Source organism: Chiloscyllium plagiosum, unplaced genomic scaffold (genome assembly GCF_037043375.1).
Source record: "Chiloscyllium plagiosum isolate Xiang-an unplaced genomic scaffold, Cpla_swu_hap1 HiC_scaffold_46, whole genome shotgun sequence".
Taxonomy (NCBI): domain Eukaryota; kingdom Metazoa; phylum Chordata; class Chondrichthyes; order Orectolobiformes; family Hemiscylliidae; genus Chiloscyllium; species Chiloscyllium plagiosum.
In genome coordinates, this window is record NW_028270184.1 from 4,994,260 (window position 1) to 5,138,438 (window position 144,179).

The following is a 144,179-nucleotide window of genomic DNA, read 5'->3' on the forward strand; positions in this document are numbered from 1 at the left end:
ACAGACCTGTCCCTACCAGTGTTACACAGTGACAGACCTGTCCCCACCAGTGTTACACAGAAACAGACCTGTCCCCACCAGTGTTACACAAAGACAGACCTGTCCCCACCAGTGTTACACAGAGACAGACCTGTCCCCACCAGTGTTACACAGGGACAGACCTGTCCACACCAGTGTTACACAGGGACAGACCTGTCCCCACCAGTGTTACACAGGGACAGACCTGTCCCCACCAGTGTTACACAGAGACAGACCTGTCCCCACCAGTGTTACAAGGGACAGACCTGTCTCCACCAGTGTTACACAGGGACAGACCTGTCCCTATCAGTGTTACACAGTGACAGATCTGTCCCCACCAGTGTTACACAAAGACAGACCTGTCCCCACCAGTGTTACACAGAACAGACCTGTCCCCACCAGTGTTACACAAAGACAGACCTGTCCCCACCAGTGTTACACAGGGACAGACCTGTCCCCACCAGTGTTACACAGAGACAGACCTGTCCCCACCAGTGTTACAAGGGACAGACCTGTCCCTACCAGTGTTACACAGTGACAGACCTGTCCCCACCAGTGTTACACAAAGACAGACCTGTCCCCACCAGTGTTACACAGGGACAGACCTGTCCCCACCAGTGTTACACAGAGACAGACCTGTCCCCACCAGTGTTACAAGGGACAGACCTGTCTCCACCAGTGTTACACAAAGACAGACCTGTCCCCACCAGTGTTACACAGGGACAGACCTGTCCCTACCAGTGTTACACAGTGACAGACCTGTCCCCACCAGTGTTACACAAAGACAGACCTGTCCCCACCAGTGTTACACAGAAACAGACCTGTCCCCACCAGTGTTACACCAAGACAGACATGTCCCCACCAGTGTTACACAGAACAGACCTGTCCCCACCAGTGTTACACAAAGACAGACCTGTCCCCACCAGTGTTACACAGAAACAGACCTGTCCCCACCAGTGTTACACAAAGACAGACCTGTCACCACCAGTGTTACACAGTGACAGACCTGTCCCCACCAGTGTTACACAGTGACAGACCTGTCCCCACCAGTGTTACTCAGGGACAGACCTGTCCCCACCAGTGTTACACAGAAACAGACCTGTCCCCACCAGTGTTACACAGGGACAGACCTGTCCCCACCAGTGTTACACAGAGACAGACCTGTCCCCACCAGTGTTACACAGAAACAGACCTGTCCCCACCAGTGTAACACAAAGACAGACCTGTCCCCACCAGTGTTACACAGGGACAGACCTGTCCCTACCAGTGTTACACAGTGACAGACCTGTCCCCACCAGTGTTACACAGAAACAGACCTGTCCCCTCAGTGTTACACAAAGACAGACCTGTCCCCACCAGTGTTACACAGAGACAGACCTGTCCCCACCAGTGTTACACAGGGACAGACCTGTCCCCACCAGTGTTACACAAAGACAGACCTGTCCCCACCAGTGTTACACAGGGACAGACCTGTCCCCACCAGTGTTACACAGAGACAGACCTGTCCCCACCAGTGTTACAAGGGACAGACCTGTCTCCACCAGTGTTACACAGGGACAGACCTGTCCCCACCAGTGTTACACAAAGACAGACCTGTCCCCACCAGTGTTACACAGGGACAGACCTGTCCCTACCAGTGTTACACAGTGACAGACCTGTCCCCACCAGTGTTACACAAAGACAGACCTGTCCCCACCAGTGTTACACAGAAACAGACCTGTCCCCACCAGTGTTACACAGGGACAGACCTGTCCCTACCAGTGTTACACAGTGACAGACCTGTCCCCACCAGTGTTACACAAAGACAGACCTGTCCCCACCAGTGTTACACAGAAACAGACCTGTCCCCACCAGTGTTACACCAAGACAGACATGTCCCCACCAGTGTTACACAGAACAGACCTGTCCCCACCAGTGTTACACAAAGACAGACCTGTCCCCACCAGTGTTACACAGAACAGACCTGTCCCCACCAGTGTTACACAAAGACAGACCTGTCCCCACCAGTGTTACACAGAAGCAGACCTGTTCCCACCAGTGTTACACAAAGACAGACCTGTCACCACCAGTGTTACACAGAAACAGACCTGTCCCCACCAGTGTTACACAAAGACAGACCTGTCCCCACCAGTGTTACACAGAGACAAAACTGTCCCCATCAGGGTTACACAGAGACAGATCTGTCCCCCCCGAGTCCTATCCACCAGGATTACACAGAGACAGATCTGTCCCCCCCGAGTCCTATCCACCAGGGTTACACAGGGACAGACCTCTCCCCACAGTATTGTACAGGGACAGACCTGTCCCCACAACTATTGTACCCCAGTGTTGTACAGTGACAGTGACAGATCTGACCCCACCGGTACAGTCCCTGTGTTCTACAGTGACGAATCTGACCCCTGCAATACTATATCTCTTACACAATCACTGACCTGTTCATGCCAGGACTGAACCCCAATGGTATACAGTGACAGATCTGTTTGCACCAGTACAATTCCAGTGACAGACCTGTCCCCACTAGGACTTAAGCTCAGTGATATATAGTGACAGACCATCCTCACTAGTAATGTACCCAGGGGCGGCATGGTGGTTCAGTGGTTAGCACTGCTGCCTCACAGCACCAGGGACCTGCGTTCCATTCCAGCCTTGGGCGACTGTCTGTGTGGAGTTTGCACATTCCTACCCTCACTACCCGTGTCTGCAAGGGCTTCCTCCGGGTGCTCCAGTTTCCTCCCACAGTCCAAAGATGTGCAGGTTAGGGTGAATTGGCCATTCTAAATTGTCCATAGTGTTCAGGGATGTGTAGGTTGGATGTATTAGTCAGGGGTAAATATAGGATAGTAGGGAAATGGGTCTGGGTGGGATACTCTTCGGAGAGTCGGTGTGGACTTGCTGAGCCCAAAGGCCCGTTTCTACATTGTAGGGTTTCTATATATTATAAAATGACAGACTTACCCTCCCGAGTACTGTATCCCAGTGTCATAGTGATGGATCTGGCCCCACCATGGTTGACCATGCTCTGTTCCATGCAGGTGCTTGCAGCTGAATATGTAAAGATACTATTAAGTCCGATATTGACCCGGTACGTCCTTGGAAGCCCCTTAGTGAGTCCAGTCTTGGATCTGCAACTAGCCCTCTGCCTCAACATCAGTGTCAGCTCCCTTCGGAACAACTTGTTTTTCAATATTGTATGAACTGCTGTCAACAGAGACAGAATACTTTTACTGTACCCACTTGAAATATAAACACAGAACAGTACAGGCCCTTCGACCTTCGATGTTGCTAATTTTGACGGTATTAGGCAAGAACTTTCAAAAGCTGATTGGAGGTAGATGTTTGCTGGCCCTTTATCCTATTCTAAGATCAGACTAATCTACATACCCTTCATTTTACTATCATCCACGTGCCTATCCAAGAGTTGCTTAAATGACCCTAGTGTATCTGGTGCTGTGAGCTAGTGAGGGTAGGAATAGGAGTAAAGAGCAGATGAATGCATGGCTGAGGAGCTGGTGTCTGGGAGAAGGATTCACATTTTTGGATCATTGGAATCTCTTCTGGGGTAGAAGTGACCTGTACAAGAAGAACGGATTGCACGAGAATTGGAAGGGGACTAATATACTGGCAGGGAGATTTGCTAGAGCTGCTCGGGAGGATTTAAACTAGTAAGGTGGGGGTGTGAGACCCAGGAAGACTGTGAGGAAACAGATCAATCTGAGACTGGTACAGTTGAGAACAAAGGTGAGTCAAACAGTCAGGGCAGGCTGGGACAAAGCAGAGATCAAGGTAGGACTGATAAATTAAACTGCATTTATTTCAATAGAAGAGGCCTAATAGGGAAGGCAGATGAACTCGGGATAGTTAGGAACATGGGATTGGCATATCATAGCAATTAAAGAAACGTGGCTCAGGGATGGACAGGACTGGCAGCTTAATGTTCCAGGATACAAATGCTACAGGAAGGACAGAAAGGGAGGCAAGAGAGGAGGAGGAGTGGCATTTTTGATAAGGGATAGTATTACAGCTGTGCTGAGGGAGGATATTCCCAGAAATACATCCAGGTAAATTATTTGGGTTGAACTGAGAAATAAGAAAGGGATGATCACCTTATTGGGATTGTATTATAGACCCCTCAATAGTCAGAGGGAAATTGATAAACAATTTGTAAGGAGATCTCAGTTATCTGTAAGAATAATAGGGTGGTTATGGTAGGGGATTTTAACTTTCCAAACATAGACTGGGTCTGCCATAGTGTTAAAGGTTTAGATGGAGAGGAATTTGTTAAGTGAGTACAAGAAAAGTTTCTGATTCAATATGTGGATGTATCTATAAGGTGCAAAACATGACCTACTCTTGGGAAATAAGGCAGGGCAGGTGACTGAGGTGTCAGTGGGGGAGCACTTTGGGGCCAGCGACCATATTCTATTAGTTTTAAAATAATGATGGAAAAGGATAGACCAGATCTAAATGTTGAAGTTCTAAATTGGAGGAAGGCTAATTTTGACGGTATTAGGCAAGAACTTTCGAAAGCTGATTCGAGGCAGATGTTTGCAGGTAAAGGGATGGCTGGAAAATGGGAAGCCTTCAGAAATGAGATAACGAGAATCCAGAGAAAGTATATTCCTGTCAGGGTGAAAGGAAAGGATGGTAGGTACAGGGAATGCTGGATGACTAGAGAAATTGAGGTTTTGGCGAAGAAAAAGAAGGATGCATATGTTAGGTGTAGACAAGATAGATCAAATGAATCCTTAGAAGAGTATAAAGGCAGTAGGAGTGTACTTAAGAGGGAAATCAGGAGAGCAAAAAGGGGATATGAGATAGCTTTGGCAAATAGAGTTAAGGAGAATCCAAAGGGCTTTTACAAATACATTAAGGACAAAAGGGTAACTAGGGAGAGAATAGGGCCCCTCAAAGATCAGCAAGGTGGCCTTTGTGTGGAGCTGCACGAGATGGGTATGATATTAATCAAGCATTTTGCATCAGTGTTTACTGTGGGAAAGGATATGGAAGATATAGAATGTACAGAAATAGATGGTGACATTTTGAAAAATGTCCATATTACAGAGGAGGAGGTGCTGGGTGTCTTGAAACACAGAAAAGTGGATAAATCCCCAGGACCTGATCAGGTGTAACCTAGAACTCTGTGGGAAGCTAGGGAAGTGATTGCTGGGCCCGTTGCTGAGATATTTGTATCAGCGATAGTCACAGGTGAGGAGCCGAAAGACTGGAGGTTGGCTAATGTGGTGCCACTGTTTAAAAAGGGTCGTAAAGACAAGCCAGGGAACTATAGACCAATGAGCCTGACCTCGGTGGTGGGCAAGTTGTTGGAGGGAATCCTGAGGGACAGGATGTACATGTATTTGGAAAGGCAAGGACTGATTCGGGATAGTCAACATGGTTTTGTGCATGGGAAATCATGTCTCACAAACTTGATTGAGCTTTTTGAAGAAGTAACAAAGAGGATTGATGAGGGCAGAGCAGTAGATGTGATCTATATGGACTTCAGTAGGGCATTCGACAAGGTCCTCACGGGAGACTGATTAGCAAGGTTAGATTTCATGGAACACAGGGAGAACTAGCCATTTGGATACAGAACTGGCTCAAAGGTTGAAGACAGAGGGTGGTGGTGGAGGGTTGCTTTTCAGACTGGAGGCCTGTGACCAGTGGAGTGCCACAAGGATCAGTGCTAGGTCCACTATTTTTCATCATTTATATAAATGATTTGGATATGAGCATAAGAGGTACAGTTAGTAAGTTTGCAGATGACACCAAAATTGGAGGTGTAGTGGACAGTGAAGAAGGTTACCTCAGATTAAAGTGGGATCTTGATCTGATGGACCAATGGGCTGAGAAATGGCAGATGGAGTTTAATTTAGATAAATGTGAGGTGCTGCATTTTGGGAAAGCAAATTTTAGCAGGACTGGGGAGTGTTGCTGAACAAAAAGACCTTGGAGTGCAGGTTCATAGCTCCTTGAAAGTGGAGTCGCAGGTAGATAGGATAGTGAAGAAGGCGTTTGGTATGCTTTCCTTTATTGGTCAGAATATTGAGTACAGGAGTTAGGAAGTCATGTTGCGACTGTACAGGACATTGGTTAGGCCACTGTTGGAGTATTGTGTGCAATTCTTGTCTCCTTCCTATCGGAAGGATGTTGTGAAACTTGAAAGGGTTCAGAGCTATAGGGAAACCTTGATTAGGCTGGGGCTGTTTTCCCTGGAGCATTGGAGGCTGTGGGGTGACCTTATAGAGATTTATAAAATCATGAGAGGTGTGATTAAATAGGCAAAGTCTTTTCCGTGTGGTGGGGGAGTCCAGAACGAGAGGGCACAGGTTTAGGGTGAGAGGGGAAAGATATAAAAGAGACCTAAGGGACAACATTTTCTTGCAGAGGGTGGTATATGTATGGAATGAGCTGCCAGAGGAAGTGGTGGAGGCTGGTACAATTGCAACATTTAAAAGGCAACTGGATGGGTATATGTATAGGAAGGGTTTGGAGGGATATGGGCCAGGTGCTGGCAGGTGGGATTTGATTGGGTTGGGATATCTGGCTGGCATGGACAAGTTGGACAGAAGGGTCTGTTTCCGTGCTGTACATCTCTATGACTCTATGACCACTGCTGTCAGTGCATTCCACACACCCACCACTTCTCTATGTAAAGAACCTCCCTCTGACATCTCCCCTTACCCTTCCTCCAATTACCTTAAAAATATGCCCCCTTGTGATACATATTTCCACCATGGGAAAAATGTCTCTGCCTATCCACTCTATCTATGCCTCTCTTCATCTTGTATACCTCTATCAAGTCACCCCTCATCCTTCTTCGCTCCAATGAGAAAAGCCCTAGCTCCCTCAACCTTTCTTTAGAAGTCAGGCCCTCCAGTCCAGGCAGCATCCTGGTAAATCTCCTCTGCACCCTCTCTAAAGCTTCCACATTTTCCTATAATTAGGAACCTGACGAAGGGTTTATGTCCGAAACATCAATTCTCCTGCTCCTCGGATGTTGCCTGACACGCTGTGTTTTTTCCAGCACCACACTTGACTCTGACAGGCTTACATGGCTAGTTTCCATTATAAAGGAGCCTGACTACTTGAAACAAAATGAAATACAGTTTAACAGGAAGCATATGCCAGTGATATGACTGTCAAATCGACACCTTTTGTTCCCATTGCAAATTTCCTGCGGATGGATAATATTTTGCTTTTGACAAGCATTTCTGGCGGAAAAGCCTTGTGCCCTCGTCACAATCAGCTCGTCGAGGAAACTGGACACAAACTTGCAGATCCCTGCTGTAGTCCCTGTCCAAACAGCGTCCACACATCAGCAGAAATCTGTAATTATTTAGTCAGTGGGCAAAACAGGCCACTAAGGAGGTTCAGAAGTCTAATCCTGTGTGATACAGGTGTGCATTACTGGCAGGTAAAGGTCGGTCACTGTATGATACTGGGTTACAGTATTGTACCCTGGTGTTATATAGTGTAGACCTAACCTCACCAGTTCAGTGCCACAGTGACAGACCTTCCCCCCCAGTATTGTACTCCAGTGTAATACAGCAAGTCCTGTCCTCACCAGTGCTGTACCCCAGAGTAATAGAGGGAGGGCTATCCTCACCAGTATTGTACCCATGTTATACAGTGACAGACCGATCCCCACCAGTTCAGTGCCACAGCATGAGACAGTGACAGACTTTCCTCACAATACTGTACCCTGGTGTTATAAATGAGATTTGGTCCCACCAGTACTGTACCCTAGTGTTATAGTGACAAACCTTCCCCCACCAGTACTGTATTCAGTGTTATACAGTTACAGACTCATCCCCACCAATACTGTAGCCCAGTGTTATACAGAGACAGACCTGTCCCCACCAGTACTGTACCCCAGTGTTATACAGGGACAGACCTGTCCCCACCAGTACTGTACCCCAGTGTAATTCAGTGATAGACCTGTCCCCACCAGTACTGTACCCTAGTGTTATACAGCGACAGACCTGACCCCACCAGTACTGTACCCCAGTGTTACACAGTGACAGACCTGTCCCCACCAGTACTGTACCCCAGTGTTATACAGAGACAGACCCGTCCCCACCATTAGTGTACCCCAGTGTTATACAGTGACAGACCTGTCCCCACCAGTACTGTACGCCAGTGTTATACAGCGACAGACCCGTCCCCACCAGTACTGTACCCCAGTGTTATATAGTGACAGACCTGTCCCCACCAATACTGTACCCCAGTGTTAATACACTGACAGACCCATCTCGACCAGTACTGTACCCAGTGTTATACAGTGACAGACCTGAACCCACCAGTACTGTACCCCAGTGTTATACAGAGACAGACCCGTCCCCACCAGTACTGTACCCCAGTGTTATATAGTGACAGACCTATCCCCACCAGTACTGTACCCCAGAGTGATACAGCGACAGACCTGTCCCCACTAGTACTGTACTCCAGTGTTATACAGCGACAGACCTGTTCCCCCCAGTACTGTACCCTAGTGTTATACAGCGACAGACCTGTCCCCACCAGTACTGTACCCCAGTGTTATACAGCGACAGACCTGTCCCCATCAGTACTGTACCCCAGAGTGATACAGCGACAGATCTGTCCCCACCAGTACTGTACCCCAGTGTTATACACTGACAGACCCGTCCCCACCAGTACTGTACCCCAATGTTATACAGCGACAGATCTGTCCCCACCAGTACTGTACCCCAGTGTTATACAGTGACAGACCTGTCCCCACCAGTACTGTACCCCAGTGTTATACAGTGACAGACCTGTCCCCACTAGTACTGTACCCCAGCATTACACAGTGACAGACCTGTCCCCACCAGTACTATACCCCAGTGTTATACAGTGACAGACCTGAACCCACCAGTACTGTACCCCAGCATTACACAGTGACAGACCTGTCCCCACCAGTACTATATCCCAGTGTTATACATGACAGACCTGTCCCCACCAGTACTATACCCCAGTGTTATACAGCGACAGACCTGTCCCCACCAGTACTGTACCCCATCATTACACAGTGTCAGACCTGTCCCCACCAGTACTGTCTGGATCAGTGGTGCTGGAAGAGCACAGCAATTCAGGCAGCATCCGACGAGCAGCAAAATCGACGTTTTGGGCAAAAGCCCTTCATCAGGAAGGGCTCTTTTACCTATTTTTTACCCACCAGTACTGTACCCGGTGTTATACAGTGACAGACCTGTCCCCACCAGTACTGTCCCCCAATGTTATACACTGACAGACCCGTCCCCACCAGTACTGTACCCAGTGTTATACAGTGACAGACCTGAACCCACCAGTACTGTACCCCAGTGTTATACAGCGACAGACCTGTCCCCACCAGTACTGTACCCCAGTGTTATACAGGGACAGACCTGTCCCCACCAGTACTGTACCCCAGTGTTATACAGTGACAGACCTGTCCCCACCAGTACTGTACCCCAGTGTTATACACTGACAGACCCGTCCCCACCAGTACTGTACCCCAATGTTATACAGCGACAGATCTGTCCCCACTAGTACTGTACCCCAGTGTTATACAGGGACAGACCTGTCCCCACCAGTACTGTACCCCAGTGTTATACACTGACAGACCCGTCCGCACCAGTACTGTACCCCAATGTTATACAGCGACAGATCTGTCCCCACCAGTACTGTACCCCAGTGTTATACAGTGACAGACCTGTCCCCACTAGTACTATACCCCAGCATTACACAGTGACAGACCTGTCCCCACCAGTACTATACCCCAGTGTTATACAGTGACAGACCTGAACCCACCAGTACTGTACCCCAGCATTACACAGTGACAGACCTGTCCCCACCAGTACTATATCCCAGTGTTATACATGACAGACCTGTCCCCACCAGTACTATACCCCAGTGTTATACAGCGACAGACCTGTCCCCACCAGTACTGTACCCCATCATTACACAGTGTCAGACCTGTCCCCACCAGTACTGTCTGGATCAGTGGTGCTGGAAGAGCACAGCAATTCAGGCAGCATCCGACGAGCAGCAAAATCGACGTTTTGGGCAAAAGCCCTTCATCAGGAAGGGCTCTTTTACCTATTTTTTACCCACCAGTACTGTACCCGGTGTTATACAGTGACAGACCGGTCCCCACCAGTACTGTACCCCAGCGTTACACAGTGACAGACCAGTCCCCACCAGTACTATACCCCAGCGTTACACAGTGACAGACCTGTCCCCACCAGTACTATACCCCAGCGTTACACAGTGATAGACCTGTCCCCACCAGTACTGTACCCCAGTGTTACACAGTGACAGACCTGTCCCCTCCAGTGCTGTATCCTGCTATATTGAACAGTGACAGACCTTTCCCTGCCTCTCCACATGTGTAAAAATCCTGTCTTTCAGATCACTTCCAACAACCTACCCACCACCAATGTCATGTAGACTACAGTTCCCAGGCTGCTCCTTACAGCCTTTCTTGAAGAATGGTAAAACATTAGCAATATTCCAATCCTCTGGCACCTCACCTGTTTATTGATAATACAAATCTCTTTGCTTGGGACTCCGCAATTGCTTCCCTAATTTCCCACAATGTCCTGGGATACACTTGATTAGGTCTGAGAGTTTTAATAGAACATAGGACATAGAACAGTACAGCACAGAACAGGCCCTTCAGCCCACGATGTTGTGCCGACCATTGATCCTCATGTATGCACCCTCAAAATTTCTGTGACCATATGCATGTCCAGCAGTCTGTTAAATGTCCCCAATGACCTTGCTTCCACAACTGCTGCTGGCAACGCATTCCATGCTCTCACAACTCTCTGTGTAAAGAACCCGCCTCTGACATCCCCTCTATACTTTCCTCCAACCAGCTTAAAACTATGACCCCTTGTGTTAGCCATTTCTGTCCTGGGAAATAGTCTCTGGCTATCGACTCTATCTATGCCTCTCATTGTCTTGTATACTCAATTAGGTCCCCTCTCGTCCTCCTTTTCTCCAATGAAAAAAGTCCGAGCTCAGTCAACCTCTCTTCATAAGATAAGCCCTTCAGTCTAGGCAGCATCCTGGTAAACCTCCTCTGAACCCTCTCCAAAGCACCCACATCTTTCCTATAATAGGGCGACCAGAACTGGATGCAGTATTCCAAATGCGGTCTAACCAAAGTTTTATAGAGCTGCAACAAGATCTCATGACTCTTAAACTCAATCTGCCTGTTAATGAAAGCCAAAAGCACCATATGCTTTCTTAACAACCCTGTCCACTTGGGTGGCCATTTTAAGGGATCTATGTACCTGCACCCCAAGATCCCTCTGTTCCTCCACACTGCCAAGAATCCTATCCTTAATCCTGTACTCAGCTTTCAAATTGGACTTCCAAAATGCATCACCTCGCATTTATCCAGGTTGAACTCCATCTGCCACCTCTCAGCCCATCTCTGCATCCTGTCAATATCCCGCTGCAGCCTACAACAGCCCTCTATACCGTCAACGACACCTCCAACCTTTGTGTCATCTGCAAACTTGCTGACCCATCCTTCAATCCCCTCATCCAAGTCATTAATAAAAATTACAAACAGTAGAGGCCCAAGGACAGAGCCCTGTGGAACACCACTCACCACTGACTTCCAGGCAGAATATTTTCCTTCTACTACCACTCGCTGTCTTCTGTTGGCCAGCCAATTCTGTATCCAGACAGCTAAGTTCCCCTGTATCCCACTCCTCCTGACCTTCTGAATGAGCCTACCATGGGGAACCTTATCAAATGCCTTGCTGAAGTCCATATACACCACATCCACAGCTCGACACTCATAAACCTTTCTAGTCACATCCTCAAAGAACTCGATAAGGTTTGTGAGGCATGACCTGCCCCTGGCAACTTGTCAATCTTAATGTTTGACAAAATCTTCAGCACATCAGCTTCCTCCATCTCTATCCATTCCAGCATGCACACCTGCTCTTCAAAGGTTTCATTCACTACAAAGTTTATTTCTTTCGTAAAGACAGAAGCAAAAAACTCATTTAGGGCTTCCCCTACCTCCTCAGACTCCACACACAAGTTCCCTATGCTATCCCTGATCGGCCCTACTCTTTCTTTGACCATTCTCTTATTCCTCACATATGTGTAAAATGCCTTTGTGTTCTCCCTAATCCGTTCTGCCAAGCCTTTCTCGTGCCCCCTCCATTTTTGAGCTCCTTCCTCGCCTGCCTGTAATCCTCTAGAGCTGAGCTTGACCCGAGCTTCCTCCACCTTATGTAAGCTACCTTCATCCTTTTGACGAGAAGCTCCACCGCTCTCGTCATCCAAGGTTCCTTTATCTTACCCCTTCTTGCCTGTCTCAGAGGGACATATTTATTCATCACTCGCAACAATTCCACCGTTATCCAGCACTCCCTCTTCTGTAATGTGAACTATTTTCAATACACCAGTATTTATTTCCCCATGTTCTCTGGGCTCCATGTCTTTCTCCGCTGTAAAACTTGACTCCAAATATCCATTTAATATCTCTCCCATCTCCTGAGGTTCAACACGTACTTGACCTTGTTGACCTTTGAGGGGCCCCGTTCTCTCCCTAGTTGCTCTCTTGCTCTTCATGTACTTGTTAAATCTCTTTAGATTATCCTTAACCTTATCTGCCAAGGCAATCTAATATCTCATTTTTGCCCTCCTGATATCCCTCTTAGGCATGCCCCGACACTCTTTATCCCCTTCAACAGATTATTTTGACACCAGTTGTCTATATCTAATAAATAACTCTTGTCCCACCAGTACTGTCCACCAGTGATATACAGGGACAGACCTGTCCTCACAAGTACTGCCCATCAGTGATACACATGGACACATCTGTCCCACCAGTACTGTTCCCCAGTGTTACACATAGGCAGATCTATCTAACCAGTACTGTTCCCCAGCTTTACACAGGGGACAGACCTGTCCCCACCAGTACAGTCCCTGTGTTCTACAATGACAAATCTGTCCCCAGCAACACTATACCTCTGTGAGACAATGACTGACCTGTTCCCACCAGGACTGAACTCCAGTGGTATATAGTGACAGATCTGTTTGCATTAGTACTGTAGCCAGTGCAATATTGTGTTATATCTGTCCCTGCCGGTACTGTACCCCAATGTCTTACAGTAACAGACCTGTCCACACCAATACTGTCATCCAATACGGTTACAGTGACAAGATCTGTCCCCACTAGGTCTTAAGCTCAGTGATATATGGTGACAGACCATCCTTACCAGTAATGTACCCAGGGACAGCATGTTGGCTCAGTGGTTAGCACTGCTGCCTCACAGTGCCAGGGATCAACGTTCGATTCCAGCCTTGGGCGACTGCCTGCGTTGGTTGCCTCCCACAATCCAAAGATGTGCAGGTTAGGCGGATTGGCTATGCTAAATTACCCATAGTGTCCAGGGATGTGTAGGTTAGGTGCATTAGTTAGGGGTAAATGTAGGGAAATGGGTCTGGGTGGGATACTCTCTGGAGAATCGGTGTGGACTTGCTGGGCTGAAGGGTCTGTTTCCACACCGTAAGGATTCTACATATTATAAAGTGACATATCTGGCCCCACCATAGTTGACCTTGCTCTGTTCCACGCAGGTATTTGTAGCCGAATATGTAAAGATACTATTAAGTTTGATATTGACACAGTAGGTCCTTGGAAGCCCCTCAGTGCAACTAGCCCTCTGCCTCAACGTCAGTGTCAGCTCCCTTTGGAACAACTTGTTTTTCAATATTATATGAACTGCTGTCAACAGAGACAGAATATTCTTACTGTACCCACTTGAAACGTAAGCAGAGAACAGTGCATGTCCTTCAGCACTCGTTGTTGTTCTGGCCCTTTATCGCACGGTGGCTCAGTGGTTAGCACTGCTACCTCACAGCACCAGGGTCCCAGGTTCGATTCCAGCCTCGGATGATTGTCTGCGTGGAGTTTGCACATTCTCCTCCTGTCAGTGTGGGTTGCCTCTGGGTGCTCCGGTTTCCTCCCACAGTCGCAAAGATGTGCCGGTTAGGTAAATTGGCCATAGTGTCAGGTGCATTAATCAGAGGGAAGTGCGTCTGGGTGGATTACTCTTCAGAGGGTCGGTGTGGACATGTTGGGCTGAAGGGTCTGTTTCCCCACTGAAGGGAATCTAATCTAATAATCACATTAACCTACACACCCTTCATTGTACTAACTTCCAGGTGCCTATCCAAGAGTCGCTTAAATGCCCCTGTCTCTGACTCTATTACCACCGCAGGCAGTGCATTCCATGCATTCACCACTCTCTGTGCAAAGAACCTACCTCTTGACATCTCCCCTAACCCTTCGTCCAATTACCTTAAAATTTTGTCCCCTTGTGATAGACATTTCCACCGTGGGAAAAATGCTCTGTCTATGCCTTTGAACACCTTGTACACCCCTATCAAGTCACAACTCATTCTTCTTTGTTCCAATGAGAAAAGCCCTCACACCCTCAACCTTTCTTCAGAAGTCATGTCCTCCAATCCAGGCAACATCCTGGCAAGTGTCTTCTGCTCCCTCTCCAAAGCTTCTACTGAGGCGACCAGAACTGAATACAATATTTCCAAGTGTGGCCTAACCAGGGCTCTATAGAGCTGCAGCATAGCTTTGTGGTTCTGAAACTCAATACCCCTGCTAATGAAAGTCAATACACCATACGTCTTCTTAACAACCCTATCAACCTGGGTGGCAAGTTTGAGGGATCTATTGATATGGACCCCAAGATCCCTCTGTTCCTCTACACTGCCAAGAATCCTGCCTTTAACTCCGTATTCTGCATTCAAATTCAACTTTCCAAAGTGAATGACTTTGCACTTTTCTGAGTTGAACTCCATCTGCTATTACTTAGCCAGCTGTGCATCCTGCCAATGTCCCGTTGAACCTACAACAGTCCTCCACACTTTCCACAACTCCACCAACCTTCGTGACATCAGCAAACTTACTAACCCACCATCACCTCTTCCACTTCCTCATCCAAAGTCTTTTATAAAAATCACAAAAAGCAGTGATTATTGCTTAATTTCCGATGCGTATTTTTAAAAATGTACTGATTTTACAGCTTGTTTCATTCCTGGGTGCATTTAAGTCAGTTTATACTAATTGACAAGCTTAAATTTAATCAATTTAAAGAGAATATATTTTAAAAACTGAAATATTAACAAAGCAGTTAAAATTAAGAGTAGAAGAGCAAGCTAGCTAGAAACAATAATAGTTTCTATATGTTAAAATACCGCATTCAGTTCTGGTCTCCTTAATATAGGAAAGCTACTCAGGATGTAAATTACACAGAAGTTGAAGAATCTGCAAACTTTAGTATGCAAATTTTGTGCAAAAAAAACAAAAACACTAATTTTCCAGTGCAATAAAAAATTTTCTTTATTAGAATAACCTACCACAAATATATACAAAAGAATGAGGAATGCTTTTAAAAAGACATATGAATCTCAAATCTCCATTTGCATTCAAAAGCACAATGCCAGACATCAAAAGATCTTAGACAACATCTTAAATCCCTGACAAACCAATTAACCGATCGAGATGAAGAAACGGGACAGCTCAGTGGAAGAGGGTCAGGTTTGAACGTGCTTGCAGCCTGCTGGTGGGGTCCAAAACGTAAGGTAGACTCAGCACTCGCAATTTGTGTTCCAGAATGAGGCACCATAATGGATATCAATCATGTCAGTCTAGGGGCCTTTTCTTCAGTTTTACCGAGTCACCGTTGAAAGGCAGCAAGGAGAAGCTTATTTTTTGGGGGGAGGACAACAGAGAGACGTGCCCAATGTCAGAAGAGGAGAGTAGGAACGCCACGTCAAATTCAAATTAGGGCAGGTTTTGCAAGGTGTAATCCTGGGTTGTCAAATGAGGCTGCTGTTTCTCAGATTCTGCTTGAACCAGGGGCTTCGGTGTAATAACTAATGCAATCACAGGCAGGGGTCCCCAGTGAGCAAATGCTCAAACAGGGACAGCGCTTTGGGGAAGAAACTAGATTGTCTCTGGGTGCTGCCCGCTTCATTGTTGGAGGCCAGGTGACAACTTTAGCTCACCAACCCTGGTGCAGGAAGAAAGAACAATGTTTAATCAAAAGGGCCACGATGCACAACATACACAAAACAATTTTTAAAAAACCAGACCCAGCCCTTCCTTCCCTGCGAGAGAATGTTGCAGGCTCCAGTAAGGCACTTCCTGTTGCTGTCAGTCAGGTAAAGAGGATTTCTCCCACAGCAAACACCCCAGTCACTAAAATTTCAATGCGAGCTAACATAACGCTGCGAGATCGAGACAGCTTTCCTCAACTCATTTCCATTTTGAAACACGAAGGGTATTAGCCTCAAAGCACTGCTCGGAAGATTGTGGACGGCTGTTCCCTAAAACCGCCCCCCCCCCCTGCCGTTTGCCCAGCCTCCTTTCTGATCTGTCCCTCCCTCCCAGGCAATAAGACAGGGAACCTTCCTTCTCACTTGGTGAAACTAATTCACATCTGCCCAGTGTGTGTGTTTGTGTGTGTGTTGGGGGGTGGGGGTTGTGGCCTCAGCTGTTACTCCCCGCAACTCAATCTCACACGGCCACCCTTCAAACCACCCAACTGTACACTTAGCAACAGAAACCAAGACTTACCCAAGTAATCATCCATCAGAGAGCCAATAGCGAACTGGAAGGGAAACGAAGAGCACGGGTTATCGGAGCAACAAATAACCCTCAACGGAAAGACCAAATACCAGCAGCTGGTTCTGGTGACATTCTTCAAAGCATTGTAGAACCTTCAGCCATGTGTGAAAGAGGTACAGCTGGAGCCGGCACCTGTGTGTGGGTTAGTCCCTCAGGGCGAGGACTAACGCTCCCTCACTAACGTCCCTCCCAAATTGCAGGGAAGCTCCTCACATACAGATCAATGTGCTGATGAATGGCTCTCTCTTCAGAAGTTGCTGTTGCACGCAGACCTTGGTTGTTGGGGGGTGGGGGTGCTGGAGGGAGAACCTCACTCATCACAGAAATAAACTGTGCATGGAGTCTTTAAGTGCAGGTGAGGCTGTTGCGCTGTGACTACCCAAGCAAAGCATCGTGTAAACAGCTCTAACAAGAAGTAATAGACGTTCGAGTTGAAGATGATTGTGAGCGTACTGATGCTGCTCTTGTTGGCAACAACTTGATTGGTCACGGACTAGTGGCCAACAGCAGAGACCTTTTGCCTGCCAACATCTGAGAGATTGGTTCTCAGGTAACTGAATAGCTTGGAGCTGGAAACAAGTTATTGACAGACAGAGAGGCAGGGTATGTTCAGTTCTTCCCCAGCTCAGGAATTGTCTCTCTCTATTCTGTGCAGTCAAAATTAGTTAGTACTGTATTGTAAACTATGGCTGTTAATTTCTAAGTCAGAGACCTCTCCCAAGTGAACCAGCCAGTAAAAGCATCAGGGGAAAGACGACTGAAGCAATGTGGTGGCCAGCAGAAGAATCATTAGGGTAATCTCAACAGAACCTGGGAACAAAAACTGCTGAACTGTTTCTTCAACTGTTTTCCTGTATCTAATAACCAATTTTCAGTCCGTTTGCATCGGTCTGCTTGTGAAAGAGGGGGTGGGATTTATAAGTCTAGAGTTTTAATTATATTATTACGTAACAACTATTTGTAACTGTTTACCTGAAGGTAAGAGTTTAAGTACTTATTAAGAATTTACATAAATGATTTGGATGCGAGCAGAAGAGGTACAGTTAGTAAGTTTGCAGCTGACACCAAAATTGGAGGTGTAGTGGACAGCGAAGACGGTTGCCTCAGATTACAACAGGATCTGGACCAGATGGGCCAATGGGCTGAGAAGTGGCAGATGGAGTTTAATGCAGATAAATGTGAGGTGCTGCATTTTAGGAAAGCAAATCTTAGCAGGACTTATCCACTTAATGGTAAGGTCCTGGGGAGTGTTGCTGAATAAAGAGACCTTGGAGTGCAGGTTCATAGCTCCTTGAAAGTGGAGTCGCAGGTAGATAGGATACTGAAGGTGGCGTTTGATATGCTTTCTTTTATTGGTCAGAGTATTGAGTACAGGAGTTGGGAGATCATGTTGCGGCTGTTCAAAACATTGGTTAGGCCACTGCTGGAATATTGTGTGCAATTCTGGTCTCCTTCCTATCGGAAGGATGTTGTGAAAGGGTTCAGAAAAGATTTACAAGGATGTTGCCTGGATTGGAGGATCTGAGCTATAGGGAGAGGCTGAACAGGCTGGGGCTTTTTTCCCCTGGAGCATCAGAGGCTGAGGGGTGACCTTATAGAGGTTTACAAAATTATGAAGGGCATGGATAGGATAGATAGACAAAGTCTTTTCCCTGGGGTTGGGGAGTCCAGAACTAGGGGGCATAGGTTTAGGGAGAGAGGGGAAAGATATAAAAGAGACCTATGGGGCAACCTTTTCACACAGAGGGTGGTACGTGTATGGAATGAGCTGCCAGAGGAAGTGGTGGAGGCTGGTACAATTGCAACATTTACAAGGCATCTGGATGGGTATATGAATAGGAAGGGTTTGGAGGGATATGGGCCAGGTGCTGGCAGGTGGGACTAGATTGGGTTGGGATATCTGTCAGCATGGACAGATTGGACCGAAGAGTCTGTTTCCATGCTATGACTATCTCTAATTAGTAATTCTTGCTGAGTACAGAAAGAATTTGTGCTTTCCATCAGCCTGGTCTGAAAAATGGGAAACTTTGTGCACTTTACAAAAATCTTTAACTTCTGTGATAACACCAGGAATAGCGAGAATTGATTTCTAACACCCTATCTCAGTAAGTTCCAACAGTCTCAGTACACTTACTGACAGAGGCACAAATAGAGCAAAATATTTTTTTTTAAAAAATCACTTAAATCATCCAATACACAGACAGCCATTATAAACCAGTCAGTGGAGGACTGGACCTTGTACTTACTATGTCATTCTTATCAACTCTAGTTCCTACTACCTTCAATCGAATTTCATCATCTTGTTGGATAACGATGTCCTGAAAGTGAAGCCACACAGTGAGGAGATCTGCACTTTTTACTAATGTTATATTCATATGGCAACTTCAAAAATCAAAGTGATCCAAGACATCTGACAAAAACATTATAATCAAACCATGACACCAAGCCACGATATTAGATGAGATTACCACGAATTTGGACAGACTCTGTTCCTTTTTAAGAGCTCCTCAAAACTAAGTAGAGAAGTGAAGAGGTTTAAGGAGGGAGAGACTGGGGGCCCTCAATCCTTTTGGGAAGTGGGAAGAGTTGCTTTCTAAATCTGAGCTGGCCACAGTGCTCTGTGTGGGCAATGAGAATTGGGATTGCACTAGCGGCCAAAATTATGAGGGCAGATATCTTGGAAAATGGAGCGGGTTATGGAGATGCTGACAGCTGTACAGCGGCTTTTTGAGGGGCTATTACTTGTCAGTTTGATTAACAGTTCTTTTATTGGATGATTAAAAAGGGTAGAGGGAGATTTATCATTACAGCATGCTCATTTTTATTACAGTACCACTTAAAAGTACTGCGTCCATTCTCCTGTTCCTTGGATGCTGCCTGACCTGCTGCGCTTTTCCAGCAACACATTTTTCAGCACTTAAAAGTACTGTTCACTTTTAATTTGGGTCTCAAGATCCCGATAGAAACATTACATCAAAGACGTGTTTCCAACACTGATCGCGTGTTTTGCTTACAGTGATTAAACAGGCACCGTCTCCAAATGACTGACCTTCCACTCTCTCTCCCTCCCCCCCACCCACCACACTTTTCCTGGAGTTCTACAGAGGGGTGTACCTGAAACCCCCCCCCCATTCCCCAGATAATCTCTCCAACATTGTCTTGTATGGGGAAAAGGTGGAACCTGTCAAAAGGTTGCAGCAAAAAGATGTGTGCGCACGCGCAACATGGAGAGACTTACCCCACAAAGGCAGCAGCAGCAGTCTTGTTATTGGTGTCCAGTCCAGCTGCCGGGGTGGGGGTGGGCGGGTTGTGTATGTGTGTGTGTGTGTGTGGTGGTGCTGGTGCTGTAGTACGGGATTGGTGGAGCGGTGGGGGCATTGTTGGACGGTGGGGTGGGGGTGGTTCGCATGCGGTGTGCTCCTTCCTAGTCTCCTGAATGGGAAGCAGACTTAAAAACTCCTAGCCTCAGAGGAAAGGCATTTAAATCTATTAACCGAATAATTAATTATCCGAACGAAATACCGCCCTTCCATCTTGTTCAGATAATTGAGGTTCCTCTGTAAATTGGTCTAATATCAATTATTTCAAAAGCACAGAAAAAGGTACAAGAGCATGTGGTGTTGTTGTCATGTTGCTATCTGAGCCCAAACATTCTGAAGTTCAGGTCCAACCTTGCCCCAAGGGTGTGCATCACAGCATATCCACATAAGTGGATTAAAATTAACAAAAAAAAAGATTGGGTGTCCTTGGAAAGGGGACATATAGTGCCCACTGGCACACTACAGGCCTTTCACAGGAGCTGGACTGTACTGTTGCCACCTTAAGCACTTTTTCAACTCATTTTGAACATTTGATTTATGTCACACAGTTTCCCTTTGTTATTTTTATTTAAAATTGAATTTTAGTTTTGACAAAAAACACAGCATCAAGGCTGACTGGTGGATGCCAGAGGCTGCAGTGTATCACATTCCTCCAAAATGGCATTTCAACAAATTTGTTAAGTTTCATTTTGATTTTGTTACTCTGCTCCTGATCATTTAACATTTTTATGTTGCTGGTTGTTGCACATTCCTAATCGCCCTCGGTCTGAGTGGCACACTCAGCCATTCCAGAGGGCAGTTAGAGTCAACCACATTGCTGTTGGTCTGCAGTCACAAGTAGCCAGACTGGATAAGGACAGAAAATCTCCTTCCCTAATAGGACATTAAAAAAATCCACTGGTTCACTAATGATAACTGACAATAGCTTAACGGTCGCCATTTTTGACCCTACCTTTCAAATTAATAATTTTAATCTAAAATTTCAACATTACCATGGTAAGGCTTGAACTAGTGTCACCAACATATTAGCCCATGTCTCTGGATTACCAGTGACATTAGCACCTGGCACTCTCTAACACATTCACATGCTTCATAAGATGTGGTGCCCAGAACTGTACACAATACTCCAGCTGAGGTCTAACAAATGTCTTATACATACCTCATCACTGGTCTTGTAACAGGGAGGGTTGGAATTGGGATCAAACTCCATTTCCGATGGAATTGACTGGGAGACAAGAAGACAAGGTGAAAGATTAATGACAGGCTCAACAGTCACTGTTACACGAACTGAGTTCAAATTCTCAAAACGCTCAAGAAATCTGAATCCATCTTCTCTGGATTACTGTAGCAAACTATAGCACATTCACCAGCTAAATGGAGGTGTTGTTTTGAATGTGGCTACTCACATGTCTTGAGATGAAGCAGGACATGGGCCCAATTTCTGTGAAAAGTCCAACCTGCGTCACAAAAGAAACCCACGATCAATCAATCAATCAGGAGCACAGTGAAAGAATCATACCTTGCTGAATAAATACTGTACAGTTACACGGTAGTCAGACATGCTGGTACGACAAGATTCACAACTGAAATCCATGAAAGGTTTTGCCACCACTGACCAAGTGATTACAGTGAAGAATTATTACTGCATTTATTAGTTCATGGAATATATATACTGCTGACTGGATCAGCATTTATGGCCCAGCCCATACTGTCCAGACAGCGATTAAGAGTCAACATATTGCATGTTGGCCAAACCAAGATAGCAGACTTTCCTTGGTTGTTATGTCAATCACAGCAGTTATACAGTCATATTTCACCAACCTTTATTCCAGTTTCCTTTTCAAAACGGAATTCAGGTTTTACGTGTCCTAGGACGGGATCAAAGCCATGTTCCCAGAATATTTGCCTGAGATTATTAGTCCTGTGTCATTACTACAGTATCACTGCCTTCCCTTAATGATGCATGAAAGGAGTGAAGCCATCTTTGTAACACATCTGATTACATCCTTAGTACCAAGAACCGGAGATGGCTCGTTTCAAAGGGAAGGACATCGTCAGTGCAGTGGTTTCTCAGGATTACATTAGACTGTCAGGTGATGCCTATGTTGAGCCCTCTCCAGAATGTGGGGTTTGTCTTTGAACAGACCAATAACCTTGTGTTGAATTAGGCAGCAAAAGATTTTCAGAGACTTACAAGGGTTTCATTGTAAATCTTCAGTTTAGAATAAGCACCAGTTGCCACCTTTCCCTGGTGGACCCTTTCTCTGTCCAGGAGCCAACTTCTCATTGGAGAAGACCCAGCTTTAAAACAATACATATTTTAAGAAACCACCAAACTAACCAAGACTTTTATTGAATTCAAATTTCACCCTCTGATAATGGTGGGATTTGAAACCCTGTGCCTGAAGCAATAGACTGAGCATGTAGATTACCAGTCTAGTAACATTAATACTATGCCAGCACACCCTTCTCTCCTCCCCTCCAAAATTAACCAATAATAGGAAGTCCCCGAGTACCATCTGCTCTCAACCAACTCTAGAGCTGCTTTACCTTTGGGGCTCTGTGGTACAGTGGTAGTATCCCTACCTCAGAGCCAAGAGCCTAGATTCAAGGCCCACCTACTCCAGAGCTGTGTAATAACATCTCTGATCACATTAAAATAGAAAATATTCTTCTGTTTTACTCTTAAAGTGACATGCATTGCTGTCATGGACTGTCTGATCCCAGGGCTGAAAGTTGATCTCGGCTGAAATACCACCTCTACCATTTGGGTGAAACAAAGAAGGACAGTGTGTGAAGGTGTGGACACGGGCTCTTCAAGCCTTTCTCGCGAGAGTCAGACTGAGAAGGCCAAAGGCTTCTCCCCTCTTAGTCTTCCACCCCACTCAATTTGAGAGGAAGATAATCTCAGAGCAAATAAAGATAACAAAAGTACTTCACTATATAGCCAGAGATTATACCTTGTTGACTTGAGTGACCACAGCATCAACCACCTCTCCTTTAAATGGCCGAAAGACTATGGCCTTGTACTTGACAGGATAGAGCACAAATCCACGGCCTGGCTGAATTACCCCAGCCCCAATGTTATCTATGGTGGTGACAGCAATGACAAATCCATACCTGCAAAAAAAAAAGTAAATAAGCAATAGAGCAGACAAAAGCAGGTTACAATCTCACTGAAGCACAGTGTCATCACAAAATCACACTGAGATCTAAAGTTGGTCTTGATGATTCGAATCCACTGGATCACACAGCACAAGGATACGGCTAGTTGGACCTTTGTGCTGGGAGCTTGCCACTTCCTTGTCCTCTCCCCGAAATATGGGGAAAATTGTCACAAATAAACATTTGAATCAGTGGATGAAGTGCCCAGCACATTGACAGAAAGTGACCAGCTCATCATCTGCCTTTGAGGGGGAGAGCAAGAGAGAAAGCGAGAAATTGGTGCTGCTGTTGCTTTGGGAATATTTGGAAGAATAAACATTTATCCTTCCAAATCTTATCTTTGCCTATTGTCACAATAAGTCAATAACTTTGTGATTTATTCAAAAGGAATCTGACTGCTGCTTTACATATTGTAAACCAATCAGAAACAAAAATATAATTGATAACATAGTTAACAGAGAAAATTATTTTATGTTGTGACCAGGGGAGCAATATGACCAGAGAGTGATAGCACACTCCATTATCACTAGGTCACCATCAGCCCCCAGCGTTTCAGGTAACACCAATTTATACAGCATGAGAAGAGGATGCTGACTTGAATTCTCTTTCTAAATTTGTTTTCTCGTGCCCCAGTCCTGATGAGTGCAAGATGAGAAGAGTCGGCCCTGTGTCCCATTTCAGCGATGATTAGGTTGCACATCAATACAGAATCTTCTGGCCATATGGAGACAGGAGTTGACGCATCCCAGGACAGGTAGCTGAGGGAGGATGCAATCCTGACAGCACATAGTGAGCATCAGAGGGGCCGCATCCTTCACCACCTGAGGTGCAAAGTCGCTTACAACCAGTACTTTTGAAGGGAAAGGCACTGGTGTAGTGTAGGAAATGTGGCAGCCCATACATGCATGACAACCCCACAAATGGTAATGGGATGACCCAGCTCATCTATTTTTGTGACACGGATTGAAGGGCAAGCGTTAGGCCACAGGACACCGGAAGAGTTGAAAGATCCAACCCACCCTCCCCTTGGCCCAACACCTCTTTGAGGAACAGTATACCTGGGTTCCTTTATCTTTCAATTCGTTCATGGGATGACAGCGTTGCTGGCCAAGCCCAGCATTTATTGCCCAACCCTAATTACCAAGAGAGCAGTGAAGAGTCAACCACGTTGCTATGGGTCTGGAGACACACAAGTAGGCCAGAGCAGGTAAGGACTGCAGTTCCTTTCCCCAAAGGATATCAGTGAGTCGGATGGGTTTTTCCAACAATCAGTAATGGATTCATGGCTGTCATTAGACTCTTAGTTTCAGATATTTATTGAATACAAATTCCACCAACTGCCGTGACAGGATTTGAATCTGGGTCCCCAGAAAGTTACTTGGATTAACAGTCCAGCGATAACACGACCAGGCCATTGCCTCCCCTTACTATGGGGGTAAGGTTTCCATAGGAAATAGGGAAACTATGCAGGGAATGGTTGCTATAGGGGAATAAGGTAATTATGGGGATGTGGCAGCTATAGGAGATAGAATTAATGTGGAGGGATGGTTCCTACAGGAAATTTCATATCTGCCGAAGTGGGTGCGAGAATCGCAAGTTTAGCACCCCTTTCCAATGGGGCAACGCTCTATCAGTGCTGCAATGTAGAGCAAGTCAGCCTGGCATGTTTGTCCTTGCTACCCTGGAGTGGAACATGAGAACCATGCATTTGGAGAGTCAGAGCTGAGAGCACTACTCTCATAGCCAGAGGAGACTTGGGGAAAATGGCCAATAAGTATTATTCTTGTCCGCTATGACATCACCATAAGAATGAATGAAAGATAAAAGGAATAACTGTCAAGCGGTTTTCATTATCACTGTATCTATCATAACTCAGATTGGAGAAAACACCCCTCCCCGCTGTATTCTATCTCAGGATGTGTGCAACACTGGCAAGGCCAGCAATTTATTACCCTTTGGATTGAGTGGCTCAATTATAGAATCATGGAATCCCACCAGTGTGAAAACAGGCCATTCAGCCTATTAGGTCCACACCGACCCCCACATGCTATCCCTGTACCCTGCATTAACCATGGCTAACCCACCTAACTGGCACATCTTTGGACTGTGGGAGGAAACCGAAGCACTCTGAAGGAAGCCACGCAGACACGGGGAGAACGTGCAAACTCCACGTAGACAGTTCACCCAAGGGTGGAATCGAACCCGGGTTCCTGGCTCTGTGAGGCAGCTGTGCTAATCACTCTAATTCATTGCAGAGGGACAGTTAAAAGGGCACCTCATTGAGGTGGATAAGATCTCCTTCCCTAAGGGATATTAGTGAACCAGATGGGTTTTTACAACAATTGACAAAGGTTTCACAGCCACCAGGAAGGAGATCAATTGCAGAGTTATTAATTGAATGCATCAGCTGTGGATGGTGGAATTCCAAACCTGGTCCCCAGGGCATTAGCGGAGTCTCTGGGTCACTAATCCAGAGACATGACCATGACGCCACTAGGTCTTCACAATATTCAGACTCAAGGTTTTTCTATTGTAAAATGGTGTTACTCACTTTCCAGTGCAAGTTCCCTCGACCTCAGTGAACAACTTCTGTTTGACAGTGTTGAGGAGGTTAGGACCAAAATATCGAGGATGCAGCAGAATTTCATGTTCCAAAGAAATCTAAACATATGAAAGGAAAGCACAAATTTAAAAATGCTGCTTTTTTGTCCTTAATGACTAGAATTTCAGATGGTCAAATTATTTCCCAGTTCCTCAAAAGTCCAATCAACTTTGGTCTTGAATTAATTAGAGATAGGGAAGGAGAAGGTCTGTGATGGGGTATCAAGTAGGCAAGATTATATCATAAGGGAGTAATCTGCGTCAAATATTCTCAGACTTCAAAAGATTGAGACAGATCACATTGAGACAGATAAGACTTTGAAGGGGATTGGACAGGGCACATGCTACTGCCTGGTCACTGTGTGGAGGAGCCAATTACTTAGGACTGAGGAGGAGGAGAAGACATTTCTACACTCAGAGGGTGGTGAATCTTGATCGGATTGAATGGCAGAGCAGGTTTGATGAACCAAACGACCTACCTTCATGTCGTTTTTGTGGTATCAGACAACTTGGTGTAGAGTACGCCTTCCACCACATTAAGCCTGCTAAGATCATAGCTGATTTGATTGCAATCTTGAATCCATAGTCCTGTCTCCCTCCATAAGCTTTCACCTCCTTGCTCATCAAGAATCTATCTACCCTTGAAATATTCAAAGACTGCCTCACAACCTTGTGAGAAAGAAAGAGTGCGTTCTAAGACTAGTAACCACCTGAGCTGGAAATGTGTTGCTGGAAAAGCGCAGCAGGTCAGGCAGCATCCAGGGAACAGGAGAATCGACGTTTCGGGCATAAGCCCTTCTTCATTCCTGAAGAAGGGCTTATGCCCGAAACGTCGATTCTCCTGTTCCCTGGATGCTGCCTGACCTGCTGCGCTTTTCCAGCAACACATTTCCAGCTCTGATCTCCAGCATCTGCAGACCTCACTTTCTCCCCTAGTAACCACCTGAGCAAAACAAAAACTTCACTGCCTGTCTTAAATGAGCAATCCCTTGTATTTAAACAGCAATGGCAAGTCCTAGAGGAGATGAGACTAGGCCAAGTGGAGAAATAGAAGATGGGTCTAGAAGAGGTGGAAATGGGAATATGGTTACAAAATTATCACCAAGGCCTCTGAAGTATCTTCCCTTTCTGTCAACCTCCACTATACCTGGCATTACTCTGAACTGTGTCCTTCACATCCCAACACATCACTTGGGGGGGGGGGGGGGGGCAGACAGTTTTTGTAAATAGGGAAGAGTGGGCTCACTTTGTCTGTTCAGTGACAGAGACAACGTTGTCAGCCTCGATTCAGTGTCAAGGTTCACTAGCAAGCCTGGGGGTGCTGCACTGTTGGAACAGTCTGATATCAGAAACCCTCTTATGATGGAAAAAAAAGAAAATGTAGGAAATAACCAGAATGTCCAACAGCAACCGTGGAGAGAAAACTCGGTTAACGTTTCAGATTTATCACCTTGACTAAGAATTATTTAATCTCTTGGGTGAATGCAAAAGGTCACATTTAAAAGGAGTGGCATGATCTCCTGGTGAGATGCTCAATATTTATCCTGTAAACAATATGACTACAGCAGTTGTCTTATTTTTCAGTAACAATAGCACAACAGTTATCATTGGTCAAACAATCCAGACCTTGGACAATTAATTCAGATTCAAGGTCAAACCACACCTTGGCAGAGGTCAGATCTTAATTTAGTTATTCAATAAATGTGGAATAAAATTATAAACAGGGTTCAGGAACAGACCAACTCAGAAGTAGAAGACAGAACAGTACAGTTCAGGAACAGGCCCTTTGGCCCACCATGTCTGTGGCGACCATGATGCCATTTTAAACTATTTTAATCCCATCTGCCTGCTCATGGTCTGCATTCCTCACTTCCCTGCCTATTCATGTATCTAGGCTGAAAATGTGTTGCTGGAAAAGCGCAGCAGGTCAGGCAGCATCCAGGGAACAGGAGAATCGACGTTTCGGGCATAAGCCCTTTTCCAGCAACACATTTTCAGCTCTGATCTCCAGCATCTGCAGACCTCACTTTCTATTCATGTATCTAACTGACTCTTAAACATTGCTATCATATCTGCTTCGACCATCTCTCCAGGTAATGCATTTTAGGCTCCCACCATCTGTGTAAAAAAAAAACACTTGCTCTCACATCACCTTTAAACCTTGCCCCTTAACTTAAATTATGCCCCTGACACTTTACATTTCTACTCTTGGAGGGGGAAAAAAAAAAGAGACTGACTATCTACACCTCTCAGTCTTATCTCTTTCAGACTCCCAACACTCTAGCAAAAACAATCCAAGTTTGTCCAACCACTCCTAACAAATACATTCCATCCTGTTAAACCACTTATGCATCCTCTCTAAATCGCCACTTTCTTCCTTTGGTGTGGTAACCGTAACTGCACGAGATGCTCCAAATGTGGTCTAACTTTAAGTTTTATACTGCTGCAAAGTGACTTGCTAACCTTTATATTCAATGCCCCACTAAGGAAGGCAAGCATGCCATACACCATTTTCTAACCACCTTATCCACTTGTGTTGCCACTTTCAGGAGTTATGAACTAGCAGCCAAGATCCTCAGTATATCAATGCTCCCAAAGGTGATGTCATTTACACAGGAACCTTGATTATCAAATGAGATGGGCGGGCACTACTTCATTCAGATAATTGTTTATTCAGTTAATTGATTTCCTCTGAGTCTTCTGTGATGTCTGCTCATTTCAGGAGACTAGGCAGCGGCACACCCCATGTGTGCACCTGCCCCCAAACCCATCCACCCCCCAACCCCTGCCCACCCCCATAAGGCTGCTCTCTCATTAGGGAGAGAGGATTAGGTGGCAAGTTTAACGTGTAGACCACCAAGAGGTTGAGAAGGAAGATTCGTGAGGTTGCACAGTGGCTCAGTGGTTAGCACTCCTGCCGCACAGCACCAAGGACCCAGGTTTGATACCAGCAGGGGTAGCACGGTGGCAAGCAATGGCTGCCTCACAGCACCAGGGACCCAGGTTCAATTCCAGCCTCGGGGGACTGTCTGTGTGGTGTTTGCACATTCTCCCCCTGTGTCTACCTGGGTTTCCTCCCGGTGCTCCGGTTTCCTCGCACAGTCCAAAGATGTGCAGGCTAGGTGAATTGGTCATGCTAAATTGCCCGTAGAGTTAGGTGCATTAGTTAGGGGGGGAATGGGTCTAGGTGGGTTACTCTTTGGAGGGTCGGTGTGGATTAGTTGGGCCAAAAAGGACTGTTTCCACACTGTAGGGAATCTAATCTCAGGCAACAGTCTGCATGGAGTTTGCGCAATCTCCTTGTGTCAGTGCGGGTTTTCCTCCGGTTGCCCTGACATCCAAAGATGTGCGGGTTAGGGCGGAGTGGCCATGCAAAGTTACCCCACAGGTGTGCAGGGTTGGTGGGTCATCCATGGAAAACGTGGGGCTGCAGGAAACGGGAGTGCGAGTGTGATGCTTTTTTTGGGAGGGTACAGGACAGACCCCCAGTGGTCGAATGGCCTGCTTCCACACTGTAGGGATTCTATGATCCTCCACAGTAACCTCAGCCAGTGCGGGGCGTCATGGTGCACGGCGAAACCAGTCATCCAGCCAACTGAACTAACCGGCGCTGCTTTTCTGACAGATTTTCAGCTGCCTTTTTTTGGGGGGGGGAGAAGACGAGGACACCTTCCGCCCACGCCCCCCGTTTCCCATTTGCCGAAACGGCGATCAATCATTCACGCACGTCACCTGCATAGGTCAGAGTGGGTGTCAATCAATGACCTCATCACGCTACGTGGACACGCCCATCCAACGTCGTCACCACGCCGCGGCGTTACGCAGCCGCACCTCCCCCCCCCCTCCTCCTCCTCCTACACCCGTTACCGCTCGGTTTTTAACCACTCTGCCCTCCCGAGACGGGCCAAAACGAACCACTCACATGATAAAACATCGTCGGGACAACTGAAGAGCACTTTAAAAATCTGGAGGGGAGAGAATTTATCTCTGTCAGAAAAGAATCGAGCCGCCGGCCGCCGGTCCACGCCACTGAGCGGCGATTTGAAAAAAAAATGGAGCGGGTGAAGGTTGAAGAATATGGCTGCGATCACGTGCTCGACCGACGCTGGGACGTCACGCGCGCAATTACGTCACGTTCCCGCCCGCGCTCCAAGCCACGTGACCCTCTTCCAGCACATTCCGGGCGTCGCCCGCCGCCGGCTTGGCGCCGCCATCTTTCTACCTCATTGAGCGGCGGAGCGCTGAGACCTTTACCCTTTCCGAACACGTACATCGCCAGACCATGGCGTCAGGATAACTACTCCTCGCCCCTCTTCACCTCCACCGTCCACGGTGCAGACGGAACGTAAGAACTATTCAGTGCTACAGCAGATTCCCTACGGTGTGGAAACAGGCCCTTCAGCCCAACGAGTCCACGCCGACCCTCTGAAGAGTAACCCAGCCAGACCCGTTTCCCTCTTGACCCGGACGGACCAACCAACCCAACCACCCCGTGGCCCAACACTTCAACTCCCCCTCCCGCCCCACCAAGGACATGCAGGTCCTTGGACTCCTCCATCGCCAGACCATGGCAACACGACGGCTGGAGGAAGAGCGCCTCATCTACTGCCTGGGAACCCTCCAACCACAAGGGATGAACTCAGATTTCTCCAGTTTCCTCATTTCCCCTCCACACCCCCCCCCGCCTTGTCTCAGTCAAATCCTTCGAGCTCAGCACCACCTTCCTAACCTGCAATCTTCTTCCTGACCTCTCCACCCCCACTCCGGCCTATCACCCTCACCTTGACCTCCCTCCACCTATCGTATTTCCAACACCCCTCCCCCAAGTCCCTCCTCCCTACCTTTTATCTTAGCCTGCTGGACACACTTTCCTCATTCCTGAAGAAGGGCTCATGCCCCGAAACGTCGATTCTCCTGCTGCGCTTTTCCAGCAACACATTTTCAGCTCAGATCTCCAGCATCTGCAGTCCTCACTTTTTCCCTCTGACTGGTGCACCTAACACTGTGGGCAATTTAGCATGGCCAATATCTTGCATCTATATTTACTGTGGAAAAGGATATGAAAGATATAGACTGTAGTGAAATAGATGATGACATCTTGCAAAATGTCCAGATTACAGAGGAGGAGGTGCTGGGTGTCTTGAAACGGTTAAAGGTGGATAAATCCCCAGGACCTGATCAGGTGTACCCGAGAACTCTGTGGGAAGCTAGAGAAATGATTGCTGGGCCTCTTGCTGAGATATTTGTATCATCGATAGTCACAGGTGAGGTGCCGGAAGACTGGAGGTTGGCAAACGTGGTGCCACTGTTTAAGAAGGGTGGTAAAGACAAGCCATGGAACTATAGGCCAGTAAGCCTGACCTCAGTGGTGGGCAAGTTGTTGGAGGGAATCCTGAGGGACATGATGTACATGTATTTGGAAAGGCAAGGACTGATTAGGGATAGCTGAAAATGTGTTGCTGGAAAAGCGCAGAGTCAACATGGCTTTGTGCGTGGGAAATCATGTCTCACAAACTTGATTGAGTTTTTTGAAGAAGTAACAAAGAGGATTGATGAGGGCAGAGCAGTAGATGTGATCTATATGGACTTCAGTAGAGCATTCGACAAGGCCCCCACGGGAGACTGATTAGCAAGGTTAGATCTCATGGAATACAGGGAGAACTAGCAATTTGGATACAGAACTGGCTCAAAGGTTGAAGACCGAGGGGTGTGGTGGAGGGTAGGTTTTCAGACTGGAGACCTGTGACCAGTGGAGTGTCACAAATATCAGTGCTGGGCCCTCTACTTTTTGTCATTTACATAAATTATTTGGATGCGAGCATAAGAGGTACAGTTAGTAAGTTTGCAGATGACACCAAAATTGGAGGTGTAGTGGACATTGAAGAGGGTTACCTCAGATTACAACAGGATCTGGACCAGATGGGCCAATGGGCTGAGAAGTGGCAGATGGAGTTTAATTCAGATAAATGTGAGGTGCTCCATTTTGGGAAAGCAAATCTTAGCAGGATTTATACACTTAATGGGAAGGTCCTAGGGAGTGTAGCTGAACAAAGAAACCTTGGAGTGTAGGTTCATAGCTCCTTGAAAGTGGAGTCGCAGGTAGATAGGATAGTGAAGAAGGCGTTTGGAATGCTTTCCTTTATTGGTCAGAGTATTGAGTACTGGAGTTGGGAGGTCATGTTGCAGCTGTTCAGGACATTGGTTCGGCCACTGTTGGAATATTGCGTGCAGTTCTGGTCTCCTTCCTATTGGAAGGATGTTGTGAAACTTGAAAGGGTTCAGAAAAGATTTACAAGGATGTAGCCAGGGTTGGAGGATCTGAGCTACAGGGAGAGGCTGAACAGATGGGTCTGTTTTCCCTGGAGCATCGGAGGCTGAGGGGTGACCTTATAGAGGTTTACAAAATTATGAGGGGCATGGATAGGATAAATTGACAAAGTCTTTTCCCTGGGGTCGGGCAGTCCAGAACTAAAGGGCATGGGTTTAGGGTGAGAGGGGAAAGATATAAAAGAGACCTAAGGGGCAACCTTTTCATGCAGAGGGGAGTACGTGTATGGAATGAGCTGCCAGAGGATGTGGTGGAGGCTGGTACAATTGCAACATTTAAGAGATACTTGGATGGGTATATGAATAGGAAGGGTTTGGAGGGATATGGGCCAGGTGCTGGCAGGTGGGACTAGATTGGGTTGGGATATCTGGTTGGCATGGACGGGTTGGACCAAAGGGCTGTTTCCATGCTGTACATCTCTATGACTCTAATTCACCTGACCTGCACATCTTTGGACTGTGGGAGGAAACCCACGCCGATCACTGGGAGAATGTGCAAACTCCACACAGACAGTTGCCCGAGACTGGAATCGAACCAGGGTCCCTGGTTCTTTGAGGCAGCATTGCTAACCACTGAGCCACCGTGTCGCCATTCTCAACTCTGTTCGTTGCCCTGCTCCCCCACAACCCTTCAAAATTTTAAATGATTATTCGTTAACGGGATGAGGAAGGCGCTGACCAGGCTAACATTTATTGCCCAGACGGTAGTTCCGAGTCGACCACATTTGCTGTTGATTTGGAGTCACATGTAGACCAGACCAGGTGAGGTTGATAGTCTCCTTCTGTAAAGGGCAATCAAGAATGGATTCTCACAATCAAGAATGGATTCGTGGTCATCACTAGACTCTTAATTCCAGATTTAAAAAAAAAATTAATTCAAATTATATCATCAGCCATGGTGGGATTTGCACCTAGAATATTAACTGGGTTAACAGTCTAGTGATAATACCATTAGGTCTTGCCTACCCCTGTTAAAATGATTAAAAATCTGCCCGTGTCCACCTTAAATATACTCAGTGTCCCAATTTCCAAGCCACTCTGGAGTAGTCATAAGAGATGTACTGCACGGAAACAGACCTTTCGGTCGAACTTGTCCATGCTGACCAGATATCCTAACCCAATCTCGTCCCACTTGCCAGCACCTGGCCCATATCCCCTCCAAATCCTTTCTATTCATATACCCATCCAAATGCCTTTTAAATGTTGTAATGATACAGCCTCCACCATTTCCTCTGGCAGCTCATTCCATACACATACCAACACTAAGCAGAGGATGTGGTGGAGGCTGGCACAATTGCAACATTTAAGAGATATTTGGATGGGTATATGAGTAGGAAGGGTTTGGAGGGATATGGGCCGGGTGCTGGCAGGTGGGACTAGATTGGGTTGGGATATCTGGTCGGCATGGATGGGTTGGACCGAAGGGTCTGTTTCCATGCTGTACATCTCTAAAGTGTCATTTTTCTATAATGCAGGGTTGCACATGTATGCAAGCATCGCATTATAGAAGAATTGACTGTACTAAGAGGGAGGTAATACTAGATTTCTTGAAAAACAGAAATAGATAAATCCCCTGGCCTAGTGGATCTATTGCCCCTTCCCCCACCCCCACCAATTACCATCTGCTTTCAACTCTTCATATTTCCAGCAAGTGGATGGAGTGAAGTGGCCAAATTATTCTTTTTGAAAGGGCCCAAATTGACTGAACAGGCCATGATAAATGAATCCAAAAACCAAAAATATCCTTTATCAGAAAAACTGTTGGTACTGAGGTTTTCAGATAAAGTAATCCCAAACTGTAATGAAATTGTTCATGAATTCTCCTGGAAGTTGAACTATCCTGTTAAATTTTGCCTCTTCAGGAGTTTTATTTGTTCTTCAGTTAAAGTACAGTAAGCTTTTATATAACATGTTAAAAAATGTCTATCTTCTTATGATTTATAATGTCAACCAAATGATCTATTTATAAAAGAGTATTATTCTGCTTCTATTTTAGTTTGAGAATTCTTCATGGAACTCTTTCTAAATGCCTGTCCCAGAACAGTTAGAGCACGGATTAAAAAAAGGCATCAAGCATCTATCTCCTCAAAATCCATTTATTGAGCACATGGCCTATACTCAATGGCATGTAGAGATTTACTGAACTTTTGATCCAGTACAGAAGTGGGCCCTTCAGCCCATTATATACAATACTTACAGTGTGGATGTGGAGGTGCCAGTGTTGTATTCGGGTGGATACAGTTAAAAATCACAGCACCAGATTACAGTCCAACAGGTTTATTTAGCAGTATGCACTTATGGAGCGCTGCTCCTTTGTCAGGTAGCTAGTGGGACAAGGATCATAAAGTCATAGAGATGTACAGCATGGAACAGACCCTTCGGTCCAACCCGTTCACGCCGACCAGATATCCCAACCCAATCTAGTCCCACCTGCCAGCACCCGGCCCATATCCCTCCAAACCCTTCCTATTCATTTACCCATCCAAATGCCTCTTAAATGTTGCAATTGTACCAGCCTCCACCACATCCTCTGGCAGCTCATTCCATACACTGTGTGAAAAAGTTGCCCCTTAGGTCTCTTTTATCTTTCCCCTCTCACCCTAAACCTATTCCCTCTAGTTCTGGACTGCCCGACCCCAGGGAAAAGACTTTGTCTATTTATCCAATCCATGCCCCTCATAATTTTGTAAACCTCTATAAGGTCACCCCTCAGCCTCCGACGCTATGATCATAGGACATAGATTTATAGTAGAAGATCAAAGGGTCATACAACTGATGTGATGTATTGAACAAACCTAGATTGCTGTTAAGTCTTTAATCACATAGAATGGGGTTGCAGATTTTGATTCATTAATATGTAAATCTCAGAACTTCTTTCAAGTCACATTCCTGAGATAACTTAGTATTTTATAAAAATAAGGTGACATCTCAGCTCAGACTATACATTAAAAGATGTGAAGTTAGCGTCAGTCTGTATCCTAACCTTGAGTCAGACTGGTTCTATTTCCAAAGTAGGAATCGGTAAAATGCGACATAGACTGACTGCCTACAGATTGTGTGCTTTTTGAATAAAATAGAATATCTGCAAATGCAAATTCACTCCATAAACTTTTATGCGCGTGTGAGAATGTGTGTGCGCACATGGGTGACAGAGTATATGTCTGTGCAAGAATGTGTGTCTGTCCGAGAGAGAACGTGTGTATGAGTGTGGGTCTGTGTCAATGTGATAATGTGTGTGTGTATGTGTGCTTGTGTGTGAGTGAAGTATAAAGTGTAGTGGGATCACCTGTATTGTGACACCAACCCAAGATCGATTGAGGCCGTCCTCATTGGTACCGAAAGTAGCTATCAGCCTCTGCTCGGCGACTCTGCCTTGTTGTGTATTCCAAAGTCCAGCTTAGAGGACGGTCACCTGAAGATCTGAAGCCGAATGACCTTGAATCGCTGAAGTGTTCCCCGACGAGGAGGGAACATCCCTGTCTGGCAATAGTTGCATGGTGTTCATTCATCTGTTATCGTAATGCCTGCCTGGTCTCACCAAAAAACCATGCCTCTGGGCATCCTTGACTGTAGTGAATGAGATAGACAATGTTGGCTGAGTCACATGAGTACATGTTGCACATGTGGTGTGTGGTGTCCCCACGTGTAATGGTAGTATCCATTTCGATACTCTGACGCCTCTTGCAGTTGTTGCCACAACAGGATTGTATGGTCTTGTGGTTATGTTATTCTGAAGGCTAGGCAGTTTACTGCAAGCAATGGTCTGTTTAAGGTTTGATGTTGTGGTGAGAAATGGAGGTGCTCATCCTCACTGATAACGTGTTGCAGGCTGCAAAGAACATAACGTAGTTTCTCTGCTCCCGGGATGTAATGGACAAAGAAGGGAACACTATTGGTCGTTTCTTGTGTCTGTCTCCTGAGAATGTCATTACAGTTTCTTGCTGTGGCACTTCAGAACTGGCGATCGATGAGTTGAGCATCGTATCCTGTTTTTATGAGGGCGTCCTTCAGCACTTTCATTGTCCGTCGTGTTCTCCTGAATAAATCCTGCGTATGCGCAGGGCTTATCCATAGCTGTTTCATTATGTTTAGGGTGGAAGGTAGAGACGTGTAGCATTATGAGGTTATCCATGGGCTTGTGGTAGAGTGAGGTACTGAGGTGTCCATCCTTGATGGAGATGTATGTATCGAAGAATGAGATTGATTTTAAAGAGTAGTCCATGCTAAGGGATCATGGAATAAAACTTATTGATATCATTATGTAGTTGTTTCAGTGACTCCTCACCATGGGTCCAGAGGAAGAAAATGTCAGTGTATCTGGTGTATTGTGTTGGTTGCAGATCCTGTGCAGCAAAGAAGTCTTGTTTGAACTTTCGCATGAGAATGTTGGTATGTTGGGATGCAAGGTTAGTCCCCATGGCTGTTCCGTGTGTCTGGATGAAGAACTGGTTGTCAAAGGTGAAGACGTGGTCGAAGATGAAGCGGATGAGTTATAGAATGGTGCCTGGAGATGGACAGTTATTGATATTGAATGTTAAGGCTGTTGCAGTGATGCTGTCATCGAGGGGATGCTTGTGTAGAGTGATGAAACGTCCATTGTGACAAGGAATGTTCCTGGTTTGACTGGTCCATGGGTGCTGAGTTTCTGTGAGAAATCTGTAGTGTTGTGACAGAAGCTGGAGGGTCTCCTGTACACTGGGTTTCAGGATTCCGTTGGCATAGCCAGAGAGGTTCTCACACAGGACCCCATTGCCAGATACATTGGGATGTTCAGGTGTGTTGGCTTTGTGTATCTTTGAAAGGCAGTAGAAGTCTCTTATGCGAGAATTACATGGGATGAGAGTGCTTAGGGTAGTCTGAAGGACTGAATCAAAAGTCTTGATCAATCGATTTAGTTCACGGATGTATTCTTTGGTCAGATAGGCCGGTTGTTGGCTGTAGTGTTCCTGGTTGTTGGCTGTAGTGTTCCTGGTTGTTCAGTTGTCGGTACACTTTCTTACAGTAGTCTGTTCTATTCTGAATGTTGATGGCTCCTCCTTTGCTGGTTTGATGACAATGTTGCAATTAGTCTTGAGAGCATGGATGGTGTTGGTTTGTGATTGGGTGACATTTTGCTCTACTTTAGGAGTGTAGCAGATGAAACTGGCACTTACACATTTATTGACACTTTGAGCATACATGTCAAGCCCAGGGCAGCGATCCTCCAGAGGGGTCCAAATCGACTCCTCCTTTGGTTGATTCACTATGGATCTCTCTGACAACTGTTCTGGTTCGTTGGTTGTCTCATTGCATTAGCTGCTGACATCTTGGATTCCTGGAGTCTTGTTCATCTGATGAATTTCTCCATGTCTGCTGCAGGACCAATGGGGTCCATTTTGGTGGTGGGGCAGAAATTGAGCCCTTGGCTGAGAACTTCAGTCTCTTCCAGTTGAAGGGTGTGGTCTGCTAAGTTGACTATTGATTTCCCTGTGGTGGTACCTTTTTCAGCTGTGGTGACAGGAGGCTTGGCTACTGCTGTTGGGTGATGCCAGGTTCCTACAGTTTCTTATTCTTGGCATGCATATAGGTGAACATGCCCCAGTTGGGGAATGCTTCAATGGTTGAGGACATTCGGCCTTGGATCTTGAGGTGACCGTCCTCCAAAGCGGATTTCGGGATATACAACAGTGCAAAGTCACCGAGCAGAGGCTGATAGCCAAGTTTGGTACCCATGAGGACGGCCTCAAACCAGGATCTTGGGTTTGTATCACACCACAGGGGACCCCACTACACTATACACCTCTCTCTCTCACACACACACACAAAAAACAGCTACACATGATCACACAGATGACCCTCTCTCATACACATGCTCTCTCTCTCAGACACACCCTCTCACGCACACCTTCTTACAGGTATATACTCCTTTACACTTGCGCACACTATCAAGCATGCACACATACACACTCTCTCCCACATACACACTCTTACTCTGTCTCTCTCACACACATGCACACATACATACAAATCTGTGGGGTGAATTTGCATTTGCAGATTTGTATATGCAGATATATTCTATTTTGTTCAAAAAGCACACAATCTGTAGGCAGTCAGTCCAATTGACACTTTATCAGTTCCTACTTTGGAAATAGAACCAGTCTGACTCAAGGTTGGGATACACACACAAACTCTAACCTCACACCTTTAATGCATTGTCTCAGTTAAGATGTCACTTTGTTTTTATAAAACCCTAAATTATCTCGGGAATGTGACTTGAATGAAGTTCTATATTTACATATTAGTGAATTGGAATCTGTAACCCCATTCATTCTAAGTGATTAAAGACTTAACAGCAATCTAGGTTTGTTCAATACATTGCATCAGTTGTATGACACTTTGATCTTCTACTATAAATTCTGTGTCCTATGATCCTGTCCCACTAGCTACCTGACAAAGGAGCAGCTTGGTAAATGCATACTTCCAAATAAACCTGTTGGATTATAATCTGGTGCTGTGATTTTTAACTACAGTGTGGAAACATGTCATTCAACTCATTGAGTTCACATCAACCCTCCAAAGAACATCCCATCCAGACTCCACCCCTACCCCCATAACCCCACATTTCCCATAGCTAACTCACTTTGCACATCTCTGGACACTGGGCAATTTAGCACAGCGAATCCACTTAGCCTGCACATCTTTGCACCATGGGAAGAAACTGGAGCACCCAGAGGAAACCCATGCAGATACAAGGGGATTGTGTAAACTTCACACAGACAGTCACCAGAGGGTGGAATCGAACCCTGTCCCTGGCTCTGTGAGGCAACAGTGCTAACCACTGAGCCACCATGCCGTCCTAAACCAGTATGATGTCTATACCAGTAATTGAACATCTAGCTAATACTCAAATTCCATTTCCCGGCATTTGGCCCGCAGCCTTAGACCCTAAGACCCAGAGCAGTAGTAGGCTCTTCACCCCATTGATTCAGAGAGATCATTGCTGATCTGATAATCCTCAATTCCACTTTCCTGCTTTTTCCCCATTTCTCTTGATTCCCTTAACTGATTAAAAATGCTTTTATCTCAGCCCTTATCCAACATCCACAGCCCTCTAAAGGATTCCACAAATTCATTATCCTCTGAGATGAAATTCCTCCTCATTGCTGTCTTCACTGGATGACTCTCTATTGTGAGATTATGCCCAGTAGTCCTAGACTCTCCCACAAGGGGAAAACAGCCTCTCTGCATCCTACCTGAGAAGTCATCTAAGAATCTTTTGTATTTCAATAAGGTCGTTTGTCATTCTATTAAACTCTGAATATGAGCCCAATGTGCTCAACATTTCGTAGGATAATCCCTCTACTCAGGGTCAGACCCTAACTTTGCATGTTGTTTTAAGCAGTTGTAATGTGGGTATTCCAGGAGTGATGCACCTGGTCAAAGCACTTAGTTTTAAACAAAACAATTTATTTACAAGATTACGAAATGGAACACAATCAAAAGAGAACAGAATACAGAATAACTTAACCTGTACGAAAACCCAACAGATCATCCCAACTTAATGATGCTGTTCCAAATACTTGCTACAATCTCCATAAACACCCCTTGGCACAAAAGGTAAAATCAAACAGGGTCTAACAGGAGAGAAGTCAGAGAGGGTTAGCATTGATCTGCTTCCATGGGTTCAGCAGCTTTTACAACTGCCTGACAGCTTTCAGTGAATAGCGAGACTGCCAAAAACAAAATCAAACCAGAGAAAAGTTGAGTTGGCAGAACTGGCCACTCCCCTTCCATTGAAAGCCTTCTGCCTGATGCAGTATCTTAGCGATAATCAAACTGGCCCTAAACCTTTTCAAACTTAGACTTTTTGGAGTCTGTGTCTTTTATGACCTTTCTGGAAAAAAAAGCCAAGGACAACATAACCTTGTTAAAAAGGAGCATCATCATCATCATATCTAGTTTCTCCTCATACGCTGAATCTCACCAGACTTGGCAAAACCGTGGTGAATCACCTGACGAAATTAAGAAAACCAGTCTTTCCAAGTCAGCAGTGTGATAGAAAATCCTCCACTTACTTGGATTGAGGTGGTGTCAACAACACTGAAGTGGCTGGACAACCTCCAGGACATAGCAGCCCAGCTTTATCAATATAATAAATGCAAACTACTGTGACTGCTGGAGACCTGAAATGAAAACAGAAAGTGCTGGAGAAATGCAGCAGGTGTAGCAGTCTGTGTAAAGAGAGAAACAGAGTTAACATTTCAAATCCGATGTGACTTTTTTTTGAAATGCTTTCTCAGCACTGCATCCCACAACCTTCAACATCCCATCACCAACTTCTTGAGTACAATCCAAACTTGCGACTTTCACCACTTAGAAGACCAAAAACAGCAGGTGCATGAGAAACCACCTCCTGCAAGTTACTAGCCAATCCAAACCACCATCCTTAATTGGAACTAAATTGCTATTCCTTCATTGTGGATGGATAAAAGTCTGGAACTCCCTTTCAACTGCCACTGTTGGTGCACCTGGTGCATGTCCTAGAGATGTTCCCTGAAACACTACACGGGTTGGCGTCCTGTCTCCTGATGTAGAGGAGACCATATTGAAAAAAATAGATGGAGTAGATGAGGTGGGTGGATGTACAGGAAAATGTCTGCCGGATGTGAGGGAGAAGTTTTATACCTCCTGTGGCAGCAAGGGAAGGTTTGATGGGGGACATGGACCTAATGATGGAGTCGCGGAGGGAATGGTCTCTGCAAGCACAGATAGAGATGGGGAGGGAAATATATCGTTGGTGGTGAGGTCTGACTGTAGGTGGCAGAAATGGCAGAGGATAATGCGCTGTATCTGGATATTAGTTGGGTAGAAGGTGAGGACCAGGGGGCTTCTATCTTATTGCAGATGGAGGGGTGAGGTTCGAGGGCAGAGGTGTGGAAGTGGAGGAGATGCGCTGGAGAGCAATGTTGATCATGTGGGAGGGGAAATTGCAGTCCCTAAAAAGGAGGACATATGGGATGTCCTGGAGTTGAATTGCTCCTCCTGGGAGCAAATATGGAGGAGGCAGAGAAATTTGGAGTAAGAGATCGCGTTTTTACAGGAGGAGGTGGGAGTCAGTGGGTTTGAAAAGATGTCCATGTTGAGGCGGTCGCCAGGGATGTAGACAGAGAGATCTAGGAAGGGGAGCTGTTGGAAATGGTCCATTAGAACTTGAGATCAGGGTGGAAGGTCTTAGTGAAGTTGATGAACCATTTAACCTCCTCATGGAAGCATGAGGTGGCACCGATACAGTCATCGATGTAGTGCAGGAAAAGGTGGGGGATGGTGTTGGTGTCACTACAAAAAATGGACTGTTCCACATACCTTACGAAAAGGCAGGCATAGCTGGGGCAGATGTAAGTCCCTGGCTATCCCTCTGGTCTGATGTGAGTGGGAGGAGTCAAAGGAGAAGTTGTTCAGGGTGAGGACTAGCTCTGCCAATTGAGTGAGTGTGTCAATGGAGGGGAACTGGTTAGGTTGACAGGAGAGGAAAACTTGGAGGGCTCGTAGGCTGGACGTAGGGGATGGATGTGGACGTCAATTCATATGAGCCACAAGTGAAAATTCAGTCCTTTCTGTCCAACCTGCCATTCTTAGGTTTGTAAGCGAATAGTAAATTCGCTTACTGAATTGGTTGCTCTGCAAGACCATAAGCAGCGCAATAGGAGTGAGAACTAGCTTGATGGCTCTTTAACCCTTTATCTTTAGGAAATTTGGACAGGTTATTTCTTTCATCGACTTCATATAATGAAGATGACATTCGTTGCTTAACGTCCAACCAGTACCATTGTTGGACTTGTGACCAACAGGAAGTACACTTTTTGTCCAGAACAGACAATAGTCTACAAATCCAAGTTTTGAAATTCAATGAGCTCAGTGGGTCTCAGGATTTGGGATATGATTAACACAATGGCATATATTCTGGCACAAGTTTAGCCATGCCCCAGTTTTGAGTGCAAGGGCAGTGGTTCCAGGAATCTCAGGCGTCTGTATGCTGTAAGTCTGCTTGACCATGAAGGAATCATAACCAAATCCAGTGCTCTACTCGTCTCTCGCTGAGTAGCACTTAGCAACAACAGCACTGCTTAAATTATTTTTCTCTCATCTCAGCCTTCAGTTCTGTTGTAACTTTCCTATCATTCAAATCAAAGATTCAGTCTTTTGTTTCTTAATTTGCATAAAAACCAAGAGACAGAGACAAGACCAGTTTCCAATTCAGGGTAATGAACAATTTATTTGATTTTTACAAGGTACACACTTGTCTTACATTCCCATCGTCTACCATAAACTTTGCCATAAAAGTGTAGACAGAATTATGAAGAAGAAGTTCTATTAACAACACTGTAGAATGGAACAAAGAAATGGTAAGAAAATCTAGAAAAGTCACAATTTTCCTGTAATTTGTAACAAAAGGAAAGGGTTTGTTATGTTACAGGGAGTTTGGTGCAATCTGTGGATTCAGACAAAGCAGTATTTTAGTGCAGTGCTGTCATATTCTGCTTTATAATGCTATTAAATCAGACCGTGCAGGCTCCTTCACAGGCCTGCCGATACATACATGCTGTTAGCAAGCCTATCTCAGACCACCCTTTCCATTCTGAAATTTACACCTGACAGCAGTGCAGTTAGCAACCAAGTTGTATTGCCGGGACGTAAAGGGAATTGGGAGGAGGAGAGGGTGGGAAGGGAATGGGATATTTGAAGTGCAAATAAGTTGTGTTATTTAATTTAGTTTTCATAGTATTTAATACTTATGACTCAAACTGATCCAAACTGCATAGTTGAACGTTGAATAATTTCTCTAGGCCTTTTTATCTGTCGCTTTGGGAGATAGGACTTGGAATAAAAGATTACAGCAGCAGGAGCAGAAGATAAAGAGGCAGGATGGCATTAACACTCAGGTTCACAGTGGAAACATGCCTTAACTAGATCCACAGACCAACAGTTAGCACATTTTACAAAGAGAAAATTTTAAGCTGTCCTGAATACATTTTTCTGCAGCCCTGTAAGTCTACAAGGAAATAAAATTGGCCAAACATTATTGTGGTTGGACTCTGGCAATACAATACCAATCACTGGACGAATTGAGTCTGTTTTGGCTCATGCCAAAATACTTTTTTCATATAGATAGGATAGCTTCTATTGGTCTAAAGACAACTTAAACTCTTCCTCTCCAACTGTCTCCGCTCAAATCGTTAATCAATAAAACCTCTCACAGATTAGCTGCATTCCATTGAATAAAGTAAGCTAGAGAGAGCACCAGTGATTACATGTTTTAACACCTCAATTTTACCAGTATATGAAAATAACAAACCACTACATAGAAAATGTATCAAAATAGTTTATTTTTCTGCTAGTAGGCTATTGCTTTCAGCTTGTAGTAATAGAACTTCAGTTTGTTGTGTTAGCTGGTACAGAAGTGTTTGAAATATCTGCAGGTCAGATCGGGCTATGATTCAATTCTCGCATTGTAAAAACAAAAACAATGACTCAACACTTTTAAATAATCCATTTGACTTTTGACCTGCCAATGAGATAGGGATGAAGTCCAGTGGACCTCTGTGCCTTGGCTTATCAGTTAAAAGTAATGCAGTTAATTTCTATTTACAAGGACTCAGGCTCTATTTACAAAATTATTCTTTGTTTTTGTTGATATTTAGTTCTACCTTAGGAAGACGGAATCCTGCTTTGGATCCACTTTCATTACTGGATGAGGAGGACAGGCGGGTCTTCTTAGAAACTAGAGAGATACCGCTGCCCTCTGCTGCTGCCTCACCTTCACCAAGGGTGACCTCATAGGAGCCCTTTGACTTTGCCCCAAAGCCTCCAAACGTCCCAAATTTCAGCTTTGATTTCTTTCCTTTTGCACCTGCAGTCCCTTCTCCAAAATCTAATCTGCCCTTGGGGGATGATGGTGAAAGGTCATGCTCATCACTCAGAGATGACGACCTATGACGTTCTGATTTTTTGCCTTTAAATAATGAGAAATCTAGTGTGCCAGACTTGCTCTTTGGGGAAGTGCTTATGTCCAAACTAGAAGCTTTACCAGATCCAGCAATTTCTGCTCCTTCCATCTCAACTTCACTGAATCCCAGGCTACCCTTTGAACCCTTAATATCAATCTTTGGCCCCGATACACTAAATTCACCCTCAGCTCCTTCAATACTACCTTTCCCTTTAGACTTAGAAAAATTAAATTTGGGCATTTTAATTTTCCCCTTTTTTACCTTAACCCCTGAACCATCCACATCATCTTCTCGCATGCTAATATTTGCCTGTGGTCCTTTAATTTCGACACTTGGACCTTGTACACCTGAAGAACTGACACCTGTTGCCATTTGATGTGATTCTACATTTGGCCCTTTTATTTGAAATTGAGAACGTTTGAATTTAGGTATTGTCATTTTATCCAATGGAACATCAAGATCAGCTATTGCTGCTTTAATATCTGCACTTATGTCCGTAGCTTTGACATCAAGCTCTGGACTTTTCAGGTCAATTTTGGAACTGGAAGCATTAACATCACCTTTGATTGTCGGGCCTTTTGCATCAAATTTCACATCGGCTGATGGCAGTTTTACTTCAGGGCTCTTTAATTTAGCACTTAAGTTCACATCTGGTACAGCAACATTTATATCTCCCTTCATATCTTGCTCAAACTTTGGTCCAGAAAATTCTACGTTAGCTTTTGGCACATTAATATCAACACTGGAACCTTTTCCTTTTAAACTAGCAATGTTAATATTTGATGTATCCATTTTCACATTTGGCCCCTTAATGTCCAATTCAGGGCATTTTACGTCAGTGTCCAAACTTCCTTCTAATTTAGGGCCCTTCACATTAACACCAAAATCAGAGGCAGAGATCCCTTTTACCTTCTGCTCTGCAAGGTTTATATCAGCTTTTGGAAGATTGATCTGAGGCATCTTTAGCTTTCCTTCTCCCCCTTTAATGTCAATATCAGCACCACAAACATCGATATTAGGACCTTTTACATCCACACCTGGTCCTCTAAAGTTTCCTTTGATATTTGGGCTGGAAATATTGACATCTCCTTTTATCTGTGGATGCTTTGAATCTAAGTCCATTTTAGGTGCTGAGATATCAACTGATGGTATTGCAATTTTGGGCCCTTTGAATTTACCATCAGCATTTATGTTCACATCAGATGTTTCAAGATTGACATCTACACCTGGTGTCTTAAGATCACCTCCTATCTTCAGTGCATTTGTGTCAAGATTCACATCAGGACCTTGCAATTTAGTACCAGAAATGTTAATTGCAGGCATGCTCAGCTTTCCTTCTGTACTCTCAAAATGACCATCTGGTGACTTAAGACTTGATCCTTTCAAGTGTAGATCTGGATCAGAGATGTTGGGTTGAAGCTCAACACTGGGTGCATCAATGTTAACCTCAGGTCCTTTAATTCCAGTGTCTAATTTTGGTATACTAACATTCATGTCCACACCTGAACCTTTGAATTTGGGGCCTGAAATATTAAGCTTTGGTTTCTTAATTTTCATTTTTAATTTACTTTCTGGTTTTTCAATATCAACATTTGGAGCTTCAACATCAAAATCTATTTCGGGTCTCTTTATGTCAATCTTTGGTCCTTTTACATCTCCTGATACTTCACCTTTCAGATTTGCGTCCTTTAAATTAATATCCAAATTTGGCTCAGACATTTTGGGTGATTTGATGTTTAGTGAAGGCAATTTTAATTTTGTGCCCTTAGCTTTGAAACCATGTCCTTCCAAGGCAACATCAGTATTGACATCAACTCCCGGTGCTCTGATGTCAACATGTGGACCTTTAATGTCCAAAGATGAAACATCAATACTAGGTGCTTGTAAGTCTCCTTCAATCTTTGAACTAGGTAGTTCACCTTTAGCTTTTGATGATGCCAGATCAAATTCAACATCTGGAAATGTCAATTTGCCCATTTTTCCAAATCGTTGTTTCTTTACTTTTGGATGCTTGATGTTCAGTTGTCCATCGGATGATCCAAGTGTTACACTTAGATTTGGCGACTTAATACCTGCTTCTGGCTTGGATAAATCAAGTTCACTCGTTGGAGTGGTTACCTTTACATCTCCTGCAGGTTTCTTTGATTTGATATTGAATTTGGGCATCTTAAACTTGCCTTTTTTCCCTTTGGTACTTATGTTCAGGTCTGGCGAATCAACATTCAAATCTATGTCAGAACCAGAAATGTCCAGAGATGGAGCATTTATGTCACCTTGTGGTCCTTTAATTCCAAATCCAAACTTTGGCTTCTTCATTTTTGGCAGTTTCAGATGTGCACCTTGACCATCTGTATCCATCTCAGGTGCACTAACATCAACACCTAAACTTGGAGACTTAATATCAGCTGTACCTTCCAGTTTGGGGCCTTTCAAGTCAAAATGCATGTCTGGGGAGGTTATATTGGGAGCTGAAATACCCATGGAGGGCAGTGAAACCTTGCCCTCATTTCCTTTCACATCAGGACCCTCAATTTTCATCTCAGGTGCCTTAATATTTACTTTGGGACCTTGGATATCAAAACCTGAACCTTTAATGTCACCCTCCATGTTAATGTCAGCAGCAGCACCATGACCACCTGACAGTTCAGGACCCTTAAACCCAAAATCAAAATTAGGAGCTTTAATTTTGGGTAAAGAGATGTTAATGCCTGGCATTTGAAATCCAGGACCTTTAATTTTACCATCAACATCCATATCTACGTCAGGAACTTCAACCCCACCTTTTATCTTTGGTCCTGATATAGTAACATCTGTCTCAGGAACATTGGCTTTAATGTCCACTTCAGGTCCTTTCAGTTTGGGTCCACCCATCTTAAATGTGGGCATATTAATTTTTGGCATTTGGAACTGTCCGTGTGCACCGTCCAAGTCAATGTCTGGAGTCTCTACATCAATCTTTGGACCTTTAATTTCTCCCTCTATACTGGGTGAAGAGATGTCACTTGTCTGATCACCCCTTAATTTTGGGCCTTTGAAACTCAAATCAATGTTGGGAGCTGTTATATGCGGCAAATGTATTGAAGGCATTGAAAATTTTGCCCCAGTTTCTTTAACATTCGGCCCGTCGATATCTAATTTGGTGCCTTTGATGTCACCCTCCATATTAATAGCAGGGACATCCAAATCCCCGGAGACTTTTGGGCCTTTAAGTTCCAAGTCTAAATGAGGCTTTGGGACCTTTGGAGCAGAGATGCTGATTCCAGGTTTTTTAATCTTCGGGCCTTTGATGTCACCAGCCAAATTAACATCAGGGACATCCACATCGCCTGACAGTTTTGGACCTTTCAATTCCAGGTCAAAATCTGGCTTTGGGACCTTCGGACCAGAAATTTTGAAACCTGGTAATTTGAATTTAGGGCCTTTGGTTTGACCAGAACCACCGTCAACGCCCAGATCTACATCTGGCATTTTTAAATCACCTTCCATTGTTGGTCCTGTGAGATCCACATCTGCCTCAGGAAGATGAGCATCAATATTCATATCAGGCCCTTCTCCTTTCCCTCCACTAAACCCGAATTTTGGCATTCTGATTTTGGGCATGTGGAATTTCGCACTTGGACCTTTAATATTAGCCTCAGGAACATCTATATCCACCCTGGGACCTTTGATATCACCCTTTATATTGGAAGAGGGGAGGTCAATGTCGTGTTCACCTTTCACGTCTGGGCCTTTGAGACTCAAATCAAAGTCAGGAACCTTGATCTTGGGCAATGACATGGAAGGCATTGAAATATTGAAACCACTTCCTTTGGCCTCGGGTCCCTCAATATCAACTTTAGGACCTTTAATATTGACATCTGGGCCTTTGAGATCACCCTCGAGATTAACATCTGGGACATCGACATCTGCTCCGGCCTTTGGGCCCCTGAATTTCAAATTCCAATCTGGCTTTGCAAACTTGGGTCCTGATATATTGAAATCTGGCATTTTAAGTTTTGGGCCTTTGATTTTACCAGAGCCTCCACCAACATCTAGATCTACGTCAGGCACATCAATATCACCTTCTATCTTTGGACCAGTTAGACTGACATCTGCAGCTGGAAGATTTGCATCAATATTGACATCGGGGCCCTCTACTTTACCACTACCGAATCCAAACTTGGGCATTTTGAATTTGGGCATGTGGAATGATCCACTGGGACCCTTAATATCAGCCTCAGGAACATCTATGTCCACCTTGGGTCCTTTGATGTCACCCTTTATATCAGCAGAGGGGAGGTCAATATCGTATTCACCTTTCACCTCTGGGCCTTTGAGACTCAAATCAAAGTCAGGAACCTTGACCTTGGGCAATGACATAGAAGGCATTGAAATATTGAAACCACTTCCCTTGGCATCAGGTCCCTCAATATCAACTTTAGGCCCTTTAATGTTGACATCTGGGCCTTTGAGATCACCCTCTAGATTAACATCTGGGACATCGACATCTGCTGTGGCCTTTGGGCCCTTGAATTTCAAATTCCAATCTGGCTTTTCAAACTTGGGTCCTGATATATTGAAATCTGGCATTTTAAGTTTTGGGCCTTTGATTTTACCAGAGCCTCCACCAACATCTAGATCTACGTCAGGTACATCAATATCACCTTCTATCTTTGGACCAGTTAGACTGACATCTGCAGCTGGAAGATTTGCATCAATATTGACATCGGGGCCCTCTACTTTACCACCACCGAATCCAAACTTGGGCATTTTGAATTTGGGCATGTGGAATGATCCACTGGGACCCTTGATATCAGCCTCAGGAACATCTATGTCCACCTTGGGCCCTTTGATGTCACCCTTTATATCAGCAGAGGGGAGGTTAATATCATGTTCACCTTTCACCTCTGGGCCTTTGACACTCAAATCAAAGTCAGGAACCTTGATCTTGGGCAATGACATGGAAGGCATTGAAATATTGAAACCACTTCCTTTGGCCTCGGGTCCTTCAATATCAACTTTAGGACCTTTAATGTTGACATCTGGGCCTTTGGGATCACCCTCTAGATTAACATCTGGGACATCGACATCTGCTGTGGCCTTTGGGCCCTTGAATTTCAAATTCCAATCTGGCTTTTCAAATTTGGGTCCTGATATATTGAAATCTGGCATTTTAAGTTTTGGGCCTTTGATTTTACCAGAGCCTCCACCAACATCTAGATCTACGTCAGGTACATCAATATCACCTTCTATCTTTGGACCACTTAGACTGACATCTCCAGCTGGAAGATTTGCATCAATATTGACATCGGGGCCTTCTACTTTACCACTACCGAATCCAAACTTGGGCATTTTGAATTTGGGCATGTGGAATGATCCACTGGGTCCCTTAATATCAGCCTCAGGAACATCTATATCCACCTTGGGTCCTTTGATGTCACCCTTTATATCGGTAGAGGGGAGGTCAATATTGTGTTCACCTTTCACCTCTGGGCCTTTGAGACTCAAATCAAAGTCAGGAACCTTGATCTTGGGCAATGACATGGAAGGCATTGAAATATTGAAACCACTTCCTTTGGCATCAGGTCCCTCAATATCAACTTTAGGACCTTTAATGTTGACATCTGGGCCTTTGAGATCACCCTCTAGATTAACATCTGGGACATCGACATCTGCTGTGGCCTTTGGGCCCTTGAATTTCAAATTCCAATCTGGCTTTTCAAACTTGGGTCCTGATATATTGAAATCTGGCATTTTAAGTTTTGGGCCTTTGATTTTACCAGAGCCTCCACCAACATCTAGATCTACATCAGGTAGATCAATATCACCTTCTATCTTTGGACCAGTTAGACTGACATCTGCAGCTGGAAGATTTGCATCAATATTGACATCGGGGCCCTCTACTTTACCACCACCGAATCCAAACTTGGGCATTTTGAATTTGGGCATGTGGAATGATCCACTGGGACCCTTAATATCAGCCTCAGGAAGATCTAAGTCCACCTTGGGACCTTTGATGTCACCCTTTATATCAGCAGACGGGAGGTCAATATCGTGTTCACCTTTCACCTCTGGGCCTTTGAGACTCAAATCAAAGTCAGGAACCTTGATCTTGGGCAATGACATGGAAGGCATTGAAATATTGAAACCACTTCCTTTGGCATCAGGTCCCTCAATATCAACTTTAGGACCTTTCATGTTGACATCTGGGCCTTTGAGATCACCCTCTAGATTAACATCTGGAACATCGACATCTGCTGTGGCCTTTGGGCCCTTGAATTTCAAATTCCAATCTGGCTTTTCAAACTTGGGTCCTGATATATTGAAATCTGGCATTTTAAGTTTTGGGCCTTTGATTTTACCAGAGCCTCCACCAACATCTAGATCTACATCAGGTACATCAATATCACCTTCTATCTTTGGACCAGTTAGACTGACATCTGCAGCTGGAAGATTTGCATCAATATTGACATCGGGGCCCTCTACTTTACCACCACCGAATCCAAACTTGGGCATTTTGAATTTGGGCATGTGGAATGATCCGCTGGGACCCTTAATGTCAGCCTCAGGAAGATCTATGTCCACCTTGGGACCTTTGATGTCACCCTTTCTATCAGCAGACGGGAGGTCAATATCGTGTTCACCTTTCACCTCTGGGCCTTTGAGACTCAAATCAAAGTCAGGAACCTTGACCTTGGGCAATGACATGGAAGGCATTGAAATATTGAAACCTCTTCCTTTGGCCTCGGGTCCCTCAATATCAACTTTAGGACCTTTAATGTTGACATCTGGGCCTTTGAGATCACCCTCAAGATTAACATCTGGGACATCGACATCTGCTGTGGCCTTTGGGCCCTTGAATTTCAAATTCCAATCTGGCTTTTCAAACTTGGGTCCTGATATATTGAAATCTGGCATTTTAAGTTTTGGGCCTTTGATTTTACCAGAGCCTCCACCAACATCTAGATCTACATCAGGTACATCAATATCACCTTCTATCTTTGGACCACTTAGACTGACATCTCCAGCTGGAAGATTTGCATCAATATTGACATCGGGGCCCTCTACTTTACCACCACCGAATCCAAACTTGGGCATTTTGAATTTGGGCATGTGGAATGATCCGCTGGGACCCTTAATGTCAGCCTCAGGAAGATCTATGTCCACCTTGGGACCTTTGATGTCACCCTTTATATCAGCAGACGGGAGGTCAATATCGTGTTCACCTTTCACCTCTGGGCCTTTGAGACTCAAATCAAAGTCAGGAACCTTGACCTTGGGCAATGACATGGAAGGCATTGAAATATTGAAACCTCTTCCTTTGGCCTCGGGTCCCTCAATATCAACTTTAGGACCTTTAATGTTGACATCTGGGCCTTTGAGATCACCCTCAAGATTAACATCTGGGACATCGACATCTGCTCTGGCCTTTGGGCCCTTGAATTTCAAATTCCAATCTGGCTTTTCAAACTTGGGTCCTGATATATTGAAATCTGGCATTTTAAGTTTTGGGCCTTTGATTTTACCAGAGCCTCCACCAACATCTAGATCTACGTCAGGTACATCAATATCACCTTCTATCTTTGGACCACTTAGACTGACATCTGCACCTGGAAGATTTGCATCAATATTGACATCAGGGCCTTCTACTTTACCACTACCGAATCCAAACTTGGGCATTTTGAATTTGGGCATGTGGAATGATCCACTGGGACCCTTAATGTCAGTCTCAGGAACATCTATGTCCACCTTGGGTCCTTTGATGTCACCCCTGAAATCAGCAGAGGGCAGGTCAATATCGTGTTCACCTTTCATCTCTGGGCCTTTGAATCTCAAATCAAAGTCAGGAACCTTGATCTTGGGCAATGACATGGAAGGCATTGAAATATTGAAACCACTTCCCTTGGCATCAGGTCCCTCAATATCAACTTTAGGACCTTTAATGTTGACATCTGGGCCTTTGAGATCACCCTCTAGATTAACATCTGGGACATCGACATCTGCTGTGGCCTTTGGGCCCTTGAATTTCAAATTCCAATCTGGCTTTTCAAACTTGGGTCCTGATATATTGAAATCTGGCATTTTAAGTTTTGGGCCTTTGATTTTACCAGAGCCTCCACCAACATCTAGATCTACATCAGGTACATCAATATCACCTTCTATCTTTGGACCTGTTAGACTGACATCTCCAGCTGCAATATTTGCATCAATATTGACATCGGGGCCCTCTACTTTACCACCACCGAATCCAAACTTGGGCATTTTGAATTTGGGCATGTGGAATGATCCACTGGGACCCTTAATATCAGCCTCAGGAACATCTATGTCCACCTTTGGACCTTTGATGTCACCCTTTATATCGGCGGAGGGGAGGTCAATATCGTATTCACCTTTCACCTCTGGGCCTTTGAGACTCAAATCAATGTCAGGAACCTTGATCTTGGGCAAAGACATGGAAGGCATTGAAATATTGAAACCACTTCCCTTGGCATCAGGTCCCATAATATCAACTTTAGGACCTTTCATGTTGACATCTGGGCCTTTCAGATCACCCTTGAGATTAACATCTGGGACATCGACATCTGCTGTGGCCTTTGGGCCCTTGAATTTCAAATTCCAATCTGGCTTTTCAAACTTGGGTCCTGATATATTGAAATCTGGCATTTTAAGTTTTGGGCCTTTGATTTTACCAGAGCCTCCACCAACATCTAGATCTACATCAGGTACATCAATATCACCTTCTATCTTTGGACCACTTAGACTGACATCTGCACCTGGAAGATTTGCATCAATATTGACATCAGGGCCTTCTACTTTACCACTACCGAATCCAAACTTGGGCATTTTGAATTTGGGCATGTGGAATGATCCGCTGGGATCCTTAATGTCAGCCTCAGGAACATCTAAGTCCACCTTGGGACCTTTGATGTCACCCTTTATATCGGCGGAGGGGAGGTCAATATCGTATTCACCTTTCACCTCTGGGCCTTTGAGACTCAAATCAAAGTCAGGAACCTTGATCTTGGGCAATGACATGGAAGGCATTGAAATATTGAAACCACTTCCCTTGGCGTCAGGTCCCTCAATATCAACTTTAGGACCTTTAATGTTGACATCTGGGCCTTTGAGATCACCCTCTAGATTAACATCTGGGACATCGACATCTGCTGCGGCCTTTGGGCCCTTGAATTTCAAATTCCAATCTGGCTTTTCAAACTTGGGTCCTGATATATTGAAATCTGGCATTTTAAGTTTTGGGCCTTTGATTTTACCAGAGCCTCCACCAACATCTAGATCTACATCAGGTACATCAATATCACCTTCTATCTTTGGACCACTTAGACTGACATCTGCAGCTGGAAGATTTGCATCAATATTGACATCGGGGCCCTCTACTTTACCACCACCGAATCCAAACTTGGGCATTTTGAATTTGGGCATGTGGAATGATCCACTGGGACCCTTAATATCAGCCTCAGGAACATCTATATCCACCTTGGGCCCTTTGATGTCACCCTTTATATCGGTAGAGGGGAGGTCAATATCATGTTCACCTTTCACCTCTGGGCCTTTGAGACTCAAATCAAAGTCAGGAACCTTGATCTTGGGCAATGACATGGAAGGCATTGAAATATTGAAACCACTTCCTTTGGCCTCGGGTCCCTCAATATCAACTTTAGGACCTTTAATGTTGACATCTGGGCCTTTGAGATCACCCTCTAGATTAACATCTGGGACATCGACATCTGCTGTGGCTTTTGGGCCCTTGAATTTCAAATTCCAATCTGGCTTTTCAAACTTGGGTCCTGATATATTGAAATCTGGCATTTTAAGTTTTGGGCCTTTGATTTTACCAGAGCCTCCACCAACATCTAGATCTACGTCAGGTACATCAATATCACCTTCTATCTTTGGACCAGTTAGACTGACATCTGCAGCTGGAAGATTTGCATCAATATTGACATCGGGGCCCTCTACTTTACCACCACCGAATCCAAACTTGGGCATTTTGAATTTGGGCATGTGGAATGATCCACTGGGACCCTTAATATCAGCCTCAGGAACATCTATATCCACCTTGGGACCTTTGATGTCACCCTTTATATCGGTAGAGGGGAGGTCTATATCGTGTTCACCTTTCACCTCTGGACCTTTGAGACTCAAATCAAAGTCAGGAACCTTGATCTTGGGCAAAGACATGGAAGGCATTGAAATATTGAAACCACTGCCTTTGGCCTCGGGTCCCTCAATATCAACTTTAGGACCTTTAATGTTGACATCTGGGCCTTTGAGATCACCCTCTAGATTAACATCTGGGACATCGACATCTGCTGTGGCCTTTGGGCCCTTGAATTTCAAATTCCAATCTGGCTTTTGAAACTTGGGTCCTGATAAATTGAAATCTGGCATTTTAAGTTTTGGGCCTTTGATTTTACCAGAGCCTCCACCAATATCTAGATCTACATCAGGTACATCAATATCACCTTCTATCTTTGGACCAGTTAGACTGACATCTGCAGCTGGAAGATTTGCATCAATATTGACATCGGGGCCCTCTACTTTACCACCACCGAATCCAAACTTGGGCATTTTGAATTTGGGCATGTGGAATGATCCACTGGGACCCTTAATATCAGCCTCAGGAACATCTATATCCACCTTGGGACCTTTGATGTCACCTTTTATATCTGCAGAGGGGAGGTCAATATCATGTTTAGCTTTTACCTCTGGGCCTTTTAGACTCAAATCAAAATCAGGAGCTTTGATCTTGGGCAACCCTATGGAAGGCATTGAAATATTGAAACCACTTCCTTTTGCATCAGGTCCCTCCATTTTGGGACCTTTAATTTTCACATTTGGTCCTTTGAGATCACCCTCGAGATTAACATCATGGACATCCACATCTCCAGTGATCTTTGGACCTTGCAGCTTGACATCAAAGTCAGGTGATTTGACTTTAGGTCCTGAAAGACTAACGTCTGGCATTTTAAACTTATGTCCTTTGATTTTACTTCCACCGCCAATGTCTACATCTACTTTGGGTACATCAACATCACCTTCTATCTTTGGACCACTTAGGCTGACATCTGCAGCAGGAACGCTGGTCTCAATATTCATACTGGGACCTTCTACTTTCCCTCCACCTATTCCGAACTTAGACATTTTAAACCGTGGCATCCGGAACTTTCCAGTGTGACCTTTGACATCAGCTTCAGGAACATCTATATTCACCTTGGCTCCTTTGATGTCACCCTTTATATCAGCAGAGGGGAGGTCAGCTTTCACATCTGGGCCTTTGAGACTCAAATCAAAATCAGGACCCTTGATTTTAGGCAATCCTATGGAAGGTATTGACATCTTGAAACCATTTCCTTTGGCCTCGGGTCCCTCAATATCAACTTTAGGACCTTTAATGTTGACATCTGGGCCTTTGAGATCACCCTCGAGATTAACATCTGGGACATCGACATCTGCTCCGGCTTTTGGGCCCCTGAATTTCAAATTCCAATCTGGCTTTTCAAACTTGGGTCCTGATATATTGAAATCTGGCATTTTAAGTCTTGGGCCTTTGATTTTACCAGAGCCTCCACCAACATCTAGATCTACGTCAGGTACATCAACATCACCTTCTATCTTTGGACCACTTAGACTGACATCTCCAGCTGGAAGATTTGCATCAATATTGACATCGGGGCCCTCTACTTTACCACCACCGAATCCAAACTTGGGCATTTTGAATTTGGGCATGTGGAATGATCCACTGGGACCCTTAATATCAGCCTCAGGAAGATCTAAGTCCACCTTGGGACCTTTGATGTCACCCTTTATATCAGCAGAGGGGAGGTCAATATCGTGTTCACCTTTCACCTCTGGACCTTTGAGACTCAAATCAAAGTCAGGAACCTTGATCTTGGGCAATGACATGGAAGGCATTGAAATATTGAAACCACTTCCCTTGGCATCAGGTCCCTCAATATCAACTTTAGGACCTTTAATGTTGACATCTGGGCCTTTGAGATCACCCTCTAGATTAACATCTGGGACATCGACATCTGCTGTGGCCTTTGGGCCCTTGAATTTCAAATTCCAATCTGGCTTTTCAAACTTGGGTCCTGATATATTGAAATCTGGCATTTTAAGTTTTGGGCCTTTGATTTTACCAGAGCCTCCACCAACATCTAGATCTACGTCAGGTACATCAATATCACCTTCTATCTTTGGACCAGTTAGACTGACATCTGCAGCTGGAAGATTTGCATCAATATTGACATCGGGGCCCTCTACTTTACCACCACCGAATCCAAACTTGGGCATTTTGAATTTGGGCATGTGGAATGATCCACTGGGACCCTTAATATCAGCCTCAGGAACATCTATGTCCACCTTGGGACCTTTGATGTCACCCTTTATATCAGCAGAGGGGAGGTCAATATCGTGTTCACCTTTCATCTCTGGGCCTTTGAGACTCAAATCAAAGTCAGGAACCTTGATCTTGGGCAATGACATGGAAGGCATTGAAATATTGAAACCACTTCCCTTGGCATCAGGTCCCTCAATATCAACTTTAGGACCTTTAATGTTGACATCTGGGCCTTTGAGATCACCCTCTAGATTAACATCTGGGACATCGACATCTGCTGTGGCCTTTGGGCCCTTGAATTTCAAATTCCAATCTGGCTTTTCAAACTTGGGTCCTGATATATTGAAATCTGGCATTTTAAGTTTTGGGCCTTTGATTTTACCAGAGCCTCCACCAACATCTAGATCTACGTCAGGTACATCAATATCACCTTCTATCTTTGGACCACTTAGACTGACATCTGCAGCTGGAAGATTTGCATCAATATTGACATCGGGGCCCTCTACTTTACCACCACCGAATCCAAACTTGGGCATTTTGAATTTGGGCATGTGGAATGATCCGCTGGGACCCTTAATATCAGCCTCAGGAACATCTATGTCCACCTTGGGACCTTTGATGTCACCCTTTATATCGGTAGAGGGGAGGTCAATATCGTGTTCACCTTTCATCTCTGGGCCTTTGAGACTCAAATCAAAGTCAGGAACCTTGATCTTCGGCAATGACATGGAAGGCATTGAAATATTGAAACCACTTCCCTTGGCATCCGATCCCTCAATATCAACTTTAGGACCTTTAATGTTGACATCTGGGCCTTTGAGATCACCCTCTAGATTAACATCTGGGACATCGACATCTGCTGTGGCCTTTGGGCCCTTGAATTTCAAATTCCAATCTGGCTTTTCAAACTTGGGTCCTGATATATTGAAATCTGGCATTTTAAGTTTTGGGCCTTTGATTTTACCAGAGCCTCCACCAACATCTAGATCTACGTCAGGTACATCAATATCACCTTCTATCTTTGGACCTGTTAGACTGACATCTCCAGCTGCAATATTTGCATCAATATCGACATCGGGGCCCTCTACTTTACCACCACCGAATCCAAACTTGGGCATTTTGAATTTGGGCATTTGGAATGATCCACTGGGACCCTTAATGTCAGCCTCAGGAACATTTATGTCCACCTTGGGACCTTTGATGTCACCCTTTATATCAGCAGAGGGGAGGTCAATATCGTGCTCACCTTTCACCTCTGGGCCTTTGAGACTCAAATCAAAGTCAGGAACCTTGACCTTGGGCAATGACATGGAAGGCATTGAAATATTGAAACCACTTCCTTTGGCCTCGGGTCCCTCAATATCAACTTTAGGACCTTTCATGTTGACATCTGGGCCTTTGAGATCACCCTCTAGATTAACATCTGGGACATCGACATCTGCTGTGGCCTTTGGGCCCTTGAATTTCAAATTCCAATCTGGCTTTTCAAACTTGGGTCCTGATATATTGAAATCTGGCATTTTAAGTTTTGGGCCTTTGATTTTACCAGAGCCTCCACCAACATCTAGATCTACGTCAGGTACATTAATATCACCTTCTATCTTTGGACCAGTTAGATTGACATCTCCAGCTGGAAGATTTGCATCAATATTGACATCGGGGCCCTCTACTTTACCACCACCGAATCCAAACTTGGGCATTTTGAATTTGGGCATGTGGAATGATCCGCTGGGACCCTTAATGTCAGCCTCAGGAACATCTATGTCCACCTTGGGTCCTTTGATGTCACCCTTTATATCAGCAGAGGGGAGGTCAATATCGTGCTCACCTTTCACCTCTGGGCCTTTGAGACTCAAATCAAAGTCAGGAACCTTGACCTTGGGCAATGACATGGAAGGCATTGAAATATTGAAACCACTTCCTTTGGCCTCGGGTCCCTCAATATCAACTTTAGGACCTTTAATGTTGACATCTGGGCCTTTGAGATCACCCTCGAGATTAACATCTGGGACATCGACATCTGCTGTGGCCTTTGGGCCCTTGAATTTCAAATTCCAATCTGGCTTTTCAAACTTGGGTCCTGATATATTGAAATCTGGCATTTTAAGTTTTGGGCCTTTGATTTTACCAGAGCCTCCACCAACATCTAGATCTACGTCAGGTACATTAATATCACCTTCTATCTTTGGACCAGTTAGATTGACATCTGCAGCTGGAAGATTTGCATCAATATTGACATCGGGGCCCTCTACTTTACCACCACCGAATCCAAACTTGGGCATTTTGAATTTGGGCATGTGGAATGATCCACTGGGACCCTTAATGTCAGCCTCAGGAACATCTATATCCACCTTGTGTCCTTTGATGTCACCCTTTATATCAGCAGAGGGGAGGTCAATATCATGTTCACCTTTCACCTCTGGGCCTTTGAGATCCAAATCCAAATCAGGAACCTTGACCTTGGGCAATGATATGGAAGGCATTGACACTTTGAAACCACTTCCTTTGGCATCAGGTCCCTGAATATCAACTTTAGGACCTTTGAGGTCACCCTCGAGATTAACATCTGGGACATCGACATCTGCTGTGGCCTTTGGGCCCTTGAATTTCAAATTCCAATCTGGCTTTTCAAACTTGGGTCCTGATATATTGAAATCTGGCATTTTAAGTCTTGGGCCTTTGATTTTACCAGAGCCTCCACCAACATCTAGATCTACGTCAGGTACATCAATATCACCTTCTATCTTTGGACCAGTTAGACTGACATCTGCAGCTGGAAGATTTGCATCAATATTGACATCGGGGCCTTCTACTTTACCACTACCGAATCCAAACTTGGGCATTCTGAATTTGGGCATGTGGAATGATCCACTGGGACCCTTAATATCAGCCTCAGGATCATCTATGTCCACCTTGGGTCCTTTGATGTCACCCTTTATATCAGCAGAGGGGAGGTCAATATCCTGTTCACCTTTCACCTCTGGGCCTTTAAGACTCAAATCAAAGTCAGGAACCTTGACCTTGGGCAATGACATGATAGGCATTGAAATATTGAAACCACTTCCTTTGGCATCAGGTCCCTCAATATCAACTTTAGGACCTTTAATGCTGACATCTGGGCCTTTGAGATCACCCTCTAGATTAACATCTGGGACATCGACATCTGCTGCGGCCTTTGGGCCCTTGAATTTCAAATTCCAATCTGGCTTTTCAAACTTGGGTCCTGATATATTGAAATCTGGCATTTTAAGTTTTGGGCCTTTGATTTTACCAGAGCCTCCACCAACATCTAGATCTACGTCAGGTACATTAATATCACCTTCTATCTTTGGACCAGTTAGACTGACATCTGCAGCTGGAAGATTTGTATCAATATTGACATTGGGGCCCTCTAGTTTCCCTCCACTCATTCCAAAAGTGGGCTTTTTAAATTTAGGGATGTGAAACGATTCACTGGAACCCTTAATATCAACCCTAGGAACAACTATATCTGCCTTGGGTCCTTTGATGTCACCCTTAACAGTTGCAGAGGGAAGGTCAATATCATGGTCAGCTTTCACCTCTGGACCTTTTAGACCAAACTTGCGTCCTGATATATTGAAATCTGGCATTGTAATTTTTGGGCTTTTGATTTTACCAGAGCCTCCACCAACCTCAAGATCCACGTCAGGTGTATCAATCTTACCTTCTATGTTTGGTCCAGTTAGACTGAAATTTGCAGCTGGAAGATTTGCATCAATATTCACATCGGGGCCCTCTACTTTACCGCCATCGCGTTCAAACCTGGGCATTTTGAATTTGGGCATATGGAGCGATCCACTGGGACCCTTAATGTCAGCCTCAGGAACATCTATATCCACCTTGGGTCCTTTAATGTGACCCTGAACATTTGCAGAGGGAAGGTCAATATCATGGTCAGCTTTCACCCCTGGTCCTTTAAGACTCAAGTCAATGCCCCGACTGCTTACTTTGTGTAAACCTACAGCAGGTATCGAAAATGTAAGGTCACTACTTTTGGTATGAGGTCCCTCAATATCAACTTTAGGCCCTTCAATATTCACATCTGGGCCTTTTAGATCACCCTCCAGCTTAACAGAAGTGGCATCAACATCTGCTGTGCTTTTTGGGCCTATGAATTTCAGATTGATATCAGGCTTTTCGATCTTTGGTCCTGAGATGCTTAAATCTGGCATCTTTAAATCGGGACCTTTGATTTTAGCTGACCCTCCTCTGACATTTAAATCCACATCAGGTACACAAATGTCATCTTCTATCTTTGGTCCCTTTGAATTAGCATTTGTACTGTGCCATCTAATGTCAGTGTCTGGTATATCTGGTTTTATATCTAGTTTGAGTTCTTTGATCTCTCCCTTTATATTTGCTGAGGGGAGATCAGTACCATGGTCACCCTTTCCTATTGAGCCTTTAAGATTTAAGTCAATGTCTGCAGGTTTTACAGTGGGCAGATTCATAGAAGGCACTGAAAACTTAAGCCCCCTTTCCTTGATGTCAGGTTGCTTAATACCAACTTTTGAATCACTCGTATTCAGATCTAGACCCTTGACGTCACCCTGTAGTTTGATGTCAGGTAATTCAACATTTGGACTTTTTTGCTCCAAGTAAATATCTGGCTTTGGTACCTTTGGCCCATAGATAGTGAATCCCGTCTTGTTAAGTGTAGGGCTTTTGATGCCACTCTCCAGTTTAATGTCAGGCACATCAACATTCACTGTTGCTTTTGCACATTTGCCTTCCAGGTTAAAATCAGGCTCACAAATTTTGTGTCTGATTCCTGGCAAGTTAAAATTCGAACTTTTGATTTCACTATCACCCCCTCCAACATTCATATCCACTGCGGGTATTTCAACATCGCTTTCTATCCTTGGTCCAGATATTTTAATGTCTGCCTCTGGAACGTTCATACTGATATTCAGATCCGGTGCTTTTGTTTTTGTCTGCGTATTTGTATTTATATCTGACCCTGAAACACTGAAGTTTGGTGTCTTCGTTTTGATATTTAGTTTCCCGTCTTGTGTGTTCAAACTTGAACCATCAAGCTGCATCCTTAACTTTTGACCATCAGTTCTTGGACCTTTTAAATTGTCACAGCTTCCAGATACATTAAGATCAGCATCAGTCTTTGGAGAAGCAATTACTGTTTTTGCTCCAATTGTATTAATATCAATAACTGGATCTTTCACATTTGTCATTCCAGCTTTGCAGTCAAGATCAGATATTTGCACTGTTCTTCCATATCGTCCTGCTATGTTGGCTTGTGGCATATGGAAAGTAGCTTGGCCGTATTCCATATCTGGTCCAGTTACCTCTACAACTTTTGTTTTCACAATGTGCATTGTATGAGTGGTCCGTTGACAGTCTCCCGTTTGAAATTTCAGAACTTCAGTGTCTGGGAGATTAACATCTACGTCCATCTCTGATGTTTCCAGTTTTGGTCCTGATCTCTCAGTGGTGACTTGCTCATATCTTGGAACTTTTATTTTAAATTCTGGATTCTGGATGTCTGTGTCTGTCATGACTGTAGGACCAGAAGTATGAATAGTACGTGTAATAACCTTTCTGGTGATATGTACATTGGAAGTTCGGTCGGCTTGATCTGGTGCCTCTGAGCCATCTTCTGACTTCAGGCGAGGCTTGATTTTTGTTCTGAAAATCCTCTGATAGTCTTCATCATCTCCACTCTAGAGGGAATATAAAATCTTGTGTCATATCGAACTTCATTTTTTTTATTAAAGTGGATTTGTCAGATTTCTATCCAGGACAGTTTCGTCCTAGTTTCAGGCTTGTGCAGACCTTGTCAGTCTCAGCTAGTGTGGCAGCATGAGACCTGGGGAGGAAATAAAATATCAACTAGAAAACCCACTCTTAATACCAGTGGCTCTGTTGGAAAGAGGTTGTGTGTGGACATTCAGTGAGGATAGGATCAAGCTTAGCTGTAATATATTCCTCTGTCCACAACTGAAATATTTTTGATTATACATGATGCACCTCTTCCAGTCAGTCCCTTCCCACCAGTAATAACTGCAGATGCAATGTGAACCTTTTGGGGCTATCAGGAAATACGTTAGTTACTGTGCTTATTTGGGTGCTACTATGTTTTTTTTTAACTGGCAAAACTTCAAAAATTGTGCATGTGCAGAACTTTCCATAAGCGCAATGTGAACCTTTTGGGTGTCAGGACACACAGCCCATGATAAATGAGTGATGTTTGGACAACCACAAGCTGCGGGTAGAGTTAGCTCCTTCAGAAGTGATGGAGAAGATTTAGAGAAATATGTGGTCAAGGATTAAAAGAAAAATATATTAAAGAGCTTATTAGTTGCCTCTGATACTGAAGTGACTTCACAATTGGGAGGGTCTAATTACAATGCAAAACATTTATATTAGCAGTTTCTATTAAAGTGAATATTGGAACTTATAATAAATGAATTTGATGAGTTATGCATGGATTTTAGTGTGCTACGTGAAAGATGCAAGTAGTCCGTAATTTTGTTTCAACAAAGAGAGTTGAGTATTATTTTGTTATTTATAAACATAAATTTCTGCCACCTCAGGTGACGTAAATGTAGACGTGCATCTGACATATTCAACATTGAAACCTGACTGAAGAGTGCTTTTCATCAGTGCCTCAAGAGGGCAGCGTATGAGGCTGCAAAAACATGACCTCCTTTCATTTCCAATTATTGGAGAAAACAAATTTTAGAAATGTTCAGGGTTTTGATACCATGAACAGCATCCTCTGTTTCTTTTGGTTTCTCTACAATGTTGTCCTCTCCAGTTGTATTCTTGTCTGAGTGACCATCAGCTACCTTAATTAAGTAACCAGTTACTAAACAGACATTTACATGAATAAGGTACAAATTAGGAGCTGGCATGGTACGGTGGGTCAGTAGTTAGCACTTCTGCCTCACAGGGCCAGACAGGTTCGATTCTACCCTTGAGTGACTGTCTGTGTGGAGTTTGTACATTCTCCTATGTTTGCCTGGGTTTCCTTCAGGTGCTCTGATTTCCTCCCACAATTCAAAAATGTGCAGGTTAATTGCTGATGGTGTCCAGGGATGTGCAGGCTGGGAGAATTAGCCATGGGAAATGCAGGGTTGCAAGGATATGGTAGTAGTGTGGGTCTGCTTTTGGGACAGTTAGTGTGGACTTGAAGGACCAAATGGCCTGTTTCCACACTGCAGGGACTCTATGAGTATGCTATTTGGCACCTCAGTTCTGCTTCATCATTCATTATGATCATGGCTCATCCAACCATGGCCCAACTTTACGTTCCTGCCTCCCTCAAAATGGATCCTCCACTCCACTCGCAATTATATTTAGCTGACTATGTGTGAACAGATTATTCAACTGTGGGAACCAACACGGAAAGCCCCCATCCTGTCCATATGCATTCATCACTCATTTCAATCAGGAGCAGGAACCCTGAATAGTGTTCCTTTCATTACTCAGACACTGAGGCCAACTATAGTGTCCCCTACCTTCAGAATAACCTGCTCAGCACAGTTCAGGATGGAATCTTCACCTTCCTGGTCTGCATTATTCATGAGTAATTGGGAAGTCTGGTCATTACTTATTTCATATTTCAATCCCACATTTCCACCACTTACACCCAAAAATAAAGCTAAAAAAATGCTACTTTGAAACTGTTGGCATATTTGGAGGTACAGTTGTGCAACAGAATGTGCCATGCAGTGTGTCCCACAGAACTAAGGACTTTCAAATATTCTAGACTCACTCTTTCTTGAAACTTGTATGCAGCATAAAAATAGCATCATTCTCTATCTCCAAGTTGTAAATGAAAGCATTAATTAACTATAATGTGACTTTATTCTATAATGCATTGTACATACCAGTATAGCATCTGGACTTGTAGCTTCAGGTCGATCTGGACTCCATGAATAACTTCCCCCAGGAGAAAGCTTTTCTCCTTTTCGATGCAGCTTCAACCCCACAGTGTGTCGGTCCACAGTTTGTAATATTTTCTGTGCTTCTTCGTATCCCATGTCATCAAAGTAGATAGTTGCACTCACAATTTGGTCACCTAAGAAAAAAGGTCATGTTTATACATTTATCCATTGCCTTTCAAATCTCTGAACATTTGAAAGCATTAAGAGACTCCAAGATAAAAGCCAAGCTCAGCCCTGACTCAGAATAGTCAGGAGTAATATGGCTGATTGGGACTAAAACTGCAAAACTGAGTACTGTCTAGTGTGAATCTATGATATACAGAAACAGTTCCTAGTCTGTGCAGCATTAATAATCTCAGTTGAGCTGGCAGAACTAGCTATCATTATTATCACTGCCCCAACCTATACCTTTTTATTATTTGTTCATGGGATGTGGGCATTGCTGACTCAGCTAGCATTTGGTGCCCACCCCTTACTGCCCCTGAGAAAAGCGGTGCATGTGGTCTTCTTGAAGCACTGCAGTCTCTGAGTTGTCAGGGCATCCACAGTGATGTTAGGAAAGGAGTTCTAGAATTTGACTTTGTGACTGTAAAGGAATTGCAATATAGTCCCAAGTCAGCATGATGTATGGCTTGAAGGGGAACTTGCAGCTGGCAGTATTCCCATGTATCTGTTGCCCTTTCTACGTAGTAGAATTCATGGGACTGCAAGGTGGTGTTTGGTACTGTTGGTGAGTTGCAGTATTTGAAACACACTCGTGCCACTGTGAACTCTATTAAATGATTCCAGCTGAAATATGGAGGTATTTCTGGACATTAGTTGAGGATAGAATTGTGGCTTGGTTGTGATGCTGAACAACTTGCCAACACTCATGGACTTAAGTCTTGTTCAACTAGATGAAGTATTACAGACAGCCATTGAAATCTGCACCTAATCAGGAGTCAGAGTGTGCAGAAAACCCAAAGAACTGCAGATGCTGAAAAGCAGAAGCGCAAATAAATTGTGGAAAGTAGAATTAGCAGGTCTCGCTGCATCTGTAGCGAGAAAGCAGAATTAACATTTCAGGTCCAGCGACCCTAAAGAAACCAAGTATTCGTTATCTCATAATGTTGTAGCTTTTGTCAAGAGCAGAGGAAAATTGATACATAATATCAATTATGGCCCAAAACTGACTAATAGGTTCCAAAGTTCCCTAATTGAGTGACCTCAACTGGCTTTTAATTCACAACAATTAAACTTTGCAGTTTTGAATGGACCCAGCTATTGTAGTAAAATAACATATTTCATAATACATAGTTCAACTGTTTTCTCTGTTGGGGTTGGGAAGGACAGGATGCTTTTGAAAATATTACATGGCATTGTAACCTCTCCTTCCCAACCACCCAGTCCAGTTGTACACACCAGGTGGTAAAGACAGTACCAGCATTAATTTAGTGTACATAAATTGGTAATCCTGTGACAGGTACCATACTCTTACATGATTAAAATGACACCTAGAATGTGCCATTACCACATCAAAATGTTCCCCCTTGACCCTCACCCACCCACCCACCCCCACCCAATGTGAGAACTCTCTGCACGTACAACTTACTGTACAGCTTTATAATTAATACAAGGTTTCTCTCGATTATCTTACTTACCTGTGCAAAGGGGTAATTGAAAGGCAGGAGATGCTGTACATTAAAGTTTTGTTTAATTTTTGATCACGGTGGCTCAATGGTTATCACTGCTGCCTCACTGCAACTGGGTTCAATTTCAGTCTCAGGAGACTGTCAGTGTGGAGTTTGCATGTTCTCTTTTTGTCTGCGTGGGTTTCCTCCGGGTGCTCTGGTTTCCTCCCACAATCCAAAGGTGTGCAGATTAGGTGAATTGGCCATGCTAAATTGCCCATAATGTTCAGGGATGTGCATTAGTTAGGGGTAAATGTAGAGTAATAGGGTAGGGAAAATGGGTCTGGGTAGGTTACTCTTTGAAGGGTTTGTGTGGACTTGTTGGGCCAAATAGCCTGTTTCCACACCGTAGGGATTTTATAGACTAATAGTTCTATCCTTACAAAATAGTGCACCGTATAATTTATGGCAAACTTGGTCAAGGGAGATTCCATCAATTCACTTTAAAGTCTGTAGGACTGTACTAAACCCAGAATATTTCCGATAGGTTTCTGATCATGTAGACAATTTTAAAAAGGTGTTTAAACAATCACAGCAAAATCTCCAAGAATGAAGTTAATTAGGTTTGGTTTGGGAAAAAAGTGGGGTTAAGAGGGTCTCTATGTTTAGGAATCAAACCATTTGTTTGAGTGTTCAACTGAAGATCTGCGTCCCCTCAAGAGGGGCCTCTTGGTTTGAGTTCGGTCAAAGGAATCGACAAATGCAGTCTATTCAAAAAGCAAGGTTCATTAGTTTATTAAATTAAGGTAGCTTGACGCAATTCTATCCAGCAACACAGAGATTGAAGCTTCTGTGTTCTGGGGTGAAGTTGCGCAATTACATTTGAAAATTACACATGATTTATGTGTTTTTTAAGAAATAGTTTAGCCTTAATTACAAGAAAGACCAATCACATATAATAAGGTGACATGATTTACAGAAGTTAATCCAATGATATTTCCTGGGAAAGGGTTCTTAATTACAAAAAAAGCCCAATCAACTGTAATATGGTGATATGATTGAAGACAGGCTAATCCAATGGTATTTTCTTTAAGAAGGATATCTAATTTACGTAAATTGTCATGCCATGTATTAGTTCAAGGTTAGTTCAAATGGTCAATTAATGTGTCAGGATTCATCTTATGAAAACGCTATTGTCCTCTTATCTTTGAACTGCAAGTTAATTCTGCAAATCAGCAGTATGTTCAGCAGTATGGTTCACAGGCTATTTTATTCTTTTAAATCGAGAAACCATTTTCTTGTAATAAAAATTGACATATTTTGTTGCCTAAATTCAAATTTTAGATCCTCACAACAACCAGGGTATAGTATGAGCAAGGAACACGAGCAATGCAGAGCCGAACCATACCTTCCTTCATCACTCCGCTCTTTCCTGCTGGAGAATTCTGCACCACGTCCTTGATGAAGATCCCTTCATCACCACCACTTATACTGAACCCATGCGCAGCTGCTCCTGACCAACTTGGGAGCAGCACATCTAAATCATCTTCCTTTTTTGCCATCTGCCAAAATCAGAAACAGTAAAGTATTAGCTGATCCCTCCTCCCTGAGGGAAAGCTAGAAGGTGAGATGTCAGGCTGTCTGAACTGGGCATTACCACTGCTATGTTGATTATGAAAAACAAAGTTCAATGCATTGAAGTGTGGGAAGATTGGATAGAGATAATGCCAATAAATGGTACAAACTTAAAGCAGATGCAAGAGACAAATCTGGTACAGTCTTTTTTTACTTTTGGAGATGGAAAGACACGTTAACAAAATATAAAGCATTGGGCATTCTGAATCAAATTAAGTAAGTAATTGTTAAAATTTATAAAATACCACTTGACCTCAATAGGGTCTTGATTTCTATTCTGGGAACCGCATTTTAGGAAGGATGTGAAGGCTTTGACGAAGGTACAGAAAGTACTTACTGGACCTATTACATTCAGGGCATGGGGTAGTGGGATACATCAGGGCCCAATAATTGGGGACCCACAGGTCTGGAAGGAATGTGCTCAGATCAGGTGTGGGGCCAGGATTTCTGTCCCTGCCCCGATTACTGTTGCCTGGAGAGATTGGTATTAGATAATGTTACATAAATGGTTTCTAATCAAACTTGTAAAAGATATTGAGATATACGTAGGTGGGACTTGAACCCAGGCCTCCTGGCTCAGAAGTAGGGACACTACCATTGTACCACAAGAACCTACTTTGATTATTTTATTGTTGTATTAGCTATGACCTTCAAGTGCCTTGGAACACCAGAGTTCAGTTTTAAAGAATACACTTCTTCCTTATTTTGTATAATTTTACATTCTTGTAGTAAATTTACAAAGCTTACAGTAATGTTTAAGTATGGGGCTAGTTGAAGCACTGGTGTTTCTTTCTAGGTGATGCAGGAGATGTAAAATTTGACCCACTGTCCACAGGGTGCAATTACGGTGTAACAAGTTGAAACAGTTTCAGTTATCGATGTACATATAGGAACGTCAAATAGGAAGACTGGCAATAGGACAAGGCTTTGTAATGAGAAAATACATGCAGGCATTGGAATTTTAAAATATGATAATAGTATCTCAATCTAGTTTTCAGATGGGCTTACTCCACCTTCTGATCTTATGCGTTGTATCAAACTTTTTTTTAAATTGCCCAGCAACAAAAAATACTACCTAACTGGCTTTAAATATTTCTTACCTCTAATCACCCTGGAGGTAAGGAATTCACAGCAATTAGATTTAAGTTTTGAAAAGGGTAGGTTGTTAAAAGCCAAATAAACACCATGTACTTCACATGGAATAATATCCTTAATAAGCTGTGGATCATCGGGGATCTGCTGGTATTTTCTGAACTAAGCAACTACAGAGGAACCTGGATTGTCTGAACGACACGGGCGGGGAGTATTTTGTTCAGATAATTGAAATTTGGAATAATTGAATGCCTAATATCACAGTTTAGCCAAGCATTGGGACCTTGCGATCTTGCCGGATAGTCTGAAATACGGATAATCGAATGCCAGATAATCGAGGTTCCTCTGTACTTGGAATGGGGTGTGTTCACAAACGCATTTGTGTGCCACTGTGTCAATGGGGTTTGAGGGGTAGACAAATGGAAAGAACATACCTTTGTGCAGTTTCTCTGTCTCTGAAAGTATGAAACAAAATCGCTGCCGGTTCTTTGGTTGGTGCAAGGTATATTACTTCACTTTTGTGCTTGCTTCAGGCTCACAGCACTGGAAAAAGAGGAGCAGTCGTCACGATTCAGCAAGTTTCAGGAGATTTATTCCAAGTCCCATGTACCATCTATAAGTCGGATCATTTGTTTTACATTTATATAGGGAAATACCTTTCCACCCAGAAAATGGCAGATGCCTGGAATTCACTGCCCCGTTTGGTGGTTGAGGTGAAAACGTTCAACTCATTGAAACTCAACCTGGGTCTGTAGCTGAAGCACTGTCATGTTCCGGGAAAGTGGAACCAGAACTAAATTAATTAATAGTTGATTAGAATGGGCAGTCAGTTTATTGTTAGTGTTTATTCAGCTGGTCCAGACACGATGGGCTGAATGGTCTCTCTCTGTGCCCTCACATTTCATAGTTGCATGACTCCAGAAAAAATAATTAAGAAAGCTGATGGATTGTCACAACAGTATACCTAATGCAATGAAATGAAAACCACTACCCTTACCAATGACTTGTGACTCTATTCCAGTGCTCCCCAATAGCCTGAGCAGGACATCTGAGAAGATCAATCAATACTTTCCCTGGGGAAAGCTCCTGCATTCAAAGGGTTTCCTAACACTTTAAAAACCTCCCGATCTATCATAAATGATACAGAATTTTCTTAACTGCAAGAAAAAGCTCTGCCTCTTTCAGCAGAATAGATGAGCAAGCATAAATTATGTTACACAAGCTATCAGTTCTGTACCCTGCTGTTTGTCAGATCAATGATGATGCCTGAAATCTTGCTTCTCCCCTGACGTCTTTGTGATTAATTGAGTCAAACAGACCCATTCAATAGATATATCAACAAAGTGTCAATTTTGGCAAGTTTCCTGGAGGGTTTCTCTCCATGAGCCCTTGCAGATTTTCTCATGCTATCTTCCCAAACTCACTTATCACTTCCTACAGGCACCCCGCTGGTTAAATTCCCCAACTCACTATGGGCAGATGTACTGGCCACTGCTAGGACCTCCCAGGATTTCTGGCATTGCCACCATCTTTAAAGACCAGACTTGTACCTGGTCATATGCTGGAGTCCACAGCTGACCTGCACAGTTCCTGTCAACTATGCCAGAATCTGCACTCCTCACTTTTGCCTAACTATCCCAGACGTGTCAGACAAAGGGAAATTGACATCCACTTTGCTGACTTGGGGGTCCTGGTGGAGAGGGGTGCATGGAATCATTGTCCTTGGAATATTCACTGAGATGCTGATGCCCGGTGTCAAGACGGAGGGCTAGAAGAGTAAGCATTGAGCTGGATTTATCAGCTTATCCCTGATTTTCATGTTGAGAATTCTCGCTGTCTAGTTAAATCCAGTGGGTGGGAGGGTGGGAGACTACATATTGATAAGGCAATATTGCATAAAAGTAATGATGTTAGCGTATGCTAATGTATGCAAATAGAACTCTTGTCACTCACTAGCGAGAGCCTCATCTTGCCATTCAACACTTGGAATTGATCGATTATATGAAGTAGGCTTTAGTAGTAGATCTCAAACAAGGCATGACAAAGTCAACTAAGGCTAATTTCTTTACTTGTCATTTTGTTGAATGTGAACATCAAGCAAGGATAGGATAAGACTAGCCTGTAATGGGCACCATGGGGTTTACTGGCCATGCAGAACCAATTTAAACTGTTGGAAAAAGAACCAAAGATGTCATGAGAAAAAGTGCTTCTCTGCAGAATGGTTAGAATATGGATTGCTTTTCTTGGGAGGCATATTGAAAAAGCGGGGAAAAAAAAATTGAAAACAACTAAGGAAATGGTAGGATAGTGGAACTTGGAGGTTACTCTTACAGAGTGCCAACATAGACACTTAGAACAAAATGGCTTTATTCCATGCTGTAACCATTCCTGTGATTCTATTATGATCACTTGTTTGTTCTTCTTCATAAGGAAATGCCATCCATGCAAGGCATGGTAATAGAACAGCAGCCAAGGAAAAGTCCCCCAGCAAGAATTAGTACCTTCAAGAGAAGGAAATGCTTAATATTGACATTGGGAGTTGGACTTAAATGTCCATGCATAGTCTTGTTTTCCTGAGTTCAAACATCCCTTACTTTGATGAGCACAAAAGCTTCAGAAAGAATCCAGACAAGAACAATCTGCTTTGGAAACAGAATTATTTTGCACTGGTTATATTCTGGGGAATTAAAATGCTGGTGTTTTGACAGCTGTGAAGGAAATGTAGCTTTCAAAGGGTCAATTCCAGTTCTATCCAGTGATTATCCAACAATGCTTTCCTCATGCATAACGTGCTGGGGCCAGTCTCCTATTACTGCCAACTTTAAATCAACAACTGCTCTTCTAATTTGACAAAACCCTGCTTTAATCTGATTAAAACCTTTTTTGACTATCACAAACACAAAAGAACAATCTTTCAACAACTTAAGAGTTTGCAACACTGCTTTGAACTCTAAGGTTGCCTCTTATTAGAGTCATAGAGATGTTCATCACAGAAACAGACCCTTCAGTCCAATTTGTCCTATGCCAACCAGATATCCTAAGTTAATCTAGGCCCATTTGTCAGCATTTGGCCAATATCCATCTGAACCCTTCCTATTCAGATACCCATCCAGATACTTTTTAAATGTTGTAATTGTACCAGCGTCCACCTTTACCTCTGGCAGTTCATGCTTCAAAACAGGGACAACTCCCCTGCACTTTTTCTAAATGGTGTTGTGGAATCTTTCACATTCATCAGGCAAGCCAGCATTATCTAGACATATATGAGGAACTGGGGATTCAGGTATTGAAAGATACCCGTGGATTTGTAATTCGCCATGAGACCGGAAAAGAAAACCATTGGATATGAAGCCTTGAAATTAAAATAAATAAAAGCTGAGTCACTCAGAACACCAGCCCAAACATTTTGGGGTTAGAAACTAGAAAGAGAATTAGGCCATTTGATCCTTTGCATCTCCTTTGCTACTTAGTAAGATGATGGCTGATCCTCTAACTTAATGTCGTATTTCCACTTTCACCCATGTTCCTTGATACTTTTAATATCTAAGCATTTATTTTTCTTAGATATATTGTGACCCAGCCCCCAGCCTTCTGTGGTGGTGAGTTCCATAAGTTGACTACCCTCTGAGTGGAAGAATTGTTTCCTCATTTCAGTCCTAAGTGGTATATCCCGTTTCTTGAGACCATGTCCCTTAATTCTAGAGTCCCAAACCGGGAAAACATCCTCCCTACATCTAGTCTCTCTAGCCCTGTGAGAATTTTGTCTGTGTAAAATAAATTGCCTCTCATTCTTCCAAACCCTAATGAATAATAATCAAACAAATTTCTCTTCATTATGACAGTACTGATGTCCCTGCTATCAGCAAAGTGAACCTCTAAGACAAATATATCCTCTCTCAGTTTGGAAAAGTGCTCACAATTCTCCAGATGGAGTCCTACCAACACCCGTTTTTTTTTATTATTTATTCCCAGTATGAGGGTGCCGTTGACTAGGCCAGCATTTATTGCTCATTCCTATTTTCCTAGAAGGCAATTGAGTTAACCAAATTGCTGTTGGTTTGGAGTCACATATAGGCCAGACCAGGTAAGCTTGGCAGTTTCCTTTCCTAAAGGACATTAGTGAACCAGATGAGCTTTTCCAAACAATTGATTTGTAGTCATCATTAGCCAGATATTTGTTGAGCTCACACTTCACCATCTGCAATGGCAGAATTCAAACCGGGGTCCCCAGAGCATTACTTGAGTCGCTAGATTAACAGTCCAGCAATAATACCACCAGGCCATCGGCCGCTCCTTATAACTGTAATATAATTGTAGTAAGACACCCCTACATGTGAACTCCAATCCTCTTGCAATGAAAGGCTATCATACCATTTGCCTTTATGCAAGACTGATTTTTACTCACTCGAAATAGGTTGTGAGGTCACCTGACTAAGTGTGCTTTCTTGCCACTGTCAGTCAGCTGGATGGCTGGAATGATCTGTTCTGCACCTGCTGAGGTTCCCCTGCAGGACTTTCCACCTAAAACTCTCCCTTCAGTGGTAACCCTCAGGTTAAACCCATCATATCTCTCTCTCTCTCTCTTTAACCATTTACTTTTACCATACTGGTCCTCCATTTTGAGTTACACAAGACTAATATATAGAAACTGGTCCAACAGTCCAGTGCAAATCTGAGATAGTGCTGCATAGACAGGAATGCTGTCTTTCAGATGAGGTGTTGAGCACTTGTTCAGATGAAAGAAAAAAAACTTAAGATACTGCTTGAAGAGCAGGATATTTCCACAGGACTCTTCATCAACATTTCTCCCTCAATGAACAATGCCAAAAACATTAACTGGTTACTCACCTCCACAGGAATTGAGCTGTCTGTATTTGTCTGCTGACAGAACAACACTTCTGATGGTTGGTTGTGAAGTGTTTTGAGATGCCACAAAGAGTGTGATTAAATGCTATATCAGCACAGGCTCTGTCTTTATTGCATACGGTTTGCTTGCCCAGCCTTGTAAGTATCCCATCTGCTATGGTAGGATTTCAATCTGTCTGTCCTAGGACTACAAACCCACCCCAAATCACATTCCTACATGGTGACAGAAGCCTGAGAGCGCATTAGTCATGTATCAGCAACAATAGACTATCTCATACAGCATTAAAGCTGAAGCAGTTGTAAAGCACTTGAGTTTCTTCCACCACAAGACATGGCCAAACGCTGTTCTCTGTCGACTCTGGTACAACAGGACTCAGCATGTTCCGCAATCATAATCTGTATACAGTATGACTGAGGGGTATTGAAGCACAGTGAACATAAATATTGGGAAGGATAAGATACTGAAGTTTTCTCTTACACTGAGGTGGGGAGTGGAAATCAGCCAGGTTTCCATGCCTGCTTATTGATCCAGCGACTCAATTTGAAAAGTGATTCAGTGTGGATGCCAGGAATTGACATGAAAAGCAGAATTATCATGCAGTTCAATATATAGATGGAGACGAATGGCCACCCCAAGAGTGGGGAGGGAAGGCAGAGAAAAAAAAATCCAAAGGAACAATAAGACTTTACAGGAAATATTATAGAATTGGGACTTGGTTACCTTTGATTGATATAATACAGCATTATTTGTGTAAGATGGGTGTGAACTGACAACGGCACCACTATACACATAGGAAGCAGTCAGTTCCTGAAACACAGGCTACTCAAACAAAAATGTCTTTGACTGATTAAAGGTAAGCAGAACAGGAATGTAGAGACAGACCTGCGTCAACAGGGGGTGCAAAGCAGAACTAATTAAACAGCAACAATGAGTGAAATCACAAACAATGGCATGGACTTCAGGATATTCTGGTTAAAAGTGAGCAGGTCCAATCACTTCTTCCCATAGATAACTACGCTTTCTGCACCGAAGGGCCCTAGGTTTGAAGCATTGCACTTCTTTGATGTGTTGATTTGGGAATAGTTGGGGTAATGCTCCTGATACTTACTTAAGCTGATGGCCTCTGGAAAATGCAAGGGTATGGACGTCAGGTTAGATGGCATTTTGTGATTCCCCTACCCTCCTCCTTTTACTCAGTGCTGAGGTTGGGAGGGGTATGCAATCTGTCTCTTCCAAGCTCATCCAGTAAAATGGAAAACTCGTGAAAACCTCAAAACCAAGACACTTAAACTCAAAGTTTCTCAGACGAACATTTTCAACCAGAAAATATTATTATGATGTTTATACAGATAGTAAAGGACTAATTTTCAAACTGGGGTTGGGAATTAAATACCAAGATAAATTCCAGATCCCAAACCCATATCTTAGCTGCTGTTTTTGAATGCACACTTAATTGGCAGGAAGTGAGCTTGGCACCCATTTAGAGGCAAGAGTGTGGTGCTGGAAAAGCACAGCCAGTCAGGCAGCACCCGAGGAGCAGGAAAATCAAAGTTTTGAGTCCTCACTTTCACCCATTTAGAGGCGTTAAGCACTTCCAAGAGGTGTGCTGGGGTAGCCACTACCTTACTGGGTAAATCCCTCAAAAGGCTAGGCGTGATGCAATGCAGAACATGTCCACAGATGCCAAGTTATAGTGCATTGCTCACTCAGGCTCCAGTTGGTCTATCAAATATAATTTTAATCACAATAACAAATAAACTTTCTAATAGTAATATGCACCAGCTAGTTTAGATTTGCCAGAAGAAAACATGGAGATTTATACAGTGGACTTGCCCCCTTAACATAACGTTAAAAAACAATGGAGCATGTTAACTGGCCCCAAGAGGATTTCTGGTTCACTCTGATAGATTTCATGCACCCACACAGTCTCCAATGCCACGAATTTGAAATCAAACCCATAACGAATCATTACCCCACAGCCACTTGAAAATCGGATCCAAAATGTGTGACTTTGATATGGGGGCTGAATGAAACCTATACATCCTTGTCCAGTTATCCCGGGCTTTCAAACCTGCAGGACCTAAATACTATACATTGTTTTGACTCCTTGATTTGCTTTTAACTTTGAAATCAATAGAGGGGACGATGAGCATAACAATCTGCTCATCATCATCAATAGCCTTTTGATCACATTTGAGAACTAAAATCAGCCACATGGCATCGAATGATAAACTAAACTGTAATTCCACTAAAATGGACAGAATGAATTATTTTTGAAAATGACTTTGTCTTTATTTGCTAACTTGCTTTCAAACATGCTCTTTGCAAAGAACATGATTTTATGTTCTTTTGCCCCTTCATGCAAAGTCTTCCTTTGCAGGTGAGTCTGGGCAGCCTATTCCATCACACAGGTAGCCCAGTCCCCTCCGTACATTTTGCAACAGGAAATATTGAAGAACAATAGTGTACCCACATGCAGCCTGGTTGACTTTCTGTCTCTCCCTAACTGACTTAAGTCAGGCCATTACCCCACCCCGCCTGAGAGCAGCGTTCAAATCTGGGTTCTCAGCATTAAAACATGTCTAAGGTCCTTATTTGTTTAAAAGGAGTGAACATCAAACCCTCAGTTGACAAAATGTAGACCTGCCCAGGCCTGCACAGTTAGTATGAGACATGGATCAGTTTGCAGGTTTAATCTTTTGTTGTTGTTGCCTATATTGCAACACACCCAGTGCTTTGTTCACACCTGTACTGTCTGCGGGAAACTCTAAGAGTTTTTCAAGCAGGATTTATCACTAGGACTGAAGCACTTAAGTATTCCAAGACCTCAACGTAAAATATTGATTGCATAAACATGATGGTGATTTAAAATCTGTACAGGGTGCAGACCTAAGTATGCAAGGCAATCCCTCAAAATTTCATCCAAGTGTCCATTCCATAAATATGTGTGTGTTGCTACCAATGTTTGGCTGTACACTGAGAATTTGGTTTACCCACTCAGGCTATCAGACAATCTCACCAGTAAAACTGTGGCAATTGCGTCAAGGTCTCATTATGAGACATTATCTTTTTCCTCTGATTGTTTAATAACTGGCAGTATAGATCTTTAAAGAATTTACTGCAAACGGCACAAAGATTGTTTTATTACACAATGGTGTAACTGTAGATAGTCCTTGCAATGATTTAGACATGTTAACCTTTAGGTTTCAACATAATTTACACTGAGTACCTCAGCAAGGGCTGTCACAGCTGTGATTGTCAACCAGCAGCACATTTCAACATGCACTTTCTAACAGATCATATCTACCCTAAGACTCCAACATTGCTGTCAGAATGTGAGATGCTCTTTAGTAGTCCTCTTGCATTTGTAACTCATAAAGTTGTCCACGCTTCCCTCAACTTGCAACCCAGAAAATGTCTTCCCTCTGTCACTTGTCCAAAGACCCAAATGGACTCTTCTACATTCCTTTCGTTTTGCACACATGCTGTATTAAAATTAAGCTTCATTGTCCTGCTATCAGTTCTAAAACCACATTTTGAGATTGTCAGAATTGGGGAACATCTGATGTTATCCATCCAGCCATTCAGCTAAAAAAAAGATAGTCTCAGGGTCCATCAGCATCAACACTGACAAACATCAGGGGTCTCTACTGCTTGGATTGGTAAAGCCAGAATTTATTGCCCATCCCTTGAGACAGTGATAGTGAGCTACCTCTTTGAACCACTGTAGTCCATTTGCTGTAGGTAGACCACAATATACTTCTGAGTCCAGATAGTGAGTGTCTTGGAGGGGAACTTGCAGGTGGTGGTGTTCCTATGTGCCTGTTGCCCTTGTCGTTCTAAATGGAAGTGGTCTTGGGTTTGAAAAATGGGACTTTGGTGATTTTTCATAGTGCATCTTGTAGATGGCATCCTGCTGCTGCTGAGCATTGGTGGTGGAGGGAATGGATGTTTGTGGAGATGTATCCATGTGAGAAGATGTGAGCTCAACCAATCAGACTCATACATAGAAAACAGGCAGGAAGGCTAAAACTATAGCCCAGCAAGGATTCAGTACCTTCGCAGAACAAACAAGATGGTTCCAGAAATGACTCTTATTCCGCCAACAATCTACTGGACCTTCAAACCAAAGCTTGGCATCTCCTGATTGCTATGTCTTGATCTATTTTATGCTGCAAGGCCCTTCGTCTTTCAACAGAGTTTCTCCCTTCTAAACCTACTGTTCCTTCTCTGCAGATTTCAACCCTTACTGACCAGCTTCACATTGCCCTTAGTAGGCATGACAAAGCAAAAGAATATCAACTGGCTGCTTTGTTACCTAGTATCACAAATTAGCACGATCTTGGCTTCGCCTAATGACCCCACCCAACAAACATGCATATTCCTCAATGTAGCTCAATACTATACAGTATCATGTGTGGCTCAGTGATTAGCACTGCTGCCTCACGGGACCTGGGTTCGATTCCTGCCTGTCTGTGTGGAGTTTGCACATTCTCCCCGTGTCTGCATGGGTTTCCTCCGGGTGCCCCGATTTCCTCCCACAATTCAAAGATGTGCAGGTCAGGTCAATTGGCCATGTTAAATTGCCCACAGTGTTAGGTGCATTAGTCAGGAGTGGGTCTGGGCGGGTTTCTTTTCGGAGGGTCAGTGTGGACTTGTTGGGCCGAAGGGCCTGCTTCCACACTGTAGAGAATCTAATCTAATCTAAAGATTACTTATGTTTCTGCTCACTCACAACATGACCGAATGGGTCATATCCATCAGAAATTCCCTTCTCTCTGCTCATCTTTATTAGATTGGAATTTCTTTTCCACCGATGCCTGCAAAGGACAGTAGTCAACAGAAATGGTAACACTCACAATAAAAAAATTGAAGTATCCACGACATTATTAAAACTGCCTACAACGGCCTCCCATCTCTGCCCTACTTCAACTTATGTGCTGCAGGCTCTCACCCATGCTTTCTGACTATTCCAGACAGGGTAGTTGCACCACCATCACCGCCCCCCCCTCCATCTTCCACCCTCCTTAAAATTAAGCTCACCCAAATCTTAGGGTGTAGGTTTGCTCGCTGAGCTGTAGGTTTGATATCCAGACGTTTCATTACCTGGCTAGGTAACATCATCAGTGGCGACCTCCAAGTGAAGCGAAGCTGTTGTCTCCTGCTTTCTATTTATATGTTTGTCCTGGATGGGGTTCCTGGGGTTTGTGGTGATGTCATTTCCTGTTCTTTTTCTGAGGGGTTGATAGATGGTATCTAGATCTATGTGTTTGTTTATGGCGTTGTGGTTGGAGTGCCAGGCCTCTAGGAATTCTCTGGCATGTCTTTGCTTAGCCTGTCCCTATAAATAGAAAGCAGGTGACAACAGCTTCGCTTCACTTGGAGGTCGCCACTGGTGATGTTACCTAGCCAGGTAATGAAACGTCTGGATATCAAACCTACAGCTCAGTGAGCAAACCTACACCCTAAACCTCAACCTGAGCTACAAACCTTCACAAACCTTGCAATCACCCAAAACTCTGTTGGCCCCATGTTAACTCACACAAAATTTTATATATCCATTATTCCAGTAATGACTGATCTACAAGGGCATTCACCAACACCTCAGTTTTAAAGTTTTCACTCTTTCAAACCCCAACATGACCTCAACCCTTGCTGTAGTTGTAACCTCTTTTAGCACTTATAGTTCCTACAAGATACAAAAGCAAAAGAGTAGATTAGATTCCCTACAGTGCGGAAGCTGGCCCATCAAGTCCACACCGACCCTTCGAAGAGTAACCCACCCAGACCCATTCCCCTACTAATGCACCTATCGCTATGGGCAATTTAGCGTGGCCAATTCACCTGACCTGCACATCTTTGATGCTGGAAATCTGAAACCTTCAACAGAACATCTTACAACTAACTATCTATATTTCTATAATTCCATCTTCTTGTGAATCCATGCTTGACCAAAGGGTCTGTTTCCATGCCGTACATCGTGGGCGGCACGGTGGCACAGTGGTTAGCACTGCTGCCTCACAGCGCCAGAGACCCGGGTTCAATTCCCGACTCAGGCGACTGACTGTGTGGAGTTTGCACGTTCTCCCCGTGTCTGCGTGGGTTTCCTCCGGGTGCTCCGGTTTCCTCCCACAGTCCAAAGATGTGCAGGTCAGGTGAATTGGCCATGCTAAATTGCCCGTAGTGTTAGGTAAAGGGGTAAATGTAGGGGAATGGGTGGGTTGCGCTTCGGCGGGTCGGTGTGGACTTGTTGGGCCGAAGGGCCTGTTTCCACACTGTAAGTAATCTAATCTAATCTAATCTCTATGACTCTGTAAAACCTACCTCTTCAACCAAATCTTGGTCACCTGCCTTAATATCTCCTTCTGTGACTGAGTGTCAATCTTTTTTCAAAAACGCTGCTATAAAGTCCTTTTGGACTGAAGTTGTTGATAAACTTCATGTGACTGCACTGTACCTCTGCTAAGAGTCACCCCTCCCAGTAATATGTCACATACTCTACATGTCAAAGGGTTTTAAAAAAAAATAAATATCATAAGCAGTTCCCTCACTTTTCAAGTTTTATGTAACTTATGAACCAATTTCTGGTCCCCGAGATAAATAGAATTTAATTAAAAAGCAGATGATTTGAACCGTTACACAAGAGCTTTGTGTATGTGAGGAAAGCTTGTTTACCACATAACCTCTGGTACTGTCTAAGTATTTAAAAGAAGGATTTGGGAATAAAGCTTCCACAAAGGATGGCAGGAAAGGAACTCCTACAGCAGGGGGAGAAAAGCAAGTGTAGAGATAAAGAGAGAAAAACAGAAACACAACAGTAGCTAGTATGAGAGAGATAAACAGATCACGGATAAACCAACAGTGAATTAAGAGAGAGAGAAAAAAATTCAATAGTTGGAGAATTTTTGAGTTTTGCTGTAAAAGCACATTTTTGTTGAAGCTTTTCATCCTGCACACATCTGGACAATTTGTAAGAATACCAATTCAAGAGGACAAACCAACATTTTCTACGAAATCAGAAGAGAATGTTAACTGGTTGAGAACTGGTTGGTGCAAATGTCATCACGGAAAATGCATGATTCGAAATAAAATGTTGAGTTTTTTTTCGACCTCAAATTGGTATCATTGTGAATGGTCTTGATGAAAGCGAGACAAAAAGTTTGACAAAATGTGTCTTTTTCAGCACCAAATGGCAGCTAGGAAAACATGGATATATGGACAAAGTGAAAGAAAACAGGAACAGAAAAACAGATAGCCAAACAGAATGGTGTGAAAGATAAACAGACATCAGGACAGACAGTGAAGACAGAATTAAATTAGACAGAATAACAAGAGGTGATAAAAAGTGTGAGAAAAGGGAATCCTTTAAGAGTCACTTGTTGAATGAGACTGGAACTGTTAAATAGCAAGGAGAGTCAGAGACAGTAATGAGGGGTCAGAGAACCAGTGGTGAAGATGGGAATTAGACATACTGGCTGAGATAAAGCAGTTCTCTGCCAAACCAGCACCTTCATCCCCACCCCAACTCACCTACTGTGTTCTATGCTACTTTCTCCCCATCCCCACCCTCCTCTCATTTATCTCTCCACCCTTCAGGCACTCTGCCTGTATTCCTGAAGAAGGGCTTTTGCCCGAAACATCGAGTTTACTGCTCCTCGGATGCTGCCTGACCTGCTGTGCTTTTCCAGCACCAGTCTAATCCAGAATCTTGTTTCCAGCATCTGCAGTCATTGTTTTTACCCAGCCCTATATCCACAACAGGCTGACAAACAAGCATCCCTATGAATGTGGGCAGGTCTGACGAACTGATAAATCATCGGAATTAGTTTCAGGGTCTCATTATTCCAATTAATCTCACATGTCCCAGAAAAATGCCCACATTAGCTTCTGTTGGGGTAATGCTGAGGCCAGCCTGTCAGGTTTTAGATCTGGAAAAGTCAGTTGGACAACAACAGGATTAATCGGACGGAACCCTCTTTTGTTAGCTGTCAATTCATTGAATTTAATTTGCTTTATTTTGTTCAGTGCTTTCTTTTCTGAACAGGATATGGATCAGCCATGACCCTGAGTCCAATAGAATTTGACACACAGCAGTCCATCACTGCTTCACCTATTAGCTGTTCTCCCCACCCCCCACGGCCCCCGACCCAAAATTGCAGCTCCCACATCTGGCAAGCAGTCCCTCACCTATTATTCTTAGAGTCCTAGGTGATGAGTTGCATAGATTTTACAGTTGTGCGAGTATCACTTACACACCAACCCTATCCTCAGCTTGAGATTCACACATTTGGTCCATCCTCCTAAATCCATTTGTCTCACCATACCCTTCAAGTAGGCAAAGTCTTTTCCCTGGGTCGGGGAGTCCAGAACTAGAGGGCATAAGTTTGGGGTGAGAGGGGAAAGATATAAAAGAGACCTAAGGGGCAACTTTTCACACAGAGGGTAGTACATGTATGGAATGAGCTGCCAGAGGACGTGGTGGAGGCTGGTACAATTGCAACATTTAAGAGGCATTTGGATGGGTATATGAATAGGAAGGGTTTGGAGGGATATGGGCCGGGTGCTGGCAGGTGGGACTAGATTGGGTTGAGATATCTGGTCAGCATGGTCGGGTTGGAACGAAGGGTCTGTTTCCACGCTGTACATCTCTATGACTCTAAGTATTAATCCACGTTCACAAACATCCCTGGATTGTGCATCTATCACTGCTTCTTACTAGACATTCCATACCCTAGCATTATCCTGCCGAAACAAAACCTAACCTCTCCCTTCATTGTTCAGAAGATGGTGTTAAATTTTTGTTCTCTGCTTACTAAATAAAATAGATTTCCACTAGTTACTTCAGCTAAGACACCACTATTCTGAATACCTTCAGTAAGACACCTTCTGCAACTTTACCTCCAAACCACACAACATCCTGACTTGGAACTGCATTGGCTCTGAGTCTAGGAAAGGGGATTTTATTGTGGAGCTGAAAAAAGCTGTTCATATCTCCACATTCACATTTTAAAAAATATAACTTCATACATTTTCAGTAAGGTCTCTTAAAGGATTGTTGTTTTGCTTACTTATGGATTGAAGTAATCCTGAAGTGATCGGTTCCAGGTGAATATTTCCTAGTTTAATCCTAAAACAGGGCTAATTCTGGGATGAGCCTATTAGTCAGCTATCAGAAACACCTTATCAAATCTTACATTGTTTCTAATGATGTCCCAGAACAGGAGATTTTTTTTTTCCCTTTTAGCTGTAACTCTCTGTGTCTGTTTTCCACAAAGTCCACTTTCAAACCCAGTGTCGAAAATTAAAGGGGTGGTAGGGGTTTGAGACAAGCGGCTGAATTTAGCCCAGTGTGTGATTAAACCTTTCCACTATTTTTGTTTCTGTTGTCTGCTCCTATGTAAACAACAGGGGCAGCCAGTGGCTTCAAAGGAAATCAGCAAATCTGGACCCTGCACTCATAACATTCTCTGCTGCATTCCTTAGATTCTGAGGCCTTTCTGAAATTTGCCTCAGGCACATGGGGGTCTCTGCATTATTCACTGTGCAGCTGCAAGGATAAACACAATCCAAGCAATTTAAAGACTTCCTTGTCTCCACACTCCCAAGACTGGATAGTCCCATTGGCTTCCTGTCTCCTAATGCCACATATTTAAATGTCAATTATTGTGTATAAATCCTTCCATGACCTCATCCATTCCGAGCTTGCTAACCCTCCTTCAACCATAAATCAAAAGCTCTTCTCCATCATCAAATCCTCTGATTGCATATCGTATCTGCTCACTTAACGTTTGTACCATCTTAGGCATTTCGGCTACTGTAAACCAGTCTCTGCAGTTTTCTCTCACCGTGTTGCCCTCATTTTAGGCTGTTAAAGTTTGCCTGTTTGACCAAAGATTTGGTTACTCTTCCTAATGCCATGTTCATTCGCTCAGCTTTCCAACCCTTTAAACTTCTGTGAAGCAGCCTGGGACATCCTTCTACACTGTTGAAAAACAAGTTGTTGTCTTTGAAATAACTCCACAAAGGCAGGTATCCTGTCAGCAAGTCACCCCTTATTTACACGTGCGTAGAATTTGACACTGGGGGGGTCCGGCTTCCTCACAGCCATCTCTCCGAGTGAACAGAACCTCTGACATTCCTGCTTCTGTCTGTCAGCCAGGGCTCCCTGATTAGACTAAATTATCAGTCCCAATCAGGGAACCCAAATTCTAAGAGGTCTTTCCAGCTGACATTGTTACAATCACTAGTCTTGGTACACACATAACTGGTAATAGTTAACGGTATTCAGAAGGCTTGCCAAGGTAAAGTTGCCATCGTCCCAGAGGACCACAGGGACTGTTCTCTCTAATAGAGAGACAACAAGTGATGAGTTTAACCTGAGAGTCATCATGCCTCAAAGCAAGGGGTCAAGGTTGAAAGGTGGGACATTCATGGTGACCCTCAGCCAGTATAGGAACTGAACCCACATTGCTGGTGTTACTTAACATTGCACTACCAGTTTCAGAACTGGAAAATGCTAACATTTGTGGAAATACATAGCTGACAATTGGACAGGCCTGCCTGTGACTCTCTCTGAAAGTCCATGGTCTGATTGCAATCAGTCAGCTTGGAGGTACATTGAAACTGCAGGTTTCACACCAGTTGGTCACAAACCCCATAAATGTACCAATTCGAAAACAATGAAAAGACCCTCCTTATATTAGGGAGCAGTTGTAGAATCAACCCAATTTGAGATCTCTGCCTGGTCTGGCCTCAGCTCAAGCCACATGTCAATCAGTCTGAATTCTTAGATTCATACTCACCCTCCTGCGGGCCTACAGGTGGGGTGCCTTTAAGTGCTTTTGTCCCACTGCCACAGAGCAGAAATATAGCAAACTGCAATTAACCGTGTGGCCAATGGGACGAATCCAAAGCCAAAGTGAACAACTTTCAAAACAGTACAAACAAATGCTTGCTTGCTTTAACATGGAATCATTTCTGGATTCAGTTTTGTCCATGAGCAGAAGTAACTGCCAGACCCATTCTGAATTCACTTCAGGCAAGACGCTGTCTGACTTGACTCAAATAGTAGAAACGGTCAGCTGAGTGAGGTACCACATCAGGAGCCTGGCCTTTCAGGAAACCAAAATTGGAGTGGGGGTGGGTACAAGTAAAATAATTCTTCTTCCTTCATATTTTATTTGCTTCTGTTTGCTAAAGGTCTCATGCGCCATGGCACGTAGAACTGGAAACCTCTATCTCTCTGCACCAAGAGTTTTTATTTTCAGTTGTGGGATGTGGGCACCACTGGCAGCATTTATCGCCTCCTCCCTAGTTGCCCTTGAGAAGACGGTGGTGAGGCAAATTAAATTCAACGACAGTCTGTTAATAAAAAACCCAGAAAGAGAAAAAACAACTTCCCTCTCTGCCAGTTTCTTAAGCTCACACTGAAGGGAGAGCAAACTGCATTCCTCCAGTTAACATCAACAGGGTTCAGAAACAAAGCCAAGAAAAATAACACAGTTCTTTTCAATTCAGCCGAGGCACAGATTCCTTGACCTACATAACAGTTTGTGGCACAGAAGTTAGTTGTTTACTTCGTATTTTTTAGACTTAATTTAAATTGAGACTTGTGTTTAGCAATTAGCTAAATGCCATTAAGAAAAGTTAATTTGCATTTGCTTTCTGCTGCACTTTCGTTGTGAAGGCATCCATTCTTGCAAAGCCCTTGTCCTCTCGGCTGTTTGCGAGCACTTGATCACAGTTTGTATGGCCAGTCGCTGTTTGTGAGAGCTTACTGTGTGCAAATTGGCTGCTGCGTTTCTTACATTACAGAAGTGCATGCTCTTCAAAAGAACCTTGTTGTATTTTTGGGTCCTTCTGGGATCATGAAAAGTGCTGCAGAAATGGATCAGATTCTAGGTTAGTCAGCTCCTGGCTCTTTGATCTTGGTCTCCGTAAGTCCAAAATACAACTATGCTCTACAGTAAAGAACCAGGTTAAGCTCACCTCAGCTCAGTCAGCACCGACGCTGTATAGGAACAGTATCCTCGCCCTCCTGCTCACAACAGTTACAACTCTTGAAAAGTGAGGACTTGGATAGTGTGGGGCAAATGAGGCTAGATATTTGCCCAATAACCATCCTCTCCCCTGCCTATTCATGCCGCTTGCAATACTTCATTCACAGCTTAGCTTCACACCTAAGGAAGGCTCTTAGGTGAGGTACAACATGGTGGTCATAACTCCTAGAATACAACGCGAGATAGGCATAAACACACCTTCAGTGCTGTGAAAGCCAGTTGAAGACAGGCGTGGAAAGGCGCAATAAGAAAGTGCAGAAAATATATTGCTCATGCAAATATTTGTCAGTAGATAGGGACTAAATTGGGTTGGGATATCTGGTCGGCATGGATGGGTTGGACCGAAGGGTCTGTTTCCATGCTGTACATCTCTAAGACTCTGTGGTCTACAGATTAGCAAGTTACGCTTTTTCTCTGAAAGACTGGACTCTTTGCCAAAACCTAAAGTAGCAACAGCCAAAATTATGCATTGTATTCCCATGTAGCTTTTCAATAGCCCTATTGCATTACATCAAATTCCAACCAGAGACGGTAACGGGAAAGAAATAAGCCAATGTTTCTACTCCAGTGAACCCCTGACTAAAAACTATGTTGTGATTTCAGGCAAGGACTAGAATTGAGATGTCACCCTTCCATGTTGGTGGATCAGACACCCTAACACATATTGCCCAAGTTCATCCATGAGGTATAACCACTTATGAGAGGTATTGGAGAGATCGCCACACATTGAAAGAGTCAATGCCTTCAGAAGAGATGAAGGAAATGATGGGCAAAAAGGACAAGGGCAGGAATTTAACTGGAACAAGATCACCTCCAAGCTACATACCACTCTGATTTAGCCATAAATGACTGTTCCCTCATGTGACTTGGCTTTCCAAGCTGGATTTCCCTCCAAATGCCATATTGGTGAAATACTTTCCCAACCATCTCAAAGTGTCTTGCCATAACCTATGGTCAAATAATCCTTCAAAACACTGAATGTAGCCCACTCCAAAGTGATGTGCAGTATTCAAGCCATCTTCTGCACTGCAACCAAACAGCAAAACGTTCATGCATCGGTCCCCAGGACAATCTCAAAAACTTCCCAGGTAACTGGCTGAAGGGCAAAATGTCAAGAGCAGGTCATTCACTTCCTCAGTTAGAGGACTTATGCATAAGTTAAAAAGAGAATCACCCCTTCACAGTGTCTCAGAGGCTTCACCCAGTGTGAGGCTTTCCAGACCAGGAAAGATTTTGAGAGTTTCCCCAAATACTCCCTGGGGCCAGCAATCAGATGCAAGGAATGGCCACAAAACTGTCAACGAGAACAAATCCATGGACAAAACCAACGTCGTCTACAAAATTCCGTGCAAGGACTGCCACAAACACTACGTAGGACAAACAGGAAGAAAGTTAGCCACCAGGATACACGAACACCAGCTAGCCACAAAAAGACACGACCCTCTCTTCCTCGTAGCCCTACACATGGAGGAAATAAACTACCATTTCGACTGGGGCAACATATCTATCCTGGGACAGGCTAAGCAAAGACATGCCAGAGAATTCCTGGCACTCCAACCACAACGCCATAAACAAACACATAGATCTAGATGCCATCTATCAACCCCTCAGAAAACGAACAGGAAATGACATCACCACAAACCCCAGGAACCCCATCCAGGACAAACATATAAATAGAAAGCAGGAGACAGCAGCTTCGTTTCACTTGGAGGTCGCCACTGATGATGTTACCTAGCCAGGCAATGAAACGTCTGGATATCAAACCTACAGCTCAGTGAGCAAAGCTACACCCTAGAGAAATGAGCTAGACAAATCCAGCTAGGGTGCTGCTCCCATTCTGTATAGGGTCACCTCTATTCTGTAGGTCTCGATCTTAACTGAGGCCAAGATTGCAAAGTCCCAGCCTGCTGTTCTGCTCATATTACAGCTCCCCTTCTGAGCCAAATAAGGACCCTGTATATAATGTATCTCAAATGCACTGCAACACTGCCCTCTACTTTCCCACACTTTTGCTTACTTAAAAACATTAAATCCATAGTCCCAGCCCCCTGCAAGCAGGAAATCCTAAATTATCTGTGAGTTAACAGTACTCCAGGAATAGCATTAACTGACGGGCTGTGTCTTTGTTGAGATACTAGATGCAGCATCTGGTCTTTTCAGAGTTACTTAATCTTTCTTGTGACATGTAGATATTGTTCCAGTTTCATTCACTAACACCAACCCCACTTCAGTCCTGATTCCTGGTCTGGTGGAGGACGTACCCGCACGTCATACTCAATGGGCTACACTTGATGGTTTGCCAGATTAGGCCACCATGGGAGACATAACAAATGAAATAAATTTTGTTTACATCTCATATTCACTTTCTATCAGACAGTTATCAGGAGCAAGAGCATTCCTCAATTCTACTACTCGTCATTAGCTGGCCCTCTCATTCTCTGCTAACAGCCAGCTCCATTGGACTAGCCCGAGCACAAAGCAGGAATCGAATCTTCATGCACAGCTGTAACGCATAGCACAGGTTCTCAAACTGGGCCCTCTGCAGCTCAATGGAGTGTGCAAACGGGTTAAATGGGCTGTGAATATTTGAACGAGGTGCCTAGTGAAGAATATGGTTTTCAGACAGTCTCTGGGTTAGTTTCAACATCAGAATGTCTTCCAAATAATGATGTCAGTATTTGTGGGAAGGAAGGTAGCCCTGGGAAGTTATCGTTTTTGCTGGGGGAATCTATGTCCTTGGACACTGCCAACATTTGCAGGATTTGGAGATGCCGTCCTATTACTCTCACTTCTCCCACTTGTTCCACATGATTCGGGGATGCCGGTGTTGGACTGGGGTGTACAAAGTTAGAAATCACACAACGCCAGGTTATAGTCCAACAGGTTTAATTGGAAGCACCCTAGCTTTCGGAGCAGGGCCATAACCTGATGTTGTGTGATTTTTAACACTTGCAGGGACTCCTCACAAAATTGCCACCAGGAATGTGCCTGTATTTTCAAGGGGTTCTGGACTGTAAGCTTTGAAATCATCAACTAAAATGTAACCTCAGTATAACTGTGTATTATTAATAATTGTCTAAAGCCTCTAAATAATGTGTGCATTCCTTTCGCATGTGTGGAGCATAAACTAAGGCTGGCCTTATTTTCTATGCTTTAAATACTTTGTAATACAGTACATACTGGTATGCACAAGTCTGCAGGGTTTATACACAATTGTTCCATGTCCCACATTGTTAAATTGCCGAGAAAGGATTATGTATTATACATATTATCTTTTTGATGAATTAATATTAATTATCTACAATATTGTGTAATGACATATTCTAGCTGTGATTGAGCTGAGAGGCTTATGTTTATCCCTGCTCTCAGCTTTTGCAAACTTTATCTACTTTGCAAGTATTTACACCTGGTCTTGTCTCAGAAGCTCATCAGTGTTTAGCATAAGGCTTCGTTTTGAAAAACAGTCACCACTGGAATGCAGGAAAACCACAGTCGCCATTTTGTGAACGGCAGTCGTAAAGTGAACGTGCAGTCCAGCTGTTTTCGCGAGTGTGTTTGTTCAAAATAGGAACGTTGGTCGAAATACAAGGACAACTCCCTGCTGTTCTTGCAATAGCACAGCGGGACCTTCAACGTCGCCCAACCCAGGAAGTTTGTGTCTTAGTTTAATATTTCATCGGAAAGACAACGTTAATGACAATGCAGCACTCTCTTAGTACTGCACTGCAGTGTTAACCTGGACCTATGGGGTCAAGTGTTTCAGAGAAACAGATGTAAATGTCTCCACTTCTTAAGGGTACACAAAATGACTATCATTCTCACACCAGGATAACTGGTTTGACATGAGCAGTAAAAATCTCAAAGCCTGACAAGATCAACATCTCTTTCTGATGATCTATTATTTTGATAGACCACGCTTGACACTCTCTTCCCTTACTACCTGTCCTCTTTACCACAGTCAGTCCAAACAGCGAAGCTCTCTTATAGTCATAGAGATGTACAGCACGGAAACAGACCCTTCGGTCCAACCCGTCCATGCCGACCAGATATCCCAACCCAATCTAGTCCCACCTGCCAGCACCCGGACCATATCCCTCCAAACCCTTTCCTATTCATATACCCATCCAAATGCCTCTTAAATGTTGCAATTGTACCAGCCTCCACCACTTTCTCTGGCAGCTCATTCCATACACGTACCACCCTCTGTGTGAAAAAGTTGGTTATTTTCAGTTAATTCCTAAAACAAATGCTGAGTCTCAGTGTGCTAGGAGTTCTGTAATGCTAGCCACTCTATATTTCTGCCACTTTACCAGAAGTACAATACCCATTCTTTGTTAGACACTGACAACCAAGGAGCTATTAGGCCATGGAAGATGAGCCCAATACCCACGAAATACACAGATTAAGGAATATGGAGCCTCTTATCCTGAAGTCAATTTAGGCTGAATCAGGATTGCAACAAGGTGGGCTGGGAACTACAGTAGGCATTAAATTTGGAAACATCTAGAAGAATCAGTCAGGCTTCTCACTCCTGGATGCCACACAATGATGCCCCTCTGCAAAGTGTGTGGTTGAAAAGGAGCTGGGACTTAGTGGCTCTCAGTAGCTTAATAGCCCATGGAGAAAGTGAGTACTACAGGTGCTGGAGATTAGGGTCAAGAGTGTGGTGCTGGAAAAGCACAGCAGGCCAAGTAGCATCCCAGGAGCAGGAAAATCGATGTTTCGAGCAAAAGCCCTTCATCAGGATTTATTCTGATGACTTTCCTGCTCTGGGATGCTGCCTGACCTGCTGTGCTTTTCCAGCACCACACTCTTGACTCTAATAGCCCATGGACTCTATTTATAGGGGCACACATTAAACAGGTGCACCCATGGGATGAGTTCCCCCATTCTCATCAGGAATAGAGGGTCAGGGGAAAAAGTTCTGAAATTAACTTGATAGCAGTTAAAGCTCATATCAGCTGCAGTATCTGTGTGAGCTACTTTTAATAATATACAAGAGAACTCAAGAATGTGCTCAAGAATTCCAGTGAATATAAGGGAGTACCTGAAAGAAACCAAATCAAAATTAAACCCTAGACAAAAGTGAGTAGTGCCAGGTAGGATTTCAAGAGGTGGGGAATGCAGGAAGAAATGTTGGCAGCGAGGTCAAGGGTTGGCTGTCAGTGGAGCACTCCCCCAACCCACCGCTCCCTTGTTCCTGCCTGAAACATTGACTGTCCTGCTCCCCCGAATGCTGCCTGACCTGCTGTGCTTTTCCAGCACCACACTCTTGACTCTAATCTCCAGCACCTGCAGTCCTCACTGGGTTTTTTTCCCCAGTGCCGCACTCGATCTACACTCTCGCATCTGCAGTCCTGACTATCTCCAATGTTGACAACAGGATAACAATCTGAAGTGATCATTAACGGGTCACTTAAGGGCCTCAATAATCAGCACATTGGGAAGATCAACAATGGGTCCACCTGAATTGAACTTAATTCTGATGGAGCCAAAATTCATACTACCTAATTAAATGGTCTTCCCATTTCTTGGCATGCTATCAGAGGATTCCACCCAACATTTTACATTAGATATGAAGATCAGAAGAAGTCATCTATGACCTGAAACATTATTTGTTTCTCTCTCCACAGTTGCTGCCAGACCTGCTGACTATTTTCAGCATCTTCTCATTACATTTGGTACCTCCTAATGGCCAAGCAAGCATGTGACCCTGAGTAAAATTGGCAAACTTGAGAACGCTGTTGGAGCAACTCTACCAGTAGCATCCTTCACCTGGTTTATTTACTGCTCTCTATATCAAGAGACCATTATTTGACCTTGTTTACAGGTGAGTAAGCTGTTTGAAGTACTTTGTTACATGACTAACATGGTGTGGCCTGCACTGATTCAGCAGATTTTATCAGGGGGAGCCTGTACAACTTTCGTCAACGCTTATAAATAGTTTCGACATTAGTTGATGGGAAGGAACAATCAGGGTTTGTGGATGGGGAAGCAATGGACCAATACAAAATGGCTTGAAAGCACCACCATTTTGTGGAAAATCTGTAACTATAGCTTGCTCTTAATCTATCTTAATAGAGTCATAGAGACGTCCACTTGGCTGTTCGTGCTACGTTCCCCTGAGAATCCATCGCCCCCTACATTTCCCAAAACAGCATACCTGTTTGAAATGGGTATATCCACAAAAGATTCCTGCACTAGCTGCCTACCTCTCTCACCCTTCCTGGAGTTAACCCATCTATGTGACTGTATCTGAGACGTTCTCTCTTTCCTATAACTGCCATCTATACATGCTGTTGCAAATTCCTCATTGCTTCTAAATGTCTCTCCAACCGATCCATTCGATCTGATAAGATTCGCAGCCAACAGCATTTATGGCAGATATAATCCGCAGTAACCTTTAATCTCTCCTTAAACTCCCACATCTGACAAGAAATACATATCACTTTATTAAAGGCCATTTTTCCTCCTTCACAATCTACAGACCCAGAAAATAACACCGTCTTATTCCTCTACAAATTTAAAATTTAAAATTCTTAAATTGAACTACTCCCACTTCAGGACAATATACATCTGATTTCCATCACTAGAACTTTAGAGAGATCTGTTTCACCACACTCCGTTAAGAATATAAACATTACCCCTGAAATAAATGCTGCACAAAACTCTTAGAGATACAAGTGATTCTGAGGCTGACTATTGCTGTAAGCTATCCTGCAAAATTCCTATTTGCTATTTTAACAGTAGTTGCTAATGGGTTAAAATGCTGAATGGAAGCTTTGCTCGTGTATGTCAAACCAAAAGGTTAGAAGATATTAGTATCTGGAAATGTAACCACTCCAAAACACCCCCGGAGTTTAACAAACCCCGAAGGGTAGGCTCTCTTTCACCAAAACCTGGCAGTAAATATTTACAAATTGTTTCCCACGGTCAACACAGCAAATAGCCCCACGCAATGTCCTTTCTTTAAAACAAAATTGCAACTTTTTTAAAAAATCAGTTGCTGTGCATTGTTAGTTGGTTCCCACATTCTCAGAGTTAAATTGACAGATTTTAAAATAGACAAAATGGAACCTTTGTTTTATAATCTCAGTTTATTTTGTTAACTCATTTCCCACCGAAAATGTTGACACATTCCCAAACTATTCTCGCCAATAAATCTCTCTCTGAAGCCAATACACTTTTTTGAAGTTTCTACAGAGCATCTCATCCTATTTTAGAGTTGTCTTAAAGTGCTTCTCGCTCAATCGATTAACTATAAACAGTATTTTGCAAAAGACTAATATTGGCAAAAAGTGTTCTGCAATGCAGGGATATACGCTGGGGCATCTCACAGCAGTACAACTAAAAACTGACAACTGAAAAAACAAGTGATATTAGATGTAGCAACTAAAAGATAAATGAGTACTTGATTTGTTGGTTGAGAGATGAATGCTAGCCCAGACATCAGGGCCTTTAAAAAGTGCCTCATGATTTTTAGTATCCAGTCAACAAGAGTCTCAGTTTAAAATATTCTGAAAACAATGCCCGGAAAAGTACTTTTTCTCAGCAACGCCTTCTCTGTACAAGAAACACCATCTTTTCTATCATCATTTTTGACAACCTCATTTAAACAGATTTTTCACAGATAAGCTGGCTAAAGTGTGTTCTCATTCAACATTTCCACTCTTACAAGGCTGCTGTGCTAAAGTTGTTAGTAAAGGCTTTTCTTTTTACATCGATAGGTAAAAACCAATTTTTCTTGTGTAAATCATATCTTTGGTCAATGCATGTTTAGATGAAAATTGTCACGAGCAAAATTATTCAGCCTACGTTTAAAGTTGCCATCTTATCCAACGTATGTAATTTTTTCAGGTGCATATCTCATTGGTGTCTGTGCCTTAATGTTTCCCTGTATCTTCATCAGTCTTTGTCTGTTAGTGTCTCTGTGTTTCAAAGTTTACATGACTTCAATAACTGTGTTGCACCATGACCACGTCTTATCTTAGTTTTTGAGTGCAGTGTCAGTATGGCATATCCACACTTTTCAGTATGTGACGAACTAGCTCTGTCTCAGTATGTACCCCTGCGCCTGTGATGCTCCTCGGTAAGCTGTATCTCAGTCTGCACTGCTTCATATCTGCCTGTTTCTAATTAACTTCACTGCCAGCTCGCACTAAAAAATAATTGTACACCCTCAAGATCACTTTCTGAGGTTGGGAAAGCAGGCTAAAATAACATTGTATACTTATAAAAAGAGAGCACAAAGAATCAGGCCAGAACCTAAAACAGCAGAAACATTTCTCAAAGTTTCCTGGAATCAGTCTTGAACCTGGGAAGACTGCAAATACCAAAAACTTGGATACATTTGCTCGGTAGAGCATGCCTGCAGGGTTGTGTTTGGTCTCTGTGTTTGATCGCAGAAGTAAGAATTCAGCAACACACTGGCAAAAATGTGTGTGTGTGTAATTTGGCATGCCATAGTTCTCAAGATATCTCCGTGTAAAAATTTTCATCTTCTTGGTAACCTTCTCCATTTTAATTTCCCGTGACCATAGTTGTAAAGGCAACTATCCCTGTAAACACATCACGCTGTTGTTACACCCCCTAGCCAATGGAGGTGCAGCAGTGCCATCACTGGCCGGAGGGTGGTATGGCAGCCTAACAAGTTTACATAGGACAACCTACACTATTTTTTAATTTAGAGGTAGGGATTTATCATATATGAGGATTAGATGTACAGCTTTCAAATAGGGATTGAATTACAGTTGAGCAGCGCATTACTCCTCACTTACTTATTAAAACAGCAAGTGTTGGAGAAATTCAGCATGTCTGGCAGCATTCGGAGTGAGAAACAGAACCAAGTCCGGTATCAAACTTCTTCAGAACTGCAGTTTCAAAACATTTTTTTTAAACTCCAACAACCGCAGTATTTGCTTTTGTCTTATTACTTAAAAAATCTTTACTTTGTTTTAAGTTCCTGTATCCAATGCTGTTACAAACTGGTACACATTAAGGCTCTGATTACAGGGTTGTGGTCATTGAACTCACTCTAATCGTCGGTCAGGTTTGGCTTATTCAGGAAAGATTAGATTAGATTCCCTACAGTGTGGGGACAGGCCCTTCAGCCCAACCAGTCCACACCAACCCTCCAAAGAGTAACCCACCCAGACCCATTTCCCTCTGACTAACGCACTAATGCTATGGGCAATTTAGCATGGCCAATTCACCCGACCTGCACATCTTTGGATTGTGTGAGGAAACTGGAGCACCCGGAGGAAACCCACGCAGACATGGAGAGAATGTGCAAACTCCACACAGACAGCTGCCCGAGGCTGGAATCGAACGTGGGACCCTGGTGGTGTGAGGCAGCAGGGCTAACCACTGAGCCACCGTGCCGTCCCTAATGCCCCAGATGCTGCCAGATTTGCTAAGTTTCTCCAGCAGTTTCTGCGTTTGTCGTCCCCGTATTGACTCAGCTCACAGACTGAAGGTGACCTCCTCCTGATCAGACTGGTGCCATCAAAAGGATGCTCCTCGAGCACTCTGCAGAACCATCACCATGTCACCTCTGCGTGACCTCAAGACTTAGTAAATCTCTGCCTCGACCCAAAATGCTGACCTCTATTCCCCCGCAGTTTGTCGAGGAGCATGGGGGCGGGTGACAGTGCTTGAACAGGATTGGGATTTCTCCTTTCCCGGCTCCCTTCCGTCATTGTCATCTGGTCCTTGGCAGAGGGTGCAGCTCTGTGGCTGGTCTTAAGGCATCTGGTCCCAGAGGCTACCGGGTGCCCAAGAGTCTGAACAAGGCGTGGTCCGGTCAGCTATTCGGCTAGAAGGGCCATCACTGTCGAGTCTAATCCTGTCTTCAAAGCCACCGGACAGCTGGGGAGGGGTCTCAATGGTGAGATTTTTGCCCAAATTCTGACTTTCCTAACATTAGGTTAGATTCCCTACAGTGTGGAAACAGGCCCATCAGCCCATTCGATCAATCCTGAACCTGGGACCACTGGTGCTGTGAGGCAGCAGTGCTGACCCCCTGAGCCACTCTGCCGCCCTTTGAGCAACTTACAGACATTACGCCAAAAAAAGAAAACGCTGGAAAATCTCAGCAGGTCTGGCCCTTTGTCAAAGCCCTTTTGGTTTCAGATTGCAGCTTTGGCAGTAACTTGCTTTTAGACAGAGCAAGGCTGTGATGTGGAAACGACCATCATATTGTTTTTGTGAACTACAAGGGGGGGGGGGGGGAGGGGTAGGGGAGTGTTGGGGCAGTAGACCTGCATCTTTGAGTCCCATGATCATCTGGTCATTGGGGGGGGGGGGGGGGGTCCGAAAATGTTACGAGTTGACTCTCCGGAGGTTTATCTGCAGAGTCGGGGTTGAATGGTTACTGTCCTGGGAGCTGCTTCCATCGAAAGCGCAGCGTTCCCCCCACCCCCCCCCAGAGTCTCCCCGGACGGATTTGCAGATCTGCCCGAAGGCATCTCGCCTTTGCAAGAGCCCGCACCTCCCTGTAAATCCCTGCTCCGATTCATCTGGCCCGCCTCCTTGAGCAGCTAGGGGGAGGGAGGCTGGTTCTTCAAACTTTCAGAATAATAATTTAAAAAAAAAACACACGAAATCCCACTCTCCCGCAGGCGTCCGACGTTTGAATTCAACATAAAAATCCTCGCCCACCCCTCTCCCAAACACCATCCTCCCACATCGCCTTTGTTTTGTAAATTGCAAAGTGATTTCGCTGAAAAGCTGCAAAAGGATTTTTTTATTGGCTCGTTTTTTAAAAGAAAAAGTGGGACCCCGATCGGATATGGGATACACCCTACTTCAGCGAGAGAGAAGAAACAGGCAGTCTGGGCACACTGCACAGATTAAACTCGGACGCAAAGTGACCCACCCTTCCAACCTTGGTCCAGTTTAACACATGTATCATCTGTCAAACACTAGCGCTAAAGGCAGGGCAGGGGTTGCTTTATTTTGTGTGTACGTGTCAATCCATTATCTGGGGCACAAAGGGGACGAATAAACTAACAAAAGGCGATGTTAAAAAAATCACACCCAACGCCAGGTTACAGCCCAACAGGTTTATTTGCAAGCACTAGCTTTCGAGGCGCTGCCCCTTCACCAGAGCGGTGCTCTGAAAGCCGAGTGCTCCCAATTAAACCTGTTGGGGGGCTGTAACCTGGTGTCGGGAGAGTTTTAACTTTGCCCAGCCCAGGCATTCTCCAAATCCTGGCCATCTTTCTAAAACAAAAACCCTCCCTGATGAAGGGCTGATGCCCGAAACGTCGATTCTCTTGCTCCTGGGACCAGCCGTGGGGCTTTGCCCGTAACATACTCTCGAATTCTTAAAAAAACCTGGGCTGAACTCCGCCAAATGAGGCGCCTCTTTATTCTATCGGTGCCCGCGTTGCACTGTAACGGGAATAGCAAAGCGGGGGCATGAGAGGCTTCCACTGTCGGACAGACTTCGGAACGCTATTGTCCACGATCATCCCCACCCCATCAGTCCAGTCGAGAGATTAGAGTGTGCGAGACAGGACAGCAAACTTCAAATAATATTTGCATATGAGAGACTTGACAAAAGTCAATCTCACGGATCTAAACTTGCTTAAATAACCTCGCCACACCGAACTCTACAGTCTGCAAGTCACTCCCCCACCCCTCTCTCACTCTCTCGTTGCTTCATACACAAAGTTCTGGCAGTGATTACATTTTTTTCTCTCTCTCTCCCTCACTCACTCTCCTCCTCCCACACCCACTCCCTTCAAAAGTCTGCTTTAAGTTACACTGTCTTTTCCAACCACAGTCATGAATTCCAAGGTTAGACTCTGGCTCGCTGCCCAGAGCTGGGGTGGGGGGGGGGGGGTGGGAGGGAAAAAAAAGGCTTTGCTACACCCCTTCTCCACACCCATGTCAAACACGATTGCAGAAACTCAGTGCAAGAGATTTTTGTTTTAAAAAAAACTTGCCAAGGGTTTATTTTTCCAGCTTCACTTGTAAAAACAGAGTAGAGACCCACTGGAACAAATCTCCACAACTTGCAATGTTTTTTTTTCTCTCTCTGGTGACACGTGTGAGTGGCGAAAACATTAGGGGGTAGGGGGGGGGGAAAAAGGTACTGACGGGTAATCGGATTCCTGCAGATTCCCTGTCTCTGGGCTGCTCGATCTACAAAACTTTGGTCAGCTTGTTCAGCTTAATTTTAGTGTTAAGACAGCTCGCAAGCCCAGGGGCAGCTGAAAGAATCCACGCCCACGTCTACATAATCCAAAAAAAAACAGCAATCGTTTTCGCTTTGCAAACAAAAAAAGATTTCCCCCCCCCAAAAAAAAATAAACTTTCAGAGAATTCCACCAACGCCAGGTCTGAATCGTTGCTGCCACTCGGTTAGACGCGCGCATTCATCTCAAAATTCCCAGTCGAAGTCTTGCAGCAAGTTCCGAGCAATTAAACACATCTCTTGGAGATTTCAGTTTGATTTACCTGGCGGCAGCGATTTCTAGGCTAAAGCCCTAGCCGTCCCATCGTACCGGGGCACCCAGTGCTTGTGTGGAGTAGCCCGTTCGTCAACGCAGCACTTTTAAGTGGAGCACCAACCTCGAGATTCCCGATAATAACCCTCTACTGTTACAGGGTTGGGCTCTTGTACAGGATCGGGTGGGTCCTCGAGGGGCGGAGACTCGCTTCGGGATGGAGGATGGACCAAAATAAAAAGGGAGAGACAGAGAGAGAGCTGACATCAGGGATGTGTCTGCGGAGTCATGCGCCCGGGCGAACCCACCTCTCCCCAAAACAGTGCCACAAAAACAGAGCTGGCAGATCAGGGGCGCAGGGCAGTCCGCGGGAGGGTGGGTCACTCAGGTGGAGGATCACAGCACAGTCTGCATGTCTGACAGAGTGGAGGAACACAGGGCTGTCTGGTTATAACAATGTCAGGCAGAACAAGAGAGAGGCGAGACAGTCGGGTTATGATGGTGGCAGTGAGAGCATGGGGCAGAAGCCAGCCTGGTCAGAAGAGTTTCACATAGTGGGACAGATTGCTCTGGTTATGTGTTTGGCAGAACACCACAGTACAGTCTGGTTAAAATGTCTCTGACACAGCAGAGGAACACAGTACAGTCTGGTTATAACTGTCTCTGACAGACCAGAGGAACACATAACAGTCTGGTTATAATGTATCTGTCAGAGCAGAGGGACACAGTACAGTCTGGTTATAATGTATCTGTCAGAGCAGAGGGACACAGTACAGTCTGGTTATAATGTATCTGTCAGAGCAGAGGAACACAGTACAGTCTGGTTATAATGTATCTGTCAGAGCAGAGGGACACAGTACAGTCTGGTTATAATGTATCTGTCAGAGCAGAGGGACACAGTACAGTCTGGTTATAATGTATCTGTCAGAGCAGAGAGACACAGTACAGTCTGGTTATAATGTGTCTCTCAGCGCAGAGGGACACAGTACAGTCTGGTTATAATCTGTCTGTCAGAGCAGAGGGACACAGTACAGTCTGGTTATAATGTATCTGTCAGAGCAGAGGGACACAGTACAGTCTGGTTATAATGTCTCTAAAGGAGCAGAAGGACACAATACAGTCTGGTTATAATGTATCTGACAGAGCAGAGGGACACAGTACAGTCTGGTTATAATGTCTCTAAAGGAGCAGAGGGACACAGTACAGTCTGGTTATAATGTATCTGTCAGAGCAGAGGGACACAGTACAGTCTGGCTATAATGTATCTGTCAGAGCAGAGGAACACAGTACAGTCTGGTTATAATGTATCTGTCAGAGCAGAGGGACACAGTACAGTCTGGTTATAATGTATCTGTCAGAGCAGAGGGACACAGAACAGTCTGGCTATAATGTATTTGTCAGAGCAGAGGGACACAGTACAGTCTGGTTATAATGTGTCTGTCAGAGCAGAGGGACACAGTACAGTCGGGTTATAATGTGTCTCTCAGCGCAGAGGGACACAGTACAGTCTGGTTATAATCTGTCTGTCAGGGCAGAGGGACACAGTACAGTCTGGTTATAATGTATCTGTCAGAGCAGAGAGACACAGTACAGTCTGGTTATAATGTGTCTCTCAGCGCAGAGGGACACAGTACAGTCTGGTTATAATCTGTCTGTCAGAGCAGAGGGACACAGTAGTCTGGTTATAATGTATCTGTCAGAGCAGAGGGACACAGTACAGTCTGGTTATAATGTCTCTAAAGGAGCAGAAGGACACAATACAGTCTGGTTATAATGTATCTGACAGAGCAGAGGGACACAGTACAGTCTGGTTATAATGTGTCTGTCAGAGCAGAGGGACACAGTACAGTCTGGTTATAATGTATCTGTCAGAGCAGAGGGACACAGTACAGTCTGGCTATAATGTATCTGTCAGAGCAGAGGAACACAGTACAGTCTGGTTATAATGTATCTGTCAGAGCAGAGGGACACAGTACAGTCTGGTTATAATGTATCTGTCAGAGCAGAGGGACACAGAACAGTCTGGTTATAATGTGTCTGTCAGAGCAGAGGGACACAGTACAGTCGGGTTATAATGTATCTGTCAGAGCAGAGGGACACTGTACAGTCTGGCTATAATGTAACTGACAGAGCAGAGCAACACAGTACAGTCTGGTTATAATGAACCTCTTACAGCAGACGGACACAGTACAGTCTGGTTATAATGTATCTGTCAGAGCAGACGTACACAGTACAGTCTGGTTATAATGTATCTGTCAGAGCAGAGGGACACAGTACAGTCTGGCTATAATGTATCTGTCAGAGCAGAGGTACACAGTACAGTCTGGTTATAATGTATCTGTCAGAGCAGAGGGACACAGTACAGTCTGGTTATAATGTGTCTGTCAGAGCACAGGGACACAGTACAGTCAGGTTATAATGTATCTGTCAGAGCAGAGGGACACAGTACAGTCTGGTTATAAGGTATCTGTCAGAGCAGAGGGACACAGTACAGTCTGGTTATAATGTATCTGTCAGAGCAGAGGGACACAGTACAGTCTGGTAATTAATGTATCTGTCAGAGCAGAGGGACACAGTACAGTCTGGTTATAATGTATCTGACAGAGAAGAGGAACAAAGTACAGTCTGGTTATAATGTGTCTGTCAGAGCAGAGGGACACAGTACAGTCTGGTTATAATGTGTCTGCAAGAGCAGAGGGACACAGTACAGTCTGGTTATAATGTGTCTCTCAGAGCAGAGGGACACAGTACAGTCTGGTTACAATGTGTCTGTCAGAGGAGGGACATAGTACAGTCCGGTTATAATGTATTTGTCAGAGCAGAGGGACTCAGTACAGTCTGGTTATAATGTGTCTGCAAGAGCAGAGGGACTCAGTACAGTCTGGTTATAATGTGTCTGACAGAGCAGAGGGACACAGTACAGTCTGGTTATAATGTATCTGTCAGAGCAGAGGGACACAGTACCGTCCGGTTATAATGTATTTGTCAGAGCAGAGGGACACAGTACAGTCTGGTTATAATGTAACTGTCAGAGCAGAGGGATACAGTACAGTCTGGTTATAATGTATCTGTCAGAGCAGAGGGACACAGTACAGTCTGGTTATAATGTATCTGTCAGAGCAGAGGGACACAGTACAGTCTGGTTATAATGTATCTGTCAGAGCAGAGAGACACAGTACAGTCTGGTTATAATGTGTCTGCAAGAGCAGAGGGACACAGTACAGTCTGGTTATAATGTATCTGTCAGAGCAGAGAGACACAGTACAGTCTGGTTATAATCTGTCTGTCAGAGCAGAGGGACTCAGTACAGTCTGGTTATAATGTATCTGTCAGAGCAGAGAGACACAGTACAGTCTGGTTATAATGTGTCTGTCAGAGCAAAGGAACACAGTACAGTCTGGTTATAATGTGTCTGTCAGAGCAGAGGGACACAGTACAGTCTGGTTATAATGTATCTGTCAGAGCAGAGAGACACAGTACAGTCTGGTTATAATGTGTCTGCAAGAGCAGAGGGACACAGTACAGTCTGGTTATAATGTGTCTCTCAGAGCAGAGGGACACAGTACAGTCTGGTTACAATGTGTCTGTCAGAGGAGGGACATAGTACAGTCCGGTTATAATGTATTTGTCAGAGCAGAGGGACTCAGTACAGTCTGGTTATAATGTGTCTGCAAGAGCAGAGGGACTCAGTACAGTCTGGTTATAATGTGTCTGACAGAGCAGAGGGACACAGTACAGTCTGGTTATAATGTATCTGTCAGAGCAGAGGGACACAGTACAGTCCGGTTATAATGTATTTGTCAGAGCAGAGGGACACAGTACAGTCTGGTTATAATGTATCTGTCAGATCAGAGGGATACAGTACAGTCTGGTTATAATGTATCTGTCAGAGCAGAGGGACACAGTACAGTCTGGTTATAATGTATCTGGAAGAGCAGAGGGACACAGTACAATCTGGTTATAATGTATCTGTCAGAGCAGAGGGACACAGTACAGTCTGGTTATAATGTATCTGTCAGATCAGAGGGATACAGTACAGTCTGGTTATAATGTATCTGTTAGAGCAGAGGGACACAGTACAATCTGGTTATAATGTATCTGTCAGAGCAGAGGGACACAGTACAGTCCGGTTATAATGTATTTGTCAGAGCAGAGGGACACAGTACAGTCTGGTTATAATGTATCTGTCAGATCAGAGGGATACAGTACAGTCTGGTTATAATGTATCTGTCAGATCAGAGGGACACAGTACAGTCTGGTTATAATGTATCTGTCAGAGCAGAGGGACACATTACAATCTGGTTATAATGTATCTGTCAGAGCAGAGGGACACAGTACAGTCTGGTTATAATGTATCTGTCAGATCAGAGGGATACAGTACAGTCTGGTTATAATGTATCTGTCAGAGCAGAGGGACACAGTACAATCTGGTTATAATGTATCTGTCAGAGCAGAGGGACACAGTACAATCTGGTTATAATGAATCTGTCAGAGCAGAGGGACACAGTACAGTCTGGTTATAATGTATCTGTCAGAGCAGAGGGACACAGTACACTCTGGTTATAATGTGTCTGTCAGAGCAGAGGGACACAGTACAGTCCGGTTATAATGTATCTGTCAGAGCAGAGGGACACAGTACAGTCTGGTTATAATGTGTCTGTCAGAGCAGAGGGACACAGTACAGTCCGGTTATAATGTATCTGTCAGAGCAGAGGGACACAGTACAGTCTGGTTATAATGTGTCTGTCAGAGCAGAGGGACACAGTACAATCTGGTTATAATGTGTCTGTCAGAGAAGATGGACACAGTACAGTCTGGTTATAATGTATCTGTCAGAGCAGAGGGACACAGTACAGTCTGGTTATAATGTATCTCTCAGAGCAGAGGAACACAATACAGTCTGGTTGTGATGTATCTGTCAGAGCAGAGGGACACAGTACAGTCTGGTTATAATGTATCTGACAGAGAAGAGGGACACAGTACAATCTGGTTATAATGTATCTGTCAGAGCAGAGGGACACAGTACAGTCTGGTTATAATGTATCTGTCAGATCAGAGGGATACAGTACAGTCTGGTTATAATGTATCTGTCAGAGCAGAGGGACACAGTACAATCTGGTTATAATGTATCTGTCAGAGCAGAGGGACACAGTACAATCTGGTTATAATGAATCTGTCAGAGCAGAGGGACACAGTACAGTCTGGTTATAATGTATCTGTCAGAGCAGAGGGACACAGTACACTCTGGTTATAATGTGTCTGTCAGAGCAGAGGGACACAGTACAGTCCGGTTATAATGTATCTGTCAGAGCAGAGGGACACAGTACAGTCTGGTTATAATGTGTCTGTCAGAGCAGAGGGACACAGTACAGTCCGGTTATAATGTATCTGTCAGAGCAGAGGGACACAGTACAGTCTGGTTATAATGTGTCTGTCAGAGCAGAGGGACACAGTACAATCTGGTTATAATGTGTCTGTCAGAGAAGATGGACACAGTACAGTCTGGTTATAATGTATCTGTCAGAGCAGAGGGACACAGTACAGTCTGGTTATAATGTATCTCTCAGAGCAGAGGAACACAATACAGTCTGGTTATGATGTATCTGTCAGAGCAGAGGGACACAGTACAGTCTGGTTATAATGTATCTGACAGAGAAGAGGAACACAGTACAGTCTGGTTATAATGTGTCTGAGAGAGCAGAGGGACACAGTACAGTCTGGTTATAATGTATCTGACAGAGCAGAGGAACACAGTACAGTCTGGTTATAATGAACCTCTCACACCAGACCGACACAGTACAGTCTGGTTATAATGTATCTGTCAGAGCAGAGGGACACAGTACAGTCTGGTTATAATGTATCTGTCAGAGCAGAGAGACACAGTACAGTCTGGTTATAATGTGTCTCTCAGCGCAGAGGGACACAGTACAGTCTGGTTATAATCTGTCTGTCAGAGCAGAGGGACACAGTACAGTCTGGTTATAATGTATCTGTCAGAGCAGAGGGACACAGTACAGTCTGGTTATAATGTCTCTAAAGGAGCAGAAGGACACAATACAGTCTGGTTATAATGTATCTGACAGAGCAGAGGGACACAGTACAGTCTGGTTATAATGTCTCTAAAGGAGCAGAGGGACACAGTACAGTCTGGTTATAATGTATCTGTCAGAGCAGAGGGACACAGTACAGTCTGGTTATAATGTATCTGTCACAGCAGAGGAACACAGTACAGTCTGGTTATAATGTATCTGTCAGAGAAGAGGGACACAGTACAGTCTGGTTATAATGTATCTGTCAGAGCAGAGGGACACAGAACAGTCTGGCTATAATGTATTTGTCAGAGCAGAGGGACACAGTACAGTCTGGTTATAATGTGTCTGTCAGAGCAGAGGGACACAGTACAGTCGGGCTATAATGTATCTGTCAGAGCAGAGGGACACTGTACAGTCTGGCTATAATGTATCTGACAGAGCAGAGGAACACAGTACAGTCTGGTTATAATGAACCTCTTACAGCAGACGGACACAGTACAGTCTGGTTATAATGTATCTGTCAGAGCAGAGGTACACAGTACAGTCTGGTTATAATGTATCTGTCAGAGCAGAGGGACACAGTACAGTCTGGCTACAATGTATCTGTCAGAGCAGAGGGACACAGTACAGTCTGGTTATAATGTATCTGTCAGAGCAGAGGGACACAGTACAGTCTGGTTATAATGTGTCTGTCAGACCAGAGGGACACAGTACAGTCAGGTTATAATGTATCTGTCAGAGCAGAGGGACACAGTACAGTCTGGTAATAAGGTATCTGTCAGAGCAGAGGGGCACAGTACAGTCTGGTTATAATGTATCTGACAGAGCAGAGGGACACAGTACAGTCTGGTTATTAATGTATCTGTCAGAGCAGAGGGACACAGTACAGTCTGGTAATTAATGTATCTGTCAGAGCAGAGGGAGACAGTACAGTCTGGTAATTAATGTATCTGTCAGAGCAGAGGGACACAGTACAGTCTGGTTATAATGTATCTGACAGAGAAGAGGAACACAGTACAGTCTGGTTATAATGTGTCTGTCAGAGCAGAGGGACACAGTACAGTCTGGTTATAATGTGTCGGCAAGAGCAGAGGGACACAGTACAGTCTGGTTATAATGTATCTGACAGAGAAGAGGAACACAGTACAGTCTGGTTATAATGTATCTGTCAGAGCAGAGGGACACAGTACAGTCTGGTTATAATGTATCTGTAAGAGCAGAGGGACACAGTACAATCTGGTTATAATGTATCTGTCAGAACAGAGGGACACAGTACAGTCTGGTTATAATGTATCTGTCAGATCAGAGGGATACAGTACAGTCTGGTTATAATGTATCTGTTAGAGCAGAGGGACACAGTACAATCTGGTTATAATGTATCTGTCAGAGCAGAGGGACACAGTACAGTCCGGTTATAATGTATTTGTCAGAGCAGAGGGACACAGTACAGTCTGGTTATAATGTATCTGTCAGATCAGAGGGATACAGTACAGTCTGGTTATAATGTATCTGTCAGATCAGAGGGACACAGTACAGTCTGGTTATAATGTATCTGTCAGAGCAGAGGGACACAGTACAATCTGGTTATAATGTATCTGTCAGAGCAGAGGGACACAGTACAGTCTGGTTATAATGTATCTGTCAGAGCAGAGGGACACAGTACAGTCTGGTTATAATGTATCTGTCAGACCAGAGGGACACAGTACAGTCTGGTTATAATGTGTCTGTCAGAGCAGAGGGACACAGTACAGTCTGGTTATAATGTGTCTGTCAGAGCCGAGGGACAGTACAGTCTGGTTACAATGTGTCTGTCAGAGCAGAGGGACACAGTACAGTCCGGTTTTAATGTGTCTGTCAGCAGAGTGACACAAGACTGTCTGGTTATTAATGTATCTGTAAGAGCAGAGGGACACAGTCCAATCTGGTTATAATGTGTCTGTCAGAGCCGAGGGACACAGTACAGTCTGGTTACAATGTGTCTGTCAGAGCACAGGGACACAGTACAGTCTGGTTATAATGTGTCTGTCAGAGCAGAGGAACACAGTACAGTCCGGTTATAATGTATCTGTCAGACCAGAGGGACACAGTAAAATCTGGTTATAATGTATCTCTCAGAGCAGAGGGACACAGTACAGTCTGGTTATAATGTATCTGTCAGAGCAGAGGGACACAGTACAGTCTGGTTCTCTTGTATCTTTCAGAGCAGAGGGACACAGTACAGTCTGGTTTTAATGTGTCTGTCAGAGCAGAGTGACACAAGACTGTCTGGGTATTAATGTATCTGTCAGAGCAGAGGGACACTGTACAGTCTGGTTATAATGTGTCTCTCAGCGCAGAGGGACACAGTACAGTCTGGTTATAATGTGTCTGCAAGAGCAGAAGAACACAGTACAGTCAGGTTCTAATGTGTCTGCAAGAGCAGAGGGACACAGTACAGTCTGGTTATAATCTGTCTGTCAGAGCAGAGGGACACAGTACAGTCTGGTTATAATGTGTCTGTCAGAGCAGAGGGACACAGTACAGTCTGGTTATAATGTATCTGTCAGAGCAGAGGGACACAGTACAGTCTGGTTATAATGTGTCTGTCAGAGCAGAGGGACACAGTACAGTCTGGTTATAATGTATCTGTCAGAGCAGAGGGACACAGTACAGTCTGGTTATAATGTATCTGTCAGAGCAGAGGGACACAGTACAGTCTGGTCATAAGGTGTCTGTCAAAGCAGAGGGACACAGTACAGTCTGGTTATAATGTATCTGTCAGAGCAGAGGGACACAGTACAGTCCGGTTATAATGTATTTGTCAGAGCTGAGGGACTCAGTACAGTCTGGTTATAATGTGTCTGCAAGAGCAGAGGGACACAGTACAGTCTGGTTACAATGTGCCTGTCAGAGCAGAGGGACACAGTACAGTCTGGTTATAATGTGTCTCTCAGAGCAGAGGGACACAGTACAGTCTGGTTATAATGTGTCTGACAGAGCAGAGGGACACTGTACAGTCTGGTTATATTGTGTCTCTCAGAGCAGAGGGACACAGTATAGTCTGGTTATAATGTGTCTGCAAGAGCAGAGGTACACAGTACAGTCTGGTTATAATGTATCTCTCAGAGCAGAGGGACACAGTACAGTCTGGTTTTAATATGTCTGTCAGAGCAGAGTTACACAAGACTGTCTGGTTATTAGGTATCTGTATGAGCAGAGGGACACAGTACAGTCTGGTTATAATGTGTCTGTCAGAGCAGAGGGACACAGTACAGTCTGGTTATTAGGTATCTGTCACAGCAGAGGGTCACAGTACAGTCTAGTTATTAATGTATCTGTCAGAGCAGAGGAATACAGTACAGTCCGGTGAAAATGTGTCTGTCAGAGCAGAGGGACAGAGTACAGTCTGGTTATAACTGTCTCTCACAGACCAGACGAGCACAGAACACTCTGGTGACAATGTGTCTGTCAGAGCAGAGGAATACAGTACAGTCCAGTTATAATTTGTCTGTCAGACCAGAGAGACACTGTACAGCCAGGTTATAATGTATCTGTCAGAGCAGAGGGACACAGTACAGTCTGGTTATAATGTATCTGTCAGAGCAGAGGGACACAGTACAGTCTGGTTATAATGTATCTGTCAGACCAGAGGGACACAGTACAGTCTGGTTATAATGTGTCTGTCAGAGCAGAGGGACACAGTACAGTCTGGTTATAATGTGTCTGTCAGAGCCGAGGGACAGTACAGTCTGGTTACAATGTGTCTGTCAGAGCAGAGGGACACAGTACAGTCCGGTTTTAATGTGTCTGTCAGCAGAGTGACACAAGACTGTCTGGTTATTAATGTATCTGTAAGAGCAGAGGGACACAGTCCAATCTGGTTATAATGTGTCTGTCAGAGCCGAGGGACACAGTACAGTCTGGTTACAATGTGTCTGTCAGAGCACAGGGACACAGTACAGTCTGGTTATAATGTGTCTCTCAGAGCAGAGGAACACAGTACAGTCCGGTTATAATGTATCTGTCAGACCAGAGGGACACAGTAAAATCTGGTTATAATGTACCTCTCAGAGCAGAGGGACACAGTACAGTCTGGTTATAATGTATCTGTCAGAGCAGAGGGACACAGTACAGTCTGGTTCTCTTGTATCTTTCAGAGCAGAGGGACACAGTACAGTCTGGTTTTAATGTGTCTGTCAGAGCAGAGTGACACAAGACTGTCTGGGTATTAATGTATCTGTCAGAGCAGAGGGACACTGTACAGTCTGGTTATAATGTGTCTGTCAGAGCGGAGGGACACAGTAAAGTCTGGTTATAATGTATCTGTCAGAGCAGAGGGATACAGTACAGTCTGGTTATAATGTGTCTGTCAGAGCAGAGGGACACAGTAAAGTCTGGTTATAATGTATCAATCAGAGCAGAGGGATACAGTACAGTCTGGTTATAATGTATCTGTCAGAGCAGAGGGACACAGTACAGTCTGGTTATAATGTATCTGACAGACCAGACGAACACAGAACACTCTGGTTATAATGTGTCTGTCAGAGCAGAGGAATACAGTACAGTCGGGTTATAATGTGTCTGTCAGACCAGAGAGACACTGTACAGCCAGGTTATAATGTATCTGTCAGAGCAGAGGGACACAGTACAGTCCGGTTATAATGTATCTGTCAGAGCAGAGGGACACAGTACAGTCTGGTTATAATGTGTCTGTCAGAGCAGAGGGACACAGTACAGTCGGGTTATAATGTATCTGTCAGAGCAGAGGGACACAGTACAGTCTGGTTATAATGTATCTGTCAGAGCAGAGGGACACAGTACAGTCTGGTTATAATATGTCTGTCAGAGCAGATGGACACAGTACAGTCTGGTTATAATGTATCTGTCAGAGCAGAGGGACACAGTACAGTCTGGTTATAATGTGTCTGTCAGAGCAGAGGGACACAGTACAGTCTGGTTATAATGTATCTGACAGACCAGACGAACACAGAACACTCTGGTGATAATGTGTCTGTCAGAGCAGAGGAATACAGTACAGTCTGATTATAATGTATCTGTCAGAGCAGAGTGACACAAGACTGTCTGGTTATTAATGTATCTGACAGAGCAGAGGGACACAGTACAGTCTGGTTATAATGTGTCTGTCAGAGCAGAGTGACACAAGACTGTCTGGTTATAATGTATCTGTCAGAGCAGAGGGACACAGTATAGTTTGGTAATGAGGCATCTGTCACAGCAAAGGGTCACATTGCAGTCTAGTTATGAATGTATCTGCCAGAGCAGAGGGAGACAGTACAGTCTGGTTATAACGTTTCTGTCAGAGCAGAGGGACAGAGTACAGTCTGGTTATAACTGTCTCTGACAGACCAGACGAACACAGAACACTCTGGTGATAATGTGTCTGTCAGAGCAGAGGAATACAGTACAGTCTGGTTATAATGTGTCTGTCAGACCACAGAGACACTGTACAGCTGGGTTATAATGTATCTGTCAGAGCAGAGGGACACAGTACAGTCTGGTGATAATGTGTTTGTCAGAACACAGAGACACTGTACAGCTGGGTTATAATGTATCTGTCAGAGCAGAGGGACACAGTACAGTCCGGTTATAATGTACCTGTCAGAGCAGAGGGACACAGTACAGTCTGGTTATAATGTGTCTGTCAGAGCAGAGGGACACAGTACAGTCTGGTTTTTAATGTATCTGTCAGAGCAGAGGGACACAGTACAGTCTGGTTATAATGTGTCTGTCAGAGCAGAGGGACACAGTACAGTCTGGTTTTTAATGTATCTGTCAGAGCAGAGGGACACAGTAAAATCTGGTTATAATGTATCTGTCAGAGCAGAGGGACACAGTACAGTCTGGTTATAATGTATCTGTCAGAGCAGAGGGATACAGTACAGTCTGGTTATAATGTCTCTGTCAGAGCAGAGGGACACAGTACAGTCTGGTTATAATGTATCTGTCAGAGCAGAGGAACACAGTACAGTCTGGTTGTAATGTCTCTGTCAGAGCAGAGGTACACAGTACAGTCTGGTTATAATGTATCTGACAGAGCAGAGGGACACAGTACAGTCTGGTTATAATGTGTCTGTCAGAGCAGAGGGACCCAGTACAGTCTGGTAATAATGTATCTGTCAGAGCAGAGGGACACTGTACAGTCTGGTTATAATGTATCTGTCAGAGCAGAGGAACACAGTACAGTCTGGTTATAATGTATCTGTCAGAGCAGAGGGACACAGTACAGTCTGATTATAATGTATCTGTCAGAGCAGAGGGCTACAGTACACTCTGGTTATAATGTCTCTGTCAGAGCAGAGGTACACAGTACAGTCTGGTTATAATGTATCTGACAGAGCAGAGGGACACAGTACAGTCTGGTTATAATGTATCTGTCAGAGCAGAGGAACACAGTACAGTCTTGTTATTAACATATCTGACAGAACTGAGGGGCACAGTACAGTCTGGTTATTAATGTATCTGTCAGAGCAGAGAGACACTGTACAGTCTGGTTATAATGTATCTGTCAGAGCAGAGGAACACAGTACAGTCTTGTTATTAGGTATCTGTCACAGCAGAGGGTCACAGTACAGTCTAGTTATTAATGTATCTGTCAGAGCAGAGGAATACAGTACAGTCCGGTGAAAATGTGTCTGTCAGAGCAGAGGGACAGAGTACAGTCTGGTTATAACTGTCTCTGAAAAGACCAGACGAGCACAGAACACTCTGGTGATAATGTGTCTGTCAGAGCAGAGGAATACAGTACAGTCCGGTTATAATTTGTCTGTCAGACCAGAGAGACACTGTACAGTCTGGTTATAATGTATCTGTTAGAGCAGAGGGACACAGTACAGTCTGGTTATAATGTATCTGTCAGAGCAGATGGACACAGTACAGTCTGGCTATAATGTATCTATCAGAGCAGAGGGACACAGTACAGTCCGATTAGAATGTATCTGTCAGAGCAGAGGGACACAGTACAGTCAGGTTATAATGTATCTGTCAGAGCAGAGGGACACAGTACAGTCTGGTTATAACGTATCGGTCAGAGCAGAGGGACACAGTACAGTCTGGTTATAATGTATCTGACAGAGCAGAGGGACAAAGTACAGTCTGGTTATTAATGTATCTGTCAGAGCAGAGGGACACAGTACAGTCTGGTTATAATGTATCTGACAGAGAAGAGGAACACAGTACAGTCTGGTTATAATGTGTCTGTCAGAGCAGAGGGACACAGTACAGTCTGGTTATAATGTATCTGACAGAGCAGAGGGACACAGTACAGTCTGGTTATAATGTGTCTGTCAGAGCAGAGGGACACAGTACAGTCTGATTATAATGTATCTGACAGAGCAGAGGAACACAGTACAGTCTGGTTATAATGTATCTGTCAGAGCAGAGAGACACAGTACAGTCTGGTTATAATGTGTCTCTCAGCGCAGAGGGACACAGTACAGTCTGGTTATAATGTGTCTCTCAGCGCAGAGGGACACAGTACAGTCTGGTTATAATGTGTCTCTCAGCGCAGAGGGACACAGTACAGTCTGGTTATAATGTGTCTGTCAGAGCAGAGGGACACAGTACAGTCTGGTTATAATGTATCTGTCAGAGCAGAGAGACACAGTACAGTCTGGTTATAATGTGTCTCTCAGCGCAGAGGGACACAGTACAGTCTGGTTATAATGTGTCTGCAAGAGCAGAGGGACACAGTACAGTCTGGTTATAATGTGTCTGTCAGAGCAGAGGGACACAGCACAGTCTGGTTATAATGTATCTGTCAGAGCAGAGGGACACAGTACAGTCTGGTTATAATGTATCTGTCAGAGCAGAGGAACACAGTACAGTCTGGTTATAATGTATCTGTCAGAGCAGAGGGACACAGTACAGTCTGGTTATAATGTATTTGTCAGAGCAGAGGGACACAGTACAGTCTGGTTATAATGTGTCTCTCAGCGCAGAGGGACACAGTACAGTCTGGTTATAATGTGTCTGCAAGAGCAGAGGGACACAGTACAGTCTGGTTATAATGTATCTGTCAAAGCAGAGGGACACAGTACAGACCGGTTATAATGTATCTCTCACAGCAGAGGGACACAGTACAGTCTGGTTATAATGTATCTCTCAGAGCAGAGGGACACAGTACAGTCTGGTTATAATGTATCTGTCAGAGCAGAGGGACACAGTACAGTCTGGTTATAATGTATCTGTCAAAGCAGAGGGACACAGTACAGACCGGTTATAATGTATCTCTCAGAGCAGAGGGACACAGTACAGTCTGGTTATAATGTATCTGTCAAAGCAGAGGGACACAGTACAGACCGGTTATAATGTATCTCTCAGAGCAGAGGGACACAGTACGGTCTGGTTATAATGTATCTGTCAGAGCAGAGGGACACAGTACAGTCTGGTTATAATGTATCTGTCAGAGCAGAGGGACACTGTACAGTCTGGTTATAATATATCTGTCAGAGCAGAGGGACACTGTACAGTCTGGTTATAATGTATCTGTCAGAGCAGAGGAACACAGTACAGTCTGGTTATAATGTATCTGTCAGAGCAGAGGGACACTGTACAGTCTGGTTATAATGTATCTGTCAGAGCAGAGGGACACTGTACAGTCTGGTTATAATATATCTGTCAGAGCAGAGGAACACAGTACAGTCTGGTTATAATGTATTTGTCAGAGCACAGGGACACAGTACAGTCTGGTTATAATGTATCTGTCAGAGCAGAGGGACACTGTACAGTCTGGTTATAATGTATCTGTCAGAGCAGAGGAACACAGTACAGTCTGGTTATAATGTATCTGTCAGAGCAGAGGGACACAGTACAGTCTGGTTATAATGTATCTGTCAGAGCAGAGGGACACTGTACAGTCTGGTTATAATGTATCTGTCAGAGCAGAGGGACACTGTACAGTCTGGTTATAATGTATCTGTCAGAGCAGAGGAACACAGTACAGTCTGGTTATAATGTATCTGTCAGAGCAGAGGGACACAGTACAGTCTGGTTATAATGTATCTGTCAGACCAGGGGAACACAGAACAGTCTGGTTATAATGTATCTGTCAGAGCAGAGGGACACATTACAGACTGGTTATAATGTATCTGTCAGAGCAGAGGGACACAGTACAGTCTGGTTATAATGTCTCTGACAGAGCAGAGGGACACAGTACAGTCTGGTCATAATGTGTCTGTCAAAGCAGAGGGACACAGTACAGTCTGGTTATAATGTGTCTGTCAGAGCAGAGGAACACAGGACAGTCTGGTTATAATGTCTCTGACAGAGCAGAGGGACACAGTACAGTCTGGTCATAATGTGTCTGTCAAAGCAGAGGGACACAGTACAGTCTGGTTATAATGTGTCTGTCAGAGCAGAGGAACACAGGACAGTCTGGTTATAATGTATCTGTCAGAGCAGAGAGACACTGTACAGTCTGGTTATAATGTATCTGTCAGAGCAGAGGGACACAGGCCAGTCTGGTTATAATGTATCTGTCTGACCAGGAGAACACAGAACAGTCTGGTTATAATGTATCTGTCACAGCAGAGGGACACAGTACAGTCTGGTTATAATGTCTCTGACAGACCAAAGGAACACAGTACAGTCTGGTTATAATGTATCTGTCAGAGCAGAGGGACACAGTACAGTCTGGTTATAATGTCTCTAAAGGAGCAGAGGGACACAATACAGTCTGGTTATAATGTATCTGACAGAGCAGAGGGACACAGTACAGTCTGGTTATAATGTATCTGTCAGAGCAGAGGGACACAGTACAGTCTGGTTATAATGTCTCTAAAGGAGCAGAGGGACACAATACAGTCTGGTTTTAATGTATCTGACAGAGCAGAGGAACACAGTACAGTCTGGTTATAATGTCTCTAAAGGAGCAGAGGGACACAATACAGTCTGGTTATAATGTATCTGTCAGAGCAGAGGGACACAGTACAGTCTGGTTATAATGTCTCTAAAGGAGCAGAGGGACACAATACAGTCTGGTTTTAATGTATCTGACAGAGCAGAGGAACACAGTACAGTTTGGTTATAATGTCTCTAAAGGTGCAGAGGGACACAATACAGTCTGGTTATAATGTATCTGTCAGAGCAGAGGGACACAGTACAGTCCGGTTTTAATGTGTCTGTCAGCAGAGTGACACAAGACTGTCTGGTTATTAATGTATCTGTAAGAGCAGAGGGACACGGTCCAGTCTGGTTATAATGTATCTGTCAGAGCAGAGGGATACAGTACAGTCTGGTTATAATGTGTCTGTCAGAGCAGAGGGACACAGTACAGTCTGGTTATAATGTATCTGACAGAGCAGAGGGACACAGTACAGTCTGGTTATAAAGTGTCTCTCAGCGCAGAGGGACACAGTACAGTCTGGTTATAATGTATCTGTCAGAGCAGAGGGACACAGTACAGTCCGGTTTTAATGTGTCTGTCAGCAGAGTGACACAAGACTGTCTGGTTATTAATGTATCTGTAAGAGCAGAGGGACACAGTCCAGTCTGGTTATAATGTATCTGTCAGAGCAGAGGGACACAGTACAGTCTGGTTATAATGTGTCTGTCAGAGCAGAGGGACACAGTACAGTCTGGTTATAATGTATCTGTCAGAGCAGAGGGACACAGTACAGTCTGGTTAGAATGAGTCTGTCACAGCACAGGGACACAGTACAGTCTGGTTATAATGTGTCTGTCAGAGCAGAGGAACACAGTACAGTCCAGTTATAATGTATCTGTCAGGCCAGAGGGACACAGTAAAATCTGGTTATAATGTATCTCTCAGAGCAGAGGGACACAGTACAGTCTGGTTATAATGTATCTGTCAGAGCAGAGGGACACAGTACAGTCTGGTTATATTGTATCTTTCAGAGCAGAGGGACAGAGTACAGTCTGGTTATAACTGTCTCTGACAGACCAGACGAGCACAGAACACTCTGGTGACAATATGTCTGTCAGAGCAGAGGAATACAGTACAGTCCGGTTATAATTTGTCTGTCAGACCAGAGAGACACTGTACAGCCAGGTTATAATGTATCTGTCAGAGCAGAGGGACACAGTATAGTGTGATTATAATGTATCTGTCAGAGCAGAGGGACACAGTACAGTCTGGTTATAATGTGTCTGTCAGAGCAGAGGAATACAGTACAGTCCGGTTATAATTTGTCGGTCAGACCAGAGAGACACTGTAAAGCCAGGTTATAATGTATCTGTCAGAGTAGAGGGACACAGTACAGTCTGGTTATAATGTATCTGTCAGATCAGAGGGATACAGTACAGTCTGGTTATAATGTATCTGTCAGAGCAGAGGGACACAGTACAATCTGGTTATAATGTATCTGTCAGAGCAGAGGGACACAGTACAGTCTGGTTATAATGTATCTGTCAGATCAGAGGGATACAGTACAGTCTGGTTATAATGTATCTGTCAGAGCAGAGGGACACAGTACAATCTGGTTATAATGTATCTGTCAGAGCAGAGGGACACAGTACAATCTGGTTATAATGAATCTGTCAGAGCAGAGGGACACAGTACAGTCTGGTTATAATGTATCTGTCAGAGCAGAGGGACACAGTACACTCTGGTTATAATGTGTCTGTCAGAGCAGAGGGACACAGTACAGTCCGGTTATAATGTATCTGTCAGAGCAGAGGGACACAGTACAGTCTGGTTATAATGTGTCTGTCAGAGCAGAGGGACACAGTACAGTCCGGTTATAATGTATCTGTCAGAGCAGAGGGACACAGTACAGTCTGGTTATAATGTGTCTGTCAGAGCAGAGGGACACAGTACAATCTGGTTATAATGTGTCTGTCAGAGAAGATGGACACAGTACAGTCTGGTTATAATGTATCTGTCAGAGCAGAGGGACACAGTACAGTCTGGTTATAATGTATCTCTCAGAGCAGAGGAACACAATACAGTCTGGTTATGATGTATCTGTCAGAGCAGAGGGACACAGTACAGTCTGGTTATAATGTATCTGACAGAGAAGAGGAACACAGTACAGTCTGGTTATAATGTGTCTGAGAGAGCAGAGGGACACAGTACAGTCTGGTTATAATGTATCTGACAGAGCAGAGGAACACAGTACAGTCTGGTTATAATGAACCTCTCACACCAGACCGACACAGTACAGTCTGGTTATAATGTATCTGTCAGAGCAGAGGGACACAGTACAGTCTGGTTATAATGTATCTGTCAGAGCAGAGAGACACAGTACAGTCTGGTTATAATGTGTCTCTCAGCGCAGAGGGACACAGTACAGTCTGGTTATAATCTGTCTGTCAGAGCAGAGGGACACAGTACAGTCTGGTTATAATGTATCTGTCAGAGCAGAGGGACACAGTACAGTCTGGTTATAATGTCTCTAAAGGAGCAGAAGGACACAATACAGTCTGGTTATAATGTATCTGACAGAGCAGAGGGACACAGTACAGTCTGGTTATAATGTCTCTAAAGGAGCAGAGGGACACAGTACAGTCTGGTTATAATGTATCTGTCAGAGCAGAGGGACACAGTACAGTCTGGTTATAATGTATCTGTCACAGCAGAGGAACACAGTACAGTCTGGTTATAATGTATCTGTCAGAGAAGAGGGACACAGTACAGTCTGGTTATAATGTATCTGTCAGAGCAGAGGGACACAGAACAGTCTGGCTATAATGTATTTGTCAGAGCAGAGGGACACAGTACAGTCTGGTTATAATGTGTCTGTCAGAGCAGAGGGACACAGTACAGTCGGGCTATAATGTATCTGTCAGAGCAGAGGGACACTGTACAGTCTGGCTATAATGTATCTGACAGAGCAGAGGAACACAGTACAGTCTGGTTATAATGAACCTCTTACAGCAGACGGACACAGTACAGTCTGGTTATAATGTATCTGTCAGAGCAGAGGTACACAGTACAGTCTGGTTATAATGTATCTGTCAGAGCAGAGGGACACAGTACAGTCTGGCTACAATGTATCTGTCAGAGCAGAGGGACACAGTACAGTCTGGTTATAATGTATCTGTCAGAGCAGAGGGACACAGTACAGTCTGGTTATAATGTGTCTGTCAGACCAGAGGGACACAGTACAGTCAGGTTATAATGTATCTGTCAGAGCAGAGGGACACAGTACAGTCTGGTAATAAGGTATCTGTCAGAGCAGAGGGGCACAGTACAGTCTGGTTATAATGTATCTGACAGAGCAGAGGGACACAGTACAGTCTGGTTATTAATGTATCTGTCAGAGCAGAGGGACACAGTACAGTCTGGTAATTAATGTATCTGTCAGAGCAGAGGGAGACAGTACAGTCTGGTAATTAATGTATCTGTCAGAGCAGAGGGACACAGTACAGTCTGGTTATAATGTATCTGACAGAGAAGAGGAACACAGTACAGTCTGGTTATAATGTGTCTGTCAGAGCAGAGGGACACAGTACAGTCTGGTTATAATGTGTCGGCAAGAGCAGAGGGACACAGTACAGTCTGGTTATAATGTATCTGACAGAGAAGAGGAACACAGTACAGTCTGGTTATAATGTATCTGTCAGAGCAGAGGGACACAGTACAGTCTGGTTATAATGTATCTGTCAGAGCAGAGGGACACAGTACAGTCTGGTTATAATGTATCTGTAAGAGCAGAGGGACACAGTACAATCTGGTTATAATGTATCTGTCAGAACAGAGGGACACAGTACAGTCTGGTTATAATGTATCTGTCAGATCAGAGGGATACAGTACAGTCTGGTTATAATGTATCTGTTAGAGCAGAGGGACACAGTACAATCTGGTTATAATGTATCTGTCAGAGCAGAGGGACACAGTACAGTCCGGTTATAATGTATTTGTCAGAGCAGAGGGACACAGTACAGTCTGGTTATAATGTATCTGTCAGATCAGAGGGATACAGTACAGTCTGGTTATAATGTATCTGTCAGATCAGAGGGACACAGTACAGTCTGGTTATAATGTATCTGTCAGAGCAGAGGGACACAGTACAATCTGGTTATAATGTATCTGTCAGAGCAGAGGGACACAGTACAGTCTGGTTATAATGTATCTGTCAGAGCAGAGGGACACAGTACAGTCTGGTTATAATGTATCTGTCAGACCAGAGGGACACAGTACAGTCTGGTTATAATGTGTCTGTCAGAGCAGAGGGACACAGTACAGTCTGGTTATAATGTGTCTGTCAGAGCCGAGGGACAGTACAGTCTGGTTACAATGTGTCTGTCAGAGCAGAGGGACACAGTACAGTCCGGTTTTAATGTGTCTGTCAGCAGAGTGACACAAGACTGTCTGGTTATTAATGTATCTGTAAGAGCAGAGGGACACAGTCCAATCTGGTTATAATGTGTCTGTCAGAGCCGAGGGACACAGTACAGTCTGGTTACAATGTGTCTGTCAGAGCACAGGGACACAGTACAGTCTGGTTATAATGTGTCTGTCAGAGCAGAGGAACACAGTACAGTCCGGTTATAATGTATCTGTCAGACCAGAGGGACACAGTAAAATCTGGTTATAATGTATCTCTCAGAGCAGAGGGACACAGTACAGTCTGGTTATAATGTATCTGTCAGAGCAGAGGGACACAGTACAGTCTGGTTCTCTTGTATCTTTCAGAGCAGAGGGACACAGTACAGTCTGGTTTTAATGTGTCTGTCAGAGCAGAGTGACACAAGACTGTCTGGGTATTAATGTATCTGTCAGAGCAGAGGGACACTGTACAGTCTGGTTATAATGTGTCTCTCAGCGCAGAGGGACACAGTACAGTCTGGTTATAATGTGTCTGCAAGAGCAGAAGAACACAGTACAGTCAGGTTCTAATGTGTCTGCAAGAGCAGAGGGACACAGTACAGTCTGGTTATAATCTGTCTGTCAGAGCAGAGGGACACAGTACAGTCTGGTTATAATGTGTCTGTCAGAGCAGAGGGACACAGTACAGTCTGGTTATAATGTATCTGTCAGAGCAGAGGGACACAGTACAGTCTGGTTATAATGTGTCTGTCAGAGCAGAGGGACACAGTACAGTCTGGTTATAATGTATCTGTCAGAGCAGAGGGACACAGTACAGTCTGGTTATAATGTATCTGTCAGAGCAGAGGGACACAGTACAGTCTGGTCATAAGGTGTCTGTCAAAGCAGAGGGACACAGTACAGTCTGGTTATAATGTATCTGTCAGAGCAGAGGGACACAGTACAGTCCGGTTATAATGTATTTGTCAGAGCTGAGGGACTCAGTACAGTCTGGTTATAATGTGTCTGCAAGAGCAGAGGGACACAGTACAGTCTGGTTACAATGTGCCTGTCAGAGCAGAGGGACACAGTACAGTCTGGTTATAATGTGTCTCTCAGAGCAGAGGGACACAGTACAGTCTGGTTATAATGTGTCTGACAGAGCAGAGGGACACTGTACAGTCTGGTTATATTGTGTCTCTCAGAGCAGAGGGACACAGTATAGTCTGGTTATAATGTGTCTGCAAGAGCAGAGGTACACAGTACAGTCTGGTTATAATGTATCTCTCAGAGCAGAGGGACACAGTACAGTCTGGTTTTAATATGTCTGTCAGAGCAGAGTTACACAAGACTGTCTGGTTATTAGGTATCTGTATGAGCAGAGGGACACAGTACAGTCTGGTTATAATGTGTCTGTCAGAGCAGAGGGACACAGTACAGTCTGGTTATTAGGTATCTGTCACAGCAGAGGGTCACAGTACAGTCTAGTTATTAATGTATCTGTCAGAGCAGAGGAATACAGTACAGTCCGGTGAAAATGTGTCTGTCAGAGCAGAGGGACAGAGTACAGTCTGGTTATAACTGTCTCTCACAGACCAGACGAGCACAGAACACTCTGGTGACAATGTGTCTGTCAGAGCAGAGGAATACAGTACAGTCCAGTTATAATTTGTCTGTCAGACCAGAGAGACACTGTACAGCCAGGTTATAATGTATCTGTCAGAGCAGAGGGACACAGTACAGTCTGGTTATAATGTGTCTGTCAGAGCCGAGGGACAGTACAGTCTGGTTACAATGTGTCTGTCAGAGCAGAGGGACACAGTACAGTCCGGTTTTAATGTGTCTGTCAGCAGAGTGACACAAGACTGTCTGGTTATTAATGTATCTGTAAGAGCAGAGGGACACAGTCCAATCTGGTTATAATGTGTCTGTCAGAGCCGAGGGACACAGTACAGTCTGGTTACAATGTGTCTGTCAGAGCACAGGGACACAGTACAGTCTGGGTATAATGTGTCTGTCAGAGCAGAGGAACACAGTACAGTCCGGTTATAATGTATCTGTCAGACCAGAGGGACACAGTAAAATCTGGTTATAATGTATCTCTCAGAGCAGAGGGACACAGTACAGTCTGGTTATAATGTATCTGTCAGAGCAGAGGGACACAGTACAGTCTGGTTCTCTTGTATCTTTCAGAGCAGAGGGACACAGTACAGTCTGGTTTTAATGTGTCTGTCAGAGCAGAGTGACACAAGACTGTCTGGGTATTAATGTATCTGTCAGAGCAGAGGGACACTGTACAGTCTGGTTATAATGTGTCTCTCAGCGCAGAGGGACACAGTACAGTCTGGTTATAATGTGTCTGCAAGAGCAGAAGAACACAGTACAGTCAGGTTCTAATGTGTCTGCAAGAGCAGAGGGACACAGTACAGTCTGGTTATAATCTGTCTGTCAGAGCAGAGGGACACAGTACAGTCTGGTTATAATGTGTCTGTCAGAGCAGAGGGACACAGTACAGTCTGGTTATAATGTATCTGTCAGAGCAGAGGGACACAGTACAGTCTGGTTATAATGTGTCTGTCAGAGCAGAGGGACACAGTACAGTCTGGTTATAATGTATCTGTCAGAGCAGAGGGACACAGTACAGTCTGGTTATAATGTATCTGTCAGAGCAGAGGGACACAGTACAGTCTGGTCATAAGGTGTCTGTCAAAGCAGAGGGACACAGTACAGTCTGGTTATAATGTATCTGTCAGAGCAGAGGGACACAGTACAGTCCGGTTATAATGTATTTGTCAGAGCTGAGGGACTCAGTGCAGTCTGGTTATAATGTGTCTGCAAGAGCAGAGGGACACAGTACAGTCTGGTTACAATGTGCCTGTCAGAGCAGAGGGACACAGTACAGTCTGGTTATAATGTGTCTCTCAGAGCAGAGGGACACAGTACAGTCTGGTTATAATGTGTCTGACAGAGCAGAGGGACACTGTACAGTCTGGTTATATTGTGTCTCTCAGAGCAGAGGGACACAGTATAGTCTGGTTATAATGTGTCTGCAAGAGCAGAGGTACACAGTACAGTCTGGTTATAATGTATCTCTCAGAGCAGAGGGACACAGTACAGTCTGGTTTTAATATGTCTGTCAGAGCAGAGTTACACAAGACTGTCTGGTTATTAGGTATCTGTATGAGCAGAGGGACACAGTACAGTCTGGTTATAATGTGTCTGTCAGAGCAGAGGGACACAGTACAGTCTGGTTATTAGGTATCTGTCACAGCAGAGGGTCACAGTACAGTCTAGTTATTAATGTATCTGTCAGAGCAGAGGAATACAGTACAGTCCGGTGAAAATGTGTCTGTCAGAGCAGAGGGACAGAGTACAGTCTGGTTATAACTGTCTCTCACAGACCAGACGAGCACAGAACACTCTGGTGACAATGTGTCTGTCAGAGCAGAGGAATACAGTACAGTCCAGTTATAATTTGTCTGTCAGACCAGAGAGACACTGTACAGCCAGGTTATAATGTATCTGTCAGAGCAGAGGGACACAGTACAGTCTGGTTATAATGTATCTGTCAGAGCAGAGGGACACAGTACAGTCTGGTTATAATGTATCTGTCAGACCAGAGGGACACAGTACAGTCTGGTTATAATGTGTCTGTCAGAGCAGAGGGACACAGTACAGTCTGGTTATAATGTGTCTGTCAGAGCCGAGGGACAGTACAGTCTGGTTACAATGTGTCTGTCAGAGCAGAGGGACACAGTACAGTCCGGTTTTAATGTGTCTGTCAGCAGAGTGACACAAGACTGTCTGGTTATTAATGTATCTGTAAGAGCAGAGGGACACAGTCCAATCTGGTTATAATGTGTCTGTCAGAGCCGAGGGACACAGTACAGTCTGGTTACAATGTGTCTGTCAGAGCACAGGGACACAGTACAGTCTGGTTATAATGTGTCTGTCAGAGCAGAGGAACACAGTACAGTCCGGTTATAATGTATCTGTCAGACCAGAGGGACACAGTAAAATCTGGTTATAATGTACCTCTCAGAGCAGAGGGACACAGTACAGTCTGGTTATAATGTATCTGTCAGAGCAGAGGGACACAGTACAGTCTGGTTCTCTTGTATCTTTCAGAGCAGAGGGACACAGTACAGTCTGGTTTTAATGTGTCTGTCAGAGCAGAGTGACACAAGACTGTCTGGGTATTAATGTATCTGTCAGAGCAGAGGGACACTGTACAGTCTGGTTACAATGTGTCTGTCAGAGCAGAGGGACACAGTAAAGTCTGGTTATAATGTATCTGTCAGAGCAGAGGGATACAGTACAGTCTGGTTATAATGTGTCTGTCAGAGCAGAGGGACACAGTAAAGTCTGGTTATAATGTATCAATCAGAGCAGAGGGATACAGTACAGTCTGGTTATAATGTATCTGTCAGAGCAGAGGGACACAGTACAGTCTGGTTATAATGTATCTGACAGACCAGACGAACACAGAACACTCTGGTTATAATGTGTCTGTCAGAGCAGAGGAATACAGTACAGTCGGGTTATAATGTGTCTGTCAGACCAGAGAGACACTGTACAGCCAGGTTATAATGTATCTGTCAGAGCAGAGGGACACAGTACAGTCTGGTTATAATGTGTCTGTCAGAGCAGAGGGACACAGTACAGTCTGGTTATAATGTATCTGTCAGAGCAGAGGAACACAGTACAGTCTGGTTGTAATGTCTCTGTCAGAGCAGAGGTACACAGTACAGTCTGGTTATAATGTATCTGACAGAGCAGAGGGACACAGTAAAGTCTGGTTATAATGTATCAATCAGAGCAGAGGGACACAGTACAGTCCGGTTATAATGTATCTGTCAGAGCAGAGGGACACAGTACAGTCTGGTTATAATGTGTCTGTCAGAGCAGAGGGACACAGTACAGTCGGGTTATAATGTATCTGTCAGAGCAGAGGGACACAGTACAGTCTGGTTATAATGTATCTGTCAGAGCAGAGGGACACAGTACAGTCTGGTTATAATATGTCTGTCAGAGCAGATGGACACAGTACAGTCTGGTTATAATGTATCTGTCAGAGCAGAGGGACACAGTACAGTCTGGTTATAATGTGTCTGTCAGAGCAGAGGGACACAGTACAGTCTGGTTATAATGTATCTGACAGACCAGACGAACACAGAACACTCTGGTGATAATGTGTCTGTCAGAGCAGAGGAATACAGTACAGTCTGATTATAATGTATCTGTCAGAGCAGAGTGACACAAGACTGTCTGGTTATTAATGTATCTGACAGAGCAGAGGGACACAGTACAGTCTGGTTATAATGTGTCTGTCAGAGCAGAGTGACACAAGACTGTCTGGTTATAATGTATCTGTCAGAGCAGAGGGACACAGTATAGTTTGGTAATGAGGCATCTGTCACAGCAAAGGGTCACATTGCAGTCTAGTTATGAATGTATCTGCCAGAGCAGAGGGAGACAGTACAGTCTGGTTATAACGTTTCTGTCAGAGCAGAGGGACAGAGTACAGTCTGGTTATAACTGTCTCTGACAGACCAGACGAACACAGAACACTCTGGTGATAATGTGTCTGTCAGAGCAGAGGAATACAGTACAGTCTGGTTATAATGTGTCTGTCAGACCACAGAGACACTGTACAGCTGGGTTATAATGTATCTGTCAGAGCAGAGGGACACAGTACAGTCTGGTGATAATGTGTTTGTCAGAACACAGAGACACTGTACAGCTGGGTTATAATGTATCTGTCAGAGCAGAGGGACACAGTACAGTCCGGTTATAATGTACCTGTCAGAGCAGAGGGACACAGTACAGTCTGGTTATAATGTGTCTGTCAGAGCAGAGGGACACAGTACAGTCTGGTTTTTAATGTATCTGTCAGAGCAGAGGGACACAGTACAGTCTGGTTATAATGTGTCTGTCAGAGCAGAGGGACACAGTACAGTCTGGTTTTTAATGTATCTGTCAGAGCAGAGGGACACAGTAAAATCTGGTTATAATGTATCTGTCAGAGCAGAGGGACACAGTACAGTCTGGTTATAATGTATCTGTCAGAGCAGAGGGATACAGTACAGTCTGGTTATAATGTCTCTGTCAGAGCAGAGGGACACAGTACAGTCTGGTTATAATGTATCTGTCAGAGCAGAGGAACACAGTACAGTCTGGTTGTAATGTCTCTGTCAGAGCAGAGGTACACAGTACAGTCTGGTTATAATGTATCTGACAGAGCAGAGGGACACAGTACAGTCTGGTTATAATGTGTCTGTCAGAGCAGAGGGACCCAGTACAGTCTGGTAATAATGTATCTGTCAGAGCAGAGGGACACTGTACAGTCTGGTTATAATGTATCTGTCAGAGCAGAGGAACACAGTACAGTCTGGTTATAATGTATCTGTCAGAGCAGAGGGACACAGTACAGTCTGATTATAATGTATCTGTCAGAGCAGAGGGCTACAGTACACTCTGGTTATAATGTCTCTGTCAGAGCAGAGGTACACAGTACAGTCTGGTTATAATGTATCTGACAGAGCAGAGGGACACAGTACAGTCTGGTTATAATGTATCTGTCAGAGCAGAGGAACACAGTACAGTCTTGTTATTAACATATCTGACAGAACTGAGGGGCACAGTACAGTCTGGTTATTAATGTATCTGTCAGAGCAGAGAGACACTGTACAGTCTGGTTATAATGTATCTGTCAGAGCAGAGGAACACAGTACAGTCTTGTTATTAGGTATCTGTCACAGCAGAGGGTCACAGTACAGTCTAGTTATTAATGTATCTGTCAGAGCAGAGGAATACAGTACAGTCCGGTGAAAATGTGTCTGTCAGAGCAGAGGGACAGAGTACAGTCTGGTTATAACTGTCTCTGAAAAGACCAGACGAGCACAGAACACTCTGGTGATAATGTGTCTGTCAGAGCAGAGGAATACAGTACAGTCCGGTTATAATTTGTCTGTCAGACCAGAGAGACACTGTACAGTCTGGTTATAATGTATCTGTTAGAGCAGAGGGACACAGTACAGTCTGGTTATAATGTATCTGTCAGAGCAGATGGACACAGTACAGTCTGGCTATAATGTATCTATCAGAGCAGAGGGACACAGTACAGTCCGATTAGAATGTATCTGTCAGAGCAGAGGGACACAGTACAGTCAGGTTATAATGTATCTGTCAGAGCAGAGGGACACAGTACAGTCTGGTTATAACGTATCGGTCAGAGCAGAGGGACACAGTACAGTCTGGTTATAATGTATCTGACAGAGCAGAGGGACAAAGTACAGTCTGGTTATTAATGTATCTGTCAGAGCAGAGGGACACAGTACAGTCTGGTTATAATGTATCTGACAGAGAAGAGGAACACAGTACAGTCTGGTTATAATGTGTCTGTCAGAGCAGAGGGACACAGTACAGTCTGGTTATAATGTATCTGACAGAGCAGAGGGACACAGTACAGTCTGGTTATAATGTGTCTGTCAGAGCAGAGGGACACAGTACAGTCTGATTATAATGTATCTGACAGAGCAGAGGAACACAGTACAGTCTGGTTATAATGTATCTGTCAGAGCAGAGAGACACAGTACAGTCTGGTTATAATGTGTCTCTCAGCGCAGAGGGACACAGTACAGTCTGGTTATAATGTGTCTCTCAGCGCAGAGGGACACAGTACAGTCTGGTTATAATGTGTCTCTCAGCGCAGAGGGACACAGTACAGTCTGGTTATAATGTGTCTGTCAGAGCAGAGGGACACAGTACAGTCTGGTTATAATGTATCTGTCAGAGCAGAGAGACACAGTACAGTCTGGTTATAATGTGTCTCTCAGCGCAGAGGGACACAGTACAGTCTGGTTATAATGTGTCTGCAAGAGCAGAGGGACACAGTACAGTCTGGTTATAATGTGTCTGTCAGAGCAGAGGGACACAGCACAGTCTGGTTATAATGTATCTGTCAGAGCAGAGGGACACAGTACAGTCTGGTTATAATGTATCTGTCAGAGCAGAGGAACACAGTACAGTCTGGTTATAATGTATCTGTCAGAGCAGAGGGACACAGTACAGTCTGGTTATAATGTATTTGTCAGAGCAGAGGGACACAGTACAGTCTGGTTATAATGTGTCTCTCAGCGCAGAGGGACACAGTACAGTCTGGTTATAATGTGTCTGCAAGAGCAGAGGGACACAGTACAGTCTGGTTATAATGTATCTGTCAAAGCAGAGGGACACAGTACAGACCGGTTATAATGTATCTCTCACAGCAGAGGGACACAGTACAGTCTGGTTATAATGTATCTCTCAGAGCAGAGGGACACAGTACAGTCTGGTTATAATGTATCTGTCAGAGCAGAGGGACACAGTACAGTCTGGTTATAATGTATCTGTCAAAGCAGAGGGACACAGTACAGACCGGTTATAATGTATCTCTCAGAGCAGAGGGACACAGTACAGTCTGGTTATAATGTATCTGTCAAAGCAGAGGGACACAGTACAGACCGGTTATAATGTATCTCTCAGAGCAGAGGGACACAGTACGGTCTGGTTATAATGTATCTGTCAGAGCAGAGGGACACAGTACAGTCTGGTTATAATGTATCTGTCAGAGCAGAGGGACACTGTACAGTCTGGTTATAATATATCTGTCAGAGCAGAGGGACACTGTACAGTCTGGTTATAATGTATCTGTCAGAGCAGAGGAACACAGTACAGTCTGGTTATAATGTATCTGTCAGAGCAGAGGGACACTGTACAGTCTGGTTATAATGTATCTGTCAGAGCAGAGGGACACTGTACAGTCTGGTTATAATATATCTGTCAGAGCAGAGGAACACAGTACAGTCTGGTTATAATGTATTTGTCAGAGCACAGGGACACAGTACAGTCTGGTTATAATGTATCTGTCAGAGCAGAGGGACACTGTACAGTCTGGTTATAATGTATCTGTCAGAGCAGAGGAACACAGTACAGTCTGGTTATAATGTATCTGTCAGAGCAGAGGGACACAGTACAGTCTGGTTATAATGTATCTGTCAGAGCAGAGGGACACTGTACAGTCTGGTTATAATGTATCTGTCAGAGCAGAGGGACACTGTACAGTCTGGTTATAATGTATCTGTCAGAGCAGAGGAACACAGTACAGTCTGGTTATAATGTATCTGTCAGAGCAGAGGGACACAGTACAGTCTGGTTATAATGTATCTGTCAGACCAGGGGAACACAGAACAGTCTGGTTATAATGTATCTGTCAGAGCAGAGGGACACATTACAGACTGGTTATAATGTATCTGTCAGAGCAGAGGGACACAGTACAGTCTGGTTATAATGTCTCTGACAGAGCAGAGGGACACAGTACAGTCTGGTCATAATGTGTCTGTCAAAGCAGAGGGACACAGTACAGTCTGGTTATAATGTGTCTGTCAGAGCAGAGGAACACAGGACAGTCTGGTTATAATGTATCTGTCAGAGCAGAGAGACACTGTACAGTCTGGTTATAATGTATCTGTCAGAGCAGAGGGACACAGGCCAGTCTGGTTATAATGTATCTGTCTGACCAGGAGAACACAGAACAGTCTGGTTATAATGTATCTGTCACAGCAGAGGGACACAGTACAGTCTGGTTATAATGTGTCTGTCAGAGCAGAGGGACACAGTACAGTCTGGTTATAATGTCTCTGACAGACCAAAGGAACACAGTACAGTCTGGTTATAATGTATCTGTCAGAGCAGAGGGACACAGTACAGTCTGGTTATAATGTCTCTAAAGGAGCAGAGGGACACAATACAGTCTGGTTATAATGTATCTGACAGAGCAGAGGGACACAGTACAGTCTGGTTATAATGTATCTGTCAGAGCAGAGGGACACAGTACAGTCTGGTTATAATGTCTCTAAAGGAGCAGAGGGACACAATACAGTCTGGTTTTAATGTATCTGACAGAGCAGAGGAACACAGTACAGTCTGGTTATAATGTCTCTAAAGGAGCAGAGGGACACAATACAGTCTGGTTATAATGTATCTGTCAGAGCAGAGGGACACAGTACAGTCTGGTTATAATGTCTCTAAAGGAGCAGAGGGACACAATACAGTCTGGTTTTAATGTATCTGACAGAGCAGAGGAACACAGTACAGTTTGGTTATAATGTCTCTAAAGGTGCAGAGGGACACAATACAGTCTGGTTATAATGTATCTGTCAGAGCAGAGGGACACAGTACAGTCCGGTTTTAATGTGTCTGTCAGCAGAGTGACACAAGACTGTCTGGTTATTAATGTATCTGTAAGAGCAGAGGGACACGGTCCAGTCTGGTTATAATGTATCTGTCAGAGCAGAGGGATACAGTACAGTCTGGTTATAATGTGTCTGTCAGAGCAGAGGGACACAGTACAGTCTGGTTATAATGTATCTGACAGAGCAGAGGGACACAGTACAGTCTGGTTATAAAGTGTCTCTCAGCGCAGAGGGACACAGTACAGTCTGGTTATAATGTATCTGTCAGAGCAGAGGGACACAGTACAGTCCGGTTTTAATGTGTCTGTCAGCAGAGTGACACAAGACTGTCTGGTTATTAATGTATCTGTAAGAGCAGAGGGACACAGTCCAGTCTGGTTATAATGTATCTGTCAGAGCAGAGGGACACAGTACAGTCTGGTTATAATGTGTCTGTCAGAGCAGAGGGACACAGTACAGTCTGGTTATAATGTATCTGTCAGAGCAGAGGGACACAGTACAGTCTGGTTAGAATGAGTCTGTCACAGCACAGGGACACAGTACAGTCTGGTTATAATGTGTCTGTCAGAGCAGAGGAACACAGTACAGTCCAGTTATAATGTATCTGTCAGGCCAGAGGGACACAGTAAAATCTGGTTATAATGTATCTCTCAGAGCAGAGGGACACAGTACAGTCTGGTTATAATGTATCTGTCAGAGCAGAGGGACACAGTACAGTCTGGTTATATTGTATCTTTCAGAGCAGAGGGACAGAGTACAGTCTGGTTATAACTGTCTCTGACAGACCAGACGAGCACAGAACACTCTGGTGACAATATGTCTGTCAGAGCAGAGGAATACAGTACAGTCCGGTTATAATTTGTCTGTCAGACCAGAGAGACACTGTACAGCCAGGTTATAATGTATCTGTCAGAGCAGAGGGACACAGTATAGTGTGATTATAATGTATCTGTCAGAGCAGAGGGACACAGTACAGTCTGGTTATAATGTGTCTGTCAGAGCAGAGGAATACAGTACAGTCCGGTTATAATTTGTCGGTCAGACCAGAGAGACACTGTAAAGCCAGGTTATAATGTATCTGTCAGAGTAGAGGGACACAGTACAGTCTGGTTGTAATGTATCTGTCAGAGCAGAGGGACACAGTACAGTCTGGTTATAATGTATCTGTCAGAGCAGAGGGACACAGTACAGTCCGGTTTTAATGTGTCTGTCAGCAGAGTGACACAGTACAGTCTGGTTATTTATGTATCTGTAAGAGCAGAGGTACACAGTACAGTCTGGTTATAATGTATCTGTCAGAGCAGAGGGACACAGTACAGTCTGGTTACAATGTGTCTGTCAGAGCAGAGGGACACAGTACAGTCTGGTTATAATGTGTCTGTCAGAGCCGAGGGACACAGTACAGTCTGGTTACAATGTGTCTGTCAGAGCAGAGGGACACAGTACAATCTGGTTATAATGTATCTGTCAGAGCAGAGGGACACAGTACAGTCTGGTTATAATGTCTCTGTCAGAGCAGAGGTACACAGTACAGTCCGGTTATAATGTACCTGTCAGAGCAGGGGGACACAGTACAGTCTGGTTATCATGTGTCTGTCAGAGCAGAGGGACCCAGTACAGTCTGGTTATAATGTATCTGTCAGAGCAGAGGGACACAGTACAGTCTGGTTATAATGTATCTGTCAGAGCAGAGGAACACAGTACAGTCGGGTTATAATGTATCTGTCAGAGCAGAGGGACACAGTACAGTCTGGTTATAATGTAATTGTCAGAGCAGAGGGCTACAGTACACTCTGGTTATAATGTCTCTGTCAGAGCAGAGGGACACAGTACAGTCTGGTGATAATGTATCTGACAGAGCAGAGGGACACAGTACAGTCTTGTTATTAACATATCTGACAGAACTGAGGGGCACAGTACAGTCTGGTTATAATGTGTCTGTCAGAGCAGAGGGACCCAGTACAGTCTGGTTATAATGTATCTGTCAGAGCAGAGGGACACAGTACAGTCTGGTTATAATGTGTCTGCAAGAGCAGAGGGACACAGTACAGTGTGGTTATAATGTGTCTGCAAGAGCAGAGGGACACAGTACAGTGTGGTTATAATGTCTCTGACAGAGCAGAGGGACACAGTACAGTCTGGTTATAATGTATCTGTCAGAGCAGAGGGACACAGTACAGACCGGTTCTAATGTATCTCTCAGAGCAGAGGGACACATTGCAGTCTGGTCATAATGTGTCTGTCAAAGCAGAGGGACACAGTACAGTCTGGTTATAATGTGTCTGTCAGAGCAGAGGAACACAGGACAGTCTGGTTATAATGTATCTGTCAGAGCAGAGAGACACAGTACAGTCTGGTTATATTGTATCTTTCAGAGCAGAGGGACAGAGTACAGTCTGGTTATAACTGTCTCTGACAGACCAGACGAGCACAGAACACTCTGGTGACAATATGTCTGTCAGAGCAGAGGAATACAGTACAGTCCGGTTATAATTTGTCTGTCAGACCAGAGAGACACTGTACAGCCAGGTTATAATGTATCTGTCAGAGCAGAGGGACACAGTATAGTGTGATTATAATGTATCTGTCAGAGCAGAGGGACACAGTACAGTCTGGTTATAATGTGTCTGTCAGAGCAGAGGAATACAGTACAGTCCGGTTATAATTTGTCGGTCAGACCAGAGAGACACTGTAAAGCCGGGTTATAATGTATCTGTCAGAGTAGAGGGACACAGTACAGTCTGGTTGTAATGTATCTGTCAGAGCAGAGGGACACAGTACAGTCTGGTTATAATGTATCTGTCAGAGCAGAGGGACACAGTACAGTCCGGTTTTAATGTGTCTGTCAGCAGAGTGACACAGTACAGTCTGGTTATTTATGTATCTGTAAGAGCAGAGGGACACAGTACAGTCTGGTTATAATGTATCTGTCAGAGCAGAGGGACACAGTACAGTCTGGTTACAATGTGTCTGTCAGAGCAGAGGGACACAGTACAGTCTGGTTATAATGTGTCTGTCAGAGCCGAGGGACACAGTACAGTCTGGTTACAATGTGTCTGTCAGAACAGAGGGACACAGTACAATCTGGTTATAATGTATCTGTCAGAGCAGAGGGACACAGTACAGTCTGGTTATAATGTCTCTGTCAGAGCAGAGGTACACAGTACAGTCCGGTTATAATGTACCTGTCAGAGCAGAGGGACACAGTACAGTCTGGTTATCATGTGTCTGTCAGAGCAGAGGGACCCAGTACAGTCTGGTTATAATGTATCTGTCAGAGCAGAGGGACACAGTACAGTCTGGTTAAAATGTATCTGTCAGAGCAGAGGAACACAGTACAGTCTGGTTATAATGTATCTGTCAGAGCAGAGGGACACAGTACAGTCTGGTTATAATGTAATTGTTAGAGCAGAGGGCTACAGTACACTCTGGTTATAATGTCTCTGTCAGAGCAGAGGGACACAGTACAGTCTGGTTATAATGTATCTGACAGAGCAGAGGGACACAGTACAGTCTGGTTATAATGTATCTGTCAGAGCAGAGGAACACAGTACAGTCTTGTTATTAACATATCTGACAGAACTGAGGGGCACAGTACAGTCTGGTTATAATGTGTCTGTCAGAGCAGAGGGACCCAGTACAGTCTGGTTATAATGTATCTGTCAGAGCAGAGGGACACAGTACAGTCTGGTTATAATGTATCTGTCAGAGCAGAGGGACACAGTACAGTGTGGTTATAATGTGTCTGCAAGAGCAGAGGGACACAGTACAGTGTGGTTATAATGTCTCTGACAGAGCAGAGGGACACAGTACAGTCTGGTTATAATGTATCTGTCAGAGCAGAGGGACACAGTACAGACCGGTTCTAATGTATCTCTCAGAGCAGAGGGACACATTGCAGTCTGGTCATAATGTGTCTGTCAAAGCAGAGGGACACAGTACAGTCTGGTTATAATGTGTCTGTCAGAGCAGAGGAACACAGGACAGTCTGGTTATAATGTATCTGTCAGAGCAGAGAGACACTGTACAGTCTGGTTATAATGTATCTGTCAGAGCAGAGGGACACAGTCCAGTCTGGTTATAATGTATCTGTCAGACCAGGAGAACACAGAACAGTCTGGTTATAATGTATCTGTCACAGCAGAGGGACACAGTACAGTCTGGTTATAATGTGTCTGTCAGAGCAGAGGGACACAGTACAGTCTGGTTATAATGTCTCTGACAGACCAAAGGAACACAGTACAGTCTGGTTATAATGTATCTGTCAGAGCAGAGGGACACAGTACAGTCTGGTTATAATGTCTCTAAAGGAGCAGAGGGACACAATACAGTCTGGTTATAATGTATCTGACAGAGCAGAGGGACACAGTACAGTCTGGTTATAATGTATCTGTCAGAGCAGAGGGACACAGTACAGTCTGGTTATAATGTCTCTAAAGGAGCAGAGGGACACAATACAGTCTGGTTTTAATGTATCTGACAGAGCAGAGGAACACAGTACAGTCTGGTTATAATGTCTCTAAAGGAGCAGAGCGACACAATACAGTCTGGTTATAATGTATCTGTCAGAGCAGAGGGACACAGTACAGTCTGGTTATAATGTCTCTAAAGGAGCAGAGGGACACAATACAGTCTGGTTTTAATGTATCTGACAGAGCAGAGGAACACAGTACAGTCTGGTTATAATGTCTCTAAAGGAGCAGAGGGACACAATACAGTCTGGTTATAATGTATCTGTCAGAGCAGAGGGACACAGTACAGACCGGTTCTAATGTATCTCTCAGAGCAGAGGGACACATTGCAGTCTGGTCATAATGTGTCTGTCAAAGCAGAGGGACACAGTACAGTCTGGTTATAATGTGTCTGTCAGAGCAGAGGAACACAGGACAGTCTGGTTATAATGTATCTGTCAGAGCAGAGAGACACTGTACAGTCTGGTTATAATGTATCTGTCAGAGCAGAGGGACACAGTCCAGTCTGGTTATAATGTATCTGTCAGACCAGGAGAACACAGAACAGTCTGGTTATAATGTATCTGTCACAGCAGAGGGACACAGTACAGTCTGGTTATAATGTGTCTGTCAGAGCAGAGGGACACAGTACAGTCTGGTTATAATGTCTCTGACAGACCAAAGGAACACAGTACAGTCTGGTTATAATGTATCTGTCAGAGCAGAGGGACACAGTACAGTCTGGTTATAATGTCTCTAAAGGAGCAGAGGGACACAATACAGTCTGGTTATAATGTATCTGACAGAGCAGAGGGACACAGTACAGTCTGGTTATAATGTATCTGTCAGAGCAGAGGGACACAGTACAGTCTGGTTATAATGTCTCTAAAGGAGCAGAGGGACACAATACAGTCTGGTTTTAATGTATCTGACAGAGCAGAGGAACACAGTACAGTCTGGTTATAATGTCTCTAAAGGAGCAGAGCGACACAATACAGTCTGGTTATAATGTATCTGTCAGAGCAGAGGGACACAGTACAGTCTGGTTATAATGTCTCTAAAGGAGCAGAGGGACACAATACAGTCTGGTTTTAATGTATCTGACAGAGCAGAGGAACACAGTACAGTCTGGTTATAATGTCTCTAAAGGAGCAGAGGGACACAATACAGTCTGGTTATAATGTATCTGTCAGAGCAGAGGGACACAGTACAGTCCGGTTTTAATGTGTCTGTCAGCAGAGTGACACAAGACTGTCTGGTTATTAATGTATCTGTAAGAGCAGAGGGACACAGTACAGTCTGGTTATAATGTATCTGTCAGAGCAGAGGGACACAGTACAGTCTGGTTATAATGTGTCTGTCAGAGCAGAGGGACACAGTACAGTCTGGTTATAATGTATCTGACAGAGCAGAGGGACACAGTACAGTCTGGTTATAAAGTATCTCTCAGCGCAGAGGGACACAGTACAGTCTGGTTATAATGTATCTGTCAGAGCAGAGGGACACAGTACAGTCCGGTTTTAATGTGTCTGTCAGCAGAGTGACACAAGACTGTCTGGTTATTAATGTATCTGTAAGAGCAGAGGGACACAGTCCAGTCTGGTTATAATGTATCTGTCAGAGCAGAGGGACACAGTACAGTCTGGTTATAATGTGTCTGTCAGAGCAGAGGGACACAGTACAGTCTGGTTATAATGTATCTGTCAGAGCAGAGGGACACAGTACAGTCTGGTTACAATGTGTCTGTCAGAGCACAGGGACACAGTCCAGTCCAGTTATAATGTATCTATCAGGCCAGAGGGACACAGTAAAATCTGGTTATAATGTATCTCTCAGAGCAGAGGGACACAGTACAGTCTGGTTATAATGTATCTGTCAGAGCAGAGGGACACAGTACAGTCTGGTTATATTGTATCTTTCAGAGCAGAGGGACAGAGTACAGTCTGGTTATAACTGTCTCTGACAGACCAGACGAGCACAGAACACTCTGGTGACAAAATGTCTGTCAGAGCAGAGGAATACAGTACAGTCCGGTTATAATTTGTCGGTCAGACCAGAGAGACACTGTAAAGCCGGGTTATAATGTATCTGTCAGAGTAGAGGGACACAGTACAGTCTTGTTATTAACATATCTGACAGAACTGAGGGGCACAGTACAGTCTGGTTATAATGTATCTGACAGAGCAGAGGGACACAGTACAGTCTTGTTATTAACATATCTGACAGAACTGAGGGGCACAGTACAGTCTGGTTATAATGTGTCTGTCAGAGCAGAGGGACCCAGTACAGTCTGGTTATAATGTATCTGTCAGAGCAGAGGGACACAGTACAGTCTGGTTATAATGTATCTGTCAGAGCAGAGGGACACAGTACAGTGTGGTTATAATGTGTCTGCAAGAGCAGAGGGACACAGTACAGTGTGGTTATAATGTCTCTGACAGAGCAGAGGGACACAGTACAGTCTGGTTATAATGTATCTGTCAGAGCAGAGGGACACAGTACAGACCGGTTCTAATGTATCTCTCAGAGCAGAGGGACACATTGCAGTCTGGTCATAATGTGTCTGTCAAAGCAGAGGGACACAGTACAGTCTGGTTATAATGTGTCTGTCAGAGCAGAGGAACACAGGACAGTCTGGTTATAATGTATCTGTCAGAGCAGAGAGACACAGTACAGTCTGGTTATATTGTATCTTTCAGAGCAGAGGGACAGAGTACAGTCTGGTTATAACTGTCTCTGACAGACCAGACGAGCACAGAACACTCTGGTGACAATATGTCTGTCAGAGCAGAGGAATACAGTACAGTCCGGTTATAATTTGTCTGTCAGACCAGAGAGACACTGTACAGCCAGGTTATAATGTATCTGTCAGAGCAGAGGGACACAGTATAGTGTGATTATAATGTATCTGTCAGAGCAGAGGGACACAGTACAGTCTGGTTATAATGTGTCTGTCAGAGCAGAGGAATACAGTACAGTCCGGTTATAATTTGTCGGTCAGACCAGAGAGACACTGTAAAGCCGGGTTATAATGTATCTGTCAGAGTAGAGGGACACAGTACAGTCTGGTTGTAATGTATCTGTCAGAGCAGAGGGACACAGTACAGTCTGGTTATAATGTATCTGTCAGAGCAGAGGGACACAGTACAGTCCGGTTTTAATGTGTCTGTCAGCAGAGTGACACAGTACAGTCTGGTTATTTATGTATCTGTAAGAGCAGAGGGACACAGTACAGTCTGGTTATAATGTATCTGTCAGAGCAGAGGGACACAGTACAGTCTGGTTACAATGTGTCTGTCAGAGCAGAGGGACACAGTACAGTCTGGTTATAATGTGTCTGTCAGAGCCGAGGGACACAGTACAGTCTGGTTACAATGTGTCTGTCAGAACAGAGGGACACAGTACAATCTGGTTATAATGTATCTGTCAGAGCAGAGGGACACAGTACAGTCTGGTTATAATGTCTCTGTCAGAGCAGAGGTACACAGTACAGTCCGGTTATAATGTACCTGTCAGAGCAGAGGGACACAGTACAGTCTGGTTATCATGTGTCTGTCAGAGCAGAGGGACACAGTACAGTCTGGTTATAATGTATCTGTCAGAGCAGAGGGACACAGTACAGTCTGGTTAAAATGTATCTGTCAGAGCAGAGGAACACAGTACAGTCTGGTTATAATGTATCTGTCAGAGCAGAGGGACACAGTACAGTCTGGTTATAATGTAATTGTCAGAGCAGAGGGCTACAGTACACTCTGGTTATAATGTCTCTGTCAGAGCAGAGGGACACAGTACAGTCTGGTTATAATGTATCTGACAGAGCAGAGGGACACAGTACAGTCTGGTTATAATGTATCTGTCAGAGCAGAGGAACACAGTACAGTCTTGTTATTAACATATCTGACAGAACTGAGGGGCACAGTACAGTCTGGTTATAATGTGTCTGTCAGAGCAGAGGGACCCAGTACAGTCTGGTTATAATGTATCTGTCAGAGCAGAGGGACACAGTACAGTCTGGTTATAATGTATCTGTCAGAGCAGAGGGACACAGTACAGTCTGGTTATAATGTCTCTAAAGGAGCAGAGGGACACAATACAGTCTGGTTATAATGTATCTGTCAGAGCAGAGGGACACAGTACAGTCCGGTTTTAATGTGTCTGTCAGCAGAGTGACACAAGACTGTCTGGTTATTAATGTATCTGTAAGAGCAGAGGGACACAGTACAGTCTGGTTATAATGTATCTGTCAGAGCAGAGGGACACAGTACAGTCTGGTTATAATGTGTCTGTCAGAGCAGAGGGACACAGTACAGTCTGGTTATAATGTATCTGACAGAGCAGAGGGACACAGTACAGTCTGGTTATAAAGTATCTCTCAGCGCAGAGGGACACAGTACAGTCTGGTTATAATGTATCTGTCAGAGCAGAGGGACACAGTACAGTCCGGTTTTAATGTGTCTGTCAGCAGAGTGACACAAGACTGTCTGGTTATTAATGTATCTGTAAGAGCAGAGGGACACAGTCCAGTCTGGTTATAATGTATCTGTCAGAGCAGAGGGACACAGTACAGTCTGGTTATAATGTGTCTGTCAGAGCAGAGGGACACAGTACAGTCTGGTTATAATGTATCTGTCAGAGCAGAGGGACACAGTACAGTCTGGTTACAATGTGTCTGTCAGAGCACAGGGACACAGTCCAGTCCAGTTATAATGTATCTATCAGGCCAGAGGGACACAGTAAAATCTGGTTATAATGTATCTCTCAGAGCAGAGGGACACAGTACAGTCTGGTTATAATGTATCTGTCAGAGCAGAGGGACACAGTACAGTCTGGTTATATTGTATCTTTCAGAGCAGAGGGACAGAGTACAGTCTGGTTATAACTGTCTCTGACAGACCAGACGAGCACAGAACACTCTGGTGACAAAATGTCTGTCAGAGCAGAGGAATACAGTACAGTCCGGTTATAATTTGTCGGTCAGACCAGAGAGACACTGTAAAGCCGGGTTATAATGTATCTGTCAGAGTAGAGGGACACAGTACAGTCTTGTTATTAACATATCTGACAGAACTGAGGGGCACAGTACAGTCTGGTTATAATGTATCTGACAGAGCAGAGGGACACAGTACAGTCTTGTTATTAACATATCTGACAGAACTGAGGGGCACAGTACAGTCTGGTTATAATGTGTCTGTCAGAGCAGAGGGACCCAGTACAGTCTGGTTATAATGTATCTGTCAGAGCAGAGGGACACAGTACAGTCTGGTTATAATGTATCTGTCAGAGCAGAGGGACACAGTACAGTGTGGTTATAATGTGTCTGCAAGAGCAGAGGGACACAGTACAGTGTGGTTATAATGTCTCTGACAGAGCAGAGGGACACAGTACAGTCTGGTTATAATGTATCTGTCAGAGCAGAGGGACACAGTACAGACCGGTTCTAATGTATCTCTCAGAGCAGAGGGACACATTGCAGTCTGGTCATAATGTGTCTGTCAAAGCAGAGGGACACAGTACAGTCTGGTTATAATGTGTCTGTCAGAGCAGAGGAACACAGGACAGTCTGGTTATAATGTATCTGTCAGAGCAGAGAGACACAGTACAGTCTGGTTATATTGTATCTTTCAGAGCAGAGGGACAGAGTACAGTCTGGTTATAACTGTCTCTGACAGACCAGACGAGCACAGAACACTCTGGTGACAATATGTCTGTCAGAGCAGAGGAATACAGTACAGTCCGGTTATAATTTGTCTGTCAGACCAGAGAGACACTGTACAGCCAGGTTATAATGTATCTGTCAGAGCAGAGGGACACAGTATAGTGTGATTATAATGTATCTGTCAGAGCAGAGGGACACAGTACAGTCTGGTTATAATGTGTCTGTCAGAGCAGAGGAATACAGTACAGTCCGGTTATAATTTGTCGGTCAGACCAGAGAGACACTGTAAAGCCGGGTTATAATGTATCTGTCAGAGTAGAGGGACACAGTACAGTCTGGTTGTAATGTATCTGTCAGAGCAGAGGGACACAGTACAGTCTGGTTATAATGTATCTGTCAGAGCAGAGGGACACAGTACAGTCCGGTTTTAATGTGTCTGTCAGCAGAGTGACACAGTACAGTCTGGTTATTTATGTATCTGTAAGAGCAGAGGGACACAGTACAGTCTGGTTATAATGTATCTGTCAGAGCAGAGGGACACAGTACAGTCTGGTTACAATGTGTCTGTCAGAGCAGAGGGACACAGTACAGTCTGGTTATAATGTGTCTGTCAGAGCCGAGGGACACAGTACAGTCTGGTTACAATGTGTCTGTCAGAACAGAGGGACACAGTACAATCTGGTTATAATGTATCTGTCAGAGCAGAGGGACACAGTACAGTCTGGTTATAATGTCTCTGTCAGAGCAGAGGTACACAGTACAGTCCGGTTATAATGTACCTGTCAGAGCAGAGGGACACAGTACAGTCTGGTTATCATGTGTCTGTCAGAGCAGAGGGACACAGTACAGTCTGGTTATAATGTATCTGTCAGAGCAGAGGGACACAGTACAGTCTGGTTAAAATGTATCTGTCAGAGCAGAGGAACACAGTACAGTCTGGTTATAATGTATCTGTCAGAGCAGAGGGACACAGTACAGTCTGGTTATAATGTAATTGTCAGAGCAGAGGGCTACAGTACACTCTGGTTATAATGTCTCTGTCAGAGCAGAGGGACACAGTACAGTCTGGTTATAATGTATCTGACAGAGCAGAGGGACACAGTACAGTCTGGTTATAATGTATCTGTCAGAGCAGAGGAACACAGTACAGTCTTGTTATTAACATATCTGACAGAACTGAGGGGCACAGTACAGTCTGGTTATAATGTGTCTGTCAGAGCAGAGGGACCCAGTACAGTCTGGTTATAATGTATCTGTCAGAGCAGAGGGACACAGTACAGTCTGGTTATAATGTATCTGTCAGAGCAGAGGGACACAGTACCGTGCGGTTATAATGTGTCTGCAAGAGCAGAGGGACACAGTACAGTGTGGTTATAATGTCTCTGACAGAGCAGAGGGACACAGTACAGTCTGGTTATAATGTATCTGTCAGAGCAGAGGGACACAGTACAGACCGGTTCTAATGTATCTCTCAGAGCAGAGGGACACATTGCAGTCTGGTCATAATGTGTCTGTCAAAGCAGAGGGACACAGTACAGTCTGGTTATAATGTGTCTGTCAGAGCAGAGGAACACAGGACAGTCTGGTTATAATGTATCTGTCAGAGCAGAGAGACACTGTACAGTCTGGTTATAATGTATCTGTCAGAGCAGAGGGACACAGTCCAGTCTGGTTATAATGTATCTGTCAGACCAGGAGAACACAGAACAGTCTGGTTATAATGTATCTGTCACAGCAGAGGGACACAGTACAGTCTGGTTATAATGTGTCTGTCAGAGCAGAGGGACACAGTACAGTCTGGTTATAATGTCTCTGACAGACCAAAGGAACACAGTACAGTCTGGTTATAATGTATCTGTCAGAGCAGAGGGACACAGTACAGTCTGGTTATAATGTCTCTAAAGGAGCAGAGGGACACAATACAGTCTGGTTATAATGTATCTGACAGAGCAGAGGGACACAGTACAGTCTGGTTATAATGTATCTGTCAGAGCAGAGGGACACAGTACAGTCTGGTTATAATGTCTCTAAAGGAGCAGAGGGACACAATACAGTCTGGTTTTAATGTATCTGACAGAGCAGAGGAACACAGTACAGTCTGGTTATAATGTCTCTAAAGGAGCAGAGCGACACAATACAGTCTGGTTATAATGTATCTGTCAGAACAGAGGGACACAGTACAGTCTGGTTATAATGTCTCTAAAGGAGCAGAGGGACACAATACAGTCTGGTTTTAATGTATCTGACAGAGCAGAGGAACACAGTACAGTCTGGTTATAATGTCTCTAAAGGAGCAGAGGGACACAATACAGTCTGGTTATAATGTATCTGTCAGAGCAGAGGGACACAGTACAGTCCGGTTTTAATGTGTCTGTCAGCAGAGTGACACAAGACTGTCTGGTTATTAATGTATCTGTAAGAGCAGAGGGACACAGTCCAGTCTGGTTATAATGTATCTGTCAGAGCAGAGGGACACAGTACAGTCTGGTTATAATGTGTCTGTCAGAGCAGAGGGACACAGTACAGTCTGGTTATAATGTATCTGACAGAGCAGAGGGACACAGTACAGTCTGGTTATAAAGTATCTCTCAGCGCAGAGGGACACAGTACAGTCTGGTTATAATGTATCTGTCAGAGCAGAGGGACACAGTACAGTCCGGTTTTAATGTGTCTGTCAGCAGAGTGACACAAGACTGTCTGGTTATTAATGTATCTGTAAGAGCAGAGGGACACAGTCCAGTCTGGTTATAATGTATCTGTCAGAGCAGAGGGACACAGTACAGTCTGGTTATAATGTGTCTGTCAGAGCAGAGGGACACAGTACAGTCTGGTTATAATGTATCTGTCAGAGCAGAGGGACACAGTACAGTCTGGTTACAATGTGTCTGTCAGAGCACAGGGACACAGTACAGTCCAGTTATAATGTATCTATCAGGCCAGAGGGACACAGTAAAATCTGGTTATAATGTATCTCTCAGAGCAGAGGGACACAGTACAGTCTGGTTATAATGTATCTGTCAGAGCAGAGGGACACAGTACAGTCTGGTTATATTGTATCTTTCAGAGCAGAGGGACAGAGTACAGTCTGGTTATAACTGTCTCTGACAGACCAGACGAGCACAGAACACTCTGGTGACAAAATGTCTGTCAGAGCAGAGGAATACAGTACAGTCCGGTTATAATTTGTCGGTCAGACCAGAGAGACACTGTAAAGCCGGGTTATAATGTATCTGTCAGAGTAGAGGGACACAGTACAGTCTTGTTATTAACATATCTGACAGAACTGAGGGGCACAGTACAGTCTGGTTATAATGTATCTGACAGAGCAGAGGGACACAGTACAGTCTTGTTATTAACATATCTGACAGAACTGAGGGGCACAGTACAGTCTGGTTATAATGTGTCTGTCAGAGCAGAGGGACCCAGTACAGTCTGGTTATAATGTATCTGTCAGAGCAGAGGGACACAGTACAGTCTGGTTATAATGTATCTGTCAGAGCAGAGGGACACAGTACAGTGTGGTTATAATGTGTCTGCAAGAGCAGAGGGACACAGTACAGTGTGGTTATAATGTCTCTGACAGAGCAGAGGGACACAGTACAGTCTGGTTATAATGTATCTGTCAGAGCAGAGGGACACAGTACAGACCGGTTCTAATGTATCTCTCAGAGCAGAGGGACACATTGCAGTCTGGTCATAATGTGTCTGTCAAAGCAGAGGGACACAGTACAGTCTGGTTATAATGTGTCTGTCAGAGCAGAGGAACACAGGACAGTCTGGTTATAATGTATCTGTCAGAGCAGAGAGACACAGTACAGTCTGGTTATATTGTATCTTTCAGAGCAGAGGGACAGAGTACAGTCTGGTTATAACTGTCTCTGACAGACCAGACGAGCACAGAACACTCTGGTGACAATATGTCTGTCAGAGCAGAGGAATACAGTACAGTCCGGTTATAATTTGTCTGTCAGACCAGAGAGACACTGTACAGCCAGGTTATAATGTATCTGTCAGAGCAGAGGGACACAGTATAGTGTGATTATAATGTATCTGTCAGAGCAGAGGGACACAGTACAGTCTGGTTATAATGTGTCTGTCAGAGCAGAGGAATACAGTACAGTCCGGTTATAATTTGTCGGTCAGACCAGAGAGACACTGTAAAGCCGGGTTATAATGTATCTGTCAGAGTAGAGGGACACAGTACAGTCTGGTTGTAATGTATCTGTCAGAGCAGAGGGACACAGTACAGTCTGGTTATAATGTATCTGTCAGAGCAGAGGGACACAGTACAGTCCGGTTTTAATGTGTCTGTCAGCAGAGTGACACAGTACAGTCTGGTTATTTATGTATCTGTAAGAGCAGAGGGACACAGTACAGTCTGGTTATAATGTATCTGTCAGAGCAGAGGGACACAGTACAGTCTGGTTACAATGTGTCTGTCAGAGCAGAGGGACACAGTACAGTCTGGTTATAATGTGTCTGTCAGAGCCGAGGGACACAGTACAGTCTGGTTACAATGTGTCTGTCAGAACAGAGGGACACAGTACAATCTGGTTATAATGTATCTGTCAGAGCAGAGGGACACAGTACAGTCTGGTTATAATGTCTCTGTCAGAGCAGAGGTACACAGTACAGTCCGGTTATAATGTACCTGTCAGAGCAGAGGGACACAGTACAGTCTGGTTATCATGTGTCTGTCAGAGCAGAGGGACACAGTACAGTCTGGTTATAATGTATCTGTCAGAGCAGAGGGACACAGTACAGTCTGGTTAAAATGTATCTGTCAGAGCAGAGGAACACAGTACAGTCTGGTTATAATGTATCTGTCAGAGCAGAGGGACACAGTACAGTCTGGTTATAATGTAATTGTCAGAGCAGAGGGCTACAGTACACTCTGGTTATAATGTCTCTGTCAGAGCAGAGGGACACAGTACAGTCTGGTTATAATGTATCTGACAGAGCAGAGGGACACAGTACAGTCTGGTTATAATGTATCTGTCAGAGCAGAGGAACACAGTACAGTCTTGTTATTAACATATCTGACAGAACTGAGGGGCACAGTACAGTCTGGTTATAATGTGTCTGTCAGAGCAGAGGGACCCAGTACAGTCTGGTTATAATGTATCTGTCAGAGCAGAGGGACACAGTACAGTCTGGTTATAATGTATCTGTCAGAGCAGAGGGACACAGTACAGTGTGGTTATAATGTGTCTGCAAGAGCAGAGGGACACAGTACAGTGTGGTTATAATGTCTCTGACAGAGCAGAGGGACACAGTACAGTCTGGTTATAATGTATCTGTCAGAGCAGAGGGACACAGTACAGACCGGTTCTAATGTATCTCTCAGAGCAGAGGGACACATTGCAGTCTGGTCATAATGTGTCTGTCAAAGCAGAGGGACACAGTACAGTCTGGTTATAATGTGTCTGTCAGAGCAGAGGAACACAGGACAGTCTGGTTATAATGTATCTGTCAGAGCAGAGAGACACTGTACAGTCTGGTTATAATGTATCTGTCAGAGCAGAGGGACAC

General features: G+C 44.2%; 2 protein-coding genes across 5 annotated transcripts; both read right to left on the bottom strand.

Annotated features, from left to right (window-relative positions):
- Nucleotides 1–15,365: 15,365 nt before the first annotated feature.
- On the bottom strand, nucleotides 15,366–29,852 carry polr2g (RNA polymerase II subunit G). Its single transcript, XM_043682621.2, has 8 exons — nucleotides 29,690–29,852; nucleotides 25,718–25,827; nucleotides 22,962–23,121; nucleotides 21,408–21,458; nucleotides 21,161–21,226; nucleotides 18,928–18,999; nucleotides 16,631–16,664; nucleotides 15,366–16,064 (listed from the first exon to the last, which is right to left on the bottom strand). Exons 1-8 carry the CDS (start codon nucleotides 29,699–29,701, stop codon nucleotides 16,051–16,053), a joined length of 519 nt encoding a protein of 172 aa, XP_043538556.1. The 5' UTR covers nucleotides 29,702–29,852; the 3' UTR covers nucleotides 15,366–16,050.
- A 12,474-nt stretch (nucleotides 29,853–42,326) lies between these two features.
- On the bottom strand, nucleotides 42,327–98,227 carry ahnak (AHNAK nucleoprotein). Of its 4 annotated transcripts, none has more exons than XM_087983812.1 (6): nucleotides 98,075–98,227; nucleotides 69,118–69,226; nucleotides 67,365–67,518; nucleotides 64,290–64,480; nucleotides 57,665–62,117; nucleotides 42,327–57,082 (listed from the first exon to the last, which is right to left on the bottom strand). In XM_087983812.1, exons 3-6 carry the CDS (start codon nucleotides 67,516–67,518, stop codon nucleotides 43,746–43,748), a joined length of 18,135 nt encoding a protein of 6,044 aa, XP_087839938.1. In that variant the 5' UTR covers nucleotides 69,118–69,226; nucleotides 98,075–98,227; the 3' UTR covers nucleotides 42,327–43,745. The 4 variants fall into 4 exon arrangements, with proteins under 4 accessions (XP_087839938.1, XP_087839939.1, XP_087839940.1 ...); XM_087983813.1 differs by having other exon boundaries at nucleotides 42,327–51,370; nucleotides 51,953–62,117; XM_087983814.1 differs by having other exon boundaries at nucleotides 42,327–51,326; nucleotides 51,909–62,117.
- Between the last annotated feature and the right edge of the window lie 45,952 nt (nucleotides 98,228–144,179).

Coding starts and splice junctions, on each gene's coding strand:
- polr2g (XM_043682621.2), bottom strand. Junction 23,122..25,717: donor GAGGGAACTTGCACTGGAAA/GTGAGTAACACC, acceptor TTTTTTTTGCAG/GTATGGATTTGTCATTGCTG. Junction 19,000..21,160: donor GTTACAAGACCAGTGATGAG/GTATGTATAAGA, acceptor CTTCACTTTCAG/GACATCGTTATCCAACAAGA.
- ahnak (XM_087983811.1), bottom strand. CDS start 67,518: ATGGCAAAAAAGGAAGATGATTTAGATGTGCTGCTCCCAAGTTGGTCA. Junction 64,481..67,364: donor GAGCGGAGTGATGAAGGAAG/GTATGGTTCGGC, acceptor CTTTTTTCTTAG/GTGACCAAATTGTGAGTGCA. Junction 62,118..64,289: donor CAAGTCCAGATGCTATACTG/GTATGTACAATG, acceptor TATTCCCTCTAG/AGTGGAGATGATGAAGACTA.